The sequence below is a fragment of the Chiloscyllium plagiosum genome, chromosome 30 (assembly GCF_004010195.1).
Source record: "Chiloscyllium plagiosum isolate BGI_BamShark_2017 chromosome 30, ASM401019v2, whole genome shotgun sequence".
In the NCBI taxonomy this organism is placed as follows: domain Eukaryota; kingdom Metazoa; phylum Chordata; class Chondrichthyes; order Orectolobiformes; family Hemiscylliidae; genus Chiloscyllium; species Chiloscyllium plagiosum.
The window spans coordinates 23,810,651-23,947,657 of NC_057739.1; the positions used below are offsets into that span (position 1 = coordinate 23,810,651).

The 137,007-nt window shown below is 39.1% G+C and overlaps 3 protein-coding genes across 5 annotated transcripts; 2 read left to right on the top strand and 1 right to left on the bottom strand.

Annotated features, from left to right (window-relative positions):
* The first annotated feature begins 6,250 nt into the window (after positions 1-6,250).
* On the top strand, positions 6,251-66,078 carry lhx6a (LIM homeobox 6a). Of its 2 annotated transcripts, XM_043720108.1 has the most exons (10): positions 6,251-6,320; positions 11,571-11,823; positions 13,139-13,210; positions 14,758-14,940; positions 16,870-16,991; positions 32,233-32,453; positions 51,021-51,121; positions 51,900-51,995; positions 62,968-63,142; positions 65,542-66,078. In XM_043720108.1, exons 2-10 carry the CDS (start codon positions 11,746-11,748, stop codon positions 65,619-65,621), a joined length of 1,128 nt encoding a protein of 375 aa, XP_043576043.1. In that variant the 5' UTR covers positions 6,251-6,320; positions 11,571-11,745; the 3' UTR covers positions 65,622-66,078. The 2 variants fall into 2 exon arrangements, with proteins under 2 accessions (XP_043576043.1, XP_043576042.1); XM_043720107.1 differs by lacking the exon at positions 6,251-6,320 and having other exon boundaries at positions 11,366-11,823.
* Positions 66,079-70,078: 4,000 nt separating this feature from the next.
* On the bottom strand, positions 70,079-100,875 carry morn5 (MORN repeat containing 5). 2 transcript variants are annotated; one of them, XM_043720110.1, is made up of 6 exons: positions 100,787-100,875; positions 84,176-84,323; positions 83,846-83,957; positions 83,309-83,440; positions 77,738-77,864; positions 70,079-70,135 (listed from the first exon to the last, which is right to left on the bottom strand). In XM_043720110.1, exons 1-5 carry the CDS (start codon positions 100,858-100,860, stop codon positions 77,755-77,757), a joined length of 576 nt encoding a protein of 191 aa, XP_043576045.1. In that variant the 5' UTR covers positions 100,861-100,875; the 3' UTR covers positions 70,079-70,135; positions 77,738-77,754. The 2 variants fall into 2 exon arrangements, with proteins under 2 accessions (XP_043576045.1, XP_043576044.1); XM_043720109.1 differs by lacking the exon at positions 70,079-70,135 and having other exon boundaries at positions 75,421-77,864.
* Positions 100,876-101,187: 312 nt separating this feature from the next.
* Positions 101,188-117,481, top strand: ndufa8 (NADH:ubiquinone oxidoreductase subunit A8). The gene is made up of 3 exons (XM_043720111.1): positions 101,188-101,510; positions 105,107-105,272; positions 117,165-117,481. Exons 1-3 carry the CDS (start codon positions 101,299-101,301, stop codon positions 117,300-117,302), a joined length of 516 nt encoding a protein of 171 aa, XP_043576046.1. The 5' UTR covers positions 101,188-101,298; the 3' UTR covers positions 117,303-117,481.
* Positions 117,482-137,007: the final 19,526 nt, after the last annotated feature.

The window sequence follows — 137,007 nt, forward strand, 5'->3', positions numbered from 1 at the left end:
GAGGAGTCCAGAACTAGAGGGCATAGGTTTAGGGTGAGAGGGGAAAGATATAAAAGAGACATACGGGGCAAGTTTTCACACAGAGGGTGGAATGTGTATGGAATGAACTGCCGGAGGAAGTGGTGGAGGTTGGTACAATTGCAACATTTAAGAGGCATTTGGATGGGTATGTGAATAGGAAGGGCTTGGAGGGATATGGGCCGGGTGCTGGCAGGTGGGACCAGATTGGGTTGGGATATTTGGTCGGCATGGACGGGTTGGACCGAATGGTCTATTTCTGTGCTGTACATCTCTATGACACTATGACTTTTGTGGCCATTTCTGAGAGTTATTCAATTTAACCCACGACAGTAGTGCAATAGTGGATGATATTCTCAATAAAAACCAAGAGAACTGCAGATTCTGTAAATCAGAAACAAAAACAGAAGTTGCTAGCAAAGCTCAGCAGGTCTGGCAACATCCGTGAAGTGAAATCAAAGTTAATGTTTTGGGTCCGGTGACCCTTCCTCAGAACTCATGTTAACTCTGATGATATTCCCAGTTGCCCAGTAAATATCGATGATGATAGTTTCCTAAAAATGTTAGGTACTTTAGATTAGCTGGTAAAGTTTTTAAATTCATTGAATGGATAAGGAGATAGAATTCTTCAAAAATGTTTCCCTCAGACATTTGTGGCATTTAATTTGTTCAACTTGAGAATTTCATAAATGCTGGTCAAATGCAAAAGGAGATGAACTATTTACTTAGCTTGGTGTGGGCAGTAATATCTAACAGATCTGCTTACTTCATGAATAAGCATACCTTCCCAAAAAAGAGGTAACTGTCTTCGACTAATTTTCACCATTCAATAAATGTAACCACTATAAAACAAAAATACAATTCTGCTTCACACTACAATTTAAAAGCAGCAATTGCAGAGGTTTCAGAAACTCAATGGAAAGTTCCAAACTTCTTCCCTTTGTGCACGACTCAGTTTTCGAAAGGGAGATGAAATATGTTCCTAAGCAATCTAAGTTATGCTTAAATTTGGTTAAACCAGAAATGTATTGATATAAATTAAAAGTTGGTATAAACAAAGCTACCACTAAATACAAAACTTACCATCTGGTGACTTGCCCTATTCTCAAGAATCTGAATTCACCTTATTGAAATGGCTGAAGGAAAATTTAATAATTCTAAATGTCTGTATATATTTTTTTCATCAAACTAAGAGGATTGTGAAGATGTTAGGAGGTCAGTGAATAAGATAGATATGTTAGAAAGAAATAACTTGTATTTCTATAAACTTTTCATAATCTTAGGACATCCCAAAGCACTTTGCAGCCCATGAAGTGTTTTTGAAGTGTAGTCATGATAATAATGTTCAAAATGTAACAGCCAAATTGAGCACAGCGAGCTCCCACCAACAGCCACTGTGTAAGTATCAGATAATCTTAGTAATGTTGCTTGATGAATGGGTATTGGCCATGTTATGAAGTGGGGAAAACTCCTTTGTAGTACTTTGGAATATTGCTATGGAATCTTCTCCCTCAGCACTGCAATGTAGTATTTGGTGCACAATCTTAAGCTGACCAATAACATCCTGGCTCAGGTGAAAGTCCTACCACTCTCACTATCAACAATAGATGTACAAAAAAAAATTGAGGATGTCTGATAGGAAGGACTTCTCCCCACTACAATTTAAAAGCAGCCACAGCAGAGGTTTCAGGAGCTGAATGAAAAGTGCCAGTGTTGATCCCTTTTGTGCGCTACTTAATTTTCAGCTCCACCTTCTGAAGAGAGTGGATGAAATGGGTAGCCCATAGTAATTTCCCTCACAATCAATTTCATATTTAGAGTTAGTTTAACCAGAAATGTTACATTGATAGAAACTAAAATTAATAACTATTAATTATCTTAGTTGTAGTTAATTCAGTGATCGAGCACTTAAAATTTTTGACACGTATTTATTTATGTAAGTTTTGCTACAAGGGTTTCATGAACTGATTCCATATTGCTGGTGCTGGGTAAAGACTGCCAAAGAGAACAGATTCCACCGTAGACTGAAGTCATCCCACCACCAGATAATTTAAATAATCTACTTCACCACACATTGAACAAGTAACAAGGCATCCCAAAGAGTGAACAGAAACTTTTGAGAAATCATAATGGAAATCACAGAACTTTGTATCTTTTGAGGAGAAGTTAACAGTATGCAACTTTGCTTTTCCACCGGTACAATTTTACGGGAATTTGAAAGGTTCAGTTTTTAAATGTTTAAATAATTAGTAAAATGATTAATACATCAAGAATAAACATAATTTTAACGACAACCTACAGATGCAGATGCATGTTAATTTTCAGTTTTGAATTCCTTCTAACTTAAAAACCCACAGATTGATTACACTCATAAGAGCAACATTATTGCCCTAGATAAACATATCAATCTTTCAAAATATGAAAATGGCTGGGTTAGTGAATAAGTTTATACTAATCCTTTAGTCTGCTTAATTATACGCTGTTTCCTGCTCTGTAAAGCTGGATTAATGTTTCTGGCTGTTACTTGCCGAGTATAGTTGCTGTTAAAACTACTTGAGGGACCCCAAACAACTTTCAGTTCAGTCTGGATTGGCTGAATTTCTGTTTGTAATGCAAACAAAGGCCAATGAAAGGGAAACTGCATTAATTTACATTTTTATTCGCTTTTTTTGACATGGTAAACCAAACATTTCCCATGGAACCTGAATCTCAGATAGATTATGAACACTATGCTGAAGCTCTGTAATGAAGGTGTGATGTGTCTGATAATCAACAGTAGACTGAACTGTAGAGAAAAGCTAAACACAACAGTGAGATCCAAGATATAGATAAAGATCCCACATTATTGTTTAAGTGCAAAATGGTATCAGAAACCAAATATTAGAATCATAGAATCCCTACAGAGTAGAAGCAGGCCATTCAGCCCATTGAGTCCACACCAACCCTGTGAAGGGCATCCCACCCAAACCTCTACCCTATAACCCTACATTTCCCATGCTAACCCATCTAACTGGACACTATGGGTAATTAAGCATAGCCAATCCACCTAACCTGCATATCTTTGGTTTGTGGGAGGAAACCAATGCAGACAAGGGGAGAATGTGCAAATGCCACATGCACATTTAGCCAAGGGTGAAATCAAACCCAGGTCCCTTGCACTGTGAGGCATCAGTGCTAACCACTGAGCCACCATACTGCTGAGCGATTATGAATATGTTCCTTACTAATTCAATATGCAAAATTCAAAACCTGTTAAGACAGTTAATGAAGCAATATAAACATAAAACTCTGTTATAATTGATCCAAAATTATTAGTGTAATTCAATAGAACACTGAAGCTTCCAAATGAAGCTTCTAACTGTAACTTGGTGCAAGCCATCTGATAGCAGTAAGAAATGAACTTAGATCTGGAATGCAGCGTATGTCCAAAAGTGAAAATGCAACTCATAGTCTTCAGCTAAATCTGTGATTGTATTTGACAGATATACATTGATAACTAAAGAATGTGATCAGACTAACAAAATTCTGAATTTGTATTGGCAAACCAGATTTACCTTTGCAAATAATGATCCAATGAAGAAATATTTCACATGTATTAGATACCAAAGATGCACTTTGGTACATCAAGAAAGGTAAAGATGCAAGTTTGTTAGCAATAGTCAATACTGGCCAAGGTGCATATTGGTTTCAGAGAAATAAATGCATGAAATGCAATAAAACAAATGATAAAATAGTGATTATTTGGAAATCAGGAATAAAGATAGAAAATGTTGGAAACACATAGTAGATTAGGCAGCTTGTGGAGACTGAAAACGTTTTTGCACAAGCGTCATAGATCTGAAACATTAACTCAAGCCTTTTACTTTATCCAATGTTATCACCGTGATATTTTAGTGAACAGATAATATGCTAATCTTATGATTATCATGGAGACCATGGCAAGATTCATTGTAGTCTGCTTGAGGCATCAAGTGAAAGCAGCTTGAGAATAATGATATGGATCACATTAAATATTATTAAACTGACGGCACATGAGAAAGCTAAAATTTTTCTATAGATGTTGAAACCAAATTGTCTCAATTCATCCAAGCAATATCTGGTGTGCTGAAATGTCTTTTGAAGATTTTTCTATAATTATTATCTGCAACTGGACTATTGACATGCATGAAGGTATGGATTAGAGATAGATATATAACTGTATTTGTACACTGTACATTTGTTATAAATTTGTAACTGAAGGTAAAAAGAACTTCAGAACATTCAGTTTGTGGAATGCTGATTTGAAGAAGGAAATCCCATTGAACTTTAAGGTGGTCCATTGGAATCAGATCTTGGTACAATGATCATCGTAAAAGGATACATCTCAAATTTTACCAGGAGTGAACAATGTACACGATGAAATGGTGATGCTTGTCAAGTTACATGATTGTAAGAGGTCTTAGAAATATGTCTGTAGAAATAACCTTTTGGTAGAGATTGAATATAAGTTATTTGAAGGTGGAGTAAGTAATCACTTATTTCAACATCCAAATGACAAATAATGTTTGCAGAAACACTTGTTGAAATTAAACTACAAACAAGGAACATATGTGTGCTTTGGGGTTCATTCAGGAAAGTTTTATTACCTACACAAATAAAAAAATTGATGATCATGAAGTGCTCCTAGAAATAAATGAAGAGGTCAGAAACATTGATATCATATATTATCTCCTACCTTGGAACTGTGACTCACTAGAATCTAACTGAAAATGTAAACACTGCAAAATGTAGACATGTAAATTTAAATGTACAACCAAAAATACTGCTCCTTATACTATGAAAAGATGTGACAATTTCCAACTTGACTAGTAGAATCAAAGGAGAGTTTGTTCAAAAGAAATTGAGGTTCTTAGAGAGAAGTGGGTGATCTGCTCTGGCCATTTTGGAATTACAGAATATCTGTAACAATGCCAGATACTTGTCGTATACCAGCGCAGCATGAATGCTGAAATTAAGTCTACATTCATCAATGTAGCATTTTAATAAATAATTCATAGACTGAAGAAGTTTTTGTGACTCAAAATATTCCTGACAGGTTGTAGACAAAGGAAGTTATACATAAAGTCATAGTAAATGGAAAAATATTGTCATCGCATTAAACTATTCAAAGTATTTTGAAGTTAACTTCAATATATCACTCGGATTTGTTATTGTTAGACTTAAGTCACAGACCAGATAGAGGTTAGGCCATTTATTTAACTATGCTAACGTATACCTGCTAAAATGGCACACCGAGAAAATTGACGTAAAGAAGTTAACGGATGTGTTGATATAATGTAGAGAACAATTTTGGTTCTATAGGATGGAATTGCAGTGCATTTTTGATCTCAGGGTTGGAGTCAAAATGAAAGGATTAAGATTTTGTCCATTGAACGAAAATTTAAGATCACATGCAGTCTGGTGGTAGCGTGGAGAATGCAGTTAAAATAATGAAGAAGATGTATAAAGAAAGCTAAGGTGGATCAAGGTCCTTGCTATCCCTGATTGACTGGAGAAACACTCTGAAGGATTTGGCTCTTCTCCAGTGCAAATACTGGTGGAACAAAGCACCAAAATGCTATTTCCCCTTCAAAGCCAAGGATTATGGAAGGTGTTTGTGAAAGCTAAAAAAAGAATGAGACGGGATAATCATACAATTACAAAAGAGGAGCGGGACAGTAATTGAAGCTAAATGAAGAAAATGCAATGATCAACAGATAGCAACAATCAGTAGGAAAGGCAGCACGCGTAGGTAGGTTATTCGTAGACCTATAAAGTGAAGAATATTGGGGAAACCGTGTCAGCATAATTGCAGGCAACTTGTGAAACAAAGGAATTTTCTGATTGATATACAAGATGATAGCTGCATCAGGATTCTTAACAGAAGCGAAACAGACAGCGAATTACCAACTGCTGCTGCAGAGAGCCAATTCAGACATAATACTGCAAAAATCCCAAGGTTCTTGTGGAACAGTGGTTGTGTTACTACCTCTAGTCCAGAGGGTCTGGTTCCAAGTCCAGACGTATGGCATAACATTAAATATCAGAAAAGGTTGCGTTAAAAAGTAACTGCAATGAAGGGTCTGTTCTGAAGAAGGTCCCCTGGACTGGAACCGTTAACTCTGTTTCTCTCTCCACACTTGCTGAGTAGCTCCAACACTTTCTATTTTGGTTTCAGTTTTCCTGCACGGCAGTTATTTGCTTTATTTTATGTTTTTATTAGAGAGAAAGGCCAACTGACTCAGACCCTGCAGTCGGCAAACCCCAATAGAGACCATTAAGAGGTAATTCAACTGAACTCACGTTAAAGTGGAGAATTGTAAACTAAAATTCGATTAGTTTTAATGTTAGTCTGTTGAAATTTCCAGCTGATTTTTAAAGAGCTGTGATATATCTTGCCCAATACAGAAATTAGGCCTAGATCATAAAGCTTCATATTGTCATCGCTGCAGTTTCAGTGATCACCATAAATCAAAGGTAAACACACAACCGGACTGAACCAATTATCTCGGTGTTATGGAATTGCTTTGTAACTCCTAAATAAAATTGCAGGTGGAAAGTAAACTACTGAATATGCGCTAAAAGGCGATAATGCCACAATTATCACTATGTTTATTCAAAAGTGTGTTTGGACATGTTTTATACTGTTTATAGGATACGTTTTATGCAGCGTTTAAACACTGCATAAAGTACAACGCCCAAGTTCGCGATAGGTTCAGATGACCCCGTGAATAAATAGTGCTTTTCAGCTTTTTAATGCACTGATGACATGAAAACGTTGCTGAAGGATTACAAGCAATTCCCACTGATTTGTATCGAATAATGCGGTGCGCATCTAAGACCAAACTCAAGAACATAACTTATACCGTAAACACACAAGTAGTTGAGTTACGTTGCATTACACCGCCAATGCATTCACTGTATGAAGAATGTCGTGATTTCACAGAACAGTTCTTTCAATTGGGATCGCTGTACGTCTTCATAGAGCCACTCTGCTTCACATTACTTTCTGAATGAAGCCACGGTATTTTCAAATCAATCACTACAGCACAGCTAAAGTTCAAACATCCCATAATTAAACGGGATTTTGACTTGTCGCCAACGGTAAATAAATGCCTTGTTCGAAACGACCCCATCCTACTTGGAAAGCGAATAGTCTCGTTTTATTTTACATTGGTACCTCGTAGCTGGTGGTCCCATAGATCTCTGTCTGGAGATTCTACCCGAACTGCACTAGGACAAAGACACACAATCAGAATCCTGCAGTGTATTGGAAACATTGAAGGTCATCAATGACAGAGAGAAGCTGCTCTGGAAGGAGATTGCGGATCGGTGTTAGTTGGCGTGTTTCCCGCCCATTGATCATATCAGGTGTATTTTTTTAAACTTTGATACACAATTGCTTATTGTAAAATACCTGAGCCTCAAAGTAGATACCTAAATGATTGTAACTAACTTAATTCCAAACTGATGCCAGGAACCGCACTTAGAATTGAACTGTGTCAATGAACAATTGTATTTACAAGCTCGTAAGGGAAGGGAGTCTCCACTCCTTCTGAACTTGAAGGTTGTTAGCTCCGAAACTGGGGTGGGGTTAATCAAGTCACTAGCACCTTCCGAGTGTCCTATTGTGAGTTTGCCAATGAACACTGACTATGTCATCATGCGAGGCATCAGAATTCGGGCAAAAGACAACGTGCCAGAGGTATACCAACGCTGACTGAATTCATCTCAAAAAGGGGCACTGATGTGTCTTATAGTAACGCCCCACTGCCCCCAGACTGAATGCAGTGTGAGGGCCAGCCCGCGGGTCCATTGGTAACACTCTGGGCTGGAGTGGGACGCCAGGAATGCGAGTGCGGAAGTTAACTGAGGGGACACCTGACTGAATGAAGAGAGCCTTCTTTCCCACAAAATGTCAAACTGAGGCTTCACTTGTCCTCTCGTGGCTGGGAAAGATCCCGTGTGAGTCTTAAACAAGAAAAAAGGTCAAGGGCAAAGTGTGAACGAGGTTCGGGCCGAACATCAACATCACAGAAATCACAAACATCAACATCACAGAAATATCTAGCTGCCTGATCTCACCAGCTTGCAGTCTGTGGGAGCTTGCTATCCCCAAAATGGCTGCGAGTCCCCACATTTCAACATCGGCCTTTCTTCAAAGGTATGACTTGTGCAACACTATCTGTCTCGCTTACAGGGAACCTGGTGATCAAATGGTTAACAATTCCAGTGGCCGCACAGTTTAATTGCACGAGCGGTTAATTCACAGAGAGAAGCAGGGTCCCCTACTGTCCCGCCCTGCCTCCTGTTATTCAATCTGTGCCCTGCATTAATGTAGCGCCTTTCACCTCTGCAGGACATTTCGCCGAGCCGAGAAAGTAATACCCTGCTTCTCTCTGTGAATTAACTGCTCGTGCAATTAAACTGTGCGGCCACTGGAATTGTTACCTATTTGATCACCAGGTTCCCTGTAAGCGAGACAGATAGTGTTGCACTACAGAAGGTTATATTTCAGTCAAAAGCGATAGTCAAGCAGAGAATCACTGTCCAGTACATTTACCCTAATCTACCCAGCGCCAGCACAACCCCCCCCCCCCCCCCCCCCACCCCCCAATCAAACTGCCCCCTGGGTGGTGGAGAATGGTTGATGGTTTGAAATAAGTTTCGCACGTTAATCATTTCCTCCATTTTCCGCAGAGCAACAGACTCACCCTCGCTGCTGGGGAGACCTGACCAGTCAGTCCATTTCCCTCATTCTCGTTGTGACGGGCTAAGGCCTGGTCCCATTCGCCAGGGAACCGCTAACTGTTGATTGTTTGGGGGCGAGCTAAGACTGATTTATTTCACCAAGAGTTCTCTGTGGAGCACTCCAAGTACCTGGCTCTTTGGCTCTGCTGCTGTCAGTCACACCCACAGCCTCCAGTCTTTTGCTTCATGTCAATTTCAGTCTCTAACCTGTCCAAACTTCCCTCAATCACCTTTCCCCAAATCAATTCGAAATATGTCAATGGTGCAATTATAAATTGATTTTTCCCCTCTTGAATAGCGGATGATTAATATGAATTGTATTTTGGAAAGATGCAAAGGATGTGGGAGGGAGGGTGGGTTGGTGGAATCCAACTGAACAGGGAAATAACACCGTCTATAAAGACCACGTCTACAGAATTGCTGTGGTGTTTTTTTTTCTTAAATGGGAACTTGTTATTAGACAAAACGTTAAAAGTGCCCATTGAAGACACGCTAATCTCATCTCTACTACTACCAGATATCAAACTTTGGAATACAAAGAAGTGTAGCTGGAGATGTCAGCTATGCTAGAAGAGAGCATTGCTCGATTGAATAGTGAAGTTCACACACACGTGTATACAGCTACGCTCAGAGGTACACATACATACACGTGCGCTCACACACCCACAAGGCTATACACAGCCACCCACATACACAGTTGTATAAACTTCACACAGAACCACCTCTACAGCTACACACAAGATCTACGCATAGCCACACACACAGAGCAAGAGACACACAAGTCTACGCATATATAAAACAGCTATATACAGTTCCACGCAAAGTTACAGACACAAGAATCTATGCTCATAGGTTAACACATACACATAGAATAACAGACACACAAATCTACATGCATATAGCTATACACACAGCTACAAATACACAAATCTACTCATATGCAGCTATACATAGTCACAGGCACACAAATCTATACACATACAGCTATAGATACCTGCACACACGAAGCTACAGACCCCCCCACACACACACAGACCCCCCCACACACAGACACCCCCCCACACACAGACATACAGACACACAGACACAGACACACACACACAGACACACATACACACACACACAGACAGACACACACGGTAGAGGTAGAGGCACTGCTCGTGCTGAATGGACTTGAAAGGGAGCGGGTCAGCCAGCAGTTTACAGTCCCCTCCGCCATTGGGTTAAACTGCTACTCGGCTACTTCACAGGGGCGATCTTGTTTATGTACAAACGCTTTCCAATAGACATGATAGCACTCCAACATTTCTCTGTCTTTACGTAGATTACTTGCAGATCTTTACCCAGAATGTTGTCTGCTATCACGAAAACCCTGAAAATGGGGGCTAAAATTAGAAATTGTGAGGATGCAGCCAAAGGCAGTTTGATTTACTGATCTAACCTGGAGTTGTTTTACATTTCGTGCAGGTTGTCTCCTTAGCAGTATGAGGAAGAATGAATCCCTGTTGATAGGTACCACAGAAACATTCAGATGTAAATAGTTAGGTATGCGTTGGACTTTTATTTAACAGATGTCTAGGTACAAATCCATAGATACCGCTGCACGAAAGCGTTTCGATTGTAATCGAAGTGTCATCGCAGCAAAATGGTTCCAGGTAAAGCAAGTACAGGCGCACTGGATCCATTTGCTAAGCATAAGGATGGTGCTAAAGAAAGGTCGTGTGGAGTTTTCAGCAGAGAGGAAAGTAAAGTCAACAATTTACATTAAGAAACCTCCCATGATGGTTGGGACGGAGGATAAGGGGGTGGATAGAGGGGCAACGGATTGCAAAAGCAATTACTTCCTGTGGTCCAGTCCAGACAGGGACTGGGAGGGTTTTAATCACCTTCCCAAATGCAGTGGTTTCACCTATAGGCTTTCAGTCAATCACTGCTCATTCATTTGGAGATTCGTGCTCATCAGAGCTAGTGCAATAACCAACCAACTCCTGAACTGCATCTTCCGCTAAGGGACACAAAGGCTGCGCGTCCCCAACTCAGTATTGACCGACCCCAGCTCTTACTTGGTATCAGTGAAGAAATGGTTCACTAAAATGTAGGTCACTATGATAACTTGCCATCATTAAAAATAAACTGTGGTAAGAATTTGACTACATATCTCCACGAGCCACCGTGAAAAAAAAGTGACTAGAAACATACACAGCTTACAAGCTCGCTAACAGGCTGATAAACTGCGTGAGCACTTCACGCTGCAGTTTGAAGTCACTGCGGTTCGAGTGAACAAGAGGAGTTAAACTTCCTCTCTCACTCCCCCCGGTCAATCCTGATTACACAGTAAGATTAAACAGATCCCTAAAGCCCTCGCACTTGCACATGGACTTTCTCCAGAAGCTGACAGACCAGACGTGTCCTACATGATCGAGTCACTTCACTTCCTGGCTTCCAGCAACTACATCTCCAAACGGAAAAGTAGAAGGAAGATTTTTTTCAAAAAAATTGAACTCCAGTAAACACTTAGCTCTTGAAAAAGTCAGCAGTCTGTGCTCAAACCTATAAAGTCGAGGATCTGAAATTTCCGCCAAATTGGTGTGTGTGTGTGTGTGTGTGTTTTCTCTCTCTCTCTCTCTCTCCACGGTTAAGAAATCGCAGGCGCTGCGTTGATGTCCACATTCGCAACGTAATCAGACTGAATGCCCCCTCATCCCTCCGTGCGAGCAGGATTTTCTGGTACGCCTGTAATCACTGCTGATGCTGTCTCACCGCGCTCTACTCCCCAAACACAGGGGTTGACGCCGCAGCTGTGCACCACTGGATTTTATACTTTGACCTAGCAGCGGGGCAAGAGAACAGAAGGGAGAGAAAGCTAAGAGGAAATCTCTTTTTCCAACGACCACTCAAACTTCTCGAGCATTTTCCTGGGTGTTGCGGAACCAGCACTTTCAAGAATCGGCGATCCCCATGTACTGGAAAAGTGAAACTCTGGCTCCTCTGTCAGAGGGGAACAAGGTTCTATCTGAAGGAATTCCAGCTGAAAAGGTAACACTCTTCACTTGTACCGGGGAGCGAGAAAGAGAGGGCGAGAAACATTACTTTGGACAGTTACGTGTGCAAGTTAATTGGGGGAGGGTGTATTTTTTTATAAAATAAACCAACTTTCTGATCAGGCGGTGAGCGTAACCTTTGCATTTTATGCATAGAAAAGCAACCGTTGCAAAGCCTGGACATGAATGACTCGGAAATCATTTAAATTCGGAGCCTGTGTGTCCTGTGACGTTATTGTGGGGATTTCTTGTAGAGTAGGATTGGATTCCAAATATACAGGGCGAATTTGAGGACCGAACCTCTAAAACGCAGGAATGAACTGAAAATAGTTCAGCTTTTCAACCGAAAAAAAAAGAAGCAGGCGTTTAGAATGTACAAAAATAAATGGGCCGCAGCAACATCAGGGAGAGATTTCAACCGGGAAGCTGAGGACAGTACAGGATATTGCAGTGTGGTGTTCTGTTTGCATATATTTCAAATCAGCTGCCTCAGCTGCGATAGTGAGCATTACCATTTAATTTTGAGGAATATATTTAAAGTGAAGTATATGTATTGTTTACAAGGGCATGGGAGACAAAGAGGTTTGTTAAATGCATGATGCAATGTCAAGTCTGAGTGTGCCAAAAAAAGGCTCTTAAATATAACTGCGCTGCCAGACCTCGTGCAAGTTGTGTCGTTTCCTTAAAATGCAACTAATAATCGAAAACGTGCCTTTTTTCCCCATTTAATCCAGTACTATAGATCCAAAAATTACTACCTTCCCTGACAGTATTAGCTGGTTAAAAAGGGGCATTTGCAATTGTAAATCTCGATCTGAAATTAAAAGGAAAGAAAAAGAGGTCTACTGAATAGACAGAAAGCTTTCAGGCTGACCACTTCACACTCATCCCCCAGTCGTTCGTTCAAAAATATTAGATTTTTAATTACTGCCATTTAGGAAATCAAATTTCCAATTCTGCGGTGCCCGGATGCCTTATTGATTGACAGCTGTAATTGACACCCTGGTTGGCACTTATCTTCCGGATTTCATCCAGTTTCTAATTGCAGGTAGTTTATTTCTCTGCCTTGGATTGCACAGAAAGTGAGCGATTACTTCAAGAGCCCAGGGTTAAGTGGAGAAAAGATCGAATCAAAATTAAAATTGCTTCATTAAATGCCGTATTGTTGCATAGATTTAAATGCCCACTAGAAAAATATTATTTATTATTTTAAGCGCATATATAAACGTCCAGTTCTTCTTTAAAGACCTTTATAAGACTGCTTGCAGCAAGCATTGCATTCATATGTCTGGTTGAAATTGTTCTTAAAGGTAATGTCAAAGGACAGCCAGCATAAACAAGGCACCTCGCGCTGTGTGGAAAACAAAATTTCTCAGATCATGGTAAGTATGAGAGCATTTAAGATGAACATAATTTGTCAGAACTTGTTTCATTCGCTCAAGGCTGACCGTGTATCTATAGGTTTGATGCTTTCTGTGTAAATCCCGGCTGATAGTTTGAAAGTCACAGGATCCCACGCTGCATTGTTCGTGTCAATGTCAGAGATTAAACAATTGACGTTCTCACATGCCGGGCTGCCACGGTCAAACAATCAAAGTTTGCAAACACAAAAAAAACAAGTAATGGTGAATAACAATGTTAACGGCGTGACTTGTTTTTTGTATTCACGTTCGTTCAATGCAAGTTTATTTCGCCTCTTAGAGAGAGAAAGACTGTTTTAATGTTAAGAATATTCTTACTTCATCAATATCATTTAGCTGTTAAAGTTGACCGTTACTTTCCGTGTGAAATTTACATTTTAAACGGCAGCTGAATCTTTGCAGAATATAGATGTCCCTTTTGTTAAAAAGAGACAAGTCCATTCGATTTTAGCCCTGTTAATGTGAGCTCGGTTTTATAGGATAAAGGGATGATTATGTGGACGGTCATGATTAACTATTAGAGCTCCAGCTATATTGCAGTTTAATAGTGAAACCATCACATATTTGTATTTTTAAAATGACAGGGATCAAAGCATACGCAGCATGTATGCGTCTATCTAGCTGTCACGGTGAAGTGCACTTTGTTGGTCAAACTCATAATATTTAGATCCCCAGTAATAACCCGTGTCAAAGAATGCGTTTACCTTCCAACTCCCCAATGCAAAGGAACACTGACGTAATGTTACTTTTGATGCATCATACAATTTATATTTTAAAATGTCGAGAATAAAACCTCCGTTTTGTGGAAACCTTCTTGCACGATGTTAAGTGAATAAAATATGGGCTAGATAGCAATTCACCGATTAAAAAAAAACAACAGACCGAGTAGCGATAAAATCATGCTGGCGAGTGGGCAGGTGAAGTGTAGCCCCGGTGCCGCACAATGTTCCAGGACGCTGACTGCTTAAATAATATCTTCCTTCTCCGGTATCTCGTAAAACAATTGCCGCCATTTGTGAATGATTTCTGAGAGTTAGCAAAAACCCCCCCAAAATTGATCATCAACACTGTTTGATTGCCGCGTTTTGAATGTTACCATCAATGTTATGGCTGGACTAGTCCCTAAAACTGGCATGTATACAAATAAAATCAAGCCTTGTTTAGAGAGATGTGCAGCTGGTTGAGTCTGAAATACGTGAAATACGTGTATTGGATAATGATTTATTGAAGTGAGAGCGGGCGGATCACCTGCACTTCAGTTCTTAATGTGAGAAATTAGTTTCAAATAATTAATTTAAAAGGCGACACAATCTCAGTTTCAACCTAATGCGAAAGCTGATGCTGTTAGCAAATTGTCAATGACAATAGACATAAATTGTGTTTAAGATTTTAAACATGAATTTTTTTTAACAAAAAGCGTGAAAAGGCTCTGGCACTAATAACAATACTTTAAACCTATATGCGGTTGGATTAAAGTGATCTTTCCCCCTATTGCCCTTTTTCTACAGTCCCACTCTGATGCTGACACATTGGGAGCTAACGTGGAGAAGGATGAGATTCGATCTTCCCCTAGTCCTCCATCCACTCCCTCGATTTCATCTCCGCCTTCATCCTCTTACTCCATCACCTCCGCCGACAAAAACATCTGCGCCAGTTGTGGGTTGGAAATCCTGGATAAATATCTGTTAAAGGTGAGTATATTGATACAAGGAGGACTGCGCCGGATACCCAGTCATCAAATTCGTGCCATTCGAATAACGCGCGCTCAGTGAATAAGCAGATTCTATTCAGTTTAATTCAATTAAAACAAAACTAAGGAAGGTCATGGCCACAAATATCCTGGAATGTTGAACGTCTAATCAAAAAATTGCTCTCTCTCTCTCACTGAGGCTAGGTTTCCGAGTTAATGTTGGTATGTTTTATCTAGCTACTTTGGCAAGAGAAGTAACATTTCTGTATTTTGAATCTACAGTCCAACAAAGCGCCAGACCCTCTGAATCCGAGGGATAGAGGTGCACTGGACCATTCCAGGGTTTAGGTAAAGATGTTTTGGGTTAGGAACAACATTCCCAGAGGCTTAACTATAGAGTCAAAAGGATGTGTCGAAGCACCGTGTGTGTTTTCAAATCTATTCAAGGCCGTTTCGCAATCTTTGAATGCATCACAATCAAACATCCCCAAATTTGAATTCTGTTGGAAATTTCCCAACCCCCCAGTATATTAATGGTGGATATGTTCAGCATCTTTGGGAGAGCGGGGTATGATGGAAAATAAACAGGCTGGGCCGCAGTGAATGGGAATGGGGACATGGTGCTATATAATTGATAGAATTGTGTGGGGTTTTAACTGATGGGTTTTTACTCAGTATGCAGCGGCAATGCTAATCATTCCAGATAGAAATATTCACTGAACCAAACAAACATTTTAATATAATTAGTTATAATGTCTAATACTGGACAAGATCTCTAACCAAAGGAAGGTGCCTACTGGATGGAAGTTGTATCCGTTGCTACACATCAGGCATTCTGAGGTTATTATGATGTTGCCAAACTGTGATTTCAGCCGAACTATTAGGGGAGTGCGACACCAATTCATTTCAAAGGGGAGCATTCCGATTTCTAAACCTTGACCTTATGATTTATTAGCTGTTTTTTCTCTAGATGCGTGTATTTAATTAATGGCTGTGTGCAGTCACCATCCATTGATCAATCGTGCATTGTTGGCAAGGCTGAGAACTGGAGTTCCTGCTAAACTTTAAAGTACATCGAATTCAAAGTTCTGTTGAATGCACTATTTTCGACCTTTTGATGCTGGAAAGCAGATGAGGAATGGGGGCGGGGCGGCGGGTGGAAACAAAATAATATTTTAATGTCAAATTATGAAAGAAAAACTGCGGAGCTCCAAGCTGAACTGACAGACTGTATTATGTGAATGTTCACATCTGCTTTGCAAGAAGCTCTGTACAGAGACTTTTTTTACTGTCTTTTCTGAACCGATTTTAACTCTCAGCGCTAAACTTTACTATTTTCATCAGTATATACTTAACCTGTGTGTCGCAAACAAAAGCAGGTCCACCTTAGTTAATGCAGTCGTGGATGGCAATAAACGGCTTAACGAGGACCATTAACCGTTCAAATAAACTTATTCCTAATCCTTTGATATTTCGGAGCTCGTGAGAATCTGAGGCAAGAATATGATCATCTCGTGATTTTCATTATTCTCTATAATTGACTTATAGAAGTTTTCGTGTCATATTTAATGGCTCAAAATAATAACAGGCTTTCAATTTATCTGGCCATTCTTTGTTACCGAATCACAAGCTATCAATTCGATTACACACGAGATATTTAAATATGTCAAAATATTGTTAATTCCACATTTAGCTCTTCTGGGAGATTCAGTGCAAACAGAACACTCTCACATGTTCGTTTTTGCAGACTGTTACAATAATATTGTCGCTGGTTCTAAAACGGATCAGACAAAATACATAAGTATTGTTTAAAGTAAATTTTAAACGGGTTGGTCTCAATCAATCTAACACTTAGTGCTCATTTGATGTGTTTAGGTGGAGTGTTTAATCTGACTCTGACAGTTGATGGGTTTTGTACATGGCATTGCAGGTGAATAACTTGATTTGGCATGTTCGTTGTTTGGCTTGCTCGGTCTGCAGGACCTCCCTACGCAGACATACCAGCTGTTACATTAAAAACAAAGAAATCTTCTGCAAAGTGGATTATTTCAGGTAAGGACCTACATTTCCCTTGGGAATCATGAGCCTTATTTTCCTTTGCGTTTGGTCATTTTTTTTGTGAAAGGAAAGCGTGCTTTCGAGAGCTCAACGTGATGTTCATAACCAAACTTTGAAGCATTTTTAAAAGATGATATCTTTTTGAGTTACTGGATCTTTATTAATGCAATTTTTCATCACTGCAAGTCATACATTTAAAAAGCAATTGATGCTAGCACACAGTTGCACTGTGTGTGTGGCTGGGTGTCTGGATGTGGGTGTCTGCATGTGACGGTGTCTGGGAGAGTTTTTACACCGGTCCTCTTGGCAAATCACTAAAGCAGACCCCATTGGATCAGGTGTCCGGACAGGTGATTAGTTACTCTTTTACAGAGTGGCGAGGATGTGAAAGATCAAAGAAAGTTTCATAGATTTAATCATGGATCAAAAATTCACTAAGATCTCATTTAAAACCTGTATTCCTGTTAAAGTTCGGTGAGCGGGCCTAAAATACCGAACGATTCATCCACCCTGCTAAACCCTGCTAAAGCCCTTCCAAACAAAGGCTTGGAAATCGTGTTTACGTTTTCTTTTGCACCCGTTCTGAGCTAGCTCCTTGGCTTGCATCTAAATATCTAGATCATGGCGGTATTTTAGATTCGGCTTTCCGGCACATGACTGCGCGATTCATTTAGAGAATTACATGAATATAATCTCCACAATGTGCAATATAATGATGTAATCATTAGAGAGGAACAGAAATGCCTTTATGTGCGCCCGGCGAGGGTATTGTGTGCCACGCTGAAACATTTTGCAAGGTCAGAATTGTCCACTTTTTCTCTCTCGCAGAACTGGGAAATTACGCTGTCCCTTTTTTTAATTAACCAACTTGTCAATTGGAGTTCCCTTTGTAATTTCAAGTCCCAGCCAGTCGCCACACCGGATTGAATCCGGATTGCCATTGCTGCGCTGCACTGCGCCGTTCCAGAAGGAACAGTTGTGTTTTGTGTTGTACCTTATAGAAGAGATTCAAATACAACCCCTGAAGCATCAAGTCTCGCAAAGACCATTTGCGAAGAATTCATTTCACATTGGCAGGATTTCCCTTCAGGGCTGTGCGCAAGATTTCCAGACCCCCTTTTTTTTCCGTGCAACTGTTGATGGTGTCTCAGGATCCGATTTTGAGATCAAACACTGCGTGAAAATAATATGGGGTGCTCCGTACTGTGGTTTATGGGTAATGTATAGGATTGTTGCAGTAAAGTTAACGTTAGTTTCAGGAGTTTGAATCGTTTGCAGAAATTCTCTTCACGCTGCTGATAGATGATATAAATCCACTAAATGAGAGGTATAACTATAATCTTTTTGCTTGCACTATTAATGTTCCCATGGGAGGTGTCTCTAAAGCATTCACATCAAACGTTGCACCAGTGAGTACCAGGGTTACATATAACCATGACTGTTGTTCAGATCTGCATCTGAGTTTGGTGCAATTATTTATGTCTGTCAGCGAAAGGGTATCAATATTTCACCAGCTCAATAACTTTACCACGCTGCAAATCATAGTGAAACAAATGTTGTGCAAGTCTAACATTGGCAAGCTGACCAAACCACCTGTAAAACGATCCTTTCATATTTTAGTCATTTGACACCTTTTTAAAACTTGTTAAGGACCTTTTGCCTTGACTTTGAGCTCTATTAAATGAACAATATTTTGCTTGGTGTGAATATCTTTTGCAAATATATCATGGCGTGTGACACGTGCTGTGACACCCTGTTAAATCAATTCCCTTAAAATTTCAAACAAAGTTTGGTTTATTTAAAGCTATCATATTCAAAGATGTTTTCGAGGTTATTGAGAGTAGTGCATAACGTCTGAATATCGGATCCTTCCGAGTGTGTGCGGGTGTCTCTGCGTAAGAAGCAAACTTCATTTATTTCGGGGAGACATTTTTTTCCTGACAAGTTGGATCTCATGCATTTTTTAAAATTATCTGTTAAAATTGAAATGTTCAAATTCACAAGAGGATTGCCCTGAATCAGTAACATTTAAGGTGCAGGTATAAAATATAATGCTTAGGACATTGGGTTCTGGTAGAACTTCTAAGATTTGAATCTAGTGTTTTTATTCTTGCTTTAAACCCAAATATTGGCCAATAACCGAATTTTTCAAACAATTGTGGTTCAGCAAAGCTGAATGGAATCGGCAACTTTGAAGCAAAAGCAATTGATCGTAGCAACTTGGTTTGCAGGATTCCTATTGACTTGTACAGCATGGCAACAGAGTAGGCAATAAACTTTTACCTCATGGACCTTCCCGCTCCTTGTTTTTGCAAACAAGAACGAATGCCACCAAAATAGGTGTTGACATTTGACACGCTCGCCATCCAATCGGCGTTTCCAAGAGACCTGAGCTGAGAATAATTGAAAGCAGTGCAATAAATTGCCCAGGGTGGTGGTGGTAATTATGTGCTTGAGCACAGCATTTAGCATCTGGGCGCGTAAATAAGCATGTCGGAGTAACCTTTGTTACGAAGAAATATGAATATTTTCCATTTGTGGCAGTGAGTTAATTTGCACTGTTTTCGCATTTTCCATAACACTGACGGTGGGAAGAGGGAGAGCAGTGGTCAGTGCTCATTAACTAAAAATCATAGCAAACAAAACAGCGAGTTTAAGTGATTTATTAGAAGGGATAGAATTCAATGCGGTGCCTATTCCAGCTGATTCACGCCACTGCTCCGATCACTTTCGCCACATCATGATTACAAACTCTATGGTTTCTTTCCCGTCAAACGGTTGACCTTAGTGAGGATTAGTACAGGGCACAACAGAGGCTGTGGAGATATAATAGAAATTACAGAGTTGGAGTCCGTGATGACCTGCACATTGTATAGTGTTTTGAGTGCAGCTATATCTCATCCACCAGGTGGGTGGGTTCTCTCTAACACGACGCTACCCTTTTGCAAAGCTGTTTTATTCAGTGTAATTCAACTAACTAGTAAAGGGAGTTAGAAACAGTGATCGAAATAATTTTTCAAGATTGGAACAATTTCAAGTCAAAGACAATAACATGAACACAAATTAAGGGGAAAACAATTTGTGTTTATAGCTAAATTGCAGCAGTAACAACTCTTCAAACAGCGTTTCATTTGTGCTAATACACTTTGGGATGCTCTAAAGTCGTGAAAAGAGGTATATAAAAGCAAATAAAGAAAACTTTTAGCTTTCTAACGTATCAGCAAACGGCAGGGAGGTTTCCCTGCACAGCCTGCTCAAATGTTAAGGCGAAGTCATCCTACGCTAGCAGTATTAGCATTCCGGCGGCGCGTTTGTGTGAATTTACAGTCAGAATGGGATTCTTTGGAGATTCGATTGCGAAAGACTTTGTGAATGTCGAGCATGGACAGTGTTGATTTTCTGCGCAGCGACAATCCGCAACGAGGCGGCACTGCGCTTGTAACGTGCCTTTCAGAGCACGGCGGCGTTCACCTGGACCCCCTTCTCCCCAGATTCCGTTCATGTGGCACGCTCACGCTCTGTGCTGGTTAAAATGTCTAACAGATCGGAGGACACACAATCCAGTGCTTCCTACATTGTCGTAAACTCCAAGGCGGCGGTGTCTTGTTCGACTGAACTCTCGGGGTGTATTCAAGTTTATCAACCCACTGCTAGCAGTTTAAACAAAAGCCGTCCTTCTTCAGGAAAGCAGACTTACCCTTGGAGCAATGCAGTCAGATGTCTGAGTTTAATAAAACAAAGAACCGCGCATGCTGGAGAAACGATTCAAACAGAAACCGATATTGCTAGAGAAACCCAGTAGGTCTGGCAGCTTCTGTGGAGAGAAGGTTCTTTACACAGAGTGGTGGGTGTGTGGAATGCACTGCCAGCAGTGGTAGCAGAGTCAGGTACGTTAGGGACATTTGAGCGACTCTTGGATAGACACATGGATGATAGCAAAATGAAGGTTATGTAAGTTAGTTTTCTTAGAGCAGGATAAAAGGTCAACACAGCATCGAGGGCCGAAGGGCCTGTACTGTGCTGGTTCTATGTTCCATGTAAAACAGTTAATGTTTCCAGACCAGTTAGCCTTGAATGTTTAACCTCCCATTAAGTGTTTTTCTCTTTCCACAGATGCTGCCAGAGCTGCTGAGTTTCTCCAGCAATGTTTTTGTGTGTTTCAGATGACTTAGTATGTTGGCTATATACTGTAAAAGCTGTTATCAAATAATATTCCTCAATGTGCGAGGGTATTATTGCTATGCTAGAAACTGGCTGCGGTTGACACATTCTCATTCCTCTTATCTAAGTAATAAAACTCACTCCTAATAGTGAAAACAATGTGAGCGTTATAGATATTTCCCTCCTTTCGGGGAACGTGTTATATGTTTCAACACTAGATCTACAGCCGCTCGCTTTACGAGTCCATAATGTTCTCTTAGCAACCAGGCTGGCACCAAGAAATTAAAGTATCCAATTAAAATGGTAACAACAATGCCACGTGATGTCATCCCACCACTCGGTGCTGTCTGGTCCTTTCTCTTCAGAGAGGGTCACTGAGAGAGACATTGCCTGGACACAGAGAGGGAGAGATACAGACCCTCACTGAGAGAGATATTGCGTCCACTGAGAGAGATACAGACCCTCACTGACAGATAAAGGCTCCCACAGGGAGAGATGCAGACCCTGACTGAGAGAGGAATATAGACCCCTCACTGAGAGGGAGAGGTCCTCTCTGAGACATATAGACCCTCATTGAGAGATTTTGGCCTCCACAGAGAGAGATAAAGTGTCCCGCAGAGAGGCACAGACCATCACTGGGAGATGTATGGTCTCCCACAGAGAGAGAGGTACAGGCCCTCGCTGACAGAGATAAAGGCCCTCGCCCTCTTGTATACATTCTGGTCGCTTATTAGGACAAGCGGAAATACATTGGGAATCCATTGAATGGGTTTCCCTCAACAAAGTCGGCGGCAGTGTCGGTCGTCTTTAATAGGAGCCGTGAGATAGCAGCAAGAAGAGATTTCTGCTGGCCTGCTCTCATCTTTTGTAAGAGTGAACTCTCAAACTCCTTTCAGCTGAAAACAGCAAGTGAACAAGGCCTGAAGTTTCCATGGGGCATGTGTAGAAACCGAAAACAGTGAGTGCAAAACGCTTGCTCACGAACCTTCAGCTGATTTAGTTGGGCTCAAATATCGAGGAAACCAGAATATTGTATTTGAGTCCAGGCTACGAAATGTATGTGTTAAAAGACAGAGCCGGATTCGACCACGCGGAAGCTAACCAACTGAGGAGCAGCACACAGTCTGACGCATCATGTGGTCAAATATTCAAACTCTCGGTTGAAACTTTTGAGTAGCAAGTCTAAATGTCTTCAATTTTTTTTAAAAAACGTTGCGTTAAAACAATAAAAGGAACCACAAAAGCTGACATGACTACCCTGAGCTGCAGCAAATCCACAATAAAGACTGAATAGACCATTTTCCCGTTAAGTAAGGGATATTCCCAGTTAAGTAAGGGATATTCCCAGTTAAGTAAGGGATATTCTGTTGTATGGGCATGATCTGAAAAGTTACAAGTTACCCTGTGGCTTAGAGATAAAACCATCAGGTTTGAGGTCCACAGACCGGGGGGTCTCTCAGGAACACTGCTGGTTAGAGTATCTCACACACCCCAGTCGTGTCATCCTGGATGGCGAATGAGACCAGCATTAGGAACAGCAAGCCATCCATCCGAGCGTGGGGTGAGGTTGCTGGAGGTTAGTGAAATATCTAAGTTAATCAAAAAAAATCTGAAAAATACATTATGACATTCTTATGACAAAATACATTCTATTGGAATGAACTATTAGGTAGCTGCTTTATCTTCTGGCTTGTGTCTTTCAGGGACTGTGACAATCACAGCAGAATTTATACAATAATGTACATTAACAGCGCTAAAGTGACTGCTCACAGGGTATATGTTCACATCTGTTTCTGTAAATTTTAAATGAATGCTATCAGCACCGGGTTTTTTTTGCGAATACAATTTTGTATATATTTAGATATAAAGTTTTCTCGCTACTACGTGGATTGCAATTTCTGAAGAACATTCTCTATTTATAGTCATTTTTCCATCAGCTGACTTTTGCAGTGAGGCTGACTTGAAATTACCCAGACTCATTTCACGCAGGACCCTTGCAGCCATCAAACAGATGTGACATTCATCCCATCTGTTTAGGTTGGATTTGAACGCAGCTCCCAGAGTTCAAAGGGTTCGGCGTAATGACATCGTACAGCCCATGTAATGTTGCTTTTGTTTGAAATCGATCCAAACTATAACCTTGTCGAATAAATTGACCGTCAAGAGCATTTTGTTGCTTCATTATTTGATATTGCCCTGGAATCCAACACATCACACTCACTTTTAATATTATTGTGACAAGAGTTCTGCCTTTTCAGATACTGAGTATGTCCATTACATCCCAATTCAAAGTAAAATGAATCCTAATTCAACTGAGTTCTTTGATGCCTGATTCTTTATGGTTAAATAAAGCATTAATGAGCCCAACATTGATACTACTCTGGAAAGAAGATCTGCATTGTATCAAATATGAACCTACAGGCATGATTTAAAAGAAGTCATAGAGAGGTACAGCATGGAGACAGACTCTTCAGTCCAATCCGTCCATGCCGACCAGATATCCCAACCCAATCTAGTCCCACCTGCCAGTACCCGGCCCATATCACTCCAAACCCTTCCTATTCATATACCCATCCAAATGCCTAATAAATGTTGCAATTGTACCAGCCTCCACCACTTCCTTTGGCAGCTCATTCCATACACGTATCACCCTCTGTGTGAAAAAGTTGCCCTGTAGATCTCTTTTATATCTTTCTCTTCTCACTTGTTAGGTATCTTTTTAAAGGGAAGGATTGTTGAAGAAGGGGGACTTTGCTTCATAGCCTTTTTAATCCTTAACTTTGTTTCAACTTTTCTTTAAAAACTGTTTGCGTGAATAGATCGTTGTGGTAGTGGGAAATTGATTATAGAATGACTGTGGAAATTGAATCCAGGAAGTGATGGTGTTATTAGTTTTCAGTGCTGTGCTGATCTGTTGTGTTGGTACTCTGTGGGTATTGGCTGTGGCATGAAAACTTTGGAAGTTAAGAGATTCAAATGTTTGGATTGTACTGCAGATGCTTGGTGTATGAACTGTATGGACGGTTGCATGGGTAGCATTGTCAATTGGTACACATTTAGAAACATAAAGAAGACAAAATGATTTCAGATGATAGGGTTACTTCAACAATGTTTTATTTATTGTGGGTCCAGATGCTACAACTAGTAGACAAATACTTTCATTTTATGACGTTAGCTTATTTATAGTTAACCTTTTATATAAACAATCCCAAATATTGTAAATCTCTTTTTTTCTGGTTAAACTGGGTTTTTTTCATGTTCACAGTTATATTTCCCAGTGTAGGTGCCCAAAGCTAGCTTTCCATTCTCACAAGTTCCACAACTAATTTACATATAATTACCTAAATTTCACAGCCTAAAACTTGGAATAATTTTCTTGAAGTTTTTAACTTCATACCGATATAAGAATATATATTACAGTAGGCAGACTTGCTTATCTTCAGGCACAAAAATTGCACCAGTTGGATAGTTCTTTGTCCTGAAAGTTCTTTCTTGCTTTCCTATGATTGCATGGTTTATTAACATATTCAGGTGGTTAAACATACACTTTGTTCAGATATAGGCGTTTTTATATTTTGTCAAATACACTGATGTACCTTAAAACAACTACCATGATGTTTCCTTTATAACAATAAATGTTAATGCCTATAAATAAATAAAATGCATTTAGATTGCTGGATAAATGAACAATAAGAATTTTTAAAGAAGATTTTGGAAGTACTGTTTTAAGTAACAGTATAGACATCACTCCAAAGCCAACCAAAAGTATCATCTTATCCTCTAAAGGCACTTTGCAATAGAACTACATGAGGATATCAAAACTTTACATGGATCAAGTTATCTTAAACAAAAATGAAAGTAAGAATGGAAAGGAGGCATTCTTTCTCATTGCAAAAATTATATTGCACAATAAAAGTAATGGTTCATTACAATTTGTCCCAATAAAACTTTATAACATTGAGTGACCTAGTTCCTAATGGGAAAGTACCTCCGTATTATGACTGATGTTCACATATACACAGGAGTTTAGACTGACAAATTCCAATCTTCATTGTGGGTTTGCCTTGCTGTAATAATTCAGCTTGTTATTGTAGAGGCAAATGCATCATATTATAAAGGATGTGCTGCTTTGTAAAGCAAGTTTATTGAGTTGCCTGTCTCATGCTAAAAAATTGAACTGGTGTGCCTTGGAAGTATTGAAGGACAATCTTTGATCATGGATGATTGAATGATCATAATATGTTCTTTTTCTGAATACCATTCAACAATTTAGGGCTCTTGGAATATCATGTCTGAGTAATTCCATGAGAAACTAAACATAGAATATTTTGCAGTTGCATCTACTAATAATTTTCAAATATGAATTAAAGTAATTCTGTCAGTCTATCCCTATTCTCCTATTCAAAATACAGTTAGATTGAGTTAATTTATTCTTCAATATGATACATTTGCCTCAGGTGTCATAACTTATTGTCGAATTTATACTTTTTTCAGTACCTTTTACTTTGCAAATATTTATTTTCTGGGCTTCAGTTTTGTACAATTATGTTTGGAGATTCCACAAACACTAACTCATTATTTGTATGATTTTTTTAAAAATTGGTTATTTCCTGAAAAATGGGCACTGGATCTTCATCTGGATTTCCCAATCAATAGAAACTGTAAGATCTTGTTTAATAAATTACATATTTTTATCCAAAGGAAAGCAGCATATGAATAGTTAAGCTTATGTTTTTACCATAATAGCAACTTTAAACACTTGTGTTTGAAAAGTTACCCGGATCTAAATTGAGACCAGTCAACATCTTGGGTCCAATAAATACAGTGAAAGTACAGATCGCACTCAAAAAAATAAACTGAAGCCAAGCAATTGGCTCTAACATTGTTGCATAGTTGGTAGTGCAGCCAAAGTTGGTACCTGTTTGGCTTCAGACATTGTTCTTTTTACTGATCAAGTTTAAGCTTAACAAATGACTGATGAATGTGTTATACTGATGGCAGCCAAATACCCACAAGGCAATATTTTACCAATTAAAGTCTGAAAACTGCAGCCAAGACTTTTTTTTTAACATTCACATAACACCAGATTTATGGGAACAAATAATTTTCCTTTAATACTGATGTCACAATGGAACTTTGACAGCCCATATCAATTTTCTTGACATTTTAAAAAGTCCATTAAAACCAATTTGGAAACTTAAATGAACCAACATACATCTGTTCAAACAGAACACTGGATTGATCTCCCTGTGACTGGCAGCAGATCATAACACACATAGGTTCTTCAAAGTGTTAGACGGATCTATAGCCTAAGTTCTAATTTAGTTTGAATTGCAATGTGATCATTTAAAAATACAAATTTATATTTACCCTATTTAGACAGAATGTTTAAACAATGAAAAATATTTACTGCAGCAAACAAATTGGGACACAAGTTCATATGTGGTTAAATTGGCCAGATTCTAAAATGATAGCATCATAATCCAGCAAAAAAACACAACATATTGAGACAATATGATCAGAATACTAGCTGCTTCTGAAACAAAATCTTTAAATTCAGAAATACATAATATGAGTCAAAGAATTTTTACATGCAAGAAATTCATTGAAAGGGATACATGAAATAAATCTTGAAAATATTTTCAGTATCAAAGCTAGACTGAAGGACAACAGGAATAGTAATTGACAATCTGTAATAATCTAATGCTTTTGCAATGGCCTTTTTTTTTCAAAATCAATGAGTTTGTTTCATCTCCACTGAAATGGAGGCTAGTCAATATCTGTGACAACCAACACGATCTCTCAAGCTATATTTTATATGAAGATTCAATGACACTCAGTAAAGACAGTCTAAGCCAAATTATGTTTTGATATTAATAACTCTAAAGTACATTTGGATGTTCTAATTAGTCAAATTAGCAGTATTTTAATTTTCTATATTTGGTTGTTAATATTTTAAGCTGGTCTTCAGTGTATCCATCTGCAATTAAAGATTTTATCAAGTATATTGACAGAACTGCATCTCATCTCAAAATTTCATTGCATGGAACATGGTTAAAATGCATCTGAATGAAGGTTCAGAAAAAGCCTTAATATATTGGATTGAAGTTTGAACATTGCACTTTAAACATCTTTTATTCTTTATTTGAAACTTTCTTTCTATAGACTGACAGTTTCTCATCAAAGTGAAAAATGATCTCATTTAAACTTAATTCTTTCACAATTAAATTCAGACTTGTACATTGTGGACTTGGGAGTTGTTTCATAGTGAAAGTGTGTTCAATGGAATTGTCAAGTAAAGAAGTGCATTAAAAATCAGTGACTCCCAAATATACTTTGTTGATGTATTTAATGGTGCAGAATGCTTTGTTTGAGACAGCTTGGAGCAGAAATCCTGTGGGCAAGTATTCAGTTGCTGTGATTCAGATTTTAATGCATTTTAAAATCATTTCAAGAATCACAAATAGGGAATGGTTTGCAAGATATAGAAAAACATCTTTGATATTGATATATTTATATTACACTTGTTTGGCAAGTCTGTTGGTTTGGGGTTATTGCATCAAAGTTGCGTGTCTCAGAGCAACCCCCTGCTTTGCGTTGAAAAGTTTTCTTTGCAATATCTATCCTGTCAACTCAATACATTCAAATGCTGGTGATGCCAATGTGAATTTTTATGAAGTTGCAAGAAAATGTTGGCAACTATCGTAAACCTAGTCTCAGCATGACTGCAGCAGGAATTAATGTATTATAGTTGAATTGTTTATGTCATGTAATTAAAGATATTCTGAGTCGACACTATCTAATATAAGAATCAACAGAACCTGAGTGAATCTGGTGTAACATATGCTAGTTATCAATTCAATACACACTTAGAAGAAAAAGGAAAAAAGTACACTTTTAAAAGTATGAATTTAAAGTCCTGAAGCAATATATTTGAACTGTGGTCAGTGTAAGATAGGAACTGTAGCAACCAATTTACAAAAAGATCTGAATACCAGCAATGTGAGAATAACCACATATTTTGTGTTTCTGGTGACATTGATTTAAGGATAAATATTTCTCCCCTTCTCTGCTTGAAGCCAGTGATATGGGACTTTTTAATCTCTGAGAATGCAGATAGGACCTGAAGTTAGTGTCTTATATAAAGGAGGGAACTCCTAAAAATGCAATAATCTCTCAGTGCTGCATTGAATCATTCCTCCAGATTTTCATGCTAAAATCTTTGGTGTGAATCTCAACCTTCGGATTTAGAGGTGAAAATCCTACAATTAAGTTGAAACTTTACATATTTCATACCTGAGCAGGATTTTTGTTTTTACCTTCCATCTGCACTACCCCCAGGCTACGAATATGTAAATGGTGACTTCATAAAATATTTTTGATAATCCAGTGACAAAATATAATTAAACTTTCTTATGGAATGAATACTTAATGGAGGTTATATTCATCATCTGGGATTTACTGTTTTAATACAGTACTTGTAGATGTGCTTTGGCAATGCAAGAGGAAACCTGGTTTATCACTTTTCTGACTATAATCTGCACTATTGGCAGTTAAATAAATGTGTTCTTACCTTAAAAGAAATAAACTCTCCAGACTGTAAACTAAGGATATGCTCACCATAAGTATTCTGGCAAATTTCTAAAAATACTCTCCATTGTTACAAATGTTGGTTTTTGAAAATAACTTGAATTCCTATTTATTTTGATTGATAGGAAAAATTGCAACAATAACAAGTTCTGGCTTCTATTACCCTTTAAAGACTGATTTCCTTTTTTCAGTTTGTGAGAAACTATTATGTTTCCCATCGCATATTGCTTCCTGCAATAATATTCTGCATGAACGTAAGGCTAAATGAAACTGGACCAACTGAGAACAAAGCACGGAGCAAACATATGTTATCTTTATAGAGCTGTAGATGTTGAACATTATAATCTGAGAATATCCTTTGGATTAAAAACTTGCCTTTACCAAAGTACTTCCCCTCAAAAGACAGTCATCTGGTAATATATTTCTAGTGGTTAGAACAGAAAGCAGTGCTTCAAAAATACTTGTACTTTACTTACAGAAGAATATTTACTGTACTTTAAAGCATTCACTGACTATATAGCATTTTTGGAACATTTATGTAAATTGGTAAGAAATAAGAAATAGGAATATGAGTGAACATATGAATATTCAACTGAGAAAAGTATTAGCCCAACTGTGAAGCTTATTACAGTCAAATAACCTGTTGATACTGGCTAAGGTACTTGAGAGTAGTAAAGACCCATTGGACTATGTTCAGCTTGGTCAGGCACTAGCAGGAGGATGGGCTCGGGGAGGTGAGGAGGACAGGAAATGAATGGTTCGGGAAGGGTTTGGTATGGCAAGAAAAGTTTGGAAAATAAGTTGGGGATTGAAGGCAGAATTAAATAACTGAATTTAATAGTTGCATGTTGTGTTGTATTCACAAGACGCTTTTACTTACTTAACAAAGTTTTATATACATCAATTTTAGAAGGTGCTAAGCCTATCTGGGTCAAGGGGAAGAGATGTTATTGTAAGATGGTAATTATGTTTCTGTTTAATGTATTTCTGTTTTGCTTCAGTACAGTTTGGCAGAGAAATTCCATTTAAGTCTCTGCCTTTAGCCAAATCAAAACTGAACTACATATTTCTAAGATGGTACATAAATGCCAGCAATTTGTTAAAGTACACGATCAATGTGTAAGGATGGTGTTGTCTTGGTCCCCAGCAGGCATGTGGAGAGAGCAGCTAAACTGAAAAAGCTCTGCTTTTAATGAAAACAGATATCACAAAATCAAGGCAATTACCAATGTTTAAAGGACAATTGCACACAAATTACAAGCCTGGAGAGGCTGAAGGGTCACTGTCCAATTGGGTTTTGTTTGTTCAACTGAGTGCAGCTACTGGTAGCAGGACTTAGAAATTTGTTTGTTGGATTCTAGGACAAGTCATAATGTTTTAAAGTTCTTCTACCTCTGTCAGTTAATTTTTTGTTCACTGAGCCAAACTATTTTGTTTAAATTTTTAATGTTTGTTATTTTTACATATTTTTATAAGTTCACAAATAAGTTTTCTTTATTGTTTAAATTAAATTAGAAGAAATTAAATTCTGCTTCACTACAAGTAATGTGTTGGCAACTTTTTATAAACGCCATTCTAAAAGGAAAGCCTAAAGTTTCTCCTTCAAAGATAAATGTTCAAGTTCAACAGATCATTGACTTTATTTAGGCTCATTAGTAAAAAGAACTGTTAATAGAATAATTTCTCCATCAGTGAAGAAATGTTTTTAAAAAATGAAATCACTAAAGAGAACAAAGTAAAAATGACAGAAGGTTATTTATTTAGTAGCCATTAAATGCAGCGTCTTTATCTGGATTAATTAAGTAATCATCACTGAATATTAATTACTTAGTTAATACATATGTGCAAACTGTCTTGGAAGTTATAGGCTACAGTCAAATATTACTGTACTACAAGTCAAACATGCATCGTGTCTTAAACATTACCGTGGAAAGATGTGTACATGTTGGCCACCAAATTAAATATTGAAAATGGTATATTAAATTCCAGAAATTAGGTGGTAAAAATGGTCACTGAAATCTCAGCTTGACATCTCCACGCTGGCCCATTTTTGGTTTCCTCGGCCCACATCTTCCATCCGAAAGCCTTTATCGGTGGAACTTAGAACTTTCAGTTCTGATTCTGGTGTCTGCCAGTCTTGTGAAAATTAACTAATGCAGCACCAGCCCGCTCAGAAACGTACGCATTTAGTAATAGGGTAATCTGTTGATGTATTATAAAATAATACAAGTTGACTCTTAAATTGAAGTGCTGTAAAACAATGCTAAGAATTACAAACATTCTGCCTTTTGAAAATCCACCATGCGCTTAAATTTAATAGCATTGTTTGATACACTTTACAATTAAATCCGCGTGTGCCAATAGTGATCATTAGATTACAATGGGGAAACTGGAAAGGAACAAAGGAAGAGAGAGAAGTTGCACATTGGAATATGATGTTAAAGATTCCGTTTCTAAAATTATTATGAATATCATAAATTAATTGCACAATAATTTAAACTGTTTATGTCGAAGATAGTCGATGCAAACAGCAGTATGTCCTGCGACTCAGCACTGAAGGAGTTAAAAGTTGAATTGTAAGGATAGAGTTTTGCCTGTAAAAGATTATTAATACCGTCATGGCATTTAAACAAATAAACACAAATCCATGTTAAATAACGTCTGCAGGTTGTGTGTTATAAACACCTTATTGCATAGTCTGGATTTTGCTTCTCTTGGCTCGTCCTCCCAAACTATAGCTTTGTCTCTGAATCTCAAAACTGTGCCTTAACTTGGATTGTGGAGTTGTAGTAAACAAAGGATTGTTAATTACAAACAGGACAAAAAGAAAGTTACAAAGTTACAATGCAATAAGCAGAGCCGTCAACTTTTGGGAGAAAGCGTTCCTCAGTGGGATTCATGATCAAAAAGAAATAGAGATCACGAACGCAGTTAAACATATGGAACTATTTTTTAAAAATGTGCTGATTTAAAATGTGTCATATTATTAAACTATAGGAGTGACTCTCCAATTTAAATCAGTAACATTTAACACGCCTGATTATGATACATAAATAGGAAAGATGGATCAAACTTCTTCTATGAAGCTATCATTTAAAAGTTGTAGGAAACTAACATTTACAAACTGTAACTTAATCTTTACTGGAGGGGGAGCACACCCTCGGGCCAATCTATAATCCAGCGAAGAGAGTTGTCCTTTTCTGAAACCCTGATCAGGCCCCTAGTTTAAGAGTCATATGATGATTACCAAATTCACTAAACCAGGTATGTCTTCAGCTGTTTCTAATGGTATGAATTAATGTTGGGGGCATGCAGGACCAGATTTCTTTAATTACTTTTTCATTAGATGTCATGCTCAAAAACTCACAATATTTCAGACCACCCACCATTAAAGCTTCATTTCCTGACATTTTATGATACATGACTTCAGCTACACATCTGAGACTTAATTGCATTTTCTGATGTATTGTTTCCTCTTTTCCAGCCGGTTTGGCACGAAGTGCGCCCGTTGTGGTAGGCAGATCTATGCCAGTGACTGGGTACGGAGAGCACGGGGTAATGCCTACCACCTGGCATGCTTTGCTTGTTTCTCCTGTAAGAGGCAGCTCTCCACTGGGGAGGAATTTGGACTGGTCGAAGAAAAAGTCCTGTGTAGGATCCACTATGATACCATGCTGGAAAACCTCAAGCAAGCAGCGGAGAATGGTAATTGTAGTGAGATTGTTCATCGGATTGATTTGTGTACTGCATGTGCTTTCAAAACAGCAAAACAAAACAATATATACTGTTTGTGTATTTACCCAGTTAAATACTGTAGCACATTTAACCAAGAGATGTTGTGTTTGGGATTAAGTTTTTTTAAAAAGAAAGGATTGGAGCGCAAGTAAGATGTTCTGTTTGTGAAATGTTGCACCCCCATATTCACTTGTTAATTCTTTCAACAAGTCAATATAAACAAAATACTGTAGAATGTTTGATATGGAAGAGGTTTGGCTTTTGGAACATTCTGTTGTATCTTGGTGACACTTGGTAAAGTCTGGCTGTAATTGTGCTGGTCATTGAGTCGTATTTATGTCTGGTTCAGCATTTTGCACTTCTGCCTGTATTCTGTGTTGTAGTTGAATCAGAAATTGTTTGTTATAGGAATGATTGGAGTTAGGTGCTTCATTCAGGAGTTAACTTGGAACTGGATGCTCATGTGGTTTAAAAATGCCTACAAAACAATAGCGCTAACCAAAGAAACAATGTTGATGGTGTTCTTACATCTTTTCTGCCTATTGCCTAGTTTTCTTAACCCTGTTTTTGCTCCTATATACCATCACACACCAGGTGTAGATGATAATTACATGTCCATCATCAATGGCAATTCAGAACTGGACAACAGGACACAATTCTGTCCTTATAAGAGGAAACAATACATCAGAAAGTGCAATTAATTCCTAACAAAATTAGTCATTACACTTTGTTTTCCTCTGACCATTGAGTGCTTTGTGCCCATATGATACTCCATCTAATAATTTGAGCAGGGAACACATTAGACTCTCCTTCCTGAGTCGTCACAACAAACAACAGGTCATAAAACTAATGGTCGAGAGACACTCATCTGTTTTATTTTGGAGTAACAATAATTATTTTATTCACATGTGCAAAGGTGGTCATTGCTGGCTGGACAGCATTTATTGCCCATCCCTAGTTGCCCTTTAGAATGTGGCACTTTTGAACTGTTGCAGTCTGTGTACTGTAGGTTGATGCACAATGCCCTTAGGGAAGAAATTAGGTGTCTTCCTAAATGTGTAACTCTCTGCATTGTAATGTCCTACACCAGCCATTCTTATGACTTGTTGAATTTATATTAATTATCTAGTTAAAATCTACAGCCACCAGTAACTGTTGCAAACATATCTCAGAGATTTTGCCTGTGGTGTCAGAGGCTTAGTGTCAAGTGATAGAATATGTAGAAAGAAAAATTTTTTTTCTGTCAGGAGATAACTTTCAATTAATGCTAGCATTCGGTGGTGATATTGAAAAGCAAGTCTCCTCACACATGGGAGTGTAAATTGGAATAGGCACTTCCAGAGAGGAATAGGCACTTCCAGAACATAGGCCTCAAAAAAAAGAGTAAATGCTGTGATTGGTAGATTTTTGTTTGGTATGGAGTCAAGATGGGCAAATAGAGTTAAAGTACAAATTGATCAAGGTTTTATTAAATTGGCTTTAACAACCATATATCTAACTCCGGTTCCTATGTTCCATGCAATTCAAATTCAGAAAATAGAATTAAAGTACAGTATGGTAACCAGCCTCTGGATAATTTTGGATGTTTTGTTTGAAAGTAACAATAAATTGTTCATCTTTACAATCATTTTCCTTTATGTTTTGTACATTATGATAATACTTCAAAGAAGCAGTAGCACTTAATTAGCCTGAAATAATATTCCACAGCTGCAAGTATCGATTATTATCCAAACAAATCTATCGGTAAACAAATGACTTGTGGTAGCAATTATCTTAAAGGATTTAGCATAGATATGGTGAATCAGACAGGGTCAGTTTTACAATAACCGTTAAGCCCACAAAGATCATCTTGGAGAATTTTATCAGAAAGGCACTATTCCAAAAGTTCTTACAAGCCGGCTGAATGTTACCTGGTTATTATCATAGCCTCCTTCTCTGCTGTACTATTCTATTTGGTGACCAATCAGTGCTGATTCTGTTGAAGAACAACTCAATGTATCCCATTTCCCCACTCTTTCCCCAATACCTGCAGTTTTTTTTGAAGTTATTGAATTCCCTTTTGAAGGTGTCTATTGAATCTGTATTCACCATCCTTCCAGGCATTACATTTCAAGTCCTAACTATCGTACAAAAGCAAAATACTGCAGTTGTTTTAAATCTGAAATTAAACCTGAAAGTACTAGAAATATTCAGTGAGCCAAACAGCATCTGCTGCAAGGTCACATAACTGAAACATTCAGTTTGTCTTTCTCCACAGATGCTGACTGACCTATTTCCAGCATTTTCTGTTTTTATTTTTATCCACTTGTTCCATTTTAAACTAAAGCTTTTCCTCATGTTGTTTTTTTTGTCAACCACCTTAAATCTGTGCCCTCTGGGTATTGACCATTTGAAAATTGGAAACAGTTTCTCTTTAATTACTGTATCTAAACCAATCATGTTTTAAGCACCACCTCTCAATCTCCTCTTAGTTTTCTTTACTCGAAACAAAAACAATTGCAGCATCTACTGTATATCTAATATAACAGTACTCTTTCCTTTCTGAACCAATTCTGATAAATCCTAACAAACTCTTTTTCCTGAAGTGTGGTTTTTCAGAATTGGACACAACATCCCAGCTGGTGGCAAGATGGTGTTTTATAAAAGTTAAACTTAACGTCCCAGCTTGTGCAGAAATGTTATCTCATATTAGCAATGTTTCTTATTTTGTAGTGGGGCTTAGGGTAGACGATTGCCTCAGCCAGCAGAATAATGTGTTGTGGGTGGAAACACAATGTTTACTTTGAGTGGTGTACTGGTACTCTGGCCTTTAACCAAGCGACTGGGCTGGGAAATCAGTCACATCAATATACTCCATTGAAGATAAAGATGCTTTCATGTAGTAGCTCTCATGTCCACTTATGTTGTCTTTACAAAGAAATTGGAAATTAGAATATGCAATCATTTTCATCTTAATTGTTATAATAAATTGTTAAAATTACACTATCCTTGAACTATAATCAGAATCACTCACAACTTTGCCAATGGGAAAGGCCTACACTTCCAACAGCACCTTAGTAACAACTTATTCGCTAATAGTTTCTCTTTCAGTTGTGATAGTATTGTGTTGTTATCATTTTCTTCACACACAATAAATGACCAACCAAAAGACTAATAATGACTGGTTAGCTGTACAACAATGTGCCCGTAACATGATAAAATATTCTTAATAGGAGTAAGTAGCAAATTAAATTTGTTACTAAGTCACATAAGGAGATGTGGGACAGATGATGAAGTCGTTTAAAGGAGAGTTTTTAAGAAGGAGAAGTGAAAAGATTTCAGAAGGGAATTCCACAGCTTAGGTTCTGACACTTACAGGCACAACAGTCAACAGGGACTGTACAGCAAAAGAATTAGGGATGCACAGGAAGTCAACCTAGGAGAAACACATAAATCTGAGGGCTGTTGGGCTAAGAACATTAGAGATGGTGAAGAGGAGATGACATGAACGGATTTGAAAACAAGGATTAGAATTTAAAAATTGAGGCATTGGGAAACAGAGAGCCAATATGTGTCAGTGAGCTCATGTACAACAGTTGGACAGAACTTGACACAAATTTATAAGCAGCAGAGTTTTCAGTGAGCTCAGGTTTACAGAGCGTTCAAGATAAGAGGCTAACTGGGAGAAATTTGGAATAGTTAAGACTAGAATTAACAGAAGACTAAAGTTAACAATAGCATGAAGAAATTTAGCTGCAGTTGAAGAAGGAGGGTTGGAGATGTGCAATGATTTGGAGGCAAAGTTTGGTGGTCCTACTATTGCAGAGTACATGAAGTCTATCCAATGGTATCTTACAGTTAATGAAGCTTTGTTTCCTGTACAACAAAAGTAAATAAAGACACATAAAATGCAGGGAATGCTCTCCTGTTTAGACACCATCTGAGGGGAGAAGCAGAGTCAATGATTCATCTTTCAAGGAAAAGGTGACAAAATGGTTTTCCCATGGGCCTCAAGTTTAAAATATCAAACTCGTTGAAGTGGATGAGAAACCCCATCACCAAAAGAAAACAGGGTTGACAGCAGAGTTAAAATGGAAATGCAAGGCTTACCTTTCTGCTTCCTCATCCTGATTCTCAAGCCCTTCCAACAGGTTTCCAGGCATTTGTTCGAACAGAGTGGGTACTCCATTAATCAATGCAATGCACAAGCTTATTGCAAATGTACAGCCTACTGGACAGCATGTTGATTCTGCATAATAAGACCTGTATCGAGATACTCAGTACTCATCTATTTAATGCTCGAATTAGTTTTGAGGGAGCAGAACAAGCAAGATAGTGGTTCCTCCAAGTTCTGCAGGAATAATGCAGGATTCTCCTCCTGGCATCTTACCTTTATTCTTTACTTTATTCTTGTCCGGGTTGGCCTCTGAGCTGTCAGGTATTGTGTTTTGTTGCTTTCACTGCACATATGTCAATAAAGCATGGCTCTAGAAACAAATAGGATCTGTGCTTAGATGATTTATATCTTAACACAAGCTATTCACCTTGATAATATACCTGCACATCCGAGATTACAAACATTTGTCAATCTCTCTTCAAAAATTTCCAACTAACTCTTCAGCGCCAACAGTGCATTGAAGGCAGAATTCCAGATTTCCATTAATCTCTATGAGAAAAGAGTGTGTTTCTGTGAAATGTATTACATTTCAGGTGCTCCCAAATTTGCTAGGGTTACGAAGCTGCAGACCAAACTGGAGCAGTATACAATATTGTAGGACAACCACTTGTAGGCCAATGAACCAAAAGAAGAGACCCAAAGGCCAGGCTTGCTTTGGTCTCCTTTTGAGGCACAGTGTGATCATGTGAAACTTATAGCACAAGCTGGGACATTTGAGAAACCATATTTTGTGACAGAGCTTCAGGAAGAACTAGTCCAGTTTTAATTAGTAAAATTAACAATAACCCCATGAGTTGGAAACAGAATTGCTTTACAGCAGCTGTCGTATTGCACATGATTCACTCGACTTGAATACATTGTCTTTCTGATAAGGCCATAAGCCACAAGAGCAGAAGTGCACTATTTAGGCCATCGTATTTTCTCTAACGTTCAATGAGATCATGTTTGATATAATAATCCTCAACTTCACTTTTCTTGCCTATTCTTGTAACCCTTGATTCTCTTACTGATTAAAAATCTGTCTATCTGCAGTAAAGAATCCCACAGATTCACTACCCTCTAAAAGATGAAATTCTTCCTCATCTCTTTTTAAATATGGATGACAACTTATTCTGATATATGTCCTTTGGTCCTGCACTCTCCCACAAGGAGAAACAACCTTTTCTCATCTTTTCTGTTAAATCCCTCAAGAACTTTTCATCTTTCCATAAGGTTGCCTCTATTCTTCCATATCCCAATATACTCAATCGACTCAACCTTTCTTCATAGGACAATTCTTTCAGTCTAGTGAACCTTCTCTTGACTGTCTCCAATAACATTATCTCTTTCCTCGGGTAAGAGATACAAAATTATTCATTGTATTCCAGCTATGCCATCTATAAGTTTGGAAAAACCTCCCTATCATTTGCTTAATTATTATAAATTGTACGTCATGTCTCCCACTTGTCCCTCAGCTGTCTTCAGTGAAAAGGGGAAAACTTTGAAGTGGGGAGAAAATACCAAGTACTATTGTACCTAGTTATTGAGTCTGTTTCAGATAATGGATGGCGATATATCTCTAAAGTCTTACCCATTAGTGACCCTAATTAGTGACATTAATATCAGTGTTTTCAGACTTGGGGATGTCACAATACAGCCCAGCAATTTAATATGATGTGTGTCCTTTCCAATAGAGAGACATCAGGATTAGCAACCTCACTGGTTATTTCCCTCCCTTATCTGGAGGCATTGATATTTTCCAATTCCTAAGTATTTCCAAGTTTAGATCCTACAACCCACACAGGAATCAAACTTGAACTCCTTCTTTGTCTTAATAACACACCACAAGGTGCAGTTGCTCAATGAGCTGCTGAGGGGGTATACTACATGGCTAAGTGTGCAGAAAATCAAAATAAAAGGCTTATGTTCAGGATATCTCAAGAGAGGGAAAAACCACCAGTTCATCTTAGTCTGGCCCTCTTCCATGCATTTCTCCTGGCACTTTAGCATGGATTACTGTTAGTGTTAGAATCACAAAGTATACAGTGTCTGCCCTCGCAATGGAAAGAGATTGACCAGAAGCAAGAGCCCAGGAGAGTAGAAAATAGAGAAAAGTTGAGGAAAAATTGTAAATAGAAAAAAGGCTTGTCTTCACAAACATAAGCATATACTGTTTAACTAGGCCAAAACATAGCTACACTTTGCCAAATATTTCTCAGATGTCATGGCAATAGAGACACATTGGCAGATTCTAAACCCACAGGCACATTCATCTTGTAGATTCATCTCACCCAGACATCTCCTCATTTGATCTCCTGAAGGAACCATTTTAAGCCAAGGATAGAAATCTAGTTGCACTCTTTGAAACCATTGTTTCTAATGACAGTAACATACTTTCGCAAAATTCCAATTGGAGAAAAATATTAGAGGTGATATGGATGGACACTGATCTTTGCAATACAAATTATTTCATTGATAACATGTGCAACAATTTGTATATAAAGTAGTCCCTTGAAATACTTCAATTGTTCAGATAGATTGCAATGATCTATGCTATTTTTTTGTATTCCGTATTGCGTTTAATGAATTCCCCACTATAAGAAACAGATTAAACTATCTGAAATTAAATCTAATGCAATTCTAGAGTACAAGCTCTATCTACACAATGATTTGTAAAATATACTTCCTTGAAATGAACAGGTGAAATCCCAGAGCAATTACAAAATAACAAGAGCCTCTGCTAAGAACAACTGGGACATGTGTCCATGTGCTCTCAGTAACACACAAGCCTCTTACTAAACATTTCCTCCAGCCATAGGCTTCAACTTTCCTTCTTAGACATTAGAAATTGGCATCTTTCCTTCAAGAATGCAAGATCTTAAATGTAAATTGTAACTTTCACAGCCTCAGAATATGCTGAAGTGTTTTACTTTCAATGATGTACTTTTGAAGCTATAATGTCAATATTTTTATACAGGAAATGCACTGTTGGAGATGACCTCAGTTACTGATCAGTGAAAACATTGACTGACATTTGCTAGGCATTTGAGTTTTACAAACTCAAAGTTCTACCTCCAAGTTAACAATTGTTCTTGGGTCTCATTCTTCTCAAAGTGGTTCACATATCAAATGGAAATTCCCAATGATGGAACTGCTAGGATCAACTTAGGAATTAGAACTTTTTAAGAGCTGCATTATAAGTAGGTAAACATATAGCCAACTTTTCAGTGAATGAATGTTCATGTAAAATATATCAGACTGTTCATTATAACCTTAATTGAAGCTTCAGTTATTACATTTTATCTGAAAATTCAATAAATCTGAAGTGATAAAATGTAACAAAATAATATTTTGTAAACTACTGCAAAGTTAAATCTTGTTGTGTTAACATCCAGACGTTATTGCACATAGAGTGTAATAGGTGATAATGATACCTTGAGTGAAGATCTGGTTTGTTGCTGGATTGGAATGGACAGTCACCACAATTATTTGGAGAATGTAATGCTTGTACATTTGAATGTGTGGTCTTAAGGAAAATTCCCTTCATGTGGTCAAATTGCTTGTAAATTTGGAGGCGTTTATTGTCAGTGGAGAGTTATACAATAGGAGAAAGTGAGGACTACAGATGTTGGAGATCAGAGCTGAAAATGTGTTGCTGGAAAAGCGCAGCAGGTCAGGCAGCATCCAAGGAAAAGGAGAATCGACGTTTCGGGCATGAGCCCTTCTTCAGGAGCTATACAATAGAGTTATACAATAGTCTTTTTTTCCAAAACAGTTAATTTGTTTTTATTGTTTAACTTTTGACAGCTTCCTCACTTTGAGAGTGTGACTTGCTGCCAAACAAAAGCTGTTTGTCACTGGCCAATATCCAACAGTTTGATGTCTAATGTAAATATCCAACAGTTTGATGTCTCATGTGAAATTGTGAGAGAGCTGGAAGATAGATGAAGTGAGGTGTGGAATAATCAACGTGGAGATAGAGGAATGCTGGGGCAGAATTAGGGTTGAGGATTATAAATGTTCTAGAACAGTACTTTGAGGATTAAACACAGACTGAGAGTTTCACTATACTGTTTTTCTGAATTTGGTAAACTTTTCCTTGTCTCTTTTCCTTTAATATTTTCCTTTATATAGGCACATAGTTGTTGTGTTTAAATCAAGTTATTGGGAAATCAGATATTTAGATTTGTTTGTCCAATTATCAAATGACTTCTTTGCTCAAGCTCATAAGTGCAAGTTGGCAAAGCCAAGGCGTAAGGATACCCAGGAAGTATGTTTTTTTCTAATTCACTCATGGGGTGCAGACATCACTGGCTGCTCAGCATTTATTGCCCATCCCTTATTGCCTTTCAGAAGTGGTGGTGAGCCACCTTCTTGAACTGCTGTACTCCATGAGGTGTTAGAAAGTGCTGTTAGGAAGGGATTGTCAGGATTTTTACTGAGTAACAGTAAAAGATTGGCAATATAGTTCTAAATCAGGATGATATGTGACTTGGAGGGGAACTTGCAGTTGAAGATGTTCCCATGTATTCGCTAATCTTGTCCTTCTAAGTGATATAAGTCATGAGTTTGGAACTTGATGTCAAAGGAGCTTCATCAACAGTGCTCTAGAGCACTGCAGACTCACAGCTCAATGATCATATTACTAAGGGCTCCAAACTTCCATCACTATACGTACAAACCTGGGAGAAAGTGCAGATGCTGGAGATCAGAGTCAAAAAGTGTGGTGCTGGAAAAGCGCAGCTGGTCAGGCAGCATCTGAGGAACAGGAGAGTCGACGTTTCAAGCATAAGCTCTTCATCAGGAATCCTGAATTCTTGATGAAGAACTTATACTTGAAATGTCAACTCTCCTACTCCTTGGATGCTGCCTGACCGGCTGTGCTTTTCCAGCACAACCCTGGTACCACCTTGACATGAAATCCCCTTCCTAAATCTCCTTCCCAAGAAAGATGGTTAACCACTGCAGATTTTAATCACAGTCTACAAACAATATTGGCAGAAATGCAATTGATCAAAGTAGATGAATAGTCTATCATACTGATACACATTGTACTCTGACAATTGGTAACTCCACCTGTTGGATGCACTGGATTTTGAAAACCCTTGTGAACCTTAACAGAATAAATGTTGAGAAACAATTTCCCTTGCTTGGAGAGCCCGGAGCTGAAGGTCATAAACTCAGGATACGTTGTCAGCCATTTAACACGCAGAAGGTGGTGTTTTTTCATCATTCAGAGGATTATAAATATTTGGAATATCTTGCTTCCAGAGGACTTTCGAACCTCAGTTGTTGAGTATATTTAAAAGTATTGGATGCCAAGGCATGTGGATAAGACAGGAAAGTAAATTTGATTGGCTATGATCCTGATGAATGGTGCAGTAAGCTCAATGAGCTATGTGTTCTACCCCTGCTGCTATTTCTTAATACACTGATCAGACTTAATTTAAATAGTTTTAATTAACTTTCTTCACATTTGTTTTGGTTAGTTGATTTGTGTGGAAGCCCATCATGATATTGTGCATTTGTAGACCTTTTAGTGTGTGATACGCTAGGTAGGAAGTTAATGAAAATCAGTGATGTCAATGCGAGACAACCACGTCCTTCTGAATCTTACAATGCCCTGCGATCTTATATAAATTGATGACCTCATCTATATATTGTTCATAAGAATATAAAAGATTCCATGATTTTCTGATTACCTTATGTACACTACACAACAATCAAAAAATAATCTTAAAAGTGATTGATTTCAGTGAAATTATTCAGTAGCTTTTGGGCTCGTTTTTTTTATCCTGAAATAAAATAAAACAGCTGAATTTTGGAACAGCCAAAAATTATTTACGTACTACTTATCAATAACAGAATGACATTAGTTCTTGCAAGTCTCCTCCAATAGGAATTATTTTTCAGTGTGACTTTTAAACATTGATCATGATCTACCCCATCAGCTGTCTTGCTATTAAAATGCTTACACTAAACAACAAATTTTAATAGCCACAAAATGTTAGAATTTATCTGAATTTTGACACACAATATGATCATCAGTGGACTTGCTGATAAATAAATGGTTTTATTTGCTTTTGCATTGGACAGATTGAATGCTTGTCTCCTGCTATAATCACCATGGGAAGGTCAAAATATTTCATATTCCCAGCCTTTCCTTTAATTTAAACTATTGTGCAGCAGCATGTTGAATGGTTCAATAGCTCAGACACACAGCAACTTCATAAGTTCTTCATCTGAATTAATATTGTTATAGAATTGTTAATATATAGAAGAAAGTTCTTTGGCTTGTCTTGTCTGTGCTGCCCCTATAAGGCTTGCCACATCTCCACCTTCACCCTATAACCCTGCACATTCTTCTACGTCAGATAATAATCTAAATTCCTCTTAAATGCCTCAATTGAACCTGCCCCATCCACAATCTCTCAGGCTATGCATTCCAGATCCTAACCAATTGCTGCATGATGACGTTTTCCTTCATGCCAATATTGCTTCTTTTGCCAATTGCCTTCAATCTATGCCCACTGGTTGTCAATCCTTTCTCCAATAGGAACTGTTTCTCACTGTAGACTTCCTTTAGACCTATCATGACTATAAACACATCTATCAAAAATCTTGTCAACTATTTCTTTTCCACAAAATTAGTCCCAACTTCTCTGAACCATCTGCATATTTAAAACCATTCCTGTGAACCAGGCCTACCACTTCTGTAATACCTTCACATCCTTCCTAAACTTCAGTTGAAGCCAATCCAGGGTTATAAACAAATTATGTTTAACGTAACTTCTTTGTTTCGTACTCTATGCCCCTACTGATAAAGCCTAGGCTGCTATCTACATTACTAGTCACTCTCTCAACTTATCTTCCCACCTCCATTATTTATGTACATATACATCTCTGTCCCTCTGCCTCTGCACCCCAATTAGAATTTTATATTTGCTTTATAGTGTCTCTTGTGTTTTCCTGTCAAAATGATTCACTTCACACTTCTCAGTGTTACTTTCATCTGCCATTTCACCACCTCTTCCATCAACCTGCTTTTAAAGTTACACACTACTCCTCACAGTTCACAATACTTTCAGGTTTTGTATTCTCTATAAATTTTAAAATTGTGCCTTCAACACCAATTTAAAGTCATGAATATATATCAGGAAGTACAAGAATCCTCACACTGGCCCCTGGGAACTCTACTATAAAGCTTCCTCTTATCCAATAAACAACCATTAACCACTACTCTCTATTTCCTGTCACTTAGCCAATTTTGTATCTTTTTGCTATTATCCTTTTTATTCTATGGGTTCTAACTTTGTTTACACTGTTATGTGATATTTTTACCAAATGTCTTTTGGAGGTCTATGTATACCATAGCAACCACATTTCCTTTATTAACCCTCTCTGTCATCAAAAACTCAAGTTGGTTAAATCCAATTTGTCCTTACAAGTCAGTTTTGGATTTCCTTAACACAGAATTTTGTTCCAAATTATCATTTCTAGAAGCTTCGCCACTTTCAAAATTAAGTTAACTGTCCTGAATTTTCTGTGTGTATCTTTTATTACCAAAAATAAGACTTTTTCCATGCTTTTAAAGTCGCACCATTCAATGAGTCAGCTAGCCAAACAGGCCTGTTCAGTGCCATGTACCTGTGGTACAATATGTAGTAAGATTGAAAAAGCAGTAATTTAGAAACAAGGAACAGGATTGGGCCATTGAACTTATCAAACTTATTTTGTCTTGGGAGTAAACTCATTGTTGATTTGTATCTTACCTGCCTTGATCTGTAATTCTTAATTCATCTATATCTATATTTAGGTTTGACATTTTCAACTAATTTGCAGCTTTCTGTGGGAAACAGAGTTCAAAATTTCATTACATGTTGTGTGAAGTACTTTTTAACATAATCATGGTCAGCAGCGGCTGCCCCTTGATTCAAGGATGGTGCCTACTCAGGGTTGTATATTTCTGTTATCGGTCATCATGTCATATCATCCTGAATGGTTTAGGTCCAATTTTAAAGCTACATTCCGGATTTACCTGTATACAAAAATAATGTAACCCTGCTTTCAATTCTTTTGATAACCTTAGATATCTCAATTAGCTAAAGGGAAAAGAAGCCAAGTCTATTCTAGTTCATGTTAGTCTCAGTATAAGTTTATGAATCAGGGCTGCATCCTTACATAATAGTACAGGAAATGAACCAGATTTCAGGAGGCTATCCATTAAGTTGAGAAAGTAAAAATGATCTTACAGTGAGAATCAGTGAGAAATTGTAGAGTTCAGACTGGTTGATTTACTGAGTTATTTTGAATTGGTTACAAACAAAATGTTTAAAAACATATAATTATAAGCCCCTGGGAAGGCTCTGTGATTATGAGTTAAGTTGGGAACAGGGCAAGTCTGCATCTCAAGCACAAACTAGTGCTGCAGAGACATTATGAAGATAACAGATCTTCAGTTTTGCTCAACACTCAATAACCAAAAAAGTGTAAGTTTAGATACAGCGCGTTCAGCCTCTCAAATTTGTTTTCCATTCTTTTTGATCATAGTTGATCTATACTTAACTTTACCCACCCATGTTTGGTCCATATTGCTTGATGTCATTACCTGACAAAAAATTGATTGAACTGTCTCTTGTAAATTTCAATTGACACGGCATGTAGCCTCGGATTGGGATGGGTGGGGATTTGGGCTCTGAAAGAGCTTGCTAGATTTTAAGTACCTTTTCTGTAAATTGTTTCACTTCTCATTTCACTCCTCAATCTTGTCCCACTAATTTCAAGATTGCATTCTCTTGCTCTAGCTTTCTTTACCAGAGGAAATTGTTTTTTCATATCTCTTTCTGTAATTTTAAACACAAACACATGGAGGCTAGTAAGCTAAAGGAAAGTAAACCTATGGACAGTCATCAGCTGTCCCTCAGTTTGAAGATGAGGTCTACTCAGGGTCATGGATTTCTGCAGTGAGTCCTCATGTCACAGTACAGGCTGGTTCTCAACCTGCAGATCTTTGGGTACATGGGACAGAATGTCCCATGAGGTCGTGTGGTCCAGAGTGCAGGATTTGCTTTGTTCTTCTCTGTCACTCTTCTGCCTCATAATTACTTAGAGATTAGCAACATGTACCATCTCCAGGATGCACTACAGCAATCAACTATGACAGCATCTTTCAAATCTATGACCACTTCCATTTAGAAGGACAAGGGTGGCAAATATAAAGCCAATCACCATCCAGAGTTGGAAATATATTGCCATTTCTTTACTATCACTTGTTCAAAGTCCCTGAACTCCCCTCTTGTGTGCACCATATGGACTGCAGCAATTCAAGAAGTTAGCACACTGCCATCTTCTCCTTGGCAGTCAGGGACTGGCAATAAATGGTGTCAACAATGGACCCTTTTGTTAACATCCAGAACATTAATTGTTCCTTGCTTTAGTGATGAGGTGCTGTTGTGAAGTAGCAGACAGGTATTGAAGATATATTGAGCATATGATGGAAAATTGAGCTAGACCAGGATGTGCTAAATCTGTATCTTCTGTGATCCAATTGTTTAAACATGACTTTCTAAAGCTAGGCCTGAATTGAGTATGGGACCTCCAGAAACAGAAGATTTTGCTGAATCCAAGTGCATCACTAAATAATACCAAATGTAATTTTTCTGTGAATCTACAGGACAGCCAATTCTACTATTACATTGATAGAAGAGTTTTAATGACTGCACAAAATATGATACTTTTAAAAAAAAAAATAGAAAACAACCTTTGAAGACCAATAATATAAAATCTGTGATGCCCAAATACAGCTTGTATCTCAAGGTGATTAGCTTGGAGGGGGTGATGAAACAAAGGTTAACTATGGAACTACCAAGGGCCAGGAGCCAGTACAGAGGAGGCACTATGAAATATAACTTTCCTTTGATGGGTGCCAGTTGGTCGAGAATATTGTTCTGTTGAATGTAGTTCAATGCTTAGTACAAATGTGGAACATAATGTTGTCCCTCCCTCTGAGCCAGGAGCCCTGGGTTCAAGTGCCACCTACCCAAGACCCAAGAGACGACATCTCTGAACAGGATGGTTAAAAATGTCTAGAACTTGACACCTGAATAGTCAGATAGAGGCAAAAGCAATTGGAGGTTGGCATTCATTTGGTAGGCTGCTTGAACACCAAAGCAATGGGGAATCTGCCAAGGCAACCTCGTTAGCATTGCAAACATTTGGTGTGACACAGGGAGCAGGAGGAGATGAAGGGGGCCCACAGTGCACAGTGACACCCGTATATCCCACTCCAGAAGGGAATATGGTCTCCAATTCCCAGCTTTCTCTCAATCCAACTTCAAACTGGATAAAGAGTCACTCCGTACTCGAAACATTTACATTGTTTTCTCCCCACAGATGCTAACCTTTCTGTATTAAAAACCCAAAGAACCGCAGATGCTGTAAATCAGAAATTAAAACAAGTTGCTGGAAAAGCTCAGCAGGTCTGGCAGCATCTGTGCAGAGAAATCAGAGTTAATGTTTCCGGTCGAACAACCCTTCCTCAGAACTGATGCTAGCTGGGAAAATGTTGGTTTATGTGCAGAAGATGTGGAGTGGGTGGGGTGTAAGGAGTAGAGCCCAGAGAGAGAGAAGAACAGTTGGACAAAGGTTTCCGTTTTTCTTTCAAGCTGACAGGACCATTCAGCGAATTGCACTCTTCCAGCACCACTAATCCAGATTTATAACATCAGACGTAAATGGCTGGTGGAAATAACATGGGGACTTCAGAGGAAGTAGAAATGGAGCATGGATTTCTGAAAGTTGGGTGGCACAGTCGAGTGCTTTGTGGATTATTCGGGATGGTTTGTCGCTGGCAGTGTTGATTTGGTTTTCACAATCAGCATGGAGCCTGTCAATGCAGATTCCATGATGAGAGAGGTTTGAGCGCTGTCTGGTGAGAGGCTACAACCCACTGCATTCATTTCCCATCGCAGAGCAGTGATTGATTTTGTATTGAGGCTGCAGCATTACGGATTGCTTCAGGCGGGTCTATACACGGTTCTTCATTTCCCCAGTATGGTTGGAGGAGGGTAAAAGTTGACAATGGCCCAGCAAAAGGAAAGAATCTCTGGTAACACTGACAGCGAACACATTCTGAACACTTAGCTGCACGGATAACGAGACCCAAAAACTCATTAGAAACAGAAACAATTCTTGCTTCATTCACCTGAATGTATCTTATTTCTGACTTGTGTATGAGACAACCTGCAGGATTATAACACTTTCCTTAGAGAATATGAACTTGCAGCCTGACTAAAGCTTCCTCAAATGTTTCTCAAATGTTGTTACAAAATAAATATTTAATTTAAAAAACAAAACATTAGTTTGAATCGATAGAAACGTCACTCGACATAGAGAGATTTGAACAGAAGGAAAAAGCAAAGGTTAAGGAATGAGCTGTAACCTGATAAATTTAGGTATCTGACTGACTTTGCGCACGCCTGACAAAGTCCGACCCTGCGTTTCTATCCTGGTTGTCACTTTCACGGCACAACACCCTTTTCAACACAACCCCCACCCCCCACCCCCCCCCCCCCCCCGCCCCGTCGCCAGTATTAACCAAAAACATCAAATGGAAACTCTCACACTGATCCAACTCACCTTCCCCTCTGAGGGAGTCAGGTCAGTGAAGCTTATTAAATGATGAGTCGCTGTCACTTGATTCATAATTATTGGGCTTGTCTACTTCATGCTTTACATGAACTAATTGCAGCAATATAAACGATTTATTTCAATAAACCATTTACAAATGTCTGTTCAATACCACTATACAAGTTTTACATGAACCTTTTTCTACAATATCTTGAAAGTGGAGTCGCAGGTAGATAGGATAGTGAAGAAGGTGTTTGGTATGCTTTCCTTTATTGGTCAGAGTATTGAGTACAGGAGTCGGGAGGTCATGTTGCGGCTGTACAGGACATTGGTTAGGCCACTGTTGGAATAATGCGTGCAATTCTGGTCTTCCTATTAAAGATGTTGTTAAACTTGAAAGGGTTCAGAGAAGATTTACAAGGATGTTGCCAGAGTTGGAGGATCTGAGCTCTGGGGAGAGGCTGATCAGGCTGGGGCTGTTTTCCCTGGAACGTCAGAGGCTGAGGGGTGACCTTATAGAGGTTTACAAAATCATGAGGGGCATGGATAGGGTAAATAGACAAAGTCTTTTCCCTGGGGTGGGGGGAGTCCAGAACAAGAGGGCATAGGTTTAGGGTGAGAGGGGAAAGATATAAAAGAGACCTACAGGGCAACTTTTTCATGCAGAGTGTGGTATGTGTATGGAATGAGCTGCCAGAGGAAGTGTTGGAGGCTGGTACCATTGCAACATTTAAGAGGCATTTGGATGGGTATATGAATAGGAAGGGTTTGGAGGGATATGGGCCAGGTGCCGGCAGGTGGTACTAGATTGGGTTGGGATATCAGGTCAGCATGGACGGGTTGGACCGAAGGGTCTGTTTCCATGCTATACACCTCTATAACTCTATGACTCTATATTGCAATAATTAAATCATGTGTTTTAACAGCTAATGTGTTTGACACAATGCCAGTCATGCTTGGTTTATACAGGAATAATATTCCTCTTTTAAAGGTGCAAAACAAACAGGTTAGAATAAACCCCTTGTATTTTCCTACATTCTGACCCTTCGACAGTGCAGAGGCTGTAAAACGCTGAGCTGTGCTGAATGCACTATAAATAAAAGTCTCTTCAGCATTTTCAAAGTTGGTTTGAAACATGAAGGGAGTACATCAGATTTTAAACTTGAAATAATGGCTGAATCTGTGGTTGAGCTGTTTGATTTTTCACATGACACTGTTGCAGATGGTGAAACATAGAAAAAAGAAGATGCAGTAGGCCATTTGGCCCCACAAGCCTCCTCTAACATTCAATGTGATCATCTAATTTAACAGCTTGTTCCAGCTCTTCTACTTTATCCTTGGATCACTTTAGCTCAAGTACTAAATCCAATTCCTTTTAGAAATCAAACAGAGAACAGTACAGCAAGGGAACAGACCCTTCAGCCCAGTAATACACCAGTTTGTGATCTCTTCTTAGCCTTTTGTCTCTACATAGTCCATGTCCCTATATTCCCTGCCTATTCACATATGTCAAGATGCCACTTGAATGTTGCTATTGCTTCCACCTCCTCCACTTCCTCTGGCAGCACATTCCAGGCAATTCCCGCCCTCTAGTTTAAAACAAAACTTACCTCTCACATCTCCTTTAAACTGACCCCTATTTACCTTAAACCAATGTTCCCTAGTAACTGACATTTCCACTTTTGGGGGAAAAAGATTCTGGCCATCCATTCTATCCATGCCTCTTATAATTTTGTAAGTAAATCAAGTTTGTTCAATCATTCCTCATATCCAATGTGGACGACTGAATCAAATGTTTGAACTGAATTCCACAGGGTCACCTGTCTTTGGGTGAGGAAATCTCCTGACATCTCAGTCCTAAATGATTTACCTCATATCCTCAGACTGTGATCCTTGGGTCTGGGAACCTGCCATTGGGAACACCCTGTGTAGTCCTGTTAGAATATTTTAGGTTATAGGACAATGCAAATGATCACAATTAGACAAGAAGAAATGCTGGATATGGTTTACTTGCTACTCATCTATTTGCATGAGTGACTTCGCCTCCTGTTCCTTGTAGGTACACTTCTCATTTTCTGTTATTACCTCAGTTACTCAATTTATTGGCCCCTTAATAAAGGAGCCTAGACATCCCAGCAGATTTGTAAATTCTGGTTGTGGTGTTGTTGGAACCATCTTGCTTTGTTCTTCTTTGAGGTTCTTGGAGGCAGTTTTGGAGATCCCATTTGATACTGACCCTTTTCTAGAAGTCAAGGCAAAGAAAATTCACTGCAGACAGGGGACAATTCAACAAGATCAGACTGTGGTAGGTGTTGGGGATGTTGAGTTTTACTGGAGGAAGCAATGTTATCCCACTCTGGACCCTTTATTCACTCTTAATACCTGCTTTTAGTGCTCTTCAATCACTAACTAACTCCAACGTTACTTTTATAGGAAGTACAGAATTATTTGTACAATACATTTCAAACACATGGCAAACCAATTCCTGTTTATAGAAAATAAATTAGCTTGAAAAGTAACGATCATACCAATGACTATTCGTACAGTATTCAAATACAAACAAAGTATTGCAGATGCTGGATATTGGAAATAAAAGCAAAAAGTGCCAGAGAAAGTCAGCATGTGTTGAAAGAGAAATAGAGTTTATGATTAAAGTCCATATGAAATTTCTTTCTGCACAATATTTAGCTTTGCAATTGTACACATCCTATCTGTTTGTGTATTACATGATGACCTATCATGTCTATATACATCTTTCATATTTTTGAATGCAGGTAATGGGCTAACCTTGGAGGGAGCAGTACCTTCAGACCAAGACAGTCATCCGAAACCAGCCAAGAGAGCACGGACGTCATTTACTGCAGAGCAATTACAGGTAGCATTGCGGCAGGGATCCCCGTCAGTCTTACAACATGACAATCCATTTAAGATCAGGCACTTCCCATTTATATTGCCGTTTTTATTCCTGAACCCTATGTTTTGAATACCACAGCTGCCCTTTTGAGAGAAGCATAGGATAACAAGCCAGACCAATAAAAGTTCTCTCTCAAAGTCACTCATTAAATGTTATGGTGTTTTTCCATTTCAATCATATTACATCTAATATTCCTATTGTTATATTAACTTTGCACTCTGTGTTGTAAATTGTTTCTGCCTTCATTCTGCCCACTCCATTCATTTATTAATTCCCTGTATAAGATAACAAGCCTGTAGGCTGAAACAGAAACCTGAAGTGCTTGGCACAGTTGCCAGATTCTATATAGAAAGGCATATTCCTGGCAAGTAAGCTATCATTAGAGTAAGACAGTCGTGAAAAATTATTTATAAATACCGTCTTTATTTTTGAAAGAGCACTGATTTACTAAAGGGACTCCTGGCCCAAGATGATCAAAATCAAAGAGTGTCAAGTGTATGCAAAATGATCAGAATTACTCTTCTCAGGCCATTTCAAATTTTGGATTCTAATCCATCATAGCAACATCCTGTTACAAAATGTAGATCTCATGACAGTTGCTACATTTTTATCACCTTGTCAATTACTTTATTTACCTTTTACTAGATAAGAATTGATGTCAAGTAGGAGACACTGTCTTACAAACCTTACCTTGCACTTTGCCTTTGCTGACAGTACCTTTCACACTCTCTGTGTACAGGTGATGCAGGCACAGTTTGCACAAGACAATAATCCTGATGCACAAACACTTCAGAAGCTTGCAGATATGACTGGTTTGAGCAGGCGTGTTATCCAGGTATGAATACTTATAACATAATGAAGAATGTACAGACATTTCGAAATTAGGTAGCTGCAGAATTGACACACCATTGAATATCTCTTATATCAAAGAATAAGTATTTTTCTTTTGGATTAATCATTCATTAAGAATGACAAGATATAATGAAATGATAATTGTTGACCATTTTTATTTGGACACTTTTATTGTGAATGCCAACAGGTGGAAGAATGAATACACATGGACAGGAACAGTGTTTCAGTGTGATGTCACTATTCAGCGATGAAATGGCAGTAACAGTTTACCGTCACAAATATGGCAATGGCAACAGAATCAAACTGGGATTATACACACTGCTTCTGATCATATACACTTCTGAAAGATTATGCCGAACTGAGGCATTTTTTTCTCTAAGCAGCAACTTTCTCCCCTGCCTCCACCCCAGACTGAATTAACACAAGATCATGGCTGGCAGCATGAGAAGTGGCTGAGCCAGCATGGGAGATTGGTCATTGCTTTTCTGTGACAGTCCACACACGCACTGGTGCTGACATCACTGTGCAGCTCATGCGGACATGCATCCTGAACTATCTCCACCTGCTGACATCACTGCCCCTGCCTGCTCATGGTTCGATGGCCATTGTATCAACCATTTTATTAACTATTTTAGTATTCAGAATAATTACTGTGTTTTTATTTTGTGGTTCTATGATCTAGCAGGGTTATAGATACAGCGAGTTCCCAGAATTTGCTTCATTCTATTATTTTGGCTGCTGGGGGTGGTTTTCATTACAGAAGACATTGAAAGTGGACATTAATAATCTTTCCTGTGGGAACATTTCATAGTAAGAGGATAGTTAAGAGGGTAAAAGCGAGGACTGCAGATGCTGGAAATCAGAGTCTAGATTAGAGTGGTGCTGGAAAAGCACAGCAGGTCAGGCAGCATCCAAGGAGCAGGAAAATCAGCGTTTTTGCCCAAAACGTTGATTTTTCTGCCTCTCGAATGCTGCCTGACCTGCTGTGCTTTTCCAGCACCACTCTAATCTAGATAGTTAAGGGGGTTGCAACATGGTAGGTGGGTTCATACTACATTCCCTCCTCCACCCTGATTAATACTATGGAGAAAAGGCTCATGGAAAGGCTCCTGTCCCATCGTCAATTATGGCTCTCGAACGGACAATTAGTGCTCAGATAATGTTTTCCAACTGAAAAACCATGGCTCCAACATGCAGAATATTTCCTTTGCTTGAGCCTCCCCAAACTCGAAAAGCATGCTTTAAACTCTTAAAATCCAGTGAACACCATCCTAACTCATGTAATCTCTCCATATACTTCAACTATCGAGTCAATATGTTATTCTAGTGAATCTGTGCTGCGCATCTTCCTGGGGTATGGTTCTTAGTCTACTCACAGTGCTCAAAGTTTGAACCAAGCAGAACTATCTATAATTTTAACATAACTTCTATTCACTCGCTAGTTAGCTGTTAATTTGATTATTGTCTATACCCAGTACATGACATTTTAACAATCATGTACATGGACCCCAAGTCTTTATCATTGTTAGATCTTCATTATTTTAGGAAATAGTTCTGTTTTTAGGTGCAAAGTGGATGGCCTCACATTTATTTACATTGAAATCTATTTATCATGGATTTTGCCCATTTGCTCAGTTTATTAGCTCAATGTAGTAGCTCTCAAGTACGTTCCTGAGAATGCCACCTATGTTCATCGTATTGGCAAACTTGGATATGTCGGGTTTTTTAAGCCATTACCTAAGCTTTCAGTAAACTTGTAAATTATTGAGGCCCCAACACAGGCCAGTACTGTTCACCACCAGTTACATACAGACAATGAGAACATCTGCCCATTATCTCTATCCTGTCTCCTGCTGATCACACAATTTTCCAAAGCGATTGATAACTTGCCTTCAATTTCGTGAGCTTCAAATTTAGCTGATCACCTTTTATGTGAGATATTATCAAATGCCTTCTGGAAATGCCTTCTACAAATAACATCCGTAGACATTCCTCAAACATTACTTTGGTGACCACTTCAAAAATTTCTATTAGTTTGTCAGTTGTGACCCACCATTTGGCAGGAGAGTCAGCCTTAGAATGGAGATAAGGAGAAATGTTTTTAGCCAGACAGTGGTGAATCTGTGGAATGTATTGCCACAGAAGGCTGTGGAGACCATATCATTGAGTATATTTAAAACAGAGATAGATAACTTCTAAATTGCCAAGGGGATCAAAGGTTACAGGGAGAAAGTGGGAAATTGGGGTTGAAAAACCTATCAGCCATGACTGAATGGCAGGGCAGACTCGATGGGCCAAATGGCCTAATTTCTGCTCTTTTGTCTTATGGTTTTATGGTTTACAAATTCATGCTGGCTCTGTTTGAGAAGGTGTTCAGTCAGTCTATCTTTGATAATAAACCCCAGCATTTCCTGACAACAGATACTTTATTAACTGGGCAAGAATTCTATGATTCTCCCTCTCACCTTTCTTAAATAGCAGAGTGGCATAGGCAGGGTGAGGTTTTAGAAGCCACTGTATCACCAAACCATTCAATGTAAATTCTATTGCTCAAAAACTTCGGTCAATATGTTTCATAATATTATACAAACTAACAATTTGTTTAATAAAATCATAAGATGCACAATGTAAATCAGCTAACATCAATTCTGAAATCAGAATTGATTTAAATTGAAAATATAATTTTAATTCTGTCATTTCAAACTAATTTGCAATGCAACATCTATGTGATGGTTTTATAATAAAACCATAATCATTACTGCATAGAGTCCATTAATATGAGTTGAATGAAAGTCAAGAGTAATATAAATGTTCTGGCTCCATATTAAGTATGACTTGTGATTCATACTCATAAAATGCAAGAAATATTCTAAATATGGCGATAATATTGGAATGATCTCACTCAATCTGCATATATTGGCATGGATTTACAGAGTACCTGACTTGGCAATAGTGTTATATACATCTTAAGATGTGGATCATTATAACTCAGAAATGCCCTTGGTACTCATGTTGATCAGTTCACAGTTGCTCAGTGTGATGTTTTTTATCACCTGATTCCTGTCTTGTGCAATCTTCATACGCCTGAGACATGAACACTTATTATTGCTCCACTATTGCGTATTTTATATTTTTGGGAATTTTTTAAAAACAATTTTCCATCAGTATTAACATTTTCAGATTACGTGGAATGTTGTGTAAGTGAAAACATGTTTCATTGGAGTATAATGTAAAATGATCAGGGTTGGAAAATTCCACTTGTCAAACAATCGGAGTTCAGTTACCTTCCAGTCTTGGATGAACTAAGAATCAAAGCAGGTTCCAGTGCAATGAGTTCATCCCTCTTTGTTGTCTGGTTCTGAGCTTTGCCATATTTGATTCATGTGGTCCATGACTGCTCTTCTGTATCTAAATTGTCCTGTATTCCCAAAACATAGTTTGTTCTTCTTAGGATCTGTTTTCTTTCCAGTTCAGTCCATATTATTGGTGAACTGCGAGTTGATTTATGTCAAATTCAGACAGATCTTCCAAAGTGACAAATATTGAAAAGGAAAATTTCAGCCCGGAAGAAATTACACATCTCCAGATTCCAAGAGTAACTTTCATCACCTTACAGAATTTGGCTTTCATGATGAAAATGATGGAACACAGACACCCACTGGCAGCCAAGATGCAGGGAGGGGTTCCAATGTAATTTGCTTGTTGATATCATTCTATCTGTTTTCCATATGTCTGACAATAATTGCCACCTCGATTGTGTAGCAACAATCTTTACCTTGAATTATAGTAGAGTGGTACTGAGGTGTTGATATGTTGAGGAGTTTAAATCCAGACATTTTATTATAAATGTTATTTCCTGCTATCCAAATCAGACATTCTGCTTTGAAATGATAATTTTTAGATTCACTATTCTGAATTTCAGATTCATTCCTCAATGGTGCAATCAGTGTTCACTAATATGAGGCATTTTAAACTAAAGTAAAAGCCATGAATGCACTTAACCGGAACATTAAGATATTGTGGTTGTTTAAAGCTAACCCTGGTTGACACTATAATACTGAAGAAGATAAAAACGAACAGACCTGAATCACAGTAATTTGAACTCAGATGTGGCTGTGAACTTCAACCCTTGCTCCCTATGACTCTGCCAGCACATCCAGTAAGAAGATAAGTTTTGGAGATTGGATGTTTCATGTTAAATCCCTGATCTCTACTAGTTAGCTGAGTTGCACTGAGGTAGGAATTCCCCAACTGGCATCAGCACCCTGGCTTAGGTAGAGGTAAATCAATCCCTGTGCTTGTTAGTTTTCCAGTGATTTTTGATGAGAACGTGTATTAATGTAGTAACTGTACTCAAACTGCCCAGATCCAATTGATTGAATAACAATTTCTGAAAGAAGCTAAACATTAAATTTGACAAATGGAATTTGATGATACCACAGGGGCAAGACTGGCACAATAGCTTTCCCACAGGACTGAATAGGGAAAGGATCTGCCAAGAAATTGAGTCCCAAACAGATTCTTTATATTTCCTTGGGGCCAGGAGTAATAGCACCCCATTAAGTCACCTCTGCTACAGACTTCCCCATCTCCCTTCTGTCACAAAACCCTCTCAAGAACCCCTTCCCCTTACCATGGATATGAAAACTTCCTGAGCCTAACAGCTGTCCCTTGTCAATTTTTCTCCACCAGGAGGTGGACTGGTATCACGTTATTGAAGCCCAGGAAGCAAAATCACCTGGGCAGGTTTCAGAATTGCTTGGCAGCCTTCGGTCTTGTGTGGTGATGTGCTGGTCAATTCCATGTTAAGCATCAGCTAGTGTGGCTCATAAGCCTTGCATGACACTTGCTGCTGCATTTCCTATAGAGGAAGGCAATGGGCTGGGAAGGTGGAGCAAGATTCACATTTTTGGATAACTGGAATCTCTTCTGGGGTAGGAGTGACCTGTACAAGACAAACAGATTTCACATGAATTGGAAGGGAACTACAATACTGGCAGGGAGATTTGCTGGAGCTGCTCAGGAGAGTTTAAATTAGTAAAGTTGTTGGGGGGGGGGGTGGTGGTGGTGAGGGGGGTGGTGGGGACGTGGTGAAATCCAGGGAGATAGCGAGGAAAGAGATCAATCTGAGACTGGTACAATTGAGAAAAGAAGTGAGTCAAACAGTCAGGGCAGGCAGGAACAGAGCAGTGAACAAGGGAGGACTGATAAATTAAACTGTATTTATTTCAATGCAAGAGGTCTAACAGGGAAGGCAGATGAACTCAAGGCATGGTTAGGAACATGGGACTGGGATATCATAGCAATTACTGATTACTCAGGGATGGATAAGACTGGCAGCTTAATGTTCCAGGTTACAAATGCAACAGGAAGGACAGAAAGGGAGGCAAGAGAGGAGGGGGAGTGGCGTTTTTGATAAGGGATAGCATTACAGCTGTGCTGAGGGAGGATATTCTTGGAAATACATCCGAGGAAGTTATTTGGGTGGAACTGAGAAATAAGAAAGGGATGATCACCTTATTGGGATTGTATTATAGACCCCCTAATAGTCAGCAGGAAATTGAAAAACAAGTTTGTAAGGAGATCTCAGTTATCTGTAAGAATAATAGGGTAGTTATGTTCGGGGATTTTAACTTTCCAAATATAGACTGGGACTGCCATAGTGTTAAAGGTTTAGATGGAAAGGAACTTGTTAAGTGTGAACAAGAAAATTTGCTGATTCAATATGTGGATGTAACTACTAGAGAAGGTGCAAAACTCTTTTATCTCAAGAGGGTTGGAATGTAAAAGCAGCGATGTGCTACTGAGACTGTATAAAGCTCGGGTTAGGCCCCATATAGAATACTGTGTTCAGTTTTACGCCACAAACTTCAGGAAGGACATAGTGGCACTGGACCGTGTCCAGTGTAGATTCACATGGATGATCCCTAGAATGGTAGGCCGAACATATGATGAATGGCTGAGGATCCTGGGATTGTATTCATGAGAGTTTAGAGGTTGAGGGGAGATCTAATAGAAACTTATAAGATAATGCATGGCTTAGAAAAGGCAGATGCTGGGAATTTGTTTCCATCAGGCGGGGATACTAGGACCTGTTTGCACAGCCTTAGAATTAGAGAGGGTTAATTTAAAATGGAAATGAGGAGACATTTCTTCAGTCAGAGAGTGGTGGGCCTCCGGAATTCATTGCCATGGAGCACAGTGGAGGCCGGGACATTAAATGTCTTCAAGGCAGAGATTGATAAATTAGTAATCTCGCAAGGAATTAAGGGATATGGGGAGAGTGTGGGTAAGTGGTGTTGAAATGGCCATCAGCCATGATTGAATGGCAGAGTGGACTCGATGGGCCAAATGGCCTTATTTCCACTCCTACATCTTATGATCTTAAAACTTGGCACCCTCTTGGGAAATAAGGCAGGGCAGGTGACTGAGGTGTCAGTGGAGGAGCACTTTGGGGCCAGCGACTATAATTCTATTAGTTTTAAAATAATGATGGAAAAGGATAGACTAGATCGAACAGTTGAAGTTCTAAATTGGAGGAAGGCCAACTTTGACGGTATTAGGCAAGAACTTTCAAAAGCTGATTGGGGGCAGATGTTCGCAGGTGAAGGGCTGGCTGAAAAATGGGAAGCCTTCAGAAATGAGATTACAAGAGTCCAGAGACAGTATATTCCTGTCAGGGTGAAAGGAAAGGCTGGTAGGTGCAGGGAATCCTGGATGACTAAAGAAGTTGAGTATTTGGTTAAGAAAAAGAAGGAAGAATATGTCAGGTATAGACAAAATAGATCAAATGAATTCTTAGGGTATAAAGGCAGAAGGAGTATACTTAAAGAGGGAAATCAGGAGGGCAAAAAGGAGACATGAGACAAAAAGGAAGATAGCAAATGTGGTTCTCTTGTTCAAAAAGGGTAATAGAGACAACCCTGGTAATTACAGATCAGTGAGTCTCACTTCAGTTGTTGGTCAAGTGTTGGAAAAGGTTATAGATTTATAACCATCTAGAAAAGAATAATCTGATCAGGGACAGTCAGAACGGTTTTGTGAAGAGTAGGTCGTGCCTAATGAATCTTATTGAGTTTTTGACAAAGTGACCAAACAGGTAGATGAGAGTAAACCGGTTGATGTGGTGTATATGGATTTCAGCAAGGTGTTCGTTACGATTCCCCACAGTAGGCTATTAGACAAAATGCAGAGGAATGGGATTGTGGGAGACACTGCAGTTTGGATCAGTAATTGGCTTGCTGAAAGAAAACAGAGGGTTGTAGTTGATGGAACATGTTCATCTTGGTGTCCAGTTACTAGCGGCGTCCCGCAAGGGTCGGTGTTGGGTTCACTGCTGTTCATCATTTTTATAAATGACCTGGATGAGGGCTTAGAAGGGTGGGTTAGTAAATTTGTGGATGGCACTAAGGTCGGTGGAGTTGTGGATAGTGACGAAGGATGTAATAGGTTGCAGAGAGACATAGATAGGACGCAGAGCTGGGCTGAGAGGTGGCAAATGGAGTTTAATGTGGACAAGTGTGAGGTGATGCACTTTAGACGGAGTAATTGGAATGCAAAGTACTGCACTAATGGTAAGATTCTTGGGAGTGCAGATGAGCAGAGAGATCTTGGTGTCCATGTATACAGATCCCTGAAAGTTGCCACCCAGATTGACAGGGTTGTTAAGAAGGCATACAGTGTTTTGGCCTTTATTAATAGAGGGATTGAGTTCTGGAACCAGGAGGTTATGCTGCAGCTGTACAAAGCTCTGGTACGGCCACACTTGGAGTATTGTGTACAGTTCTGGTCACCGCATTATAAGAAGAATGTGGAAGCTTTGGAAAGGGTGCAGAGGAGATTTACTAGGATGTTGCCTGGTATGGAAGGAATGTCTTACGAGGAAAGGCTGAGGGCCTTGAGGCTGTTCTCGTTAGAGAGAAGAAGATTGAGAGGTGACTTAATAGAGACATACAAGATAATCAGAGGGTTAGATAGGGTGGACAGGGAGAGCCTTTTTCCAAGTATGGGAATGGCAAACACGAGGGGACACAACTTTAAAGTGAGGGGAGATAGGTATAAGACAGATGTCAGAGGTACTTTCTTTACTCAAAGAGTAGTAAGGGTATGGAATGCTTTGCCTGCAACGGTAGTAGATTCACCAAGTTTAAGTGCATTTAAGTCATCATTGGACAGGCATATGGACGTACATGGAATAATCTAAGGGGGATGGGCTTCAGATTAGTATGACAGGGCGGCGCAACATCAAGGGCCGAAGGGCCTGTACTGCGCTGAAATGTTCTATGTTCTATAACTTTGGCAAATAGAGTTAAGGAGAGTCCAAAGAGTTTTTACAAATACCATTAAGGACAAAAGGGTAACTAGGGAGAGAATAGGGCCCCTCAAAGATCAGCAAGTTTTGTGAGGAGCCACAGGAGATGGAGGAAGATATTAAACGAGTATTTTGCATCAGTGTTTATGGTATAAAAGAACATGGAAGAAGTAGAATGTCAGGAACTAGAAGGTGGCATCTTGAAAAATGTCCATATTACAGAGGAGGAGGTGCTGGATGTCTTGAAACAGATAAAAATGGATACATTCTCAGGTAAATGATAAATGATCAGGTGTACCTCAGAACTCTGTAGGAAGTTAGGGAAGTGATTGCTGTGCCCATTGCTGAGACATTTGTATTATTGATAGTCACAGGTGAGGTGCCGGAAGACTGGAGGTTGGCTACCGTGGTGCCACTGTTTAAGAAAGGTGATAAGGACAAGCCAGGGAACTATAGACCAGTGTGCCTGACGGCGGTGGTGGGCAAGTTGTTGGAGGGAATCCTGAGGGACAGGATGTACATATATTTGGAAAAGCAAGGAGTGATTAGGGATAGTCAACATGACTTTGTGTGTGGGAAATCACATCTCACAAACTTGATTGAGTTTTTTGAAGCAGTAGCAAAGAAGATTGATGAGGGCAGAGTGGTGGACATGATCTATATGGACTTCAGTAAGGCTTTTGACAAGTTTCCCCATGGGAGACTGGTTAGCAAGGTTAGATCTCATGGAATGCAGGGAGAACTAGCCATTTGGATAGAGAACTGACTCAAAGGTAGAAGACAGAGGGTGGAGGGTTGTTTTTCAGACTGGAGGCCTGTGACCAATGGATAGGTGCTGGGTAAACCACTTTTTGTCATTTATATAAATGATTTGGATGTGAGCATAAGAGGTATAGTAAGTAAGTTTGCAGATGACACCAAAATTGGAGGTGTAGTGAACAGCGAAGAAGGTTACCTCAGATTATAACGGGATCTTGATCAGATGGGTCAATGGGCTGAGGAGTGGCAGGTGGAGTTTAATTTAGATAAATGCAAGGTGCTGTATTTTGGGAAAGCAAATCATAGCAGGACTTATACACTTAATGGCAAGGTCCTCGGGAGTGTTATTGAACAAAGAGACCTTGGAGTGCAGTTTCATAGCTCCTTGAAAGTGGGGTCGCAGGTAGGATAGTGAAGAAGGCGATTGGTATGCTTACATTTAATGGTCACTGTATTGAGTACAGGAGTTGGGAGGTCATGTTGCAGCTGTACAGGACATCGGTTAGGCCATTTTTGGAATATTGCTTGCAATTCTGGTCAGGGTAGGGTTCAGAAAAGATTTACAAAGATGTTGCCAGGGTTGGAGGATCTTAGCTATAGGGAGAGGCTGAACAGGCTGGGGCTGTTTTCCCTGGAGCATCAAAGGCTGAGGGGTGACCTTATAGAGGTTTATCAAATCATGAGGGGCATGAATAGGATAAATGGACAAAGTGTCTTCCCAGGTGGGGGAGTCCAGAACTTGAGGGCATAGGTTTAGGGTGAGAGGTGAAAGATATAAAAGCGACCTAGAGGGCAACGTTTTCACGCAGAGGGTGGTACGTGTATGGAATGAGCTGCCAGAGGAAGTGGTGGTGGCTAGTACAATTGCAACATTTAAAAAGGCATCTGGATGGGTTTATGGATAAGAAGGGTTTGGATGGATATGGGTTGGGTGCTGGTAGGTGGGACTAAATTGGGTTGGGATATCTGGTCAGCATGGACGAGTTGGACCAAAGGGTGTGTTTCCGTGTTGTACATCTCTATGACTCTCTGACTATGACTGGCCTCTGCTTGCTCTGGAAAGCTGAGTTTTCCATTTCTATTGCCTCTTCCGATGCTCTTTGGAGATCATGACCATTAGTGACTGTCTTTCAGTTGTCAGTGCTGATGTCAATCTTCATATTTCATTTGCAGGTGTCCCTGTAACTGAAGTATGGACATGCAGGAGGTCATGACTCAGTGGCTAGATCACTAGAAAGAAAGTCTTTGGGCATATGGGTGTCATTTGTTCGATGAACATAGCCAAATCAGTGCAAATGTTATTGACTTTGTGATGAACGTATTCTGATGGAATTGATAAGCTCTAGGACCTCTGAGTCGATGACTGTGTCCTGCCATGATATGCCCATGTATTTGCAGCAATAAGTTGATTTCCAACTCTTTTGCATCCACCTGTCCAAAGTTAAACACTGCAGTCACAAAAAGGACATGTGCATTGAACTGCAGTGGTCAGCCTGGGTTTCCTTAATTTACTCTTTGCCCATCTGGAGATCAAAATTGTATGTTACATGGCTGTACAAAATTATAATTCCCCTCTATTCTGTTTATACATAGTAGAATCACCCACCACTGAAGGAAGCTATTGAACCCTCTGAGTATGCACTGGTCCTCCTTATTATGAATAAACTCCTACCGATTGCTTTGAGCATACGCCTATGTTGTGTTTGTATTTATACTTGGTAACTAATTTATTTATATCTTCACGACTCAATGCGGTATTTTAGATGGCTCTTAAGTTTGTGTGAACTTTATACTTTTGTGCAGTTGAAAAGACTTCTGATCATTCAGCTCCATTGAAGCTTTTACCATGGGGTACCATGATGGAATGTATCTGTTGCTATTGTAGGTCTGGTTTCAAAACTGCAGAGCACGACACAAAAAGCATACTCCACAACATGCAGTAGGTCAACCAGGTCCCCCTCGGTCACGCCTTCCTCCGTCCCTATCAGAGGACATTCATTACCAAGCTTTCAGTCACCATGAGCGGACCAGGATGGTGGCACTTCATGGTTATGTGGAAAGTAAGTAGACGTGTTACATCCTGTTCCCCTTTATTTGAATAATATTTTAATGACCTTCTTATCCTGTTATGTGGAATTCTGCGTATGTGTAAAATATTGGTGATAAATACAATATTTATCAGATAACACAATTAAAGCCAAGTTGTGTTCTACTGAATTGAGCACCCTGAGTGCCGGAGATGATTTTGGTTAATCTAGGCCCTGATGCCAACATGGAAAGGAGCCATTAACCTTAGATCTGTTACCTGACACCAGAGAGTTTAGTTAGATGGAAAGATGCAAAACTGTAACTCTTGAAAGACAAAGAGTATGTGGTAGTCGTTGACAGCATGTGGGATATTAATTGGCACTGGAATGTAAATCTGAAGCACTACTTCACAGTAAATTATAGTAGGCTAACATTAATGGAAATGATACAGGGAATAAGTTATTTACACAGTGACCACCATTTGAAATGTTGGAGAATTTAGGGTTGTAGAATAAATATGAAAAAACTTGATTCATTTTCCAAGATCCAGGTGGAAGATATGTGGATTGGGAGCTCTTGATTATTTTCTGAAATGTGTGAACTAAGATGGGCCCAATAGCATTCATCATGAGTAGTTGTTTGGTGATATGAATTGCCACAGAATTGGTTTTTAAGCAATTTCATTGAATTTTTCATTTATACACCATTTATATATAGTGATATCACTGAAGTTAACTTTACAACACAATAGTGTGTGCTAAGTAGAAAGTTAAATTTTTTCAGACCATCTCCAACCAGTTTATACACTTGTTATACTATTAATTGGAAGTGAACTTATTTATAGTTACTGTTTTTCTCTGGTTTGTAATTAACATCATTAATTCCTATCGACTGTCCAGCAACTGAAATAGATTCTCCCAGACTTGTGGAGTTTAGAATCATGTTGACACAAATCTGGGAAGCAATTGTCTTGAATTTTTCTTTAGCCTGAGACAGTTTGAACTAATGTGTAATGAAAGCTTTTCATTCTTTTCAAAAAAGAGGCACTTTGTTTCTTAGAATACAAACACACTGAGTTTCATTACTTCATTTAAAGTAACAAAGGAATTTCACATACAAGGTTTGACCCAGATTTTCAACTTAATGTCTAGCAGGTTAATAGTGAATCAGAATGGGAACCTTAGTGATCACTCAGTTTACATGTTCATTAATATTTGACATGCATCTCAGTGCAAATGGTTGACACCTTACTTTGTGCTTGTAATCCCTCATTCTAACTTCTCACTCAGTGAAATGGCTTCTCAGCACCTATTCTGTCAAGTCATAGAGTCATAGAGCTGTACAGCATTGAATCAGATCTTTTGGTCCAACTCGATAATGCCAACCAGATATCCTAAATTAATCTAATCCCATTTGCCAGTATTTGGCCCATATCTCTCTAGACCCTTCCTATTCATGTACACATCCAGATGCCTTTTAAATGCTGCAATTATACCTGCTTTCACCACTTCCTCTGGTAACTCATTCCATACATGCAGACCTTGGCTATTCACTCCTCAAGATTTTATAAACTTCTATAAGGTCACCCGTCAGCTTTCGACACTCCTGGGAAAGTAGCTCCAACCTAATCAGCCTCTCCCTATGGCTCAATCCATCCAATCCTGGCAATATCCTTAAAAATGTTTTCTGAACCTTTCAAGTTTCGCAACATCCTTTCTATAGCAGGGAGACCAGAATTGAGTGCAGTATTCCAAAAGTGGCCTCATGTCCCATACAGCCTCAACATGACCTCCCAACTCCTATACCCAATGCACTGACCAATAAAGGAAAGCATACCAAATGCCTTCTTCACTATCCTACCTACCTGTGACTCCACTTTTAAGGAACTATGAACCTGCATTCCAAGGTCTCTTTGTTCAGCAGCACTCCCCAGGGCCTTACCATCAAGTGTATAAGCCTGCCTGGATCCTCTGAATTTTCTGCATTTCATAGCACAGTCCTTTCATTCCATAAAATCAATTTACTTTACTTTGCATTCACTCTAATGCAAGTATATACTTCCTTATGTGAGGTGATCAATGTGTATACAATTATCCTGAAATGGACTTACTGAAGTACTGCATAATTGCAGCAAGAGCTCTTTTGTCTTATATGCCAGCGTCCTTGGAATAAAAGCTGAAATACCAATTTTCTACATAATTGCTTTTTGTACATATATGTTAATTTTGTGCTTCATGTGCGAGGACACCCAAATTCCTATGACTACCAACATTAATCTTTCATGAACTAGTCTCTCATCTTTTAAAATCATTAACTGTGATTATCTTGTCCCTATATCAATGATATCATACTTTTACCATGTAAATTCTTCTGCAGTGCTAATGTGCTATATTCAAATGTATTGCTATATTTGCTCTCCTCTTGTTTTTAGGCCATCCATTTTCAGTATTGACAACACAGTCTATTCCACACCAAGCTTTGGCTCTGCCACAATTGCCAATCAGCCGTTGATCCCTCCACCGAAAACAGTCATTGAAGAACAGATGGCATTCATGGATCGTGTGACAAGCAAAAATTTAATTCATAAATCCCACTTGTGTAATTTCTAAGTCATGTACTAAGTTGCGATGACCTATCTACATCCTGTTCACATGGCTTGGTTTTCTAACTGTACTAAATTCAATTCATTATATAAGGAAACAAGATTAGAAAATGCTGGAAATACTCTCAGCCAACAGGACCTCTGCAGACAACAGACAAATTACCCTTTTAGGCGTGGACCCTTTGCCAGACTTGTTTTCCAGCATTTATAGTATTTTGCTCTTTGTTCATTGTCTAAAGACCATTTCACTAATCCGAAGGCTGGACCTTTTGATTTTGTCAGGATAAGGACCGACCTCAATGATAAAACAATGTTTTCGTCATTTTGTTTCTAGTGACAGTATTAATGTTTTTTCTACACCAGAGGTGGTTAAAGCAGCTACTTTGACCAATCACCTCTGCATTGTATCGGTAACATTTGGCCTGAGGTGAAATGACTTTGAACTTTGTTTCACTTCCTTTTTCTTTATTGACAAAGCAGTATGAAGAGGCATTCTGCATTGTAGCTCATGCCTCCCAATATTAGCAACAACTGGTCATCTTTAAACATCTCGGTCTAACATCACTCAATGTGGATGGTTCACTGGTACTGCATTTCTTGGATTGGTATTTTTCAGATCCCAAAATCACTTGCAAAATAATAACTGGCATTGCTTCGACTCAAGTCATGGACAAAGTACTCCAGTCCATGTTAAAAAGATTCATACCTTTGGGGCTCTATTTTGGGTGATTTTTTTCAAAATGATTTGCAAATGAAAACTTCCCCATCCCTTTCCGTTATTGTACCTCTTACAGATCAGCCAGTCCATATCAACAGTGAGTTTACTCACTGCATGGAGAACACATTACCCTGCAGCAACAGTATGGTGCCACTTTGAATACCTCACACAGTAATATAATTTTGTTGACTTCAGTTTTCAAAATGAATTTTAGTAAGCTGTTAAAATATGTCTGTGTTTTAAACAAGATAAATAATGGGGCTTGTTAGCTCAGAAAAATAGGTAACTATCAGAGAATAGGCCCAGCTTTTGGGTTCATGAGTTGCACATGGCTCTCAGTGGTTTACTATGGCTTAATCTTAGTAAGCTACAAACTCATACCAATAATTAAAGTCTAGTTACAACCAATAATGTCCAGTTCAGCTCAGCTAAAATTTGGGTTACTTAATGTTTGAAATAGAAACTCAGCAAAAACTAATCTTCCTTATCCATCATATTGCATTTAAACAAAACATTTGATTGTGTCCCAGACCAGTTCAGCTACAATCACTGGCTGGAATTTGTTGTACAAAATGTTCTTTTCATGTGACATGAATAAATGATGTCTCAGAGGAAAAGGAAGCCTACATTAGCTGTCTTCATTTGTTCAAATAATGATTGAAGAAATATGATGCAGAATGTCCAATGTGATCATTATAAAACTATCAGATAGATCAAACTGGGTTGTCTTTGTAAATGGGATTGTTGGCTTAATGGGAATGATTAAAACACTTGGTGAGGCTGACCTTCCAGTGCAGTTTATTAATTTTGATACTGGGATAAACAGACCAAAGGCATTTATGTTTGATCCCGAGCTGCACTGATTTGGTGATCTCAGCCATAGTAACAGAAGGTCCTCTGTGATTTTCTCAATTGATCAAAGTTAGGGAGGGTATATATTTGTGAAAGATTCTGCTCTCCGCTGCTATGTTGTGACCTGTGCTGGGCAAGTGTGCAAGAGTGGACAGAATACTTGCAATATCAAATAGCCTGAACTCGGGCATTCTTTCTAGAGTCACAAATTAAAATTCATCACTTGGGTGATTGAACCATACCCCATTAAGTGTCAGGGCTTTCATGAGAGGAGTAAAGAAATGGGACTGAATCAGTTGAAAACTGAAACATTTAAGTAAGTGATACTTTTCTCTGATGCCAGAAACAAATTAATATTGCTTGCCAACTCTCTGTGAAGCATATGATAAATACAAGAGAAATGGCCAGAGATCAAAACTGAATATTTATTGCCAATTTTAGTTCACATAAATAGTTCTTGCCTAATTTATCAATATTCTCCTTCTCGGTTCACATGGGTAATCAATCTCATTTGTTTCTAGATGCAGCTTACTGTGGCTCTGCACTAATGTAGCCAGAGCTTGCCAGATCTTGGGACCTGTTTGCTAGTAATGTAAGAGTAAAAGTAACAAGAATATGAACCAGTGAATGATAAGATGAGATTTACATTTTTAAAATTTCAAAAAATTATTTTATTTCTCAACAAAAAGAGGGTATCATTCTACTTAAGATAAGCATGCACAAATTGGATTTAGTTAACTTCAGTGTAACTACACAGTATAGCAGAGTCTCTCTCGCTCTTTTCAGGATATCCCTTTCAGTGGATTATTTATGCTGATGTCGGCAATTTAAATTCCTAAATAAAACATCTCCTGCAGGAAGACCTCAAATTATACCATTTACTCATTTTACAAACCTGTTTAGAATTAAAAGTGGGCCAGTAGGTTGAAATGAGTGACCACTGTTAATTAAAATCAGAAGGAATGTACAGTGTTATATTTACCTAGCTTCAGATTGAGGACTTGAGTCACCTTGGTGCTTAAAAAAAATCAAACTGAGTGCTTAATTTCTGAACTTAAACCAGGCCAGAATGTGTCTCGCATTTTAGTGTAACATCTCACTCCCACATTCTGACCAGTAGCTGATCCATTCCTAGCACGTATAGAGTAGGGAAAGATGGGCTTTTGTTGCACATTGATCCCTTCCACTGAGCGGGAAGATCTGGGTTTGTCACTCTTGCTATAGAGGTGTGTGGTAACACGTCTGAACAGGTTACTTTAAAAAGTACCTCTAGTAAAGAAAGATACAGTTTGCTGTTCTTCATTGAGAAGACTTGTTTGGTTACTAATGGCTCACATATCCACTTGTAGTGCCAGAGGTTCCACTTTATCTGATATACTTGGACTTGTAGTCATCCTGTATTTTAACTTGCAGAAGTGACTAATAGAGGATGCAGACAGGTCATTGTTATGCCTGTCTGGCTGGCTGGAGTGGTGAAGAAACAATAAGCTGTGGAACTAGCTAAATACTTTGTCAGAATTTTACACATTTTACCATAAAGGAAATCAAGTTGTGTAGATCTCATCATTTATAGCATAACGGGATTCAGAAACAATTCCAGCAAGTAATGTATCAGCAATTTAACCACAGAACATTGGCTGAATCATCTTACCTCATACAGGCATGTTTATTGTTTATTCTACGCTGAATGAAAATGTAAAGGTTTACAAGAACCATCCAGGCTAGAGTAATGAAGCACAATGACCACGTTATTTTGTTATGATGAAAAATAAATTGTTTACTTCTTTCCAAGCATACTGTCATCGTATGAACAACTTTGTAATCTGAAAAAAAGAGGTTTCACTCTAGATCACAGATTTTGCTTAAGCCTAAATCATGTCTTGTCATATGTGTTCTTGTACATAGATGTTTAAAGCGTTTTTAATCCAAATGTAAATTGTTTGTTTTCGCATGTGATGATTCAACATGTCTTGGCTTACAACAATTACCATTACAAAATGGATGCTACTTTTAAAATGTCAAGACACTGTTAATCAAGTATTTATTGTAAAATATAAACTTCTGTAAGCACTTTTAAAATTTTCAGTTTTTGTAACATTTAGACTTTTACTGTGCATTGTTAATGTATTATGTGTGATTAAATGCAATAAAAGTGCTGCCACTTTGACGAATTTACGCCTCTACTAATCTAAGTTTATTTTACTTCTCCAAAGTTTTTGATTTGAGAAGTTAGGTCTACATCAATCTCCCTGAATAAACTGGAGAAGTATGAGGTCAGCCCAGACCTAGAGTGATTGTTTCTGTTTTAGCGCTTCTGCTTATTGAAAAGTGTCCAATCTGTGCTTGGAATCTAAGTGCTGAGGTTGAGGTGGGAAAAATTTATCACATGGAGAAACACAATAAATCCACACATTATTAATGCTGATTGGACACTGAAATGGATTCCTTTTGATTATGGACTTAGCTGAGTAATTGTGAAGTTTTGCACCATGCCCTCACTCTGTTAACTCCTACCAACGAGGAAAACAATCAGGTAATGTTGATAATGTCAGTAGGGCCACTAACTTGTAGTACTCCAATGATTGATAAAGTGCGTAACTGTGTAGATAAACATATAGTCACGATAGCACAAATACTGTTGGTGACTATGTGAAAAATAATCAAACAAAAGGCTATATGTTTTTTATGCTCTAAAACACAGAACTGCTTTATGAAAGATTCTCTCTAATTGGTGGTTTCAGTGCTGTGAACTCCAGTTAGGTCATGTTACAAGTTAGATTTCACAACTTCAGTAGAAGATATTGTGCACCTTTAGTGTTTGGCTGTTGGTGGTGCCACAGGCTCAGCAGCAACCTGAAAAAAAAACTTTGTTATATAAAGCATACTCACTTTCCAAAGCTTGGTAAAGAATACACAATTCGTTTAACAACAAATATTGCAGTGGTAATATACAAAGAAGAGGAGCAAAATAGCTGACTGGATTATCAACTTGGTTTTTTCTGTGTGATTAGTGTATGATGCAACAATTATGTCTTGGTATTTTTTTAAAAATGCCCCCAGATGTGGGCATCACTGGCTGGCCAGCATTTACTACCCATTCCTAGTTGCCATTGAGAAGATGGGACTGAGCTGCCTTCTTGAACCGCGCCAGTCCATGTGGTATAGCTACACCCACAATGCCATTAGTGATGAAATTCCAGGATGTTGACCCAAAAACAGTGCAGGAACACCAATATATTTCCAGGCCAGGATGGTGAGTTACTTGGAGGGAACGTGCAGATGGTAGTATTTCCATGTATCTGCTGCCCTTGTGCTTCTAGATAGAAATAGTCTTAGGTTTGTAAGGTGCTATCTGAGGAACTTGTGCAAACTTCTGCAGTGCATCTTGTAGATGGTACACGCTGCTGCTATCTAAAGTCAGAGGGAGTGGATGCTTGTGGATGTGATGCCAATGGATGATGTAAAGTTTCTTGAGTTGTTGGAGTTGCACCTGTCCAGGTAAGTGGCAACTATTCTTATACTCCTGATTTGTGCCTTGTAAATGGTGGGACACACTTATCATATCTCTTTGCCTTATTTTCAAACCAATTACTAATCACGAGTTACCTGCAACTCTGTGCATTGTAAGTTCTGCTAATAATCTAAAGTGGATAGTGAATGAGGTGTTTGGTATGCTATCCTTTATTAGTCAGAACATTGAGTATAGGAGTTGAGAGGTCATGTTGTGGCTGTACAGGACATTGGTTTGGCCACTTTTGGAATATTGTGTGCAATTTTTGTCTCCTTGCTATAGGAAGGATGTTGTGAAACTTGAAAGGGTTCAGAAAAGATTTACAAGGATGTTTGAGGGTTTGAACTGTAGGGAGAAGTTGAATAGGCTGGGGCTGTTTACCCTGGGGCGTTGGAGGCTGAAGGGTCACCTTATAGAGATTTATGAAATCATGAGAGGCATTGATAGGATAAACAGACATGATCTTTTCTTTGGGGTGGGGGAGTCCAGAACTAGAGGCCATAGGTTTAGGGTGAGAGAGGAAAGATTTAAAAGGAACCTAAGGGACAACTTTGTCAAACAGAGCGTGGTGTATGTATGGAATGAATTGCCAGCGTTAAGTGGTGGAGGCTGGTACAATTACAACATTTAAAAGGCATCTGGATGGGTATATGAATGGAAAGGGTTTTCAGGGAGATGGCCGAGTGCTGGCAAATGGGACTGGATTAATTTACGATATCTGGTCGTCATAGATGAGTTGGACTGAAGGGTCTGTTTCTGTACTGTACATCTCTATGACTCTATGAAACACCATAGCACATTTTGCTATGTTACAAATGTTATTCAAAACAGAAGCTGTGTGTAACTTTCTCAAATGATCCAACACCAGGTTATAGTCCAACAGGTTTATTTGGAAGCAGTAGCTTTTGGAGCACTGCTTCTTCATCAGGTGGTTGTGGACAATCGCCTGATGAAGGAGCAGTGCTCCGAAAGCTAGTGCTTCCAAATAACCTGTTGGAATATAACCAGGTGTTATGTGATTTTTAACTTTGTACACCCTGGTCCATCACCGGCATCTCCAAATCATTTCTGAAGAAGAAGACGATAAAGAAGGTACCCATGAAAACGCCTCTGACTACTTTGTCAATAAACACAAAATATTCAACTGCATTGATCAGGTATGACCTAGCCTTCATAAATATGCAGTCTTTGATCAATCCATACTTCTTCAAATGCTTAGTCACTTCGCTCTTGAAAATTGACTTCCAGTAACTTGCCCACAACTGACATTAACGTTTGTAGTTATTCGGTCTCTCTAATCCTCATTTTTAAATAATGAAATGACATTTCAAATTTGCCTGAAAGGCTTTTGGAAAATTATGATTAATCTCTCCATGTGCATGTTTCTTTCCACCTTTAGATACTACATAAGATCCTAGAGATTTGTCTATCTTATCTACCTTCTTTTTATTACCACTCTGAATAACCTTCCTGCCCTCTGCGTTTCCTACTCTGTCAGCTTACCTCATCACCTATCCTGTTCCTGCACCACCTCTACAGCTCCTCCAGTCACCTTCACCTCACTCAATTTGCCTCTTTGATGCCCATGGAGTGTCATTAGATATTGGGGAATGATGGTCATCATGGACGTCCAGGGCAGCAATCAATGAGTTTCATTTGCTGGGTAACCACTCTGATTTTGAAGCTGGAAATTAATGCATTTATTTTTCATTGCTCCTGCTTCAGATTTGAAAGGTTTTTTTTATAATTTCTATATTCTTTTCTTGATTTGTAAGGGGATCTTAGTTATTTGTAAGAATAATAGGGTGGTTATGGTAGGGGATTTTAACTTTTCAAATATAGACTGGAACTACCATAGTGTTAATGGTTTAGATGGAGAGGAATTTGTTAAGCATGTACAAGAAAAATTTCTGATTCAGTATGTGGATGTACCTACTAGAAAAGGTGCAAAATTTTACCTACTCTTGAGAAATAAGGAAGAGCAGATGACTGAAGCATCAGTGGGGGAGCACTTTGGGCCCAGCAACCATAATTCTATTAGTTTTAAAATAGTGATGGAAAGGGATAGTCCAGATCTAAAAGTTGAAGTTCTAAATTGGAAAAAGGCTAATTTTGATGGTATTAGGCAAGAACTTTCGAAAGCTGGTTAGGGGTAGATGTTTGCAGGTGAAGGGACGGCTGGAAAATGGGAAGCCTTCAGAAACGAGATAACAAGAGTCCAGAGACAGTATATTCCTGTTAGGGTGAAAGGAAAGACTAGTAGGTATAGAGAATGCTGGATGACTAAAGAAATTGAGTGTTTGGTTATGAAAAAGAAGGAAGCATATGTCAGGTATAGACAGGATAGATCAAGTGAATCCTTAGAGTATAAAGGCAGTAGGTGTACACTGAAGAGGAAAATCTGGAGGGCAAAAAAAAAGAGACATGAGATAGCTTTGCCAAATAGAGTTAAAGAGAATCCAAAGGGTTTTTACAATTACAGTAAGGACAAAAGGGTAACTAGGGAGAGTATAGGGCCCCTCAAAGATCAGCAAGATGGCCTTTGTGTGACTATACTATAGTCACTATAGACCGGTGAGCCTGACATCAGTGGTGGGCAAGTTGTTGGAGGGTTTCCTGAGGGACAAGATGTACATGTATTTGGAAATGCGAGGACTGATTAGGGATAGTCAATGTGGCTTTGTGTATAGGAAATCATGCCTCACAAGCTTGATTGAGTTTTTTGAAGAAGTAACAAGGAGGATTGATGAGGGCAGTGCAGAAGACGTGATCTGTATGGACTTCAGTAAGGTGTTCGGCAAGGTTCCCCATGGGAGACTGGTTAGCAAGGTGAGATCACGTGGAATACTAGCAATTTGTATACGAAACTGGCTCCAAGGTAGAAGACACAGGGTGATGGTGGAGGTTGTTTTTCAGACTGGAGGCCTGTGACCAATGGAGTGCCACAAGGATCAGTGCTGGGTTCACTAATTTTCATCATTTATATAAATGATTTGGATGTGAGCATAAGAGGTATAGTTAGTAAGTTTGCAGATGACACCAAAATTGGGGGTGCAATGGACAAAGAAGGTTACCTCGAATTACAATGGGATCTTGATCAGATGGATCAATGGGCTGTGGAGTGGCAGATGGAGTTTAATTTAGATAAATGCGAGGTGCTGGATTTTGGGAAAGTAAATCTTAGCAGGACTTATACACTTAATGGTAAGGTCTTAGGGAGTGTTGCTTAACAAAGAGACCTTGGAATGCAGGTTCACAGCTCCTTAAAGGTAGAGTCGCAGGTAGATAGGATAGTGAAGAAGGCGTTTGGTATGCTTTCCTTTATTGGTCAGAGTATTGGTTTTGAGCACAAGAGTTAGGAGGTCATGTTGTGGTTGTACAGGACATTGGTTAGGCTGCTTTTGGAATAGTGCATGCAATTCTGGTCTCCTTCCTATCGGAAGGATATTGTGAACCTTGAAAGAGTTCAGAAAAGATTTACGAGGATGTTGCCAAGGTTGGAGAATTTGAGCTATAGAGAGAGGTTGAATAGGCTGGGGCTGTTTTCCCTGGAACATCGGAGGCTGAGGGGTGACCTTATAGAGATTTATAAAATCATGAGGGGCATGGATAGGGTAAATAGACAAGGTGTTTTACCTGAGGTGGGGGAGTTCAGAACTAGAGGGCATAGGTTTAGGGTGAGAGGGGAAAGATATAAAAGAGACCTAAGGGGCAACTTTTTCATGCAGAGGGTGTATGAGTGGAAAGGGGTGCCAGAGGAAGTGGTGGAGGCTAGTACAATTGCAACATCTAAAAGGAATATGGATGGGAATATGAATAGGAAGGGTTTAGAGGGATATGGGGTGGTTGCTGGCAGGTGGGACTAGATTGGCTTGGGATACCTTGTTGGCATGGACAAGTTGGACTGGAGAGTCTGTTTCCATGCTATACATCTTATGACTCTATCTGGAGTGTTTGTTCCTCTTATCTGCTGTTATAAGGTTACTTTTGCTCCTATTCCCACACTTGTGTCATTAGATAATTACTTTTAAATCCTCTTCCCCCTTCCTTTGATCCCATTCCTTCTCATCTTACCCTTGCGATATTTGAAGATACCCTCTGCATTTCCATTGTTTGACATTGAACTCTTTTTTATTGTAAACAATTCAGCTTTGTCACCATACACCTGTTCAATGAATGATTTTCTTCCACTGCTGTCACTTCACACCCACTTCTTTGGCTAATTTGTATATTTCCAGCATTTTATATTTATTTACTGTCACTAACGGTTTCATTAAAACACACACCTCTTTATATGAATGGAATTGGTCTGGCTGATTGCTGATTGGCATCAGACTGCTACAACTGAATAATGGTAATCTTCTCATGCTTTGTGCAATTGAAGGGAAAAAAGCTCTACACACATTGGCTGAGAATTTAATGCCATGCAGTGTATGAGCTATACCAAGGCAACCAGACTTAGAAACCTTAGGAGAGCTTGCACTAAGATCATTCAGATCCAAATCATCAATGTGATTGACATAGCCTCAGAGTATTAAAAAGAGCTTGTATAGAACTTATTCTTCTTCTACTCCTCAGAAAATAAAGGAATTAAGAGACTTCAAACCCGAGGAACTGATTGCTGGGACTGTGATTTAAAGCTCTACTATATTACAGGAAACAATTTCACCATTGGAACAAACAGTACCCTTGTTTTGTTTACACAATGCACAATTACTAACATCATAAATCCTCTAACAACAGAGCCTTGTTCATAAAATTATTTGAGGAGGTAATTTAAATTGGTCCAGTATTGCACTGAGTTGTATGTTCCTAACCACCATTTTGATAAATGTTATTGGTCCTAATAAAAACTGTTTTATGTCCAAATTTATAATGACTCATATCCCCAAAAATGTTTTCTTTTACATCAAACAATGAAGAGTTTCAGGAGTGTAACTCTCTTAGATCAATAGCTTTTCTCTGCATTTTTGAGACATACTTGTGGACGAAACCTGTTATGTAGTCGCTAGATGTTTGCATTTGTCTCACTGCACTGATTTTTTTTTTTACTAAAAGCCCTTTCTAGTTTATGAAGTTTCAGTCTTATGGGGAGCAGGAAAAGACATTGAAATTTCAAGTCATTAATTACTGTGGATCGAAACTAGAAGATTAAAATAATGTCCACTCTGACACCTTGCTTATTTGGACATTCTCCATGTGTCAGCCTGCATAATGATTGGACTATGCAGCTGTGGTAGACCTCATACTTTTCCAAGTACTGTGGTTACGCATTATGAAAACACGTAGGTTTTCCAGAAGTGGTCAATAGTTAGCAAGAAACTTTTTGAGTTTTCCTCCCCTCTGCAACTGCCTCCCACAGCCTCGAGGCACTGGGGCCAATTGCATTCCAGTACTGCAATTCCAGCTCACAGGGACATATTGTCTTTTGTCATTCACACTGAGAAACAAAATAATTGGCTAACACTTTTAAAAAAAATTAAGTGAGGCTTCTAGACTCATTCTCAGATCCCAATATTATGTGGGTAGGTCAGTGGGGAGGCCAGCACCACACTTGTTCCACTTAGTGCTCTTTGGCATATAACAGCCCAATCAGTAGTCATGAAAGCAGTTGAATCTTTTTCCCTTTCATTTCCTCAGGTCCATGAGGAACAATTCTGCTGATCCTGGTACACAAGATTGTACTGTTCTGTTACCAGTACCATACATGGTCCTCTGAGATCACCTCCCCTGTTACAGCTCCGTACACTATTGGCCAGTGCAGCATAGGATGTGGCTGATTTCCCACCCTCCCGACCACAGAATGAGATACTACATTCATGCACTGACGCCAGAAACATTTATTATTTTTATATCCAAAATGAACTAGAATTGATTTCCTCCCTAAGAATCAACTTATGAATCTCCTTCCAATTTTGTGACAGACATGGAGCACGAACAGGTTTATAATATAAATAATTTAGTCCAGCTGCACTCTTCTACTAAATTCAGGGCTGACAAAGGATGTAATACGAGTCATTATGTTTTTTGGACAAGTAGTTTGATAACCTTTTGTTGGAACACATATGACTGAGAAAAGGCTCATGTACCCAATAAACAGTCGTGAATGACTATCAGCTCTGATTTGTCAAAGCTGTTATGTTAATTAGTTAAAATTGATAAATTAATTGGTTGAGCAAGTGTAGCAAAATATAAATGTATATATGCTTTATATAGAGGTTATGTATAATATATCATTTCAACGTAATATATCATTTCAATTCCACCACAATTGCAATTAATTACTTTTTACTGGTGAACAGTTGTGTAGGCGTATGTGACCACTGAAGCACAATATTTCCACCTCACAATCATATCTATAAAATGGAGCAGCTATCCTTAACTATTGCCAGGAAAATATTAACAGCATTCAAAGAAAATAATGCAAATCAAAATTACAATTAATAATCATGAATCTCAGAGGATCTCATTTGGGGTCTGGATTTGACTTAAATTGGTAATCCTGTAAATCAGTACAATAGGGATAATTTACTTTAGGCTAACCAGATTGGGGATCAACCGCAACTTTAGCAGAACAAATTTATATAACAAATATCAAGTACACCTATATACACATCAGCGTAACTACTGTTCAATTTACTTCTTGAATATGTCTATCATTATCAAAATTGTGTTTAATAGTTATCAAAAGAAAAAAAATGTTAAATTGTAATTTTATGGATCATGTCTTACATAATCCTAAAGACTCAGGAAAGACTGCAGTTAATATTTTACTAGACTCTCCAATGAAATGAAATTTAATTTTATAAAGTGAATTGTTGAATCAATTTATTATCCTAAAGTAGAAGATAAAGTATGAGAAGTATTCAAATTAAACAACATCTTTAGCATTTGTTGTAGAACACCAAAGGAATGAGGATACAGTGAGGCATTATCATGGGTACCATATGTTCACCCTCAATCATGAAGAGTATCTGGGTAGTTGTTGCTGGTGCAGTTCAGGCTTGTATCCCGTTATCTGATCCCAACCCTTCCGACAGGTCCGGACTATCCATTCATGCTCATCATCATCTGAAAGTACAGACAGACATTTCCTTGTAATTTGTCAGATGAAAATGGAACTTTGCCAGTAAAGTTCAGACTGCAGCAAGCTGCAATTACATTTAAATTGACTCAATCGCTCAGACCCAAACATTTGTATTTTTTGCATGTTCAGTCAGGGAAGGTTCCAATAATGCACTCTTTGTTATTTTATGACTTATGATGGGCATCATGTCAGACCACCGCCTCCTTGTTACATCAATTACATCTGCTAACTTGCACTTTTTGTTGGGTACACTATTCTGCTCAGTGTGGCCATGTTCTGTCTTTTAATAGTGCATGATAAACATATTCCAGCTTCAACAGAACCCTGTAGGATAATTGCAGTGGATTTTATGGCTAATTTGAATCAGTGCAGCTGCAACCTCTTCAGTGGTAACCCATGAAACAAGATGAACTAGCCTATTGTCATGAACAAGGCTTAAATCCTTCCCTGATTGTTCATAATTGGTGACGATGGCCTTAACAGCCACTTGACTAGCCTTTTCACACTCTACCTGGCTGTGTGGCCACCAAATTAAATCCCAGATGCCCAGGCTGATTCCTGCCAGCTGCATGGAAACTAACTACTTTCTCTTATTCTCCCTCGTCCTGTGACACTGGGTCAAACTCAAGAAACAGATTTTATCACTTTTTAAAGCACAATTAATCCTTGTGGTTTTATTCGTACCAGCTACCAGCTAACTATAATTACCATTTAGCTTAACTGCAATTGTTTGCATATGGTAATTAAAGCTTAAATACAATTGCTCTGCATATTCTCACCTTTTATATAATTTACTCTTTGAGACTGCAGCTACATTTTCTCCTTTCAACATAACACAACTCTATAATCAACTGGAAATTGTTATTTGGCTGATATTTGATCATTGGCAGGATCTCAGCCTTACTGTTTTATTTTTGTAAAGGAATACAATATTCAATATTTTAATGTATTTTTCAATCATTTGTGTAAATAATGTGTCAGATAAATATCATCTGATATAGCAAGACTTTGAAAATAATCATTTTGTATGATTTCATATAATGTCATAAAATTTAATATTATAAAGTGCACTGTTCATAACGTATTGTTCTTCTCCCAAAACACTGTTAAGAAGTAGGATAGCATTAAATAGGCTTCTACTTTCCAAGGTAACATTCTGTTCAAGTCATCTTATGATTTAACAATGACAGAAAACATTATTGTACTATATGCCAATATTAGAACTTAAAGGTTTACTTTTTAATGCTTCAGATTTTATTTAACTTTAATGCCGAAGTAAGAGTGTAAAATGGCATTTGGCCTTCACACTTGCGCCTACCTTCTCTCCAATATTCTCAGCATGGTAAAGCAATGATTAATATCTGCTGCAGAATATAATATGTTTTCAATGTTTAGAGCTACATGTTCAATTATGGCACAACTTTTGCAAGCAGATCTGAATTTCTACTCCTGCATCACAACATCTGAACTTTCTCAAGAATCAATCCTGGAACCGCCCCCCCCCCCTCCAATTAGTAATTTATGTGTTCAGATGTAATTTTCACCATTAGTTCATTTAGAGAAAACAGATATCTGGTCCTAAAAGCAAACAATGTTAAAGCACCAAACATAATAAAGATCAAAAACTAGACGTTTACAAAAATGGATCTTTCCTGGAACAAAGAAATAAGGCAGCAATCAAGGTGGCCTGATAGTATAAGCAATTTACTTCACACTATAAGATGAAGTTCCATGGTTGAATTCTGTTTGAGTTTCATAATTTAACTTTATCAGTCCTTGTCAAGATTGGACACTGGTTTGTACTGAGAGTTTCAGAGAGATGTAAGTGGAAAGCTGATATTATACAGTCAGCCTCATCTGAATGGTGCCTGTCATTCCTGTTTCATGTGACAGTGTTAGCAGAAACCTTAGGTCATGAAGATAAATTTCTTCAGCTAGAGGGTGGTGAATCTGTGGAACTTATTCTTCAAGGCTATCAAGGCCAAGTCATTGAGTGTATTGAAGACAAGGATAGATAGGTTCTTGACTAGTAAGGGAATAAAGAGTTAGGGGGACAAGGCAGGAGAATGAGGTTGTGAAACATTTTAGCCATGATTGAATAGTGGAGCAAACTCGATGGGCCACCTGACCTAATTCTGCTCCTACAACTTATGGTCTTATGGTTATCATCTGCTCCTTTGGATTAAACATTGTGAGAAGCAGTAATGTAGAGGCAAAAGATCAAGTGAAAACCACTTAAGGAACACATTACTTACTCCGAGAAATGCAGTATTACCTGTGACACTTTAGCACACAAATTCTTCTAAATGACATTAAACACTCAGAATGGCTTTTGAATACATAAAGCTTTTAGGAACATTCAGTATCTTAATGAGAATTTACAGCTACTATGAATTTCTTTTGTGGATAATGACCCAGATTTTGCTGAAATGGAGTGTCTTACAGTAATGCCCGTTGGTTAGACTTGTTCCAATACATTCAGATTTGTGCATCGTTGCTGGACGTACATACAAACTGATCACTGCGTGTCAAGGGCGATAGCATGTTTTGAACCATGAAAGGTGGAAACAACAGTATATCTCTTTAACCAATAAGATTTAAGATTGATAATCTGAGAAGGATGTGGAATCAAAGTGAACAGGTTCAAGACAAATCAATCTCAGAGAAAGTAAAAGAGAGGGAAACAAAAGTTGAATTGAAAGACAGAAAAAAAAGGACAAAAGGAAAAAGACAATATCTCCTAACACCAATTCACTAATTGAAGGAATGAGATTCTACATTTCATATTGTTCATTTTCTGAGCATAAGAAGTTGATTAGCCGGCAAACAATTGTCAAGCTGTTTAAAAGGTACTTATGCTATTGCAATGACGTTGCTCCTTTAACAAGGTTATGCAGAGTTTGGCTTTTTTTTCCCAGAGAGGTCGTAAATGAAACAGACTCCGAAAAGTCTGGGGTGTAGGGTTTTAGGGCCAGTTTGATAATAACTAACAGATACTGCCTCAAGCAGAGGCTTTCAAGTTTGAAAAAAAACATTTGTACAATGAAAGGGGTGTAGTCAATTCTGCCAGTTTAGCTTTTCTCTGGTTTGGTTCTTTTTTAGCAGTAGTGTGTAGAAAGGCTGCTGGACCCAAAGAAACAAGTCCAGGCTGCTACTCTCTGTCTCTCTGACTTCTAGCCTGTAAGAACCTGTGTTTGATTTTACCTTTTGTGTCAAGGGGTGTTTATGGGGATTGTTGCAAGTATTTGGAACACCATCATGAAGTTATTCGGTATTCTGTTTTCTGTTCCTTGTGTTTCATTCAGTAATCTTGTAAATAAATTCTGTTTTGTTTGAAACGAAGTGGTTTTGGTCAGCTGATCCTCACCTGGGATATCCACTTTACACTTGCTTAAAACAATTAGCAATGTTAGGGTCTGAACTACCTTCTTGAAATGTTTTGATGGGTCTGGCCTGGTCCATAACACTACTGATTAGTAACCTTCACTTTCCATTGCAATTTTAAATGGAACAGTCCCATGAAGCCTACATGGAGGTTAACAGCAAGATGTTGATTCTTGAAATTAAATACAGAGAAAGGAAAATTGTCTAGCTATTTGTCAGGATTTGCAATTCACATCTCTTCCTCATCACATGTCCCTAGCCAATTTGCACATTCCTAATGGAATGTATCATTCACATGCCATCATGTTTTTTTCAGAAAATTCTGGGTTAATATATTTATTTCAGAACATTGTATTTCTATTAACTGAAAAACATGGAGTGGGAATATTCCTCAGACTTCACTTGTATTTTAAAGGTAGACTCATTCTTAAATTAATATCCTACGTTTGAAATAAATGTTTAAAAAACCCTCTATTTAGATGAGGCTGCTAAATGTCAGAAAACCCTGCTCTTTCCTTGTCAAGAACAAATTAAACATAGGACTGCCAAAGGAGGGACTGTTTTACACCCTGTTTATCAGTGAACAAAACATCAGTCTCTACAGAGAACTTTCAAGCATGTGGGTTAAAGGCCGAGGAACCTGTGCATCCTTTAAAACCACTCCCAGACCTAAGAGAGAGACAGCAGCACTTTTTGCTAACCTGTCTGGTCTTTGGAGTCGAGTGTAGAGCTTCCTGAATGTTTCCTACCATCTGCTTTTGCTAGCTTCAAGTCCTGGCCAGAAGCCTTGGTGTTTCCTGTCCCTTCCTGCAATGTCTACACAGAAGTGGCTCTTGATACGTCCCTTTCATCCCAGCCTTCTTCCTCAGTTCCTCCCGTCTGCAGCTGTTCATTTACTCTTCCTCTACAGCCCTGGCCTTCTGGCCCACACTATCTCTCTCAAGGGAACCCAGTTCCTTTGCATATTGGATACCAACTGCTTCCCAATTGTTTTTTCTCTTGAAGGAAGGCTGTTGGCATGTATCTTTTGTAACACACCCCTCGTAATTTATTTAACTTCTATAATTTGAGAATAAACTCAAGGCAGTTTGATATACGTGAAATCAATTTTTGTGCAGATAAAATGAATTGTTTATGAAGCACTAGCAGATACTTCTGTTCATGAACAGTCAGAAATATCCCAGAGGAAAAACATGCATCTTATTAGTTCCAAAAAATATTAATTCTTGAAGTTCATAGACTGTTAATTCTATCTGAACTCGCAGTAAGGATTTGTTAAATTCTCTGCGTAGGCAATGGGATTCATTAGACAAATTAAATTATTTTAATTCAGAGCATTATTAGATTAACTTAAACATTATTCAATATCCTTTCAGTATTATTTCATGTCAAACAGCCAAAATGGCACCAAACTTGAAGAGTTCTGACACATTGTTCAAAGTTCATTATTACTGCAAGAAACATGGATACAAAAATGTGTCTATGCATTTAAACATAGAAAATAGGAACAGGTGAAGACCATTCAACCCTTCCAGCCTGCTCTGCCATTCAATATATTAATGGCTGATCCTCCAACATGGTACAGTGTTCCTGCTTTAGCCAAATACCCTTTGATCCTTTAGCTCTAAGAATTATACGTATCTCCTTTTTGAAAACAATCAATACTTTGGTCTAAACCACTTTCTGTGGCAGAGAATTTCACATGCTCACTCCTCTCTGAGCGAAAAAAAACAAAGAAATAGCATGGGGAATTACATGACTGACGCTTGTCCAATAATAGATGAAAGATTAGCACAAAAGAAAAGGAGACACTGGAAATTAGAATTAAAAACAGAAAATGCTGAAAACACTCAGCTCAGGCAGGCAGCATCTGCAGACAGAAAGGGAAAAACAGAATTACAGAGGATTAAGAATTAACTGTTAAATTCCAGTGTTAACAAATATTTAAAAATAAAGATAATTTGAATTGCACTGTGAAAAGGTTCAAACTACCAGTTCATCATTTAAATCTTCACAGCACACTGGAGAAACTTAACAAACATACCAGCATTACGAAGAAATTCACGATCGTAACCAGTGATTACTCTGGTTAATGGGTTATAAAAGCCATCACCACAATCATAATGTCCTTCTGGAATTGTTCTAGGTGGATCCAGGTTTGTGAGTTGAGATCGACCTTAGCCAAATGCAGAAATATCAAAAGATTATAACAACATCCACTAAATATGATTAGGATATCAGATGTATGCCAGTCAGTTCAGCATTAATAATTAAATTTAACATTGGTACACTATAAAATATGGGAGCAAAGCTTGAGTGCATTTTAATTATTCCCCAGGCTAAATTAACCCTACAAAACAGTTTTATTGTTTTTTGAATTGACGTTCTGAATGTCCATGAAAATTCTGAGTGTGAAATGGCATGACGCACTGTAAAGATAAAAGCTCTACCATGTAACATGTAACACTAGTAATTCCAGTCACACTTCAAGAACTAAACTCTTATATATTTATGATATCCACAAACATACTTATTAGTTACTCTGTTCTTTGTGAAAAATTCAAAGGCTCTGATAACACACCTGCTGGTTTCAATCCATTACATATTTCAGTGTAAAAGCGTCTGTCATAGTGATCACAATATGTCCAATCATCTTCTTCATATTCCAATCCATCTGCAAATATGTAGCTACCCTAAAGGGTAAGTGTAGCCAATCAAGAAGTATCAACTACAGGTTATAAGCATGGCACCACAGACGTCAGAAAGATGGAAGACATGTAAATTTATTTAATGAGCAAAGATGCTATTTTTATGAGTAATAAATATTTAAAAAATTTGTAAGTTAAGTTATGTTTGTCACTCATAACGATTGGCAAAAGTCTGGTAGTGCTCAAAAGTATTCAAGGCAGACCTGTATTACAGCACCTCTGTCCCAGGAAGCGACATATTTGCTTCCATTTGGAAAGTATAGGGTTCCATTGCCATGAAACATGCCATCTTTCATTCCTCCCTCATATCTTGTTTCTGTTGGCAGCGTATACACCCCATTGCCCTCCATCCTGAGAAAAATAGAAAGAAAAATAGGATGCAGAAAAATGAACTGTTGTATCGTTACAGCAAAAGTTAAACACCACAGAGATTGGAGATTTGAAAGAAAATTAAATGTGCTGGAGAAACTCAGCAGATCTGGTAGAATCTATGGAGATGGAAACAGAATTATTGTTTTGCATGTAATATGACTTCTTTGGAAGGTTGCATAATTATTGGTTGGCTATCCACTGTTGTAGTGAGAATGAATTAGACAGGATAATAGAGTTTCTTTCTAGTATAGTAAGATTTGTCTTAGACCTTTTAAATTGAATCAATTGACAATAGAAGTGGTAATGAATCAAGTAAACAAAAAAGATTTATCCCATTATCACTCATTTTGGCCGTGCAGTACTAACACTTTTATCATTTACTCGCTCCTGACATCCACCCTATCATAGCTCTTCCCGTTAGTCCACTTAATTATTCCTCCTGTTTCATTTAATTAAAGTATTACTTCTCTAACATTTCATAGTTCTGATGAGAGGACGTTAAGCTGCAATTGTACTGCCTTGACCTGCTGAATATTTTCAGTACTTTCTTCTTTTTATACTACATTCCTAACATTCACAATACTTTCTTTTTGTACATTTGTGGTCAATTGCCAGGAAATTTTTCGAAGAAAATTGGAAATTGATTCCACAGATAATTGGATGTATTCCTCAGGAAAGAAAGGCCTGTGAGACATTATAGAAAATGTCTCACAAAAAAAATTCTCACATTATAGAAATTATAGGATCAACCAAGAACAGTCAGCCACAGTTTCAAATAACTATTTGGTGTTTCCAATATTTGCCACATTCATAAACATAGTAAAGAAAGAAAAAGGGTTGAAAGATACACTAGCACAACATGAGATTTGTTCCTGTCCCTAATTTTATACAGCAGTAAAACTTTGGTGTAGACTTAGTATTCATCAGTAGATGTCCCTGGCACAATTAAGAAATAGTAATTTATTTTTAAGTAAAGCTCATGACATTCTTTATTAAAAATATAAAAACACATTTGTTATTCTTGGTGATTAACAAACTATCAATAAAACTGTAATCTGAAAAATCGCACTTCAAAGCTCCACACATTGCAACTTTGAGAACCTTTAACCGTGGCCAAAAACAAGCATTCTTTCCAGGTTTCCATTACTAGAGGAATTTCAGGCCCCTATTGGCAGAAAATTGGTACTGCATCAATCATTTTTAATTCGTGTGACCTCAACTATTGAAGAGCGCCAGCATTATTAAACACGATATGAGTGGCGATCGAAACAATTAATTTTAAAATGTGAAGAAATATTCATAAAAACATTGTGGATGTGTTCGGGCTTTACAAAACTCTAAGTGACTATAGAAATTGATTTTTGTTCATGGTTTATGATTTCATGTGAACCTAAAATGCTATATGCTTGGGGTGTAATCTTATAGAGATCTGAGCAACATGGGTTATGGTGACATGTATAGAAGAACTGGGCAGCAAGTTGAAGCCCATCTTGATGTTGGTAATATCTTGCATTATCCTTTATGCTTTTCACAAATGGTGAGATTCTCACTAGGCAGCAGGGAGTTGTCAATTGATGGTGATTATTGTTTGGATATGCCTTCGAAAGAGATCAACTTACCAAATTGATATTCAACCTCCCATCTTACCAAATGTATCAAAGAAGCTTGATGTTAGGAAAACCTAACAAGAAAACCAGAATGAGATCCTGGCAGATTCAGCTTGTTGTTTGTTCCAAAAGATCTTGAAGTTGGAAAGGGGACACCAGGGCACACCTCTTGGGCACAGGCCACATGCCCCACATGTCCACGGATATTGGCATCCAACTTTTCCAACCTCTAAGAACCCTCATGGCATATGTCTGGTTCATTCAATCTGACCCGACCTGGATAATCACAGCTTCTCTAACTTGCATTGCCTTGCCTTTTTGTGTTTTGGTCCCTCACCCAGAGTTACCAGGCTGATATTACTGCTGTCTTGCTGTGTCATTCAGCACAGACACAAAGCCAGGAAGCTTGTCGCAGTTATTAGCAGGCCTCAATCAAGTCAAATGGGGCAGCCTTTGTTCAGGGTGGCCTAGCACAGTAAGTTGAGGACAGAAACAGGCCCAGGCCCAGTTTGAGGGAGACAGAGTCTTTAACCTGTCCTCATTAAAAAATATGGAGCTGGATGATAATCTTTTGATTTTTCTGTCCAATTGTGGGCTGTTTCCATTATGGAATGAGGCAGAGGCAGATAATAATGGAGATGAAAATGAGTGGCACTACTATTACTTGGAGATGTCCCAAGTGAGTGAGTAGGCAGTATAGAGGGCATGAAGGGCTAGTGGTGCTAAGGGTTGGGGTTCTTGAGACAGACGGAGTGAGGGAAGATGTGCAGAAATTAGTAAGAGGGGGAGAGCATGAGCATTGATTGGAGGTAGCAGTGATAGAATGAGTGTGAAGTATTCGGAGAGTAGATGGTGAAATTTACACTGGAAGAGTGGAAAAAGACTTTGATCTTCTTCCTAAAGTGCTGGGCATTCCTCCAGTCAGTTGAAACTGATTTAGCAACGTTGGACAAGGCTGGCACAGTCTAGTGTGTGATCCTGAGGGAGGAGGAAATCCCACATCAGCACCACCCTATTCATCAGGACCTCCAGGACCCTGCTCACAAACCGTGGTGCTGTATTCCCTATCTGCCATGTCGGGACAAATATCAGGAACCATGCAAGGCAGTTTCAGACTGACTGTGCTTGTCTGAGTGCACTAAGGGTGTTCAAAGATGGCACAGGCACAAGGGATGCCAGTCTTTCAGCAGGTATCTTGTGAGCTGTTCTGGAAACACCACATGGTAAGCTCAGATGATGATTGGTGCCATAATGTATAATGGATAATTAACGAGAAAGTTTGGTAGAATACAGTCAGAGAACTCATTAGATCTCACATTGACATATCCTCCAAAAAACCCAATGCAACTCAACCAAAAAAGGGTGAGTCAGCCTTTGAACTCATTCTTACCCATATACCAAGATGATTTCTGGTTTGTTGTAGTGGGATGAACAACAGTTCAGTTACGCTTTGAAAACAGTGATTTAAGCCAACTCAATTTAATTCTCTTTCTAAAATGTTTATTTTAAAGTATTTTAAGTCTACAGAATATGAAGTCTTCTAAATTTAAGTACAATTAAACTTGGCAGAACATTGATTTTGGGCCAACATTTTAGCAACATTAAGAGCACAGTATGCATTCATTTACAAGCTTAGAAAGTATTAATCTAAAGATTACTGCTGCAGGTACTTGCATATCAACACTTAGTACAAGCATTTGCCATCAAACATTTCACAGCTATGGCAGAGGCATTAAGCAGTTTAGGAAAGGCTTTAGGCCATTTACTTTAAACTAGTGGCTGGAGAAGTGACATCATAGTTACATATAAAATGGAATTTTACAAAGGAGGACCAGCCTTTTGCTTTAGACTGGGGTGGGGACTGTGCAGAGGTCTGACATTCATACAGGAATAGAAACCAGATAAGTATTATCACATAATAAGTTGCTTGATGAATTTATACTGAATTGAATTGAATTGATTTGAATTTGCTTTATTACCACATGTACTCAAATGAGTACAGTGAAAAGTTTACAGTTGCCGCATTACAATGTCATCTTAGGTACAAAAGTAGCCAGGAACAAAAAAAAATTAGAAAAGTAAAGGATTAAATTCACTTCAGTTCCAACCTTTCAAGAGGTTGCTCTGTGAATAAATCCTATTGGGAGGATTTTTTTTAACCAGGTATGAGTACTTTAATGAGAATGCTTCTATAGGTAAGGGCATTTAAGTTTTACATTTGTACAATTATAGAAAATCTTGACATAGCAACATTTTGAATAGTTTATTTTGTTCAATTTCCTTTTTTTGTAAAATATTTATTGGTAGGATTCTGTTGAGTCTTCATTGGTAAGTCTGCTACTTATTGTCATACCGCCATCATTAAGTTAATCAGTGATACAAATTCTTTAGGCATTACTTAAGAAACAGCTGGATGTGACTATCAGAAAAAAAAGCAGTTAAGAATTCAGATTGATGGGATTGTCATGAAATGATAAAACGAGGGAATGAGAAAGTTTACAGCCTTAATTCTGTCCTTAAACATTTAGACTAAAATGTAATGTTGAATTATAAAACACATTTGCTGCACACTAGAAAATAGACAGGCAGGGAGGGTAAGGCAATTAAGAACATTTGCCTTAACATCAGTGAATCTGTGTAAACAGGACACCAAGTGATAATATTCACGGCTGTTCCCTTGTGAAATTAATAACAGGGTTTGATTCTGACCCTGAAACAAAACTCAGTATCAACTAACTTCTCTCCCAAATTATTGTCCTTCACTGTTATTTGTCTAGTTAAGAACATGCAGTTCTTTTGTAAACTTTTTGTATAAAGGAAGCCTGTTTGTGACAGTACAGCAGAGTAGCCTGCGAGGGCTCTTAAACGAAACGTGATATCCTACTCTCCTGGGTTATTAGAACCTAGCTAGTTCAGCTTATAGGTATCAGTGTTATGTTGTAATAGTGATGCTACTGATAAATAAAGGGGATGACTAAAATTAAACTAAACTGTAAGAGGTTTATTTTATTCCAGACTACCAAAGAGTATGATCTCCAGGACGAACCAAGAGATGCTTACAGGTTGAGTCCACAAGGAATTCCCTGGGCTGTCTCAAATCTGTACTTTAACACCACCGCCGATGCACAGTAGCAGCATGTGTACCATGTACCAACTGCACTGCAGAATTTCAGAGTCAAAAAGTGTGGCGCTGCAAAAGCACAGCAGGTCAAGCAGCATCTGAGGAGCAGGAGACGCTTATGAAGGACTTATGCCCAAAACATCGATTCTCCTGCTCCTCGGATGCTGTCTAACCTGCTGTGCTTTTCGAGCACCATACTGTTCGACTCTGATCTCCAGCATCTATGGTCCTTACTTTCTCCTAGTCGCTGTAGAGATTCAGTGAGGTTTCTGGGACTAAATCTTCCATTCCAAAACCATTACTATCAAGAAGCACAAAGGCAGCAGATACTTGGGGAAACCACAATCTACAAGTTCCCCTTCAAGTAATTCACCATCCTGACTTGGAAATAAATCGCCAATATATCAGTGTTGCTGACTCAAATTCCTGGAGCTCCCTCTCCAACAGCATTGTGGGTCTACCTAAACCAAATGGAATGCAGTGGTTCAACAGGCAGCTCAACACTACTTTCGCAACTAGAGATGTGCATTATATATAGAATCCCTACAGTATGGAAACAGGCCTATCAGCCCAACATGTCCACACCAACTTTCTGAAGAACATCCCACAGGCTCACCCACCCTATCCTATCACTGTAACCTCCAATTTCCCATGGCTAATCCACCTAACCTGCACATCTTTGGACTGTGGGAAGAAACCGGAGCACACGGAGGAAACCCACACAGATACGGGGGAATGTGCAAACTCCACACAAATTGTCGCCTGAGGCTGGATTTGAACCTGGGTGCCTGGTGCTGTGAGGCAGCAGTACTAACCACTAAGCCACTGTGTCACCCCATTACAAGATGATCTAGCCAGTGATGCACACATCCCAAGAAATAATAAAAAATTACCATCTAAACTAATTAACATAAGCTTAGGGATCAAATAATTGATAAATTATGTTGCTTAATTGAAGTTGGTAAGACTATATTGGAATATCTGCCATCAGCGCAGAATACCGCTGTCACATTTCTTGAGTAAGGAAATTACAGGGCTGAATTTTATCAAAAATTGTTTAGTGTTAATTTCTAGGTGTTTCATCAAAGGTATCGGTGTGTGAACTTCAGTTTTCCTCACGTTATTTTCTACAGCTCACCTCAGTTCAATAGCTATGAAGCACACCTCTATGGTGCCATGCTCACATTATTGTGCACTCTGCAAAAGCAAAATTGTTCAACACAACTGGGAAATCCTCAGCTTTCCAGACAGGGCACCATATTTAAAGTTCACCCGTGTTCGAAGTTAAGCAGTGTAAGCCAGGAGTTGACGTTCACAGTGGATATAGTAGGAGGTGAATGAAAAACAAAACCTTCTGAGGGCACACAGGTGGTGCTGGTGACACGTCAATGCAAATTCAAGTTCACATTAATAAATATGTTGCCATTTTATATCAGCAACCATCTGATCAACTGACTCTAACTGTAGCTAGAAAAATGAAGCTCTTAAGTCTATCCATCCTTGGTGCCACTACTATCTTCGAACCCTGTTTTAAGGGATTGCTACCTTTTCCCTAATATCCAGTGTAGCATAACATCTTTTCACTGTTTAATGTTTGACCATTACATGCTGAAAACCTTCAAATAGTTGAAAACTTTCACTTTTATTCAACAACACCAAAAGTGAAGAAAATAAATAAATAAATAAAGGTTGCATTGCCTCTGGTCTAAATAGGGGCTGCTTGTGTTTTGACAAAAAACAAATTTCCAGTCAATGAATGATTTCTGCATCCAGCTCACATCTTTTGAAATTGGGTGTCAATTAAGTGTTGCGTCTGACATTGCTGTGCTCTGTCCTGCCGAAGGTAATGTACCATTTGCACAATGTTCTCATTTCTCTCCTCGTAAGACTGCTGCTGCTGTGCCAACTCTTTAATGTCCATCAATTCCCCTCTTTGTCTGCTCCAGTTGTGCAGAGAACAGCATGCTAGGATTTTGTGGTATCCTATGTCTTGACTATACTGCGGTAATCCAGAACAATCCAAACATGAGAGCCTCATTGGTGAATCTCATCAGTGTTGGCCTTGCTCAAAGAATGGGCTATGCTTAATTTCAGTCAGGGGTTGCATTTACAAGGATGTTGCCAGGGTTGGAGGATTTGAGCTATAGGGAGAGGATGAACAGGCTTTGGCTGTTTTTCCCAGGAGCATTGGAGGCTGAGGGGTGACGTTATAGAGGTTTATAAAATCATGAGGGGCCTGGATAGGAAAAATAGACAAAGTCTTTTCCCTGGGTGGGGGAGTCCACAACTAGAAGGCATAGGTTTAAGGTCAGAGGGTAAAGATATGAAAGAGACCTAAGGGGCAACTTTTTCACGCAGAAGGTGGTATGTGTATGGAATGAGCTACCAGAGGAAGTGGTGGAGGCTAGTACAATAGCAACATTTAAGAGGCATTTGGATGGGTATATGAATAGGAAGGGTTTGGAGGGATATGGGCCGGATGCTGGCAGGTGGGACTAGATTGGATTGGGATATCTGGTCGGCATGGACAAGTTGGACCGAAGGGTCTGTTTCCATGCTATACATCTCTATGACTCTATAACAGGATCATCAGTCATGGTTTCAGAGAATAGCTGTTTTTTCTGAGTAAATCATCACCTTTTGAAACAAACATGAACATGACAGTTCTTAAGGATATGGAATTTGTGGCAGCTTACAAAATATCTTGCACACATTTCTGAGATGCGGTACCAATGATCACAGATGAATTGTACCTTGATGGAATGGAACCAGTTCTGTTGATGAAATCTGCTGCATAATGATATGGTGTTCTCAATGTGTTGTCTGTACAGTGTGTAGGTCCTTGCAGCTGGGGGAAACAAGCTATGTTGGTAAAGCCTTCTGCCCGGGCTGTAGCACTGACATTGTGGATATAGGTTTGCTCGCTGAACTGGAAGGTTCGTTTTCAGACGTTTAATCACCATATGAGATACCATCATCAATGACCTTCTGGATGAAGCACTGGTGGCATGGCCTGCTTTCTTTTTTCTTTCCCAAGGAAACCTAAACACAAACAGAAAGCAGGCCACGCCACCAGTACTTCATCCGGAGGCTCACTGATTATGTTACTAGTATGGTGATGAAATGTCTGAAAATGAACCTTCCAGCTCAACGAGCAAACCTACATCCAGATCCTCAACCTGAGCTACAAATCTTCTCAAAGCTTGCTAACTGACATTGTCACAGGTAAATGGGATGAAGTGGTGTGATTTGGCACAAATTGCATTACAAACAGCCCTGATGTATTTAGGGATTGAAGCTTCTGAGGCCCCAAGTGGATCCTGGGAAGCAGTTGTTTTAAAAGCCAACATTGAAGTTTAGCACAGCTGTCACTTTAAGGCAACTGGGATAGGATGGCCACGTCCCACTTCAGGTGACAGGTCTTGTTCCAGTTGTTGGTACACTTCTGTGACATCCTCAGTCCTCAATGGCAATGTGTCTCAATCATCTGGAGGAAATAGCACTGATGATGAAAGACCCTGGGCCTCCTGTCCTTTTCCACTTTCTGAAGGCACCTTTAGCAACAACCTCTTCATGTGGAAGCTATTTGACAGTGAATGGAAGTTGCGGCTGGTCTTGGGCTTATTGATACAACTGTTCCCCTTCCATTTCTCTGTGCCATCACAGCACCATGGTCACAGATACTATAACTCCAGTTGTGGCTGGATCCATCAATCACACTTCCTATAAACTTATGTGAGGAATATCAGAAACAGAACAGATTCTTAGTAAAGTGAGCAGTCAGCACTCTCAACAGATGGCAGTTTAGCATATTTCTTCGTATAGAGGGTCATGGAAAACTCTGATAAAGAGGACCATGAAATATCCCTACATTTGACACAGGGACCTTATTCCTATGAATGCAGCATTAGCTGTACCATACAAAAAAGTAGGCGATTGTAAGTGCTGTATGATTACTGAAACCTGGCTCCCCCGTGCAACCCACTCATTAGCTACATATAAGAGCATCTTGGTGAATACTTGTAGTATACGGTGAGAGGAAATCAGCTCTGTGCTCACATATAACCTCGGATTATCTTAGCAAACTATAACCTATTTAAGGTCACCAGTGCTGACTGCTACTTCACAAAGATGACTATGATCAATATTCAATGACCAATGACATGATCAAGATTGCATGTGACCAGAATTTGTACCTAACTGTGTTAAATATTGCATGCATTTCACATGCAGTGTATTATGATTACAGATGGCTTCAACCTGTACTGTGTAAGTGTTGGTTAATGAAATTGTCCCTTGAAAGGCCTCACATCACTCACAAGAAGAGCCCATGTACTTAGATAGAAATAAACTACTTACTCTGCCCACTCATGGTGTAGTTGCAGAGATTTCCATGGAAGGCATGGTCGTGATGACAGACTGAGTCACAGACTCCACCTGGTAATCAAGGGGCTCCCCTGAATCGACATGTTTCTTTCTTCCTTTCACTCCCTGTATCAGTACTGACATGTCACCTATTCCCACCCATTTCTTTCATTAGCCACTGCATTGCCAACATTACCCCTGAATCCCGGCCATACAACTTTGTCATGTCAACCATTGTGCTGCACTGTATGCCTACCAAAGCCAGGCTGGCTGTTTGTAACTGTTGCTGATCCCCCCCTCAGTATCTTGGTCCTCCAGTGCACAATTGTCTCCCACCCTTATACGTTGGGTTTTCTCCTTCACAACTGCTGTCACCTCAGTATCCCAGCAAGCTGCCTCCAATCCCAACAACTGACTTGCCTAACTTCTGAATCACAGTAGTGCCCCCTTGCCTTTCATTGAGCTGATCTCCAGGTCTGATTGACTTGGACAGGCAGCCATAATGAATGTTCAAACCCCTGACTGATCTCTGTGCAGCTCCACAACTGATGTACCATGAATAGCTGCAAAGGTTGCACTGGGTCTGCAGAATTGTTGTGGCCCCACTCCATGGACTGCAGTGATATGGAATCCCAACATGGACTGAGATCAGATGTTGCCTTTGATTGACTGTAATGAGGCTCCTTGACAGTCTGCCGTGACTTGACCCAAGACTAGGTTAGATTTGGAAACATGGTTATTTGGTTGAGGCACATTCAGTGTGTTTTTCATGTTAGCTGCTGGATGTGCTGTAGGTATAACATTGATGAAGTATGGTGTCATATATCCCCTTGATTAATTAAGGTTGACAACCATAACAACGTAAAAAACCTTGTGTTTGCACTGAAAGTCAAGGTAATTCAGAAGTACTGTGAGTCTTTCAATTCTGAACCTGAGTGTACAGTGCAAAAAGGCAAGGCAAAGATGTTGTGAGCATCCAAAGTAAGGAGTCCTGAGGTCCGCTTGAGATGGATGCTTATTCTAGCATCCAAAGTGTCCTGACAACAGCATAAAAATGAAAGTTGCCAACATGCTCCAAAATGCAACACTGATTTGGAGAACTGTATTCTAAGTGAGTCGAAATATCCATGATGATGTGGTTGGCTGGTGCATGTTGATGCCACCTCTGTGAACAGAATGTGCAGATAGTCTCAGCCTATGGAATACACCCAGATATCCAAGATGGAGCCACAGAAGATCAAGGGACAAGCTGGAAGCACCAGCTGCGTGCACTGATTTTCATGTCAGCATTACCATTTCCTAGTTTCTATGCAGAGCATGGAAGAATAGGAAAATGTATTTCAATGAGTTGAGATTAGCTAATAATGAGATATAAATGCATACAAATATGCCTCTTGCTGCTGCGAGATTCTTGACTCATCTTTCATAACCTGGTTGCAGAATGGGACTTTTATTTCTCAATTGAGAAACTAATTTTTCCAAATTTGCCCTATTTCCAAACTCACTCACCATGCCCACATCCTTTAGGAATGGGAAAATTCATCCTGTATGAACAGATATAAGGCAATCAGCCCAATAAGCTCATCCCACCATTCTGGATCATAGCTACTTTTCCACACGGTTTCCAAATCCCTTGATGTCATCAGTGTCAAGAACTTTATTGATTTCTGTCTTGAACCTGCTCAATGATTGAGCTTCCACAGTTGTCTGGACTAAAGAATTACATAGTGCCACCACGCTCAATCTTAAATAGCCTGCCCCTCCGATCGTGAGATTATGTCCCATGGTTCTACAATCATCAATCGGCGACACATCCTGTTTCTATTCACCTTGTAGTGCCCTGTAAGAATTTTGTAAGTTTCAATGACATCACCTCTCATTTTTTCAAAACTCTAGTGAATACAGACTCGTTAAGCATCGTTACTTCATTTGCAATGAATGCTGACATGCCATGCACCATCTTAATTGCTTGTTGCACCTGAATGCCAACTTTTGTGATTGATAGACAGGTCCCTTTAGACAACCACTTTCTCAATCCCTTGCCATTTAAGAAATATTCTGCTTTCTGTTTTTTTCACTAACATGAATAACTTCACAATTATTTACATTAATTTCATCTTCTAGCCCAGTTACTGGGCTTATCCAAATTATTTTTAAACCTCTTGCACCCTCTTCATGACTTGCGTTCCCACTCAGTTTGGCAACATCAGCAAATTTGGCAATATTACAATAGGTCCCACACCTATGAATGATTTATGTAGACTATGAACACTAGTGGAGTTAGTGTTCATAGAGAGAATTGTAAGGGATAGGATTTATGCACATCTAGATAGGAATAATGTGATCAAGGATAGTCAGCATGGAGGTCCCACACCTATGAATGATTTATGTAGACTATGAACACTAGTGGAGTTAGTACTGATTCTAATAGTACCCCAATAGTAACAGGGTGACAACCTGAGAACTATCCACTCATTCCTGCTCTCTGGCTTTTGTCTATTAACCAATTCTCAATTTGTACTATTATATTCTCTCAACTTTATCTTTATTTACTAACTTCCTGTGTGGGACCTTATCAAAGCCTTCTCAAAATACACCACATCCACTGGTTTGCTGGTTATGTTCTGGTTATATAGAATGTAAAGTATATCAAGAACCTATTTGATTATGAAATTGAATATAAAAACTGAAAACAAGGATGGAAAGAAAAACATTCATTTATATAACACCTTTCATGATTTTGGGATGTCCCAAAATGCAACACAACTGATGAACTACTTCTTAAAAATCACAGTAATTATTGTACAACAGGAAATGCAGCAGCCAAGTTAAACATAATAAGTTCCCAAGCAATATAGTGAAAGCCAAAAAACAATTTCAGTGTTATTGATTGAGGGATCAATACTGATTAAACATAACAAATTGCTCTTTGAATAAATAGTGTCATGGGATATTGGAGTCTTGGTTTAACGTCTTGGTTAAAAACATTGTGACACTGACACAATCCCTGTACTGCACTGGAGGGTCAGCTGAGCATTTTTTGTGTTCAAGTCACTGCAGAGAAAGTATGGACCTTCTGATAACCTTCTGACTCAACAGGTGAGACTGCTTTCTCACTGAACACCAGAAAATGAAATCAGGCAAGCCACTTGGCATCTGACTGGAGGGGAAAGACAACAGATGAAGGTTTTCATTTTCCAGCTGAAGTGTTAATCTGGTTTCAGAACTTCTGAAGAATACATACTTGAAAGGATTCAGAAAACGTTTTCAAGAATGGTGCCAGGGTTATAACATAGAACATTACAGCACAGTACAGGCCGATCGGCCCTAAATGTTGCACCGACCTGTGAAACCAATCTGAAGCCCATCTAACCTACACTATTCCATTATCATCCATATGTTTATTCAATGACGATTTAAATGCCGTTAAAGTTGACAAGTCTACTAGTGTTACTACTCTCTGAGTAAAGAAACAACCTCTGACATCTGTCCTATATCTATCACCCCTCAATTTAAAGCTATGTCCCCTCCTGTTAGCCATCACCATCTCACTGTCCACCCTGTCTAATCCTCTGATCATCTTGTATGTCTCTATTAAGACATCCCTAACCTTCTTCTCTCTAATAAAAACAGCTTCAAATCCCTCAGCCTTCCCTCATAAGGCCTCCCTCCATACCTGGCAACATCCTAGTAAATCTTCTTTGCACCCTTTCCAAAGCTTCCACATCCTTCCTATAATGCAGAGACCAGAACTGTATGCAAAACTCCAAGTGCAGCTGCACCAGAGTTTTGTATAGCTGCAATATGACCTCATGCATCCAAACTCAATCCCTCTGCCAATAAAAGCTAACACACCGTATGCCTTCTTAACAACCCTATCAACCTGAGTGGCAACTTTCAGGGATCTATGCACATGGACACTGAGATCTCCCTGCTCATCTACACTACCAAGAACCTTAGCATTAGCCCAGTACTCTGTATTCCTGTTACTCCTTCCAAAGTGAATCACCTCACACTTTTCCACATTAAACTCCATTTGCCACCTCTCAGCCCAACTCTGCAGCTTATCCATGTCCCTCTGTAACCAGGAACATCCTTCTGCACTATCCACAACTCCACCAACTTTAGTGACATCCACAAAGTTACTAACCCATCCTTCTACACCCTTATCCAGATCATTTATATAAATGGCAGTGGCCCCAAAACAGATCCTTGCGGTACATTACTCATAACTGAACTCAAGGATTAACATTTCCCGTCAACCGCCACCCTCTGTCTTCTTTCAGCTAGCCAATTTCTGACCAAAACTGCTAAATCACCGTCAATCCCATTCCTCTGTATTTTCTGCAATAGCCTACTTTAGGAAACCTTATCAAATGTTTTACTGAAATCCATATATACCACTTCAACTGTTTTACCCTCATCCACCTGTTTGGTCACCTTCTCAAAAAAACTCAATAAGGATTGTGAGGCACGACCTACCCTTCATAAAACAGTGTTGACTATCCCTAATCAGGTTATTCCTTTCTAGATGATTATAAATCTTCTCTCTTATAATCCTTTCCAACAATTTACCCACAACTGAAGTAAGGCTCACTGGTCTATAATTTCCAGGGTTGTCTCTACCCCCCTACTTGAACAAGAGGACAACATTTGCTATCCTCCAGTCTTTTAGCACTATTCCTGTAGACAATGACAACATAAAGATCAGAACCAAAGGCTCTGCAATCTCCTCCGTAGCTTCCCAGAGAATACTAGGATAAATCCCATCTGGCCCTGGGGACTCATCGATTTTCACACTTTCCAAAATTGCTAACACCTCCTCGTGAACCTCAATCCCATCTTGTCTAATAACCTGTATCTCAGTATTCTTCTCAACAACATTGATTTTTTCCTGTGTGAATACTAACAAAAAATATTCATTCAGCGCCTCTCCTATCTCTTTGGATTCCACGCACAACTTCCCACTAATGTCCTTGACTAGCCCTAATCTTACTCGTCATTCTTTTATTCCTGACAAACCTATAGAAAGTTACGGTTTTCCTTGATTTTACCTGCCACAGACATCTCATGTACCCTCCTGGCTCTTCTTAGGTCACTCTTTAGTTCTTTCCTGGCTAACTTCTATCTCTCAAACGCCCTAGATGAACCTTCATGCCTCATCTTAACATAAGCCTCCTTCTTCCTCTTGACAAGAGATTCAACTTCTTTACTAAACCACGGTTCCCTCGATCGACCACTTCCTCCCTGTCTGACATATACAGGCTTATCAAAGACTTGCAGTACCTATTCCTTGAACATGCTCCACATTTCAGTTGTGCCCATCCCCTGCAGTTTCCTTCCCCATCCTATGCACCCTAAATCTTGCCTAATCACATCATAATTGCCTTTCCCGCACTGTGGCTCAGTGGTTAGCACTGCTGCCTCACATCACCAGGGACCCGGGTTCGATTCCAGCCTCAGACGATTGTCTGTGTGGAGTTTGCACATTCTCCCTGTGTTTGCATGGGTTTCCTCTGAGTGCTCTGGTTTCCTCCCACAGTCCAAAGACGTGATGCTAAATTACCCATAGTGTTAGGTGCATTAATCAGAGGGAAAAGGAACTGGGTGGGTTAATCTTCTGAGGGTCAGCATGGACTTGTGGGCCAAATGGCCTGTTTTCACACTGTAGAGAATCCAATCTAATTTATAACTCTTGCCCTGCAGTATAGTAAACGTAACCGAATTGTGGTCACTATCACCAAAGTGCTCACCTATCTCCAAATCTACCACCTGGCCGGGTCCATTACCCAGTATCAAATCCAATGTGATAGTCCTCTTGTTGGCTTATCTACATACTGTGTCAGGAAACCCTCCTGATACATTAGACAAAAACTGACCCATCTAAAGTACTTGAATTATGGCGTTTCCAGTCACGATTTGGAAAGTTAAAGTCCCCCACAACAACTATCATGTTACTTTCACTCCTATCCAGAATCATCTTTGCAATCTTTTCCTCTACATCTCTGGAACTTTTCGTATGCCTATAGCAAACTCCCAACAGGGTGATCTCTCATTTCCTGTTTCTAACCTCAGCCCATACTACCTGAGAAGAAGAGTCCTCATCAAATGCCCTTTCTGCCACTGTAATACTGTCCTTTGCTGTAATAATGCCACACCTCCTCTTTTTTTGCCACCTTCCCTGATCTTACTGAAACTCCTAAACCCCTGAACCTGTCCCTGCTCTATCCATTTCTCCGAAATGACGACATCGGAGTCTCAGGTACCAACCCATGCTACAAGTTCACCCACGTTATTCCAGATGCTCCTGGTGTTGAACTTCAAACCACCTTCCAGCCTGCCAGCATAATTACTGCGACCTTGAAATCTTATTCATGACCTCATTACTCTCAACCTCCTGTACGCTGGAGCTACAATTCAGGTTTCCATACCCTTGGTTGCAGGGTTTGACTTACAGAAAGAGACTGAATAGGCTAGGGCTATTTTCCCTGGCACATCAGAGGCTGAGGAGTGACCTTATAAACCATGAGGGGTATGGATAGGGTGAATAGCCAAGGTCTTTTCCCCAGGGTAGGGGAGTCAAAACTAGATGGCAAAGGCTTAAGGTAAGAGGGAAAAGGTTTAAAAGAGATATAAGGAACAACATTCTCATGCAGAGGGTGGTGTGTATACTGAATGAGTTGTTACAGGAAGTGATGGAGACTAGAACAATTAGATTCAAAACACATCCGGATGGGTAACATGAATATGAAGGGTTGAGACAGATATGGGCCAAATGCTGACAAATGGGAGTAGATTAATTTAGGGATATCTGATTGGCATGGATGAGTTGGACTGAAAGGTCTGTTTCTGTGCTGCACATTTCTATGACTCAATCGCATACTGGACTCGAAACATTAACTCTGTTTCACTCTCTGAAGATGCTGCCAGACCTGCTGAGTTTCTCCAGCACTTCATCTGTTCAATATAAAGAACTACGGACTCTGGAAACCTGAAGCAAAAATACAGAGTGACTGGAGAAATTCAGTAGTCCTGGCAGCGTTTGTGGAGAAAGACACAGAGTTAAAGTTTCGGAGTCCAGTGACCTCTGTTTTCTCTCCACAGGTTGTGAAAAAGGACTTTCGAAACTTTAAGTCGGTTTTCTCTCCACGGATGCTGCCAGACTTGCTCAATTTCTCCAGCAATTTCTCTCCCTCTGTTTATTTCGGGTGTAGTCGGTCTGCGGTGAAATTTGTGCTGAAGAAAGAGGCCGTGGACTGCATCCCAGGGGAACCCAGAGCAAAGCCCTTCTCCTAAGTCGTGTCCTTGGTCATCGAGAAGCTGGCATTTCAGTCCGCTCCCCCCCATACCTGCCATTGTGATAGTCCCCGATGTAACTGCTGCCTGTGTACTCCATGGCTTCAGGGTACAACGCAATCACCATGGCAACGCCCTTTGACCCGACTATCCCCCTCCAATTAAAAAATCAAAATGAGAAATCAATCCCTAATAAATTAGTTACACATCTCAGAACAATTAATATTTTAACATGCGCACAAATAAATACGGTGAAAGCTAAAAGTGGAAGTTTAAACACATTTGACATTTAAAAGTCAGCCTGGTTTTGATTTAACCAAACCCGCTAGCCACCATTGATTGACAGTCTGATTATCCAATTAGCTACAAGATTATGGCCACGCCTGTCACCATCGTCCGATCACACGGTTAGTGGGCGGGGTCTAATGCAGCAATCACGTTTGGTTGTGTAAGTGTAGCGCATGCGTGATGCCGTGACCTTCTGCCGGCGGTTTGGGCCTGGGGCGCCGCTGCGTCCTGTTCCTAGTCCCCGTTGTATGCGCTAGGCAGGTCGGGCAGTGGGGAAATGGCCACGATAGAGCTGCCGTCGCTGCAGGAGCTCAATGTGCAAGAAGTGAACGTGTCGTCGGCGGTGCTGAAGGCGGCCGCTCACCATTACGGCTCGCAGTGCGACAAGTCCAATAAGGAGTTCATGCTGTGCCGCTGGGAGGAGAAGGACCCGCGGAAATGTCTGCAGGAAGGTCGGAAGGTCAACGAGTGCGCGCTGGATTTCTTCAGGTACTCTAGCCCCACCGAGCCGGGAACTGAGCGGCTCCCACTGCTTTCGATCAACGCCTACATCTACATTGTGGTGAAGGCCGTAAGCAGCCTCGGGCTGGATTTCTCGCCGCCTTCACTGTCCTTCAAAGTGGCAATTCAAGTACAGGACTGTTGGGTCTCTCGGAGACAAATTGTCTGACCATTACTGAAATTTTTGGATGTTGTCACTCGAACGTTGCGAGGAAATATTAGGAAAAGATACAAAGGATTTGGGACCTTTGTGCCAACGGATCAAGTTCCAACACATTGATAGTTTGGACACACGCTTTTCTTTAGACTCGGTCACTCTACAGCTTAACGGCGTGTAGTCAGAGATGACCATCAGTCAATAATGGAGGGAGCAATCAGGAAAGCACAAGAGTCAATCTCACTCTAATTGGAAAATAGTAAAAGTGATAGTTCTTTGAGGCATGCAGTCAGACCCCAGCTGCGTAAAAGGAGGAGCTGACAGAGCAAGAGCTTTATGGTAGGAGACTCAATAGCGAGGTCCACAGACAGGTCTCTCTGTGATTGTAGTCGTGACTCCAGGGTGGTGTTCATTGGAGCCAAATTCAAAGATGTTGCTAACAGCTGTAGGGTAATCTAATGTGGTAGAGTGACAGAAATGGTTGGAAAAAGCTAGCAGTCTGGCTGCATCTGGAGAGAACTCAGAGTTAATCTTTTAGGTCCTTCTTCAGAATTCTGTTTCAACTAATTTGGTGAATGGGATACAGAATAGAGGTAGGACAATGAATGATGCACAGAAAAATGTCAAAAACTCAAGTCAACCAGGCAAAGTGAGTGTATATAATCAAGTTGGGACACAAGTGAACTTGGCAGAATTGGATGGTATTTACTTTCATGCAAAGAGTCTTGTAAGTAAATTGAGGGTGCTGATTGACATGGTCAAGATGACATTGCTTTCACAAAGATATGACTGAGGGATGGGCAGGAATAGCAGCTCATTGTTCCAGATATAGCATCTTCAGGTGATATGGAAAGGAAAGAGAAGGTGTCACAATATTGATGAGGGAATCAATTACTGCAATAAGGAGGGATGCTACCTCGGGCTTCTCAATTGAGGCCATACGGGTAGAACTTAAATAAGAGGAGCGGTCCCAAAGTTGCAACAGTTCCATCCATCCCCAAAACAATCTGGAAGAGAGAGGAGAGTAGATATGCAGGCAAATTTCAGAAGTTTAAAAAAAGTGATATCACCTTTCCGGATATTAGTTGGGATATGCAAAGTGTGAAGGGTTTAGAGGAGGTGGAATTCTTGGTGTGTTCAGGGGGATGTTTAAAAGCCAGCACGTAGGAAGTTGTACAAGGATCAAGCTGTGCTGGATCTGATTTTGGTAAACAAAGCCAAGCAAGTGGTAGAAGTGTCAGTGCTGAAAATGTGTTGCTGGAAAAGCGCAGCAGATCAGGCAGCATCCAAGGAGCAGGAGAATCGACGTTTCCCGCATGAGCCCTCCTTCAGGAGCTGGGCTCCTGAAGAAGGGCTCATGCCCAAAACGTCGATTCTTCTGCTCCTTGGATGCTGCCTGACCTGTGCTTTTCCAGCAACACATTTTTAAGCTCTGATCCCCAGCATCTGCAGTCCTCACTTTCTCCTAGTAGGAAAGAATGGGTAGACAGTGCTGAAAGCAACCCATGTCATGACAGGGCCATGTGTGGGGGTGGTAACAAACATGGAAAGATGGTCTCAGGTTCCAAAGTTATTGAACTAAGTGTTGAGTCTTTGAGGCTGCGTGGTTCCCAAACTGAAAATGAGATGCTGTTCTTCAAGTTTATGCTGATGCTTGCTGGAACACTACAGGTTAGCAACAGAAATGTTGGCATGGGAACACACTGGTGTGTTCAAGTGGCAGGCAACTCGAAGCTCGGTGTCATTTTTACAGGCTGAATGTAGGGTTCTGCAAGCTGGTCACCCAGTCTGTGTATAGGAGATCACAATGTGAACAGTGCATTCAGTAGGCTAGATTGAATGAAGTGCTGCTAAATCACTCCACCTGGAGGGATGGTGAGGAGGGAGGAGATATAATGGGCAAGTGTTGCACATTTTGCAATTGCAATAGAAGCTGCCATGGGGGTGTGGGGAAGTGTTGATTCTGGTGGACGAGGGGTCCAAGGTTTCCTGGTGGGAATGATCATAGTAGAATGCTGGCAAAGGGAATGGGCATCTTGTTGTGGCATCCCTCTCTAACTAATGGAAATGACAGCTTATGATCCTCAATGAGGTTGCTTCCTGGCAACTTTGCAGTTGTTACAATGTCAACAGAGCCCCTCAGGAGAACAGCATTGGCTACAACCGTGGCATTTTTATATTTTTGGCATCTGTCCAGTCATCTGTTCTCTAAGTGAGGATAGCACTCTTGTGCTGCGAATCTGCATTAAACAGCATGGATTTCAGGGACTAATTTCAGGGACAGCCCATAGAACTAGAAGACAGGAACTTTTGTTTGATCAGCCAGACTGAATTTAAATCGGATCCCAAATGTGAAAGACTAACTACTCAGTTGAGTTCTCTATAGAGAAAATTGTTGCTTTTCCTGAAGCTTATGCTTTCTTCATTTTTGTTACCATAGTTGGAGTCTAGGTTTTAATCATGATAGAATGAGTTATGTTCAGTTTAAATCTTTTAATTTTTTAAAAAATTAAACTAGTTTATTACATCCAGCATGATTATGCACAGCATTGAGCTATGTCTAACGTGATATTAAGTTCTTTTTTATTGATTGGCTGGTTCTGCACTAGATAGTGACTGACTAACTACCAATATGTGTTAATGTATGTAACTTTCTGACTATGCAATTGTGCTATGCTGTGAGTCTGACTGACAATCCTAAATCAGTAATGTGTTATATGAATTTCTGTGCTGGTATGATACTAGTTTGGACAATATTTGCTCATTAATCCTGAGTGAGCAAAGCGTTACATTGGTTCAGGCATTGCCTTTATGCTGCAAAATTGATTTTCATTGAGTACCAATGTGCCTGGCTTAAAATTTAGACAAAATAGAACTAGTAGTCATCATGTAACTCATACATTCTGTAAGGCAATGTTTGTACTATTCAAAACCACTTGCCAATGAATTAACACTGTCTTCATTCATAACAGCATAAATATTGTTTTCCCTCTTTTTATGCAGTACTCATTCTGTAGTGGTATTTGTTTAATTTTGTTGCCATTCTGGGAAAAAAAAGTTCTCAACCTATTTACATCCAGAGCAGGTAGGACTTGAACTTGGATCTTCTGGTTCAGTGGTGCACAACAAGAGGTCTCTTTTTTGTTACCTTTTCGTGCCTTATTTATTTCAAATTATAGTTGATTACAACGCTATGTAAAAATATACGGCGCACAGGGCAGCAAGTGAAGATAGTCTTGTAGCATGCCATGCAATTAAGTGTCAAACTTTATAGGGCACATGACAATTATTTGGATCATTATGATAAATTTTGCATTTGATCAACTTCATTTTTTTTCTACCAATTCCAACGTGTTTACTGTCATTTTTCTACATTTGAAGGATTTTGTAGGAACCCAATTGATGCTTGGAAATATTTTTATCCTAGGAAGATAAAAACTCACTGCAGTGAGCCCTTCACAGAGTACTGGACATGCCTTGATTATAGCAATCTGCAGGAGTTCCGTCGATGCCGCAAACAACAAGATGCTTTTGATAACTGTGTGCTAGACAAACTAGGTTGGGTTCGACCAGACCTAGGAGAACTCTCAAAGGTAAAGCAAATTATTTAACACTTACCAAATGCTAAGAATTTAATACAGTTAAAATATTTTATTTTTAAAGTCCATGGACTTGTGTTTTTAAGTGTATTTGACATCAGAATGTCTCAAGAGCTTTACAGTCAGTAAGATTGCCATTGAAGTGTTAGATAGGCAAAGGTCTCACAACCAGTTCATCTCTTGAAGCTGTTTTTGAGATGCAAATGTTGGCTTGATAAAGGAGCAGCCTCACTCTTGTTCAAAGTGTTATGGGCTTTTTAACTGTACCCATGTAGGCACTTGTTTAATCTCTTGTGAAAGATAGCACCTTTGCCAATGTATTATGGAAATGAAGTGCTGTCCTTGTCAGTATACGTTAGAAACTAATGTTGCTACTGATCCAAATTGACACTTAAGATTTTTTTTACTCAGGATCATAGCGAAATATTCCATTTCACTAATTGATCTCCTATGGTTGTGCATCATCCCTTTCACCGTATAGCATTGTGCCTCGGATAATCTCCTGATATGAACTGATTCTGTTACTTTTATTTCTTAAACACTCAGGGCAAATGAATCCTATGCCTCTATTAAGCATACTCTCCCAGTTGAGTGTTCCTATTGTTTTGAATACCTTTAATATCTACATGCCTCTTAGTTTGACAGACTATCCCCCACATTTATTCTTGATGAGAATGCATTTCCTGTTTTTTATTTATTTTTCAGCAGTTTATAGGTACAGTAAATGTTAAATGAGGTTGTCTATATCCCGGTGCTACGAGCTAGTGAGGACAGGAATAGGAGGATAGAGCAGATGTATGCATGGCTGAGGAGCTGGTGTATGGGAGAAGGATTGACAGTTTGGGATCATTGGAATCTCTTTTTTGGGTTAGAAGTGACCTGTACAAGAAGGACGGATTGCACCTAAATTGGAAGGGGACTAATATACTGGCAGGGAGATTTGCTAGAGCTGCTTGGAACGATTCAAATTAGTAAGGTGGAGAGTTGGGACCCAATGAGATAGTGAGGAAAGAGATCAATCTGAGACTGGTACAGTTGATAACAGACACGAGTCAAACAGTCAGGGCAGGCAGGGACAAAACAGAGAGCAAAGTAGGACTGATAAATTAAACTGCAATTATTTCAATGCAAGGGGCCTAACAGGGAAGGTAGATGAACTCAGGGTTTATGGTTAGGAACATGGGACTGGGATATCATAGCAATTACAGAAACGTAACTCAGGAATGGACAGGACTGGCAGCTAAATGTTCCAGGATACATATGCGACAGGAAGGGCAGAAAGGAATGCAAGAGAGGATGGAGAGTGGCCTTTTTGATGAGGGATAGCATTACAGCTGTACTGAGGGACCATAGTCCCGGAAATACATCCAGGGAAGTTATTTGGGTGGAACTGAGAAATAAGAAAGGGATGATCACCTTATTGGGATTGTATTATAGACCCCCTAATAGTCAGAAGGAAATTGAGAAACAAATTTGTAAGGAGAGCTCAGTTATTTGTAAGAATAATAGGGTGGTTATAGTAGGGAATTTTAACTTTCCAAACATAACTGGGACTGCCATAGTATTAAGGGTTTATATGGAGAGGTATTTGTTAAGCGTGTACAAGAACATTTTCAGATTCAGTATGTGGATGTACCTACTAGAGAAGGTGCAAGACCTACTCTTAGGGAAATAAGGCAGGGCAGGTGACTGAGGTGTCAGTGGGGAGCACTTTGGGGTCAGCGACCATAATTCTATTCATTTTAAAATAATGATGAAAAAGGATAGACTAGATCTACAAGTTGAAGTTCTAAATTGGAGAAAGTCCAATTTTGACGGTATTAGGCAAGAGCTTTCAAAGGCTGACCGGGGCAAATGTTCGCAAGTAATAGGACGGCTGGAAAATGGGAAACCTTCAAAAATGAGATAACAAGAGTCCAGCCAAACATAACTGGGACTGCCATAGTTTTAAGGGTTTATATGGAGAGGTATTTGTTAAGCGTGTACAAGAACATTTTCTGATTCAGTATGTGGATGTACCTACTAGAGAAGGTGCAAGACCTACTCTTAGGGAAATAAGCCAGGGCAGGTGACTGAGGTGTCAGTGGGGAGCACTTTGGGGTCAGCAACCATAATTCTATTCATTTTAAAATAATGATGGAAAAGGATAGACTAGATCTACAAGTTGAAGTTCTAAATTGGAGAAAGTCCAATTTTGATGGTATTAGGCAAGAGCTTTCAAAGGCTGACCGGGGCAAATGTTCGCAAGTAATAGGACGGCTGGAAAATGGGAAACCTTCAAAAATGAGATAACAAGAGTCCAGAGACAGTATTTTCCTGTTAGGATGGAAGGAAAGGCTGGTAGGTATAAGGAATGCTGGATGACTAAAGAAATTGAGGATTTGGTTAAGAAAAAAGGATGCATATGTCAGGTATAGACAAGATAGATCAAATGAATCCTTAGAGTATAAAGGCAGTAGGAGTATACTGAAGAGGGAAATCAGGAGGGCATAAAGGAGACATGAGATTGATTTGGCAAATAGAATTAAGGAGAATCCAAAGGGTTTTCACAAATACATTAAGGACAAAAGGCTAACTAAGGAGAGAATAGGGCCCATCAAAGATCAGCAAGTTTTTTTGTGAAGCCGCAGGAGATGGGGGAGATACTAAATGAATATTTTGCATCAGTATTTACTGTGGAAAAGGACATGGAAGGTGTAGAATGTAGGGAAATAGAAGGTGGCATCTTGAAAAATGTCCATGTTACAGAGGAGGAAGTGCTGGATGTCTCAACGCATAAAAATGGATAAATCCCCAGGACCCTAGAACTCTGTGGGAAGCTAGAGAAGTGATTGCTGAGCTTCTTACTTATTTCTATCATCGATCGATAATCACAGGTGAGGTGCCAGGAGATTGGATGCTGGCTAACGTGTTGTCAGTGTTTAAGAAGGGTGGTAAGGACAAGCCAGGGAACTATAGACCAGTGAGCTTGATGTTGGTGGCGTGCAGTTTGTTGGAGGGAATGCTGAGGGCAGGCTGTACATGTATTTAGAAAGGCCTGAACTGATTAGGGATAGTCAACATGGCTTTGTGCGTAGGAAATCCTATCTCACAAAATTGATTGAGTTTTTTGAAGAAGTTACAAAGAGGATTGATGAGGGCAGAGCGGTAGATGTGATCTATATGGACTTCAGTAAGACGTTCGACAAGTTTCCTCATGGGAGACTGGTTAGCAAGGTTAGATCTCATGGAATACAGGGAGAACTAGCCATTTGAATACAGAACTGGCTCCAAGGTAGAAGAGAGGGTAGTGTTGGAGGGTTGTTTTTCAGACTGAAGACCTCTGACCAGTGGAGTGCCACAAGGATCGGTGCTGGGTCAACTACTTTTTGTCATTTATATAAATGATTTGGATGTGAGCATAATAGATATAGTTAGTAAGTTTGCAGATGACACCAAAATTGGAGGTGTAGTGGACAGTGAAGAAGGTTACCTCAGATTACAATGGGATCTTGATCAAATGGGTCAATGGGTTGAGAAGAGGCAGATGGAGTTTAATTCCGATAAATGTGAGGTGCTGCATTTTGGGAAAGCAAATCTTAACAGGACTTATACACCTTAATGGTAAGGTCCTCTGGAGTCTTGCTGAACAAAGAAACCTTGGAGTGCAGGCTCATAGCTCCTTGAAAGTGGAGTCGCAGATAGATAGGATAGTGAAGAAGGCTTTTGACATGCTTTCCTTTATTGGTCAGAGTATTGAGTACAGGAGTTGGGAGGTCATGTTGTGGCTGTGCAGGACATTGGTTAGGCCACTGTTGGAATAATGTGTGCAATTCTGTTCTCCTTCCTATCGGAAAGATGTTGTGAAACTTGAAAGGGTTCAGAAAAGATTTACAAAGATGTTGCCAGGGTTGGAGGATTTGAGCTATAGGGAGAGGCTAAACAGGTTGGGGCTGTTTTCCCTGGAGTGTCGGAGGCTTACAAAATCATGAGGAGCATGGATAGGATAAAATATACAAAGTATTTTCACTGGAGTGGGTGAGTCCAGAACTAGGGGGCATAGGTTGAACCGAAGGGTCTGTTTCCATGCTGTACATCTCTATGACTCTATATACACTTAATGTCCTCTTCCTTGCACTTTTCAATATTTGTGTAGATTTCTTGTACTAAATTCCTCATGAATATTCATAAAAGAACTGCAGTGCTTAAGCATTGGTTTAAACAGGCACATTTTAATTTTTTCTAATGGTCGTCAGGACATAGGCAAGGATGCCAATGTAAAGGGAACAGCATTTTATATTTTAAGAAAAGTGCTCATTAGCTGATAAGTGAACTATGATTTGTTGAGGTATTGTTATGGTGAACGCCCTAGTTAGATGAAGACGACATTCTGCCCGTCACACAAGTGAATGATGTGGTATATGATTTTCATTGTTAATGTGATCCGAGGTGTAAAGCCCATATGTCCCAAGGATGAGCAATTGAATCTAGCAACATGTCCCTTTGGCTGTTTGCAACAAGCAAGCATAGCAAACTTTGTTTAACCAGCATCTTATGAACCAGTACTCTTAAACCAGTGAAAATTATATCTTGAATACTGGAAGTTTAATGTATTACCTCAGTCTCCATGATATCCAAGTGGTCATTTGAGGGTGTGAGTGAGAATGCTGTCTGCCCGATAAGTTTTATTTAAGGTAACGTTGCATTATTATTTTAATTATTTATTATGTGAATGAAGTATAGCAGTGATGTGTATGCCCCTTGCAATAAGTTTCTATTACTTAATGTGTGCTTTTAAATTAATTGTATGGACCTCTTGGTCAACCAGAATATTTGATCAAGTTGTATGCTCCCATTCCCGTAGATGCTGATTAGTAAAATGTTTGCTGTACTGACTATATCCAAGCAGCCTTGACTTAGAACGCTACAGTGTCCAACATAACATGTGGTTCTGTGATTTTATAACATTTGCTAAATAAACCTATGTGTGTGCTAAGAATTAGGTTGGCAACTAATTTAAGATTCAGTCAGGCTTGCAATGTTGTGGTGCACTTGCACATATAGGAAGCTACAGATATTGATACATGGGGCTTTGTTCTTTGCAGACAAAGAACATGTACACATTGTGCCTGTTTCAGCTCCAAAAATTAAGTAACAGCTATTTTCATTGCCCTGAGAAATGAACTGATCGGAGTAAATCTGCTTAGTTTACATTTAAACACAGGTTGCCAATTAACAGTAAGCATATTACTGGTGCATACTTCCTAGCAATAACTCTACCAATCAGAGTCCACTTGTCAATTAATGAACACTGCTGTGTTATAAAGAGCAACAACATTTTACCCTGTGTAATGGTATTGTGAATGTCTTGATGAGTGCAAAGGAAAATCTTTAGTATAATGTGTATTTTTTCCAGCAATACTTGAGGTCTGTACTACCAAACAACTACTTGCAGTACCATGTGGTGCCTTGACATAACCTACTTTGACATTTCATCACTTTTTTTTTGCTTGTGCATCCCAATATTTTCTTAGCTTTTGTAAAAGTTTTTCACTACTTCCAGTCCCCTTATTTTTTATTTGCATGCATTACTTTTCCTACTGTTCATCACTGTCAGTATTAATATTTTCATGAAATTATTTGTAAAGATGCAAATCTTGGTTACTTTATATTTTTAATTGTGGACTGAATTAGAAAAAAGACTGACATCAAAGGACTGAAGAATTGCTGTATAGTCTTGTCTTTTTCTGCAAAAATGCAGTAGTTCTGTTCTGTTGCGTAATAGCAGTACCATTTAAACTAATAGAGCCGGAATTGCATTATAACCCATACATGCTTTAAAAGTTTGTGCTACAGAAAGTATCCCCAATTCATCATCGCGTTATAGCAAATTCATGTGGTCAAAATGCACGTTATAGCAGAACGGCCTGTATTTTTAAAAAGCAAGTTTTAACACTGTTGCTTTGCAAGCGGTGTGGGAAGATTTAACTAGTTGGCGTGGCATTACGCCAGCAGTAGGCAGGTGATTGGTTTATGCAGCTGTGACTAGTTGTGGATGCGAAAGGTCATAAGCCCGACGACAGCTCTGTAAGTGTCTGGGTAGCTGAACAGCTTGAGTGTGAACAATACATTTGAGAAACCCTCAGATCTCTGGAAGGGGAGGTGGTGTATGTGTTTATGTCTCAGCTAAAATGCTTAAACTTTTTTTTTGGAAAAAGTCAGTTTTCATCGCTATTTGATGTAAGCTGTTGCTTTTGAATAATAATAATAATAAGTCAGGCTCTATAATTTGAGAACCAGTTACTCTAAGCCTTCTGCAGAACTAAGAACCCAAAGAAAAAGCTTGGAGAATTAAAAGATATTGCAAACAAATGGAACATCTCTCTTGAATCCTGAAGACCGGTGACATTGAGCTGTATCCCCACTACTTTTTCCCCATCTGTCCATAAAAGCGTTTATTTTTTTCTCTGTGTTGGGTGGGTTTTACAAGGGACTTAGAATTTTAACTAAGTGTTATATCTAATTTTACCTCTAAACTGCATGGCTGCTCGGAAGGCCGGTGTACGTTGACCAGTTAGCCAATGAATGGTTACCACTAGTGGAAAGTGCAGGACCTCTGAGGTCCACCCAGCAGCAAAATAAGAAAACAGGCAATGTTGATATATTAGCTTGTTACATTAGCTACCTTCCAATCTGTAAGAACTGTTCCAGATTCTATAGAATCTTAAAGAATAACAACCAATGCATCCATTCTTTCTAGGGCTACTTCCTTAACTACTCTGGAATGTAGAATTATCAGATCTCTGGTTTATTGGCCTTCAATCTCATCAATTTCCCCAACAGTTTCCCTACTAATACTGATTTTCTTCAGTTCCTCCCTCTCTCTCATCCCTGTGTTCTCCAACTTTTCTGGCATGTTATTTATGTCCTCCTGTGTGAAGACAAAATGAAAGTATGTATCGTGTCAGACATTTTTGCTTTCCTATCATAAATACCCCAGCATTTCTGACCTACATTTGTCTTCACCAATCTTTTTATCTTCACATATCTATAGAAACTTTGGTCAGTTTATATGTTCCCCACAAGCTTACTGTTGCACTCTAGTTTCTGTTTTTTAATCAATCCCTTTGTTGTTCTTTGAATTCTAAACGATTGCCATTCCTCAGGCTTGTTTTCTTTTTCTGGATAATATTAGATCTAATATTGGACCTAATATTATCTCTAATTTCCTTTGTAAGGCATGATTTGGTTACTTTTGTGCCAGACAGGAATGAAAAGTTGTTGCAGCTCACTCATGTGCTCTTTGAATGTTTGCCATTGCTTTTTCGCCAACATCCCTTTAAATAACATTCCCCAGCCTATTGTAGCCAACTTATGCCTCATACCATCCAAGTTAGATCTATTAGAATATATTTAGACTCAGGGCGCTACTCTCAGAATCAATATGTCACTCTCCATCTTGATGAGGATTTCTATCTCTTTATGGTCACTCATCTTGAAGAGACCTCAAATAAATTGCAGCAAGAAATGAGTAATTACCTCAATACCCAATCTAAATTGGCCTCTCATTGATTCCTCAATATATTGGGACAGAAAATCATCCCATGCACAATCCAGGATTTTCTCCTATATAGTATTCTTACCAATTTGATTTGCCCAATCTGTATGCAGACTAAGGTCCGCCGTAATTTACGGATGTTCCGTTTTTGCATGAATGTCTAATTTCCTGTTGAATTGCATTCCTAACATCTCCCCTACAGTTTGGAGTTTGTGTACAACCCCCACTAATGTCTTTTATCCCTTGTGTTTCCCAGTTCTACCTATATAGATTCCACGTTGTCAGAATTTAATCCTCCTTCGTTGTCACATTAATTTTTTTTAAATGCAATGTCACCACCTTCCTAAATACTGAATCTGCCTCAATAGTCAGTTCCCCTCTGGTCACTTTACTGTCACTAATCTGCAATCTGGACCATATCATATCTGTTTCCATCTATTTGTGTGATTAATTCATAGCGTTTTTGCGAATGCTCCAAGCATTAAGGCACGAAACCGTAAGGCTTGGTCTCCTGAACATTCCTTGTCCTGTTCCCATTATTTTTCACTGTGTCCCTGTTTCATCCTGGCCTCTGATTTCTCTGCCTATCACTTCTTATTATCCTTTCAGTCATTTGTTCTTGTCCTTGATTCTGTTTCCTTGCATAGTTTCCCCTCCCCCTGCTATTTTAGTTTAAAGCATCTCCAGCTGCTTTACCTAATACTTTATCTAGGCCAGCGGTCCTGCTCTTGCCCATTTGTGACCTGTTCTATTCGTACTGCTTCTACCTCCAAGAATCTGTTCTGTGCATCAAAAAATCTGAAATCCTTCCTCTTCCACTATCTCTTCAGCCACATACTCATATGATATATCTTGCCATTTCTTCTCTGACTAGCATGTGATACTGGTAGTAATCCTCAGAGCACTACCTTTTTTGGGGTCTTATTTTTGAATTTACTTTCTCACTCCCCATATTGTTGCTTTTAGGTCCTCATCCTTTTTTTGGCAATGTTATTTGTACAATGTGCACCAGGGCCGCTAATTGTTTACTCTCTTTGCCGACCCCCCCTCCACAGAATGTCCTGTAACCATAGCATGCACACATTTGCTTAAATATCTGATCAATAATTTATCTGCCTACAGTGATGAGGAAAAAATTAAACAGAACTTTAAATGTTAGTGATTCAATTTATTTTTAGCATGTGTTAACATTTATGGTATTTGGTGTACTGACAAGAATTTGTTCATTCATTAATGGGAAAGGTAAATATAGTATTCAGGCAGTCCCTGGGTTACAAACAGGTTCTGTTCCTCAATATGTTCATAAATAGATCTGTATGCAAGTTGGAACAGAATACAATACAACATAAAATAGTTGTTCACAAGTACAGGCAAAGGTTTGCATGCTGTATCTCTTGAGTTAATATGATCTTAAATTGGAAGTTCTTAAATCAGGGACTTCCTGTATATAAAACCTGTTTTGACTAAGTTGATGTGAAATGCTTCATTATTGCTACCTCGTTTTATGAAATAAAAATGATGCGTTGTGCTTAATACCATCAATGAGGCCTGCCATCGGATTGCTGTGCGGTTTAAAGTCTGATGTAATATAATCACCACCAAGTAGTGATTTGCATTTGATACTGATCCTTTAACCTGAATTGCCCAATATAAGGAAGCCACTTTTTTTTAACTTGCAATGAAAAATTAGTAAAACATGCAGTCCTTTGAACTGAAACTATTGCTGCTCACTCTCTTTACCGTCCAAAATGAAATGGAACTTCTGTGCTTTAAGTTGTATGACACAACTAGAGATTCTTGGCTATTATCAGGTGTGTTAGGAATATCTCTTTATTTTAGTTATTCTCTTTTAAATTAGTTTGTACCATGGCATCTTGCATGCAGTCTTTATGCACATCCTACTTCAGCGTTCCTCAGCTAGCTTGGCTATCATCCAGCTATAAATATTTTGCAGAATTTTGAGGAACTGTTTGCCAGCGTCCTCCTCGGAGAACTGAACCTAATGTTAATAATTGTGAGAAAAACAATTCTGTACGAAAATAGGCATCAAACCAAGATTTTGTTTCACTTCATGTCACTAGGCTTTATTATTTGTACATTTTATATTTTGTTTGATTATTTTTGTGTAACTGTAGCATAGTCGAATAATGCACATATGATTTGAATTCTCCGATCTGGATCGAGGCTCAACGTTTTGTAATTCATATTTTTTTGTTAGTAATAGTGACATTGTTATTTTCTATAAAGTGACTCTGTACCTGAGCTGTCTTTTGCACAAAAAATAAGTTGCGTTAGTAAATTGTCTGTACTTTTCTCACAATTAGTAGCAAATTACATGCAGGTACTTTTTTAGATAGAAAATGTAAGCTGAACTGGGATGAAGATATTTACGCTTGCTGGATACGTCCGTCAAGGAATCAGTGGCTCATTGTATCTCAATAACTGACATTACAAAGCACATGGAAGTGGCTATTTAGCAAACTTTTGTAAGTGTACCAGAACTCTGGAGTTGTACCTATAGGAAAAGAATGAGCAGGCTGTCATTTTTCTGTTGAAAGAAAAATGCTGAAGGGTAGCTTAATAGATAAATTATATAAGGATTAATTAGAAATTTAATTATGTAAGATTTGAACAGAGTACACAGGAGGAGAGAGTGGTACCTCCTTTTTGGGGAGAAGCCAAGTCAAAAGCCTATCAATATTAGGTAGCCATCAATATATCAAACAGGAAATTCAGATTCTACTTATTTTACAAAGTACTTAAGGCAAATTGTCTAGGAGAAGCTATATCCACGTATGAGGAAGAAAGAATAAACTTTATGTTTAGAGTTAGGTGAAGGATTGGAAGCTGTTTGATTGTGTAAGCACTAGTATGGATGAGTAGGGGTCACAGCATGTTTCTGTGCTGTATATTCTACAGTTAAAGTGGGGATGTAAAACTTACAAAATTTTAACTTTTTAAAACACTATATTTTGGTGAAATCTGACTAATTTGTTTAAATCTTAATACTAAATTCTTGTACCAAACTTCAATGTCTTCATGCATTCTGATCAAACATAAGATGTGTAATTCCAAGGTATTTGATGCAACAAAGTAATAAGTTTGAACCTTCAGCGTACAAACTTATTTAAATCATTTAAGGGCTAAGCTGTGATGCATTGTACAATTCCACACTCGTTTAGAAGTACACATCAGCAGTATCCTCTCTCAGCTCAAAATTGAGTTGATAGTTTTCCTAAGATCTACAAACTTGGGTGAATTGCTGATTTTTTTTTCCACAACCACTCTTGTAAATATGCAAAATCTCTTGGGGCATCCTATTATGTGCTAATCTTGTTATTTGTCTTTTGAAATAAAGAGGTGTTGTTTCAGAAGTTCTTTCAATACTTGGCATGTATCCACGATAGCACTTTATAAAACTATGCAAGAGTTCTCATAAAAGACATTTTACAATTGAATGAATAGTATTGATGTAAATTGGGTCTGTTATATAAAAGAAGTGATGACCTCTGTTGTACATTTGGTTGTAAATCAATCAGTTCATGCACCACAGGAAAATAATATTGTGCCAGATGACTAGATTTAACATGTTCCAGTGTAATACTGGGTCAGTTTTCTGAACAAACAAGTTTGACTTGGACTTTGTGTATTTTCAGGTTGTAATATTTCACTAGTTACTGAGCATTACACCCTCAAATTGCATTGTGGATTGAGTATTATTCAAGTGGTTCAAAAGTTGAACTTGCAGATCCAAATTACAATAACTAAATTAGAAACTGCTTTTGCTGGGAATTAGTTATACACTTTAATGATTCTAATAAGCCATTTGTCACTGCTGAAGAGAGCTGAGCTGTAGTATTCAGCAGCCACATCTCCGAATTTTTTAAAAAAATGTAGGTAGTACTTTGTTTTTTAAAATGTTCAGGCAATCTTTAGTAATAGGAAGAATATGACCGTTCTTCGGATGCTGCTTTAAATTTTGGTCAGGAATCATCAAGTAGCACACTTGCTTTTATAGTTATTTCCTTCAGTAATGATCTCTATGAACTATAAGTTTGTATGGTTTGGGATTATGGCAATGTGATTATGACTAATTTTAATCTGAATTAATTAAGTGAAATATTGCAATAAAGTTATTTTTGTTTGTAGCTTGGTTTCACCTTTTGAGCTTCGCTGAAATATTTTGCAGATTGATGCTTGGTTGAGTTTATACTGTGTATTATACTTTTTTTAAAAAAATGCATAGCACTTGTGATATAGATATGTTTCCATATGAACTTTGTGTGTTTTAGCTTTGTGAAGTGCATTTCTCTATTGATTCAATTCATTATTCCCATTTTATTTCATAGGTTACCAAGGTGCAGACAGACCGACCAATCCCTGAGAATGTCTATCATTCCAGGCCACGGCCAGAGCCTAACCCAGTCATTGAGGGAGAGTTACAACCTGCTAAACATGGCAGCAGGCTTTTCTTCTGGAACTGGTGAAGGATAAAGTTATGCTACACATTCAGAGAGACTGATTGACTGAATTTAAATAATTTGTGTGTGATTGTACTAACCCAAGTAGGTGTTTAAAGATACCTGGGGCCAGTTGTACCACAGACATCCCTATCATTGGTGTATACAAATAACGTTGAGAGAAATAAAAATATAATTTAACAATGCTCTTGAAGTTACGACATTGTTCTCTTTCACCTTGCCTGACACCTTATTTATATAGCACATTTTAACCTCGTCAAATATTCCTATGACCTATGAAGAGGGGTTATTATCAAATAAAATTTAACCTTGGAGCTATGTAAAGATGTTTGAGCAGATGGTTAAATGCTTAGTGATAGTCAGATTTTAAGGAGTTTCTTAAGAAGCAGAGGTTTGAGATAATTCCAGAGCTTAAGACATCACTATTTGAAGACATGGCTGTCAATTATTCAACATCAGGGTTTACAAGAGACTGGGGTAGGAGAAAATAACATTTGGTAAGTTTGGGGTGGAGTCTTGAAAACAGTTCTCTGCAGGCAATGAAGTTGTGAATGCATTGATCTGTACTACTTATTACATGTGTACAGACTAAGTGCAGTACTGAAACTACTGATTTGTTGTTTTGATATGCCTAAATGCAAGTTTGAGAGCTATCATAAACATGCAAATTCAAGAAGGTATACAGTCAAGTGTTCAATTCAATTACAGAACAGAAATCATTCAGATGGAATTCCTTCAGAAATATCTAGGGACTTTTTATGCTGTGAGTGTGTGTGTATAGAAATACTTATATGCATTTTAAAGAACATCCCATGGTATACATATGTTTTCTAATAGCAGACTTTTAAACAAAACTATTATGCTCTGATCCAGAAGTTCCATTTGGTATTGTACATAATCAATCTGTTCAGAGATGTCATTGAACACCTTTGGCGCAGATGGGACTTGAACCTGGGCCCCATTGGTCCAGAGATGGAGACACATTACTATTGCACTGAGTGTACTGATTTGGTCTTGTAACTTTGTGAAATTGAATCATGTGAGAATTAGCAATTATTCTTGCCATAGTCTACTTTCTGGATTAAATAACTTCAGAATGCTGCATATTGAATCGATGGATTTTTACAGATAAATGCAAAACATTACAGTTAGTGATGAACAAGAATTTTTGGATTTGCATTTGAGAAACCTGTAACACACAGACTTCAGTAGGAAAAACATTAAGAAGATGCAGCACGCTGGTTTGAATCCTGTTTTATTTTTAACTTGGCTCTTCAGATGAGTTCATTAATATTTGTAAAAATTTGGCAGTGTCATAAAAAATTAATAATATAGTTAAATATGATTCAAAAGATTTGATCAACATTTATATCTACAAAGTTCCAAACACAATTACTCATTTATCAGACAAACGCATATGTTACCTAAAGTGTACATCAGTCACAATGTGCATGCAATTAATTTGGTGTAAATAGCAGATGTTTCTTGTTTCCTGAACAATGTAATGATTAGCAATTTAAAGGCATGCAAGTTTACAGTATAAAATAAGCATTCAGCCCACTATCTTTTTATAGGGCAATCTGAAACTAATCCTGTTTTCTGTCTTTAGCCCTCTAACAACTACTGCTTCTAGTATTTTGCCATATTTCCCCTAAAAGCAAATTGGTGTCCACCTCACTCATTCCATGTAGTACAACATTCCATACTTAAGCAACTGTGTACAAAGAAACCTAACTAATCCTCTTGCCATAACTTCCGACCATGGTTCCCCAATCAGGTGGAATAATGTTTTACCTATTAATTCTAATTGAAATTCAGTTTTAGAAAGGTTTCATTGACATATTTACTACAATGGAACTGATCACAGCATTTCAGTGTCTGATAATTACCATTTCCTATCCTTGGGACTATCCTGCTGGATCTAATGTCAGTTTTATAAATTGGGCAGTACTCCAGCTGGTGATGTAACCTTGGAAAATGAATTTTGTTCAACCTCTAATATTTATATAACTCAATATTCTGTTTTAATCTGATGCATGACCAAGAAAACTTAGACTTGTCACAACTATGCATAATTTTCAGAAAAGCACACCTAAAATTTCACATTCCGGAATGTATGGTATACTTGAATGCTGTGGTTTGGATCTTTTTATAGCAGATTGTTGATTGAAATGACCCAAGTGTTACATGAGTACATTCTAGTATATTCCACTGTGCTGTAAAACATAATATGAATCTTTGCCTTTCAAGGATTAGAAACTTCAATGGATTAGTGACTATGATGGGCTATTCTGACAGTATAAAAGCTCAACTTGTCACAAAATGTTAAGTAACTTTGATTAAAGATAATTGCAGTCTTGTGTGCTGTTTTTTCCTAGCTTTTGAGTAAACCCAGTTTTGCTCATTTTTGTCTCTTTGGTTTCGCATTTACCCAATGGAACGTTTAAAAATTAGATGTATTGGCAAAGAATGTTCTGCATCATGGTTTGTATTTAGATTTGAATAGTCCTGAGATTTCCAACACCCAGGAGATGAGGGTAGCAGATGCATAGAAGAATGAGGTCCCTTCAAGCCCTTTGTCATCTTGACAAATACATTGTCTTTTCTCATTGTCATTGAGTCAAAATCTTGAAGCTCTGTATCTAGTAGAACTTTGAGAGTACTGTCACATTGTAGCAGGAATCTCTACGACCATATCATTAGCAACTATGAATGACAATAAATATCAGCCTTGTCAGCAAATGTTTAATCCTGCAAAATAATTTGTGCATTGATCATATTAACTTGCCTATTACTTTTGCAGTGATCAGAAATATTACATTAATTGACAAAGAGGGGCTTCATTTATTTTGTTTGAAATACCTTTTCATTTCCTGGATTTGAAAAATGGTAGACTGAGTTTCTGTAAGATATAGGAGTAGAATTAGGCCATTCAGTCATAGAGGAGTACAGAACAGAAACTTCAGTTCAACTCATCCAACTCCCAACCTAATCTCGTCCCATTTGCCAGCACTTGGCCCTCTAAACCCTTCCTATTCATATACCCATTCAGATGCCTTTTAAATGCTACAATTGTACCAGCCTTCACTACTTCCTCTGGCAGCTCATTCCATACATTCCTAACTCTGTGTGGAAAAAGTTGCATTTTTTCCCTTTTATATCTTTCCCCTCTCTCCCTAAACCAATGCACTCTAGTTCTGAACTCCCCCACCCCAGGGAAAAGGCTTTGTCTATTTATCCTATCCATACACCTCAAATTTTATAAACCTCTATAAGGTTACACCCCACCCCCAGCCTCCAATGTGCCAAGGAAAGCAGCCCCAGCCTATTCCACATCTCCCTATAGCTCAAATACTCTACTGTAGCTGAAGTTTCTCAAACCCGTTTTCCTGCCTCGATCCCCTTAAAAATCAAGAACTTATTTCTTTCTTTAATATACTTAATGACTTTGATTCCACAGATTCAGGAAAGCAGCCCCAGCCTATTCCACATCTCCCTATAGCTCAAATACTAGCTGAAGTTTCTCAAACCTGTTTTCCTGCCTCGATCCCCTTAAAAATCAAGAACTTATTTCTTTCTTTAATATACTTGATGACTTTGATTCCACAGATTCATCAACCTCTGGCTGAAGAAATTCCTCCTTGTCTCAGTTCTAAAGAGTGTCCCACCACCCTGAGACTGTGCCCTCGAGTCTTAGTCTCTCATACTAATGGAAACATCATCATCTTATCCATTCTATGCAGCTCTCTCTGTATCCTCCAAGTTTCAATCAGATTCCCCCTTGTCCTTCTAAATTCTATTGTGCACTGATCCAGAGTTTTCATGTGAAAAGCCCTTCATCCCCTGGATCATTCTTGTAAACCTCCCCTGGGCCCCTCCAAAATCAGCACAGCCATCCTGAGATACAGAGCCCAGAACTGCTCACACTATTACAAATTTGTTCTGGAGAGATTGTTAAAACAGCCTCAGCAGTACATCTGTGCTCTTATTTTCTAGCCCTTTTGAAATGAATACCAACATTACATTTGTCTTCCTAACCATCAACAGAACCTGCATCTGAATTCTGAATAAGGACTTTCAAGTCCCTTTTTCTTGCAGATTAAAAAGCTTTACCCTGATTAGAAAGTAGTTTACACGTCTCGTCTTTCATCATAATATACAACCCCACACTTTGCCACATTGTATTCTGTCACTTTTTTTATCCACTCACCTAGCATGCCCATGCCCATGTCCAAGTCCTACTGCAGCCTCCCTGCTTCCATAACATTTCCTATCCCTCCACCTGTCTTTGTGACATCTGCAAACTGAGCAACAATGCCCTCAGTTCCTTCATCCAGATCATTAATGTATAACAGGAATAGTTATGGTCCTAACATTGACCTCTGTGGGACTCTACTAGTTATTTCATGCCATCCTGATAAAGACTCTACAACTCTACCAGTCAGCTAATCCTCTGTCAATGCCAGTACCTTATCCCAATGCCATGGGCTCTTATTTAGCAGACCACTGTGTGGTATGTTGTCAAAGGTCTTCTGGAAATCCAAATGAATCATTGGCTTTGCCTAACTTGCTTGTTACTTCCTTAAAGAATTCTGACAAGATTTGTCAGGTATGAACTCCCCTTGTCAAAGCTGTGCTGACTCAGCCCTATTCCAGCAGTTTTCTCTTCTGATAGAATTTGGAAAGTATTTGTACAGCTGAGCAAGCAATTGTAGTTCAGTGCTGAGACTGACAGTCCATTTACCGGCTTCAGGAATGGCAATGTAAATAAATGCTTGTGATGCCACGACAGATTGAATTTCAGTTTCTGGTGATGAATTGGAAGACCACAGTCATTATTTGAGCTGTTCAATAAGACTACTGATTTCCTGATCAAGATTAAAATCTGGCACTTCACTATTTGGGTCACTTGCCAGGTTGCAGTTGATGGTGACCAGCAGCTATGCTGTTGAGAAATGAGGCTGTCATTTTGTATGTTGTGGAGTGCATGCCAGTATGGGCTAGGAGATTCTGAAGCCCTTTGTCAATGGGAGTACATTATTAGCCAAGAGTTGGTGCTATTCTTTTGAAGTGGGTATTTTTCCTGTAGACGTTGAGATTCATTCTGTCGTAATAGAAGCTGTGTTGGTTTCAGTACTCAAAAAAAATTGAGTTCTCAGAGGTGGATACCTGCCATATTTGAGTGGCACATCTTAGGTTTGTACCAGTGTCAAAGGATCTCTTTCTACTAGGGTTGATCTTTTCTCTCATCCTCATTTCTGAGGGTTGGGCTATGGCTTGTGTGATGCTTATCGGCAGAGTGCAAAAGTGGTTTGCTGTTAGTATCTGCAGGAGACTTTTGTTCTTTCTGCCTGTCATCCTGTCTGAGTGAATCAGAAGGGTGGAGAGGCAGACAATTGACCTTTTGGCAACTTCACAAATGGCAAGACTTACTTATCCTGGAAGCTCCATGAGATTCAAACCCAGCGTTGTGACTCAGAGCTTGTGTCATAAGAGCACTGTCTTAACCATGTACTAGGGAAATAATTTGGTTCTTAGTTGATCCAGTATAAAGCTGCACTTCATTCTTAATTCATTTATATTAATGCAGGAAATTGAGAATTCTCAGTAGGGTTTTTAGGTAAGGCACCTGGACAGTTTAATGGGATCCTTACTCCATTCCATATGCTGTAATGCCCTGAAGTACTGAATACTATCTTTGGGAACTTTCCTGATACTGACATCACTCATTAGAGTTCAACAAAAAGTTAAAAAGAAAATAACTTTTAAAATTTGAAGTATATATAATCAGCAATGAATGACATGAGTATTTAAAGTTTTCAGTGGTATCCATCGAATACAATTTTCTGAGCAGGTAATTTAAAATTAGAAAATGATGCCGCTTATGTCTTGAGTTCTAAGTTAAACATGAATTTATAATACACTGAATTTCCAAACAACCCTATCTCTGTCCATTTTGAATACGAGGCTCCGCTTATATTACTGTTTAGTTGTTGCCTGGAGTGGCAAAATTTGTTGGGGCTGTTTGGATGTTTATGACCTGGCAGTGAAACTGCGAAACTAACTAAACTGGCTTCAGCAATGGGAATGGAAGGTACAGCCACATATCCGGGAATTCCTATCAGGTAAGAGCCACAGTCCGCAAAAGACTTTAGTGGCTCGAGAGACAGTTGTGTCGCTTGAACGGAAACACTCCAACCAACGTGGGCTGGTGAGCATCAGGCCTCCGGCAGGTAATACGGCCGCTCCAAGGATTGAGACCACGCGATTTGCATTACTGTGTATCACAGCGAATCATCTAAACAACTGAGCTCTATACATATCGATTTCAATATATTTACACTGCTACATTTTGAATTGTACAGTGTTCCTCGTTCAGCTTATGACAGTTTTACAGATTTGTACAGGCGAAAGTGAGGACTGCAGATGCTGGAGATTAGAGTCGAAAGTGTGTTGCTGGAAAAGCACAGCAGGTCAGGCAGCATCCGGGGAGCAGGAGAATCGACCTTTCGGGCGAAAGCCCTTCATCAGGAATTGCTGCTCCTCGGATGCTGTCCGACCTGCTGTGCCTTTCCAGATTTGTACAGGCACATGCCTTCAAAAACTGCAAAACCAGTAAGTACCAAATAAAGTTATTTAATTTACGCTACTGTCTGGTATTTTTTATTAGTTGTATTCCTATTAGTGGATGATTTACACGCAATTCACACGATTTACAGTATATGCATTTCGATCCTATGGAGAGGGCGGAAGAGTGAGAATGTACAATCGGTAATATAATCCTGTTTACAATTCAAATAAATCTGCAATTATAAATGCAGATTGTTTGTATTCCTGCGTTATTAATTTTCGGAAATTAGCGATGGGTTGGGTGGGGGTCTAAAGGCCCTGCCAAATACACAACAGAGGTCCAACCTTCTGTTCATGCAGTGAGATCACCTGGTCTCTGAGACACTTCACACGGGACTACACATGCTGCAAGGTGCTGACGGGGCTGACAAATCAAAATAGTGAAAGGCTCTTGTGCCAGTGTACCATAATATATATCTCTGAACAGGTTTTAATTAAAAATTCCTAATGCTCGGCAGCATTTAGGTAGGTGTCGAACAGCCAACATCCAGTAGTGCTGGGGAGAAACAAAACTCCCACCGTTAGCTGGGGGAATTGGCCAACGGTACAGTGGGGCTGGCTTGCTTGTCTTCTGAGAGTTCGGGTCCTTTGCTATCCCAGGGTCAGTTAACTCAGCTGATTGGGCGGCTAGTTTGCAATGCCAATCCAATTTTCGCATCCATGATGGACACTCACTCTCTCGGGTTAAATCACCACCAGCCGTCTCTCTCTGATGAGGGAGTCGCTCTCTGATCCTCTGGGACCTATGGCGACTTTACCTCATAAAGCCACGTGTGAAAACTGAGCGGTCTGATGAAACAAGTGCCTAGACAACATCTGATAGCTGAACGTGGGCATGGAACATGAGCAATTGGAACTGCACGGCCGAAGGGTCAGTTTCCAGGCCGAATGACTATGTATGAAATGCCTCTGGAAATGTACAGTTGGTGAAACGGACCATACCCCGAGCAGCTGTATTCCTGTTGAAGGGCTTTTGCCCGAAACGTCGATTTCGCTGCTCCTCGGATGCTGCCTGAACTGCTGTGTTCTTCCAGCACCTCTAATCCAGAATCTGGTTTCCAGCATCTGCAGTCATTGATTTTACCCAGTCATGAGGTAAGCCTTGTAATGGAGCCCTCCCTATGGAACTGAGAGGTGTAGACTGTACAGGAGCCTACATTGTTAAAATATGTAGGTGTATGTGAACAAAGCTGCTGGTCTGTAGTGGATGGTCTTGATTGGGAAAGGCTCTGTGTTGTGATGATGCCCTCCGGCAACGTTGGTATTAAATACTCAATTCACAGGGCAGCTCGGGGTCAGTGCTCATGGTGGCCCACCTGTTTTCAAATGACCAGAAAACACCATTGGAAATGTATCCTGCGGTTTCTCAGTAGACAATAGAAAACAAGCAGCTGGTTTGGATTTCCTGGGAATATTTTAACAGCTTTAATAAAATGCACTTACCATGCAACATTACAGTTTGCCTGGAGTGCTGGCAGTCGAACAGAAATGTATTTACACTTACTGTAAATCATTCTGACACTTCCATTATCACAAGGGTGTAAACACTGGATGCCAATCGTATCTCTGAAGTGTGTTTATTAATAATGATTAAAGCCATGGATCGCAAAACGTTCAGAGTGTAAATCATGTCTGATGTCCTGTGTAAGATTGCTGGTGGCCATGCCCCTTTGTAAAACATGATATCTGTATAATGCAATATTTCAGTATCCAAAGTGGCCAAGTGGACCCTACCTTTCTAACAATATCGTTGTATTTCGCTTCTGGAAATACTTCACTCAGCTTCGTAGGCGACGGCAGAATATGCCAGCAGCGTTCAGCGTGATGCGATCAAGTCGATTTCATTGCCCCTTTCCAGAGATATCCAAATCTGTGCTGTTCTATCATGCTAGCAAGGATTTCTATGAAGATGTTTCTGACACAATGTTTTGGTTTTGGACCTTTTTTATTTTACCCGAGATTGTGATTAACGGCCACTATTACCAATGTGTATTCCGTGTTAAAATGTTTGGTCCGCTTTTATGGGATGTTGTGAAAGGTTATAGATATGTAAGAGGCCTCATAGCACCAGGCGCCCGAGTTCGAGCTCCCCCTCGGTGCGACTGTGGGTGGGGAGTTTGCACATTCCCCCCACGTTGCTCCAGTTTCCTCTTACAGTCCAAAGATATAAAGGTTGGGTGGATCGGCCATGCTAAATTGTCCATAGTATCCAATGTGCAGGCGATGTGGATTGATTAGAGGAAGTGCAGGGTTACAGGGAAAAGGAAGGGGGTGGGTTTGGATGGGAATGCTCTTCGGAGGGTCAGTGTGGACTCGATGGGCCGAATGGCCTGCTTTCACACTGTAGGGATTTTATGATTCAAAGAACTGTATTGAATAATTAAAGTGCATCGATGGTCTGACACATTGCTAAATACCCCACTGGATTCTATGATTCTAAGGCAGAGGCGGGGTGTGTAATGTCTCTCAGAGGATCTCTTAATGATAAATTGGCTGTTTGGAGAGGGGACCCAAGACACTGCCTGACGAGAGCGGTTCAGCTGAAGGCACAGCGCAGAACTTGCCACACAAACAGGAAAAAACAGAGCTTTCCGCCAAACTTGGGTGGAACTCCTGCGAATTTGCGTTTTCTCTGTTCGCCAGTTTGAGAATGAATTCGGATGGGGTCGCGTGTGCTTCCTCAGGCGAATGGAGAACAGCGTAAGCCGTTCGGCCCCTCAAGCGTGCTCCACCATTGATCAGGTCGTGGCTGATCTTATTAGTTCACATTCTTGACTACCTCATTACGTTTCAACCCAGACCCCGATGCTGAGCAAGAATGGATCTACTCCCTCCATTAAAATAGTCGAAGATCCTGCTTCCAAATCCCATTCCAAATACTCTCCCCACTCTGAGGAAAAAAATTCCTTCATCTGTTTTAAATGGGCCACTCTTTACATTTGAGACCATAAGCCCTCAGTTCCAGACGGTTCATTATCACTGGTTATTCTTATAGGCAGGAAGATTCTGTTGAGTTTTCGTTTTCAAAACCCTGCCGTTTCCCTCTTCACTCATAGACCCTGTGCTGACTGGTTCATTCTGACTCCCCATCCTTCCAACATCACCTTCTGAAACTTGTTTCCAAATCCCTCCATGGTTTGTCCCTCCCTCTCTGTGTCACCACCTCTGGCCCCCACCAGCTTCTGAAGTTCTGAGCTCCGCTGAGTGCAGTCTCCACTACCATCAGCTGTGAGAGTCCCAACCCTGGAATTCTCCCTCAGCCTCTCTCCCACTCTGCCTCTTATGATGCGCCTTAAACCCCAGTGTTCTGGTTATTGTCCCTCAGATCACCGTCTGTGGACATTGATGCTGCACAGTCCAAGTCACTGGACTCAGATCATGGAGTGATGTCGCCATGTGTTTGACCACGCTCCTTGTGAACGTAGTTTACAAAGTTAAAGGCGCAACTTACACGTACGTTGTTCCTTCTAATTGTGCACTTTTGTGAAACCTAATGAAATACTTGTGTCAGATTGGAAATGATGGAGGTTAAGGAACTCTGGTATACATGGTATTGAGAGAGGAATTCTTAACTCCCAACGAAATGTTAGGCAGCTCCGCGGTCAGTAGCCCCTGGGTTATTACAGGACGAAACCCCTTACGAGCATAATTTCATTTTCACCAATGACTCTCCAGCCTCCTATTTCACTCGGACATTTGGTCCTGCCATTTCTTTTATTCCATCCCATAAGTTTGTCTACATGAAAATTGCTCTTACTGGCAACTTGTCTTACAACTTAAAATTGTACAAACTTGTGCTTAAACAGAGTATTTGGTCCGGACTAAACCCCGTTGCAATGAAAAGCATACTGCCTGGAAAGAACCGGTTTATGCTGCATGTTTCAGGAGACAGCAGCGTTGCCTAGATCTAACTATTGAAATCGAGCACTTTTCATTAAGAGGAATACACATATTGTGCCATTTTATTCTTAATGAAATAAGCTCATATGTAATAAATAAAAAATGAGGAAGGACATGGAAAAAGGGCGAGTCTACATGTTAAATGGGTGAACAAATCTATGAGATTGAGAGTATTCTGCACGTTAAAGTTTAAATTTGTAAAATAAAAACTGGAGGTGGTTCAGATATATTGTAATTTACCAATATTTTCACAATTTCACACCAATGTAATTCTCCTGTTTATAAAGCGCACACTTTCCTGAATAATTGCCCTTCAGCAAAGGCAGTTTCTTCTAGAAATCGTGCTTCGCAACATTTTTACCAGAATCAGACCTTTTTGCAACAGTTGTGGTTTAAACATATTGTTCCTTGATAGAGACATTTCCCGTGAACACATCACATCCTACTACTGTACAATATCCTTACACCTTCACATTGTGTGCAGGGTTGGATGACATGAGTTGGCTAGCTCATGCTTTGTAACTGTTCCAGCAATAAGTTCTGCCTTATGAATAAAATATTTTAAAGTGTAGGATTTAATTCTTTGACAACTTAACAGTACAGGCCAAATTCGTGATGCTTGAAATACAATGCTCAAGGCCATGGATTTGGTAGGCTTCTTGGAAATGTGCACACAATTGCAGTTTACCAAATCCCCTACTCCCATGTTTAAAAAAAACACATTTGACTTATTCGGTTTCCATAAACCGCAGGGCCTAATTATTAATGCTTAGATTTCTGCAACGTGATCCTGAACGCTCCAGCAAAAATGTAATTAAAATGCAATTTGACTTCGTCACCGAGCATAAAACAGTGCGCTTGTCTGACGACCTTACTCTTTTCTCGTTAGCCTTTACATAGACCATTCCACACAACATCCGCAATCTTTCAAACATTTACTCATACCTTTTTTGAAGAAAGCGCTTATACACCCACCCGGACTGTGTATCACTGGTTGTGGAGTTCTGTGGATTCTTAACTGAGGTACATTTTACATTTTTCCCTCTGCTCATAACATAAGCTATTGCCCTGAAGTAAATCTGTTATGTAGGACAGGATACCTGGGTTGTATTATAATCTAATTCAGAGTAATTAAAAGTGGCTAGTTACCGGGAGTTAGATTGCAACTCGACTGTTTCAGTGGAGTTCAAACACTTGGAGTGACTTAAACTTCCAAGTTAGTCTCCATTGATGTTGATGATGCATTACATCACCATAAGGGACCTACTATAATGGACTGAATTCAATACTCTGTGGCTTTATTTATACAGTAGCTTATTGCCAAAGGTACAAAATTATCCTGGAAAGAAGCTGGTTTAGAATTTGGGGCACTAATTTTGCCTTACATATGTGTATCAAATATTTATTTGATCTTAACAGAACACAGGCAAATGTTTCTTAATTGACATTATCTGATTGTCTTTATTTAGCGTTCTTTTGGAGTGACTTGTGGTAAGTTTCAGTCAGCTGAATCAGTTCTTCCATAAGATACTCTTAATTTGTGCTGTAAAAATGACTGGAAACAGAATATACTCCCTAGAAACAAATTCTTGATTCAAGATTGAGTGATTCCTGCTTGCTTTAAACTTACACTGACCTGTATTTTTTTTCTTGATAATCTTTGCTGATTATGAACGATTATGGGAAACCTAGCAAAAAAAACCCACCAAATAAGTGTGATATAAGGGTGTTGAAAAATTTGATAACTTTGTGATTTTGTGGTTGCTGTATACATCATTATAAATTTGAAAAGGATAGCGTAGGCATTTGTGACTGACACAGAAAATAACAGAAACCTAAAATCCAGTTCAATTAGCTTTTCCAATGCCCCATTCCTTTTTTCCAGATTTGGCAAGCTTTTCTCTCCAATGCAGGAATGACTCAGATATGGGAATGATCCATCAAAAGGCAGCTGACTGGAGAAAGTTTAACGTTTTAGCCTTATGTTTCAGGGGTTTCTTGATGTGTATTATCTTAAATATATTTGAAATGGAAAATCAACTGATTCTCATTCTGAATGTAAAGAAAAATCTTTTGGAGGGCCAATTTACTAAACGTTGGCATATTATACCTTTCAGGTCATATCATTCAGTTAAAATTCACATTTTGATGAGTTTACAATGTGTCAGGATGTCACATAATGAACCTGTAACATGAGAGTCAAAACTGTCTTTGAACAATCAAGCTGCAAATTCGTCGACACTGGACCAGACGGATGACTAGATTACGTAAGTACAACAATTATAAGGCCTATAAGAATATATTTTGGGACTGTAACTTTAAAACTATGGATGAAAAAAGGAGTCATGTGACTAGTTCTGAAGTCTGCCGGAGAGTCAGCCTGGGGGACTTGATTGTAATCATAGGAGGCCTTAGATTGAATTAGAATGTATAAGGTATTTACACTTGGAGTCAAAGCTCTGAATTTATAATGGGAAGGGCTTATGCCTGAAACGTTGATTCTCCTGTTCCTTGGATGCTGCCTGACCTGCTGCGCTTTTCCAGCAACACATTTTCAGCTCTGATCTCCAGCATCTGCAGCCATCACTTTCTCCTCAAAGACACTGAATCTCCCATATTCCTGAAAGGTAATCAAGATTTTGGGTTGTAAACAGTGATAGGCTATCCAGTTACATCTAAGATTTGAAGTTATTAAGGTCATGAGTAGTCAATTAACATCTCTAGCTGGATACAGGCATTTCACATTGAGATTAGGTTACAGACTTCCCTATAAAGCAGTGAATATTGCAATTAGCCCCTTCTCCTAGTTCTTATGACAGAAATTTTTTACTGGTTAGCAGAGAGAAAATGTTATACAATCCTGCAAGCTATTATACCAGATACAGGAGGGAGACAGACGGAGGTGAAAGATGCACCCTGCAGTCTTCTGCAGATTTTGGGAGATTTGTTCTGCATGGTCGGGGAGGGTGCTGTGTTGGGGAGGTGGGAGGTGCGGGCAGGGCAGATGAATGTTGGTAACAAATTAAAATTAAAATACAATTCACTCCTGCAGGTGGATTTCCAGAAACTCACCAAAATCTATGGGGAACACTTGGAGACAGTCACAATAGGTTATCGCTCAGTAAAATGGGGACATAGGAACCCAGTGGAAGTAAGGAGCACCTGTGGACAGTTTGCTTTAAGGACTATAATTCTGTGGAGAGTGCAATGAATGGTAAATGTACAATGGGAATGTAAGTTAGTGTGGTTAAAGTATATGTTACATACAAAAAGAAAACAAAGTTTCGTCACTTGTTATTTCTCAGCCAATTTTTATATGTGAAATATTGTTTGGTCATCCATTTAGTAAGTAACTGGATGTTCAAATCTCGTTACAAACATTATTGCTGTCTGCACAGGCTATAAAATAAGGAAGTGATAAGCTGACAAATTCTGTGGCAGATATAAAATATATTTAAACATCATTAATATTACTCCCATTTCCTTGAATTTTGCCTAAAACAAGCTCATATCTTTATAAAAGTTTGTAACTTCCTGTCATAATGATCAGGTTAATCATATTCACTGTCATTTCTACACAAAAGCTGGAATGACTATGTGGCAGGATGAATGCAAGGTTAAACATATAAATTCAGAAGTTACTCATTCCACTATTACCTAAAAAAAAACCCATTATTTCATTCTCTGGGATAGCATTGAACAACATGATGTTTGTTTGATTGATTCAAAGTAAAGTTGCCACAGGAAGAGACATCTTTTCCATTTCACAATAAGGAATTGTGAAATAATATGATAAATGTTAATTACTAGGAGAAAGCGAGGACTGCAGATGCTGGAGTCGAGTTAATTACTGCCAAGCAATCTTGCTGGCACTGAAAATTAGCTAATTTAAATGTGAACTCATTCATTCAGGTTTTAATTGTTGTTAGAGATCCTAAGTTTGTACAGTGGTTTTTAAGTGCTTTACTTTCTTCATATTGCTTCACCTATTTTTTCTAATCTTCTCTTTAGTTTTCTTTGAATGATTTGACTTTGAACTCACTCACTCTAACCTGCGCTTGTTTTTAGTAACTATTCCATTAATTCATCAGGTTGAAGGGCTGTGAAATCAAAGGTATATTCAGTTGTTTGTTCTGTGCAGTAAAGGAAATAATATTATGTTTTCATGCTATTATAAAGAGACGTTGAGACAGTGACCTAAATCTTGCTGAAAATTAGGAAACATTTAAATCACAGTTTCCTAGCAATTGTAAGAATTAATGAAAAAGATGAGATGCTGGGGAGGAACATTATATATGTATAATAATTTCAATTTTGAAGAAGGAAACAAATTGGAGAAAGAGTAATGATAAATATCTTGAGATGCCCTCTTCACAGAGACATCATGTGATGTACAAAAAGTATAAAAGAATCATATATAGTGTTATGGACTAGGCCAGACCACTCAAAATACTCTTAAGCAGGCAGCCCAGACCATAACTTTGCAATTTTTCTTGGTAAGTGTACAGTGAAAATTACCCGGAGTAAGTTAGCTAGGTTGACTACTAGATTTTAAAACAGAGAAAGGTTTATTCACAAAATTACACAATGAAACACACAGAACAAAATAAAGAACCCCTACAGAACTCAGTCTATCCAAACTAGACTCAAGTATGCTGTTCTGAATATACACAACAGTCCCAACACTCAAACTCCCTTTAAACACCAGTATAAATGGAACACATGCTTACAGGTTGAAATTGAAGGGCAGAAAGAGAGAGAGAGAGAGTTTCCACACAGCTCACTGTTGAACTCCTTACCAGTTCAAGACTGAACGAAACTGCTCAGCTAGAAAGCTGACCACTCCCATTTCATTATACAGGTCACTTCTAAAATATGACCACTTTGGCCTGAAGTCTTATCTGTTTACATATTAACAAAAGGCCTTTCAAAATCCTTTTCATCTCTGTGCCAAATCAGGCTGATCAGAGCTCCGCCTGATTTATTCCCTTCTGAAAAAAAATCAAGGACAGAGTAACCTTGAGCCAAGGGACTAGCTTTGTCCCTTGGCTCAAGGTTACTCTGTCCTTGATTTTTTGTGATAATAGGTAGTCCCCGGGTTGTGAGTGGGTTCTGTTCACAAGTTGATTTTCATGCATGTTGGCACACATTGCACGACTATATAAAATAGCCATTTGTAAGTTTGAGGAAACATTTACATGTCGGACCTTTAAAATTAATATTAATAAACCCCTGTATGGGATTATGCTCATAAGTATGAGCATTCTTAAATTGGACATTTGTAAATTGAAGATCACCTTCATGGACTGAAAAAGCAGTCGTTAATCTGCACGTGATGAAATGAGAACTCAGTAAAAACATAATTCTTAGTAACTGATCGCATTTTTATTGAAGGGCACATTAGTTTGCTGAGAACAGGTAAATTCACCATGCAAGTTTGTTTTTCCATAGCTGTAGGCCAACTGAAACTCAAAATGTGTAAAAGTACTATGCAGCGATAACATTCAAGGAATAAGTTTCAAATAATCATGAGAAGTGTGTAACATGGTCCTCAAAGTTAAGGAAAAGAGAAAAATTGAATGGGTGGCTTGAGCACAGCAAAGATCATCAGGAGTCCATAGAATAGAATCATAGAAACAGGCCATTTGGTCCATCAAGTCCACATCAAAGAGCATCCCGCCCCATCCCTGTAATCCTGCATTTCCCATGGCTAATCCACGTAGCCTGCACATCCCTAGATTCTATGGGCAATTTAGTTTGGCCAATCCACCTAACCTGCACGTCTTTGGACTATGGAGGAAACCTAAGTATCTGGGAGATTCCAACACTGGCATGGGGGAGAATGTGGCGACACCACACAGACTGTCACCTGAGGGTGGAGTTGAACCTAGGTCCTTGGTGCCGTGAGGAAGCAATGCTAATCTCTGAGCCACCAGGCCACCCTATCTAGTCTTTGGAAATACATTAATGTAGTAAAGCATCATCTTTAAGCAATGCATTATATATTAAGCCACAGGTCCAGGAGATCACATTGACCAACTGTTATTTATGAAGACCCTTCCCAGTCTGTGTCCAGTAATATCTTCACTTTAGACTAGAACAGATTTGTAAGGGTATTTTCCTATTGAGATGATGCATTCTCTACCCCATTCAAAGCTAATCCAATCACCTTGTGATAGCACTAATCACATCACTAGCAATCTATTTCAGAGGCTCAGTACACAGAATAGAAGAATCACTGTACGTCCAGTATAATCCTATTCATGTGTACTTTAAAGTGTTGGAAATAAACAAAATTGCCTCGTGTCACCTCCAACAAAAAAAGTACTGATAATTTGAAGCAAGATTTGGATTGATCTGGTAACATGCTAATTCAGACACAATGGGGTGAATGGCCTCTTCCAATGTTGTAAATATATGGGTCTACATCTGACAGAAAAGCCAATTGTACACAAACAAACAGTGAGAAAAATAATCATCAATGGAATTTTGTGTCTACATAATTGTAAAGTAAGCAAACGATTCAATACTATTACAAATGCTGAATAACATTATCATGCTATAAAAATGAATTCAAAAACACAGATGAATGTCATATGTGAACTGTTTTAGAGGGTTGATCAAAACTGCAGGAGACAAAGTTAAGAGTGATAGAAAAACTGGGAATAGACACATCAGCATTAAGAATGACAGCAACAGTTTGCCTTCCAAGTTATCACTTATCGTGTTCTCAATTCATGTTGAGCAGTTACTACAAAGCCCTGTCTTGTAAAAAATAGATGTTTGGGAATCAAGGACTTGTTATAGAAGAACATCAGATGTGAATTGATAAACAATTACCTCAGTATACACTGCGCAGAAAACTAAACATGGAATCCAAATTAATTCAGAAGTTCTGACCTCAATGATCTAACAATACACATTAATTTATTTTGTAATGACTGACACAGGGAGTGGGAGGTTGTAAGTTTGTTTGGTTCTCAAAAACCTTAGCAGCCCTATTACAAAACAACACTTTAGATTGAAATTATAGTAAAAACTTTGAACATAGAATATTTGAGAAAGTTTGATCAATTTGTGGGTACTGGCAGTTGAAACCAGATGAAGTAAATACCAAGTAATGCAGATTAATGCATTTTATAAGAATGATAGATTATTAAAGCTTTCTTTCTGGCTGGTTCTGGAAGTATGTCACAATGCTATCTGTACAATCCATGAGCACATTGAAGGTTGATTAAAATATAGTATGGCACTCAGTCAAACAGTTGCACGATGCCCAATTTTAGAAAGTTGTCAAAGTTACAAGAATAATAAACCTGAAATTAAAAAAAAATGGAATCCATCAGCAGATTTTTGTTGACAACATTATTAGTATTGAAGGTCTTTACATTTGGAAAAATGCAGGCTTCAGTTATTGAACACTATCACATATAAAGGAAAAGAAACTCAGATTCTTGATTTGGTTAATAAATCACCTTATTAAATCTATTAGAAAAGGCAACTGAATTGAAAAGTACTCAAAAAAGGTAAGAAAGTTGCAAATATAGATTACAAAAATTGTTCACGCTAACTAGTTCTGAATGTCTAATCCAGTATCCCAGACAGATTTCGGAGCCCTGCTGGTGCAAGCAGAAGATGACTGCTGCAAATGCATTGTGTAATCATCATATTCATTGACTGATGCAGAGACAAGATATGCATAGATCAGGGAGAAACTGTAATTCTTACTTGTGAAAGGTTCTATCAGTTTATATTCATGTCACTTTGGGCCACAGGCCACTAACTGCTCTATTTGTGGAAATTGCTGAATGATTATTCTTTGCAAACACAAAGAGTGATGTTCAAGTCACAGAAGTGTGCACTGTTGACATTTGATTAAGAGGAATAGCCCAAATGAAAACAGTAATGAAAAAGCTGGTGAGGATATTACATAGATAGTTGAGTATCTAGCTAGTGACTAAACAGGCAGGTAAATTCTCTCAGTCACCATGGGGAAAATCCACACAAATAAGTATAGATCGACAGCTCTCAAGGTGAAAGCACACCACAGGCTAAGGAGGCAACAATATTATGCCAGAGTTCTCGGTTCAGACAGATTGCTTATTCTGATGATCCAGCTAGAAAGGTTGATGTAATCATAAAGGCCAGCTAGTACATTACTTGCAGTCAGGGTTAAGGAAGTAGGGCTATTAATATATGCTGTTCAAGGCTATGTTGAGGACAGTATGGATTATGGGAATATTATAGACAATATGGATTAGGGGCATATTATGGAAACTATGGTTAAAGAGGGGAAGGCTTTAATGCTCCTCAAAGACTGACAAAGGCCCTGAAGCCAAGTAAGATCAAAGTAGAGATAGTACAGCCCACGTGAAGCATGAGTAATGGTTAGATGCGTGTCGAGGAGGGCCGTGATATTTCTATGGTGGTAAGAAATGTCAAAGGGTATCCTGAATAATATCTTGCAACAGGCAAGCAACCGTGATGGTCTTGAGCACAATAAAGCCACAGGAGCTATGGGACTGACTGTATGTGAAAGTTGTGAGGCCTCTTGTTACTCAGGAACACTTTGTCTACACTATAACATATGAGAGTCAGTTTTTAATCTGTTATTACAAATCCAGACAAATCAAGGGACAGGAGCTGAAAGGGACCAGAAGATAGAGGTGCAATGGACGCACCAAAACGTTTGGTATCTATGAGGAATACGATGGCGTCATTGAAATTTCACTTGACAAGCATTTCAGGCTATCAGTCTGGGAACATAGAACATAGAACATAGAACATAGAACAATACAGCACAGAACAGGCCCTTCAGCCCACGATCTTGTGCCGAACTTCTAACCTAGATTAAGTACCCATCCATGTACCTATCCAAATGCCGCTTAAAGGTCGCCAATGATTCCGACTCTACCACTCCCACGGGCAACGCATTCCATGCCCCCACCACTCTCTGGGTAAAGAACCCACCCCTGACATCTCCCCTATACCTTCCACCCTTCACCTTAAATTTATGTCCCCTTGTAACACTCTGTTGTACCCGGGGGAAAAGTTTCTGACTGTCTACTCTATCTATTCCTCTGATCATCTTATAAACCTCTATCAAGTCACCCCTCATCCTTCGCCGTTCCAACAAGAAAAGGCCGAGAACTCTCAACCTAGCCTCGTACGACTTCCTCTC

Bases quoted from the DNA above. Each gene is read 5' to 3' on its own strand.
- lhx6a (XM_043720108.1), top strand. From the start codon at position 11,746: ATGTACTGGAAAAGTGAAACTCTGGCTCCTCTGTCAGAGGGGAACAAG. The intron at 11,824-13,138 runs GTAACACTCTTC...TTGTTCTTAAAG, and splicing joins AAGGAATTCCAGCTGAAAAG to GTAATGTCAAAGGACAGCCA. The intron at 13,211-14,757 runs GTAAGTATGAGA...CTTTTTCTACAG, and splicing joins ACAAAATTTCTCAGATCATG to TCCCACTCTGATGCTGACAC.
- morn5 (XM_043720110.1), bottom strand. From the start codon at position 100,860: ATGGTGATTGCGTTGTACCCTGAAGCCATGGAGTACACAGGCAGCAGT. The intron at 83,958-84,175 runs GTCTGCCTTGAA...CTTACCCTTTAG, and splicing joins ACAGAGGTGCTGTAATACAG to GGTAGCTACATATTTGCAGA. The intron at 77,865-83,308 runs GTATGTTTGTTA...CTGTACTTTCAG, and splicing joins TGAATTTCTTCGTAATGCTG to ATGATGATGAGCATGAATGG.
- ndufa8 (XM_043720111.1), top strand. From the start codon at position 101,299: ATGGCCACGATAGAGCTGCCGTCGCTGCAGGAGCTCAATGTGCAAGAA. The intron at 101,511-105,106 runs GTACTCTAGCCC...TTTTTATCCTAG, and splicing joins TGCGCGCTGGATTTCTTCAG to GAAGATAAAAACTCACTGCA. The intron at 105,273-117,164 runs GTAAAGCAAATT...TTTATTTCATAG, and splicing joins ACCTAGGAGAACTCTCAAAG to GTTACCAAGGTGCAGACAGA.